At 35.5% G+C, this 144,179-nt stretch overlaps 1 protein-coding gene and 1 non-coding gene across 2 annotated transcripts; both read right to left on the reverse strand.

The window, feature by feature from the left end:
- Positions 1-20,442: 20,442 nt before the first annotated feature.
- On the reverse strand, positions 20,443-69,165 carry LOC123547876 (prominin-1-like). The gene is made up of 26 exons (XM_053551182.1): positions 68,579-69,165; positions 53,614-53,663; positions 52,947-53,152; positions 51,427-51,547; positions 50,842-50,914; positions 50,398-50,469; positions 49,758-49,912; positions 46,296-46,355; positions 45,691-45,742; positions 45,362-45,450; positions 43,919-44,001; positions 43,218-43,370; positions 41,924-42,053; positions 41,001-41,062; positions 39,751-39,850; positions 38,639-38,785; positions 32,231-32,260; positions 31,785-31,817; positions 31,605-31,658; positions 30,810-30,878; positions 29,695-29,763; positions 29,453-29,545; positions 27,809-27,924; positions 25,031-25,087; positions 24,199-24,410; positions 20,443-23,938 (listed from the first exon to the last, which is right to left on the reverse strand). Exons 1-25 carry the CDS (start codon positions 68,805-68,807, stop codon positions 24,368-24,370), a joined length of 2,346 nt encoding a protein of 781 aa, XP_053407157.1. The 5' UTR covers positions 68,808-69,165; the 3' UTR covers positions 20,443-23,938; positions 24,199-24,367.
- Positions 69,166-70,330: 1,165 nt separating this feature from the next.
- Trnay-gua (transfer RNA tyrosine (anticodon GUA)) lies at positions 70,331-70,419 on the reverse strand. Its single transcript is given in 2 exon segments — positions 70,331-70,366; positions 70,383-70,419. It is a non-coding gene; the product is annotated as a tRNA-Tyr (tRNA).
- Between the last annotated feature and the right edge of the window lie 73,760 nt (positions 70,420-144,179).

Consider the following 144,179-nt stretch of genomic DNA (forward strand, 5'->3'; position numbering starts at 1 on the left):
CCAAATTTTTACCGTCATCCTGTGCCAAACAATGAACCGAACCGGCAGTGTAATCCCTTAAACTGTAGATCACACCATTAATTTCAAAGATATATCTTCAACGATAGAGAGGGGCAACCATAGAAGTAACGGCAGTCCGGGATAAAAACAGGCTTGTAATGCGGTTTCTATAGTACATTTGTACCTGCGTTGAGCCGTGTACCATGTATACGGAAAGCTGACAAATAATGAAAAAGTGTAATATATCTTTCATATACAACCGATATTAACATTTGCTCTGTAAGTATTAATTTCTTACTCCAGATTCACACCCTCATCTGTGAAAGCTGAAAGAAACAAAACACGCAGTATCATATATCTTTTTCATATGCAACGTATGGTAACATTTGCTCTGTAAATCTTAAATTTTCCTCCGAATTGATACCGTCACCCTGCCCTGACCAACGAAACGAATTGGCAGTGTAACCCCTTAAATTGTAGATCGCACAGCCTGTTTTAAAGATATATCTTCACTGAAAGTAAGGGGCAACCATGAAATTCACAGCAGGCCGATATCAAAACAGACTTGTAATGCGATTTCTACAGTACCTGCGTTGAGTCGTATACGGACGCGTTTTGTGAAAAGCTGACAAAACATGAAAAAGTGTAATATACTTTTTATATGCAACCTGTAGTAACATTTGCTCTGTAAATATTAATTTCTAACTCCAGATTCACACCATCATCTGTGAAAGCTCAAAGGAATAAAATACGCAGTATCATATATCTTCTTCATATGCAACGTACGGCAGCATTTGCTCTGTTAATCTTAAATTTTACTCCAAATTGATGCAGTCACCATGCCCTAACCAATGAACCGAATCGGCAGTGTAACCTCTTAAATTGTAGATCACACCATTTACTTCAAAGATATATCTTCAATAATAGAGGGGCAACCATGACAGTCATAGGAGGCCGATATTAAAACAGGCTTGTAATGCGATTTCTATAGTACCTGCGTTGAGTCGTATACGGACGCGTATTGTGAAAAGCTGATAAATGATGAACATGTGTAATTATATATCTTTCATATGCAACCTATAGTAACATTTGCTCTGTAAATTTTAATTTCTTATTCCAGATTCAAACCCTGATCTGTGAAAGCTGAAAGAGATTCAACACGCAGTATCATATATCTTCTTCATATGCAATGTAAGGTAGAGAGGGCAACCAAGAAAGTCACAGTATCCCGGGATAAAAACAGGTCTGTAATGCCATTTCTATAGTACCAGCGTTGAGTCGTATACGGATGCGTTTTGTGAAAAGCTTATAAAAGATGAACAAGACATATCTTTCATATGCAACCTGTAGTTACATTTGCTCTGAAAATATTAATTTCTTACTCCAGATTCACACCCTTATCTGTGGAAGCTAAAAGAAATAAAATTCGCAGTATCACATATGTTCTTCATATGCAACGTAAAGTAACATTTGCTCTGTAAATCTTAAATTTTACTCCAAATTGATACCGTCACCCTGCCCTAACCAATGAACCGAATCGGCAGTGTAACCCCTTAAGTTGTAGATCACACCATTTACTTCAAAGATATATCTTCAATGATAGAGAGGGGCAACCACGAACGTCACAGCAGCCCGACATTAAAACAGCCTTGTAATGCGATTTCTATAGTACCTGCGTTGGGCCGTAGACGGAAAGCTGATAAATGATGAACAAGTGTAATTATACATCTTTCATATGCAACCTATAGTAACATTTGCTCTGTAAACATTGGTGATGGGCCGACAATCGGCGACAATCGATAATCGTCGGCGTTTGCATTCATGAGCGCGTTTGCCGACTTCATTTTCCCTGACGATTAATTACTTGTCACCCTAACGGATAATTTAGTTGTTTCTGACTTTTTTTCTTTCTGGTTTTTTCGGTTTTTTTTGGGAGCAATTACGCAAAGGGAAAAACTACTCTACGAAAAAAATGGTTCTCCAAGTGTCAAAAGAAATTTGATGTATCTGGATCACACAGACTTTAGAAGATATATGGCTTTTACAAAATTAAGCCGGGAAAACCATCAGCCTAAACACTTGTCATTAGTATGGCAGTATGCATAGGATAACGTAAGCATATTAGCAAAAGTATTTTCAGTTTTTGATTTTGTGGGATTGAAATCATTCCAGTCGTTAACTAAGAATTAATAAATCGTTAATACTATTCTTTTGCTCCAAATAATTTAAATTTAATAACATAATATAAATGAATAATCCCTGGTAGACAAAATTAACAGTACCTTGATTTGGCAAGGTTACTAATCTTCACAAATATTTTACTTTTATGCTGTTATCTTACTCATCTCTAGAAGGGATACTATAGAAATAGAATTTTGATGTCTGTGGGGGTTCATTCTTAAGTATGACAAAAAACATACATAGTGAGGTGAACTTATAGATATGCAACAAAAGTAGAACAGATTAGCCCGTTTATAACCGATTTGGAATCGGTTGGCTTGTCCGATTATGCCGATTAATCGGTTGGCAAATCTAACCGATTTGCCCATCACTACTAAATATTAATTTCTTACTCCAGACTCACACCCTCATCTGTGAAAGGCGGAAGAAATAGAACACGCAGTATCATATATCGTCTTCATATGCAACGTACGGTGTCATTTGCTATGTAAATCTTACATTTTACTCCAAATTGATACCGTCACCCTGCCCTAACCAATGAACCGAATCGGCAGTGTAACCCCTTAAATTGTAGATCACACCATTTACTTCAAAGATATATCTTCAATGATAGAGAGGGGCAACCATGAAAGCCACAGCACAGCCCGACATAAAACAGCCTTGTAATGCGATTTCTATAGTACCTCTGCGTGGGGGGCCGTAGACGAAAGCTATAAAATGAATGAACAAGTGTAATTATAACATCTTTTCATTATCAGCCTATAGTAACATTTGCTCTGTAAACATTAATTTCTTACTCCAGACTCACACCCTCATCTGTGAAAGGCGGAAGAAATAGAACTCGCAGTATCATATATCGTCTTCATATGCAACGTACGGTGTCATTTGCTATGTAAATCTTACATTTTACTCCAAATTGATACCGTCACACCCTGCCCTAACCAATGAACACGAATCGGCATGTATCCCTAAGAAATGTAGATTCACAACCATTGTACTTCAAGAATATCTTCATGATAGAGAGGGGCAACCATGGAAAGCCAACAGCAGCCCGACATTAAACAGCTTTGTAATGCGATATTCTTATAGTACCTGCGTTGGGCCGATAACGGAAAGCTGATAAATGATAACAAGTTGAAAAAATTATACAAATCCAATTTCATATATCGCAACTATAGTAACATATTGCTTCTAGTAAACACTGGAAAATTTCTACTCAAGATCTCACACCTCCTCAATCTGTGAAGGGCGGAAATGAAATAGAACACTCCAGCCCAGTATCATATATCGGCTTCCATTTGCAACAGGTGTCATCTTGCCAGGTAAAAAATCGCTACACATTTTACTCCAAGCTGGATACCGTCACCACTGCCCTAACCAATGACCGGAATCGGCAGTGTAACCCTTAAATTGTAGATCACACCATTTACTTCAAAGATATATCTTCAATGATAGAGAGGGGCAACCATGAAAGCCACAGCAGCCCGACATTAAAACAGCCTTGTAATGCGATTTCTATAGTACCTGCGTTGGGCCGTAGACGGAAAGCTGATAAATGATGAACAAGTGAAAATTATACATCTTTCATATGCAACCTATAGTAACATTTGCTCTGTAAACATTAATTTCTTACTCCAGACTCACACCCTCATCTGTGAAAGGCGGAAGAAATAGAACACGCAGTATCATATATCGTCTTCATATGCAACGTACGGTGTCATTTGCTATGTAAATCTTACATTTTACTCCAAATTGTTTTACCGTAAACCCTGCCCCCTAACCAATGAACCGAATCGGCATTTAAAAACCCCTTTAAAAAATTGAGATCAAAACCAATTTCCCTTCCCCAAGATAAAATTTTCAATGAAAAGAGAGGGGAAAACCAAGAAAGCCACGGGCACCCCAAACATTAAAACAGCCTTGAAGGGCGATTTCTATAGTCCCTTTGCTTTGGGGCCCGTAGAGGGAAACTGACAAATGAAACAAGTAAAAATTTATACATTTTTCATATGAAAACCTAAAGAACATTTGCTCTGTAAACTTTAATTCTACCCCAACTCACACCCCATCTGGAAAGGGGGGAAGAAATAGAACACGCGTATCCATATATCGTCTTATATGCAACGAACTTTTCCCTTTTTGTTTTTATGTAAATCTTAAAATTTTACTCCAAATTTAATCCGCCCCCAAACCCCCCCCCCCCCTCCCCAAACCCAAATGAACCGAATCGGCATGAAACCCCTTAAATTGAGATCAAAAACCATTTACTTCAAAGATATATCTTCAATGATGAGAGGGGCAAACCATAAAAGGGCCACAGCACCCAACTTTAAAACACCCTTTTGAAATGCTTTTTCTATATCCCCGCGTTGGGCCGTAGACGGAAAGCGAAAAATGATAAACCGTGTTTTTATACATTTTTCAAAAGCAGCCTATGTAACATTTGCTCTTAAACCTTTAAATTTTTTAACCCCCAACTCAAAACCCCAATCTGTGAAAGGGCGGAAGAAATAAAACTCCCCAGTATCATAAACGTCTTCTATGCAAGGGAAACGGGGGTCTTTTTTTCTATGTAAATCTTACTTTTTACCCCAAAATTTAAATCCCTTTCACCCTGCCCTAACCAATGAACCGAATGGGCAGTGAAAAACCCCTTAAATTGTAGATCACCCCATTTACTCAAAAAATATATCTTCAATGAAAGAAGGGGCAACCATAAAAAGCCACAGCAGGCCCGACTTTAAAAAAAACCCTTGTAATGCGTTTTCCTATAGTACCTGCTTTGGGGCCCGAAGACAAAAGGGCTGAAAAATAAAGAAAAATTAAAATTATAAAATTTTTCAAAATAAACCCTATAGTAACTTTTTGCTCTTAAACATTAATTTCTTACTCCAGAACTCACCCCCCTCATCTGTAAAAGGGCCCAAGAAAGAACTCCAGTATCAAAACGTCTTCATATGCAACGTACGGTGTCATTTGCTTTTAAAAATTTTAAAACATTTTACCCCAAAATTTGGGATACCGCCCACCCCCCCCAAAACCCAAATAAACCCGAATGGGCAGTGAAAAACCCCAAAAAATTTGTAAACACACCTTTTACTTCAAAAAATTTTATCTTAAATGATAGAAAGGGGCCAACCATGAAAGCCACAGAAAACCCGACTTTAAAAAACGCCTTGAAAAGCGATTTCTAAGAAACCTGCTTGGGGCCGTAGACGGAAAGCTGACAAATATAAAACAAGGAAAAATTTATACATTTTTTCCATATGAAACCCCAAAATTAACTTTTTGCTCGAAAACATTAATTTCTTACTCCAACTCACCCCCTAAACTGGAAAGGCGGAAGAAATAGAACACGCAGTATAAATATACGTTTTCATATGCAACAGGGGTGTCTTTGCAAATGTAAACCCAAACATTACCCCAAAATTGATACCGTCACCCCGCCCTAACCAATGAACCGAACCCGGCAGTGTAACCCCTTAAATTGTAGATCAAAACCATTTACTTCAAAGATATATTTTTAAATTTAATAGAGAGGGCAACCAAAAAACCCACGCACCCACATTAAAAAGCCTTGTAATGCGTTTTTCTATAGAAACCTTTGCTTTGGGGCCGTAAAAGGGAAACTGAAAAATTATGAACAATTTGAAATTTTAATTCTTTTTTTCCCATATGCAGCCAAATAAAACTTTGCCTGTAAACTTTAAATTTTCTTTCCCAACCACACCCCACACTGTAAAAAGGGGGGAAAAGAAATAAAAACTCGCAGTATCATAAAACTCTTAAAATTATGAAAACGTACGGGGGTCATTTGCTAGAAAAATTTTACTTTTTTAACTCCAAATTGATACCGCCCACCCTGCCCTAACCAATGAACCGAATCGGCAGGGGAAACCCCCTTAAATTGTAGACACACCTTTTTTACTTAAAAAGGGTTTATATCTTAAAAGATAGAGGGGGGGAAACCCAGAAACCCAAAAGAAACCCCGACATTAAAAAAACCCTTGAAATGCGTTTTCTATATACCGCTTTGGGGCCGTAGACGGAAACTACAAATGATAAACAATAAAATTTATACATCTTTCATATGAAAAACCTTAGTAACTTTTGCTCTGTAAACTTTAAAATTTCTTACCCAGACTAAACACCCCATCTGTGAAAGGCGGAAAAATAAACTCGCAGTACATAAATCGTTTTCAATCAACGTACGGTGTATTTGCAAAGTAAATCTTACATTTTAACACCAAATTGATACCGCCCACCCTGCCCAACCAATGAAACCAAAATCGCATTTGAAACCCCCTTAATTTAGATCCCCCCTTTTTAAACCTTCAAAATATCCCCCTTAAAATGATAAAAGGGGGGCCAACCATAAAAGCCACAGCAGCCCACTTAAAAAAAGCCTTGAAAACGATTTCTATAGTACCTCTTTTGGGGGCCGTAGAGGGAAAGCGACAAATGTGAACCAAGTGAAAATTAAACATCTTTCATATGAAAACCTAAAGTAACTTTTTGCTCTGTAAACATTTTTTTCTTACCCAACTCACACCCTCATCTGTAAAAGGGGCGGAAAAAAATAGAACACGCAGTACATATATCTTTTCCCCTATAAAACGACGGTGTTTTTTGCTATTTAAACCCTTACTTTTTACCCCAAAATTTTTGAAAACCGCCCAACCCTCCCCTAACCAAGGAACCGAATCGGCATGAAACCCCCTTTAAAATTTGAAAGATCCCCCCTTTTTTACTTAAAAGGGATATATTTTCAATGAAAAGAGGGGAAACCCAGAAAGCCCCAGCGGGCCCGGGCTTAAAAACACCCTTTGAAAAGCGATTTCTATAAAACCCCCGGGGGGCCGTAGAGGGAAAGCTAAATAAATAATGAAAAAGTTAATTATACTTTTTTTCAAAAGCACCCTAAAAACTTTTTGCCCTGTAAACATTAATTTCTTACTCCAGACCACACCCTCACTGGGAAAGGCGGAAGATAGAACTCGCAGTATCATATATCGTCTTCATATGCAACGAAAACGGTGCCCTTTTTCTATTAAATCTTACATTTTACCCCAAAATTTGATACCTTCACCCTGCCCAACCAATGAACCGAATCGGCATTTAAACCCCCTTAAAATTGTAAAATCACACCATTTACTTCAAAGATAAATCTTCAATGATAGAGAGGGGAAACCAAATGAAAGCCACGGGCACCCCGACTTTAAAAACACCCTTTTTTAATGCGTTTCTAAAGACCCGCTTTGGGGCCGAGAGGGGGGAAAGCTGAAAAAGATGAAAAAGTAAAAAATTTAAACCTTTTAAAAATCAACCTATAGTAACTTTTTGCTCTGTAAACTTTAAATTTTCTTATTTTCCAAAATTTTAAAAACCCTCATCTGTGAAAGGCGGAAAAATAGAACTCGCAGTATCATAAACGTCCCCCAAATGCAACGTAGGGGTGTCTTTTGCAAAGTAAATTTTACATTTACCCCAAAATTTGAAACCGTCACCCTGCCCAAACCCAAATAACCAAATGGGGGGCAGGGGAAACCCCCTTTAAATTGTAGATCACACCTTTTAAAATTTAAAAAGATATATCTTCAATGAAGAGGGGGAAACAACCAAAAAAACCACAAGCCCGACTTTAAAAACCCCTTGTAATGCTTTTTCTATAGTACCTGCGTTGGGCCGTAGACGGAAAGCTGACAAATGATGAACAAGTGAAAATTATACATCTTTCATATGCAACCTATAGTAACTTTGCTCTGTAAACTTTAAATTTTCTTACTCCAACTAAACCCCCCCTCATTTTGTGAAAGGGGGAAGAAAAAGAACACGCAGTATCATATATCGCCCTTCATAGCAACGAAACTTTTCATTTGCTATGTAAATCTTACTTTTTACTCCAAATTGATACCGTCACCCTCCCCAAACCCAATGAACCGAATGGGCATTTAAACCCCCTAAATTGAAAGATCAAAACCATTTACTTAAAAGATATTTTTTTTAAATTGATAGAGGGGGGAAAAACCAAAGAAAGCCACACACCCCCGACTTTAAAAACACCTGAATGCGATTTCTATAGTCCCTTTGCGGGGGGGGCCGTGGGAGGGAAAGCTGATAAAGATAAACAAGGAAATTTTAAACATCTTCATTTGCACCAAAATTAACTTTTTCCCCGTAAACTTTAAATTTTCTTACCCCCAGCCCAAAACACCCTCATCGGAAAAAGGCGGAAGAAAAGAACCCCGGGCAGTTCAAAAAACGTCTTCAAAAAGGGCAACTACGTGCCCTTTTTGCTATGTAAATCTTACTTTTTAAACTCCCGCCCCTATCGGGGGCTCGAGCCCAACCAGTTCCTGGGGGATTCTACAGACGTTAAAACAAAAAAACACCCCCTAAAATTCGCAGGGAATTTTTCATATTAATAATTATTAATAAAATTGTTTTACATATTTTTCACCGTTTTTTTTTAATCCCCCGGACAATTTTTACATGAAAAAACTTTTTTTTTAATCGATAATCAAACCCGAAATAAAAACCCAAAACGCATATATATGTTCCGTTTATTGAACATAAAATTGGTATAAAAAACAAACCCATAGACACAAATCTACTCCATAACAACCCCTTTTAATTTTTCTTTTCATGTTAAATTTTTTTTCCCCCTTTTTGTTGGGAAAAGGGGTTTGGCCCGGGGCCCCGGTGCCACCGGGGGCATGCTAATGAATTCTACATAAATAGGTAAATTTGTAAAAAATTTTTAAAAAATAACGTTTTCCCCTCTAAACCGAGCTTTAAAAAAAAGCCCCAGCAACATAATTTCTGATCATTTTCTTTTAAAAACACTTGATATTTTAAATTTCAGTTTTTTTTTTATTAACTTTTACCCGTAAAAAAAAATAAAACCCCCATTACTTTCAGTACCCCCCACGTGAGGCCACATTTCCGGGTACCCTTTATGTTTTACATAAAGCATTTTTTAAAGAAAAAGAAAGAAAAATTTTAAATACTCCCTTAAGAGTTAAAAGGTTATTTTTTTTAGTTTTTTCCCCATGTTTTTTCCCTTTCAGAAACTACCAAATCATTCAGATTGGCTCACCTTCACCCCATTTCGCAAGATTTCAATATTATCCTTTTTTCCCGTCTGAATTTCATGTTGAATGTTCAAGTAACCTCTATGAATGGAAAAGCTATGATTTAGTTAGATACCTCTTATTTCATTGCATTTTCGGTAATACATGTCGGGGAGTAGTTATAGTTTATTAAATAAATAGCGGTTACTAATATAATACCCCAGTTTCTTCTACTGTTACAGCCAGGCAATCTACTGCTGGAGGCGAAATAGCGTTTTCAAGCGTTCCTGACCAAACACACAAGTCAACCCTTGCTCGGAAACTAGAACCTCTCCAGGATGGCCACCACATGGGCGTCGTTGGCGTCCACCCTCTCTACAACGGCCATCCGTTGACACCCGATTTTCTTCTACTGTCGCAGGACTGGACTACGACACCAAAACTCGCTATTTAACGTTTAGGCCCCACTTTGACGCACGCCCACTCATTGCGTTCCTTGTTATACATTTTGTTTATTATTTTTACGTCTCCTTTGTTCTACTATTATGATAAATAACTGCTTGAATATTAATGCATGTAAAATGTATATACGCCTTATATGTAAATTTAGTGACCGGGACACAGCACGAAACTATTCGAATCTTTTCAATGTCAGTTCACTATGGGGGCAAGGGACAGCAAATTTGAAAACTCCACAACTCTGTGCTGATACCAGTGCGAAAAAATCATAAAAAATCCAATTTCGACAAATTCAAGGCAATTGTTGAGCGAATGTCTTGCATATACATAGCACTTCATTATGTGACATTTCCAGTCTGCCGATTCTTTTACTTCTGTGATAAAAACGAGTAAAACGTAGGTTTCAGGACACTAAATTTTTAGACGAAAATGGCCCAAAATGCACTCCTTGAGCGACCTGTACCGTATTATCTGCAAATGAGTGACCTAAAACACATGCATATTTTAAAGCATGTGGCCAGACGAAAATAATGGTGGAAAGAAAAGTGTCCCATAACCGTTTACTTTTTCCGCAAATTTGAGCTGAAGCTAGATAGATGGATGACCGTTTCCAATTCGTCTGACTCAGGTTAAGTTTTAGTCCCGGCCGTCTACATGGAGCTAGGATAATCGATACATGCACATATTTATTTTTCACAATAATCACTCGTACGCAGGAATCCTTAGTTCTATAAACATCATAAATAACCAGTTTAATATATATGCCTTTAAAGTTTATATGTCTATTTTATTTAAAAAACGTACCCGGGCCAAATGCGAAACTGGCCCCTGCCACTTTACTAAATGGAATTCCCTACTTTCGTTTTAGTGTAAAGATAATTATAAGGGGATGCAATTACAATGGATATTTTTTGTGTGATTAATCTCCCTTTCTTAGGCAGTTGTATTTTGTCAGGTGTAAATTCTGGCAGTTGTAACAATTAACTGCTGTAATTGCCAGCAGTTGTAGCAGTTAACTTCTGTAACTGCTGCAACTGCTAACTGCTCACTTCCCACCGTTCTTTTAAATAACTGTCCAAATTGAATGATGGACCATTCCATTTTAGAAATTTAGCAGGCTAAAGGTTAACTGATTGGCATGAAATATTGTAACAACCGGAGTAATGGGTGGGTGTGTGTGTTGGGTGGGGGTGGGTAGGGGGTGGGGAGGGCGTCCTTACCATATCTACCTGTTCTTCTAGTCAATGATTTTCTGTGTTTAAATCTGCATTTTTCTTTTATGTTGCAAGTATCGAAGCACAGAATTGTACACATATGTGTTGATCTAGATAATATGACCGACCAAACACATACGAGCCGCGCCATGATAAAACCAACATAGTGCCTTTGCGACCAGCATGGATCCAGATCAGCATGCGCATCCGCGCAGTCTGGTCAGGATCCATGCTGTTCGCTAACGGTTTCCTTAGTTATAAAAGGCTTTGAAAGCGAACAGCATGGATCCTGACCAGACTGCGTGGATGTGCAGGCTGGTCTGGACCCATGCTGGTCGCAAACGCACTATGTTGGTTTTTTCATGGCGCGGCTCATATTATATATACCTCCCCATGCTCGTTTAAATCTTATCTAAAAAATTGTTGACTTATCCACTGACATCTGTCGATGTTATTTTTGGACATTTCATCATTTTCTCAGCGTGTGAATCACTGCAGCTGCTTTTAATTTGTTACAAACATCTGTATTGTCTGTTTGAGATAAGTAGCATCGTTTTATTTAGTCTGTGATTTGCACATTTTAAGGTCTATGCTATTTTGACAATGCAAAATTCCGATGTAAAACTGAGATCATCGTAACAGCGTGAGAAATGCACGGGGATCAAAAAGAAACTAATAATAATAAGAAAATGTATCTCCGAGTAAATTGTAAAGTATCAATGACTCTTAAAAGAATATCCCAACAGTGCACTAGAAGAAAATGCATAAAATTTTTTGGTGACAGTATTTGGTACCGTATGTCTCTCATATCTATACAATATAATATTCATCAATCAAGGATAAATGAGCTGAGCGTTAGTTTTCTAAAAAAATGTCGTTAAACTGTGTTACACAAATCACACGTGCACCGCTTTTTTACAAAATATGTCCGCCAAGTTTCTTTCAGTGAACGAAATAAAAGGAGTATTTTACCTTAGATTTCCTTCTTGTAGAGTACGATTCACTTTCTAATCTAAATAAAGCATCGCTTTTTTATAACATCCCACTGTCCGATCTTTCTGATCACTTAACGATCACTCTCAATTACCAACGTGTCATCAAAAGTTTCACTTTACACGGCTTCATGGACACCACGGCCTACTTACATTAAATTTGTAATCATGCGCTAACCAAACAAATAATGAAAGATCGGGACTTTTTCAAAGATATTTTTTATTTCCAGTAATTTTTGATATTCTAACCTTTAAACAACCGAATTGTATGCACAGAAATAACGAAGAATTTTTGCAATATAGCTTTTAGTTCAAATTTTTGACCTATCTTTTTCCAACCCAACAACAGACATGTATATGTCACAAACCCGGCTTGTCCTCGAAATCAGTGTTAAAGGTTACTAGAAAATAAATACAATAGATAAACAATCGCTTACTATGTTCTTGTAAGTCCTGTATGATGAAATGGCTCGTGTTTATACATTCATATATATATATATATATTCCATATCGGGAACATTGACAATCACAAGTCGATCTTTACCATGAACATGACAACAGTTACTTATATTCCTTTGTTTACATTTCAAACATGACGATTCACATGTACGTCCAAGAACGTAAATTTCGTGCTTTCCGACCCACATGGTGTATAAACTTTTGTAATTAAAAGTGTGGTGTATTCGGCAAACCATTTGTAATTTCTGACGTAGTAAATATCATTGAGAGTATCATTTATGTTCACGAAATTTAATTAAATATCTAAGTTTTATACTTGCAAAAGAAAAAAACTTTATGGTCATGGTCGCTGGCTTCGAATTCCTCGCCCATCACCTTCGTTCGATCAAAACCTCACTTGAACTCGCCCGCTTAGCTCAGTAGGTAGAGCGTCGCTCGGTCTACTGATCGTGGGGTCGTGAGTTCGATCCTCGGGCTGGGCGTATGTTCTTCGTGACTATTTGATAAACGACATTGTGTCTGAAATCATTAGTCCTCCACCTCTGATTCATGTGGGGAAGTTGGCAGTTACTTGCGGAGAACAGGTTTGTACTGGTACAGAATCCAGGAACACTGGTTAGGTTACCTGCCCGCCGTTACATGACCGAAATATTGTTGAAAAACGGCGTTAACGCCACCCCCCACCCCCCCCCCCCCCCCCTTCCCGCCACCCCCAAAAAAATGAAACTCACTTTAGGTGTAAAACTTTTTACGTAAGGAAGGCTGAGATTATTGTCCCGATCTAAGTACTAGTCTGAACCCCCAAAAATGTCTGGAGGGACACCTGGAGTGTTTCCTCTACAACAAAACCTGGGAAAAATTCTTTTGTCGTTTCATTGTGACTCTCAATCAAACAAAATAAACATTGTTCCCGTTTTTGTTTGTTTGTTTGTTTGTTTGTTTAAATTTTTGTATAAAAGAATATGCAAAAAGGGTAATTTGTTTGTTTCAGTGTAAAGTCAAAATAAAATATTAAAATTATATATCAACAGTGAATGCCACATGCATTATATTTTCACGAGGGGTTAATGCTTTGATCTTACATGTAGAACAAAACATATTCCTAGTGTATAAAAAGTAAAGGTAAATATATATGAGCCGCACCATGAGAAAATTAACATGGTGGCTTTCCGACCAGCATGGATCCAGACCAGTCTGCGCATCTGGGCAGTCTGGTCAGAATCCATGCTGTTTGCTAATGGTTTCTCTAATTGCAATAGGCTTTAAAAGTGGACAGCAATGATCTTGACCAGACTGCGCGGATGCGTAGGCTGGTCTGGATCCATGCTAGGCGCAAAGCCACTATGTTGGTTTTCTCATGGCGTGGCTTATATGTATATATGTATGTACTCGTGGAATTAAATGTTAAGTGTAAAAAGTATGTATTCACAGTGCAAATCATCCAATGGCATGCTAAATAATACGTACGATGTGTTTTCTTTCTCAATGTCTAACATGTCCAAAATGAGCTATTCCATTTTTATCAAAGAGCTCTAGTTTATTTTTCACCTTAAATTAAAGCAAACATATTCAGTATAATTTCAAACTTAAACTTTGAAGTTTAGTAGATTGAAGCATTCTCTAGATCAAGGGTGTTTTTATTACCTTCTGTAGTCAGTCATTATCTATTGTAAAAATGCCTTTTTAAACAAAGTGGTACTTGAAAATGCAGCTTTCTAAAAGGTCAATTAGAACTCTAGATGTCATTTATCAGACTTACCTTGTTAATAAATAATATTCTTGCATAAAAACTACTTTTTTACTGGATCCGCCCATGTTTTAACGGGAGAAGAATCGTGTGCAAACAAGCCAATTCACGTGCTGTTATAATATCCGATTTTTATTTTTGAAATGCTTTCCCAGGGACGTACATGTATTTTTTGCGCAGACTGACATCTGGTATTTGCATCTTGTTTCTTTCATAAAAACAACCTCTTCTTGAAGCATTAAAGATGCAATCTAAACCATAGAATGTTTTTCTGTATCAGTAACTAATGCCAAATGCGCTGCCACCAACAATGTTCATACTTGTTTCTTACCTTGTTTATTCCCCTTTTAGAACTCGGCGTCAATTCAGATTTTGTAGACAACCATGAAATTCAATGTTAAAGAACCGCGTGTTTACCTGTGCGATTCTTTGTTTTAAGGAATCATATTTATGATTTTGGTAAGTATCTGTCGGTATTTTTTTATCTAATTTCTCGAAGAATTTATATAAAAAACTTGGAAGCTTGACACTACGTTCGTACTCATCCGTACTCCAACTGTGTCCATACTAAATATAACTCGAATGTAAAGTTATTAGTCCCCTACTGGTTGAAAACCAGTTTCGGGGACTATAGGAATGCGCTTTTCCGTCATTCCGTCCGTCCGTCTGTCCGTCTGTCCGTCCGTCCGTCCGTCCGCAATTTCGTGTCCGGTCCATAACTCTGTCATCCATGAAGGGATTTTAATATTACTTGGCGCAAATGTTCCCCATGATGAGACGACGTGTCATGCGCAAAACCCGGACCCCTAGCTCAAAGGTCAAGGTCACAATTTGAGGTCAAAGGTCAACAGGGCTTTTTTCCTGTCCGGTCCATAACTCTCCCATCCATGAAGGGATTTTAATATTACTTGGCATAAATGTTCCCCATGATGAGATGACGTGTCATGCGCAAAACCCGGACCCCTAGCTCAAAGGTCAAGGTAACAGTTGGAGGTCAAAGGTCAACAGGGCTTTTTTCCTGTCCGGTCCATAACTCTCCCATCCATGAAGAGATTTTAATATTACTTGGCACAAATGTTCCCCATGAGAAGACGACGTGGCATGCGCAAAACCTAGCCACCTAGCTTAAAGGTCAAGGTCACAATTTGAGGTCAAAGGTCAACAAGGCTTTTTTCCTGTCCGGTCCATAACTCTCCCATCTATGAAGGGATTTTAATATTACTTGGCACAAATGTACCTCATAATAAGACGATGTGTCATGCACAACTTTCAAACCCCTAGCTCAAAGGTCAAGGTCACACTTAGCAGTCAAATGTTAACGTAGCATGAACAGGGTCTGTTTCGTGTCCGGTCCATAACTCTGACATTCATTAAGGAATTTTAATATCACTTAGCACAAGTGTTCCCCATGATGAGATGACGTGTCGTGCGCAAATCCCAGACCCCTAGCTCAAAGGTCAAGGTCACAATTGGGGGTCAAAGGTCAATAAGGTTTTTTCCCTGTCCGATCCAGAACTCTGTCATCCATCAAGGGATTACAATATTACTTGGCATAAATGTTTCCCATGATGAGAGGACGTGTCATGCGCAACACCCAGTACCCTAGCTTAAAGGTCAAGGTCACACTTTGAGATCAAAGGTCAAGAGGATTTTTTTCCTGTCCGGTCTATAACTTTGTCATGCAAAGCAGGATTTAGATATCAGTTGGCACAAATATTCCCCTGGATGAGACAACATGTCATGTGCAAGAACCAGGTCCCTAGGTCTAAGGTCAAGGTCATATTTAGAGGTCAAAGGTCAAATTCAAGAATGACTTTGTACGGAACATTTCTTCTTCATGCATGGAGGGATTTTGATGTAACTTGGACCAAATGTTCACCACCATGAGGCACCCTTGTTTTTAGAATTACGTCCCTTTGTTGTTACTATAAATAGATTTTATTGTTACTTTTTTATTACTGGCGGTAGAGAAAAATCAAGACCACTTTTCTGTGGTACAGCATGCATGTTACATCCAATTTTTAGGTGTATTTTGACCTATCTCTACCTGGTAAAGAGTTTCTTGTGGACTTATATTATATAGATTTTTTTTCTTTTTTTTTTTTTTTTTTAAAGATTAATTTCCCTTTGTTGTTACTATAAATAACTTACATGATAACATTTTTATAATCAGCCAAAAAAATTCAATATGAAAACAACTATAGGTTTTTATATATATAAATTTTAATCCAAGTGTTTTGTTATAGCATATTGTATATATAGTACAATATTGTTTATACAACATTGACAGATATCAGTTCATTATGTTATACTGCAGTAGAGAAAATTAGGTGCCTTCCAGTAGGGGACTTTGTATTGCATGGCAATACTTCATTCACTTGTTATTCTTGAAATTGTGATCGAGTGCACCAAATTGTGACAGGATTGAAAGAATTATTGGAAATTTTATGTTTGTAATAACGAAAGATGAAAACAAATCGCTTAAAAACCTTCAGGATGTGCTTTTGATAGTGTTGTTTATTTCTGGGCCCTGGATACGGATATTTAAAACATGTTTACAGTTTCAAGAACAGCAGGGATGGTAAATAAAAAATGTACTGGAATCGTCAAGTCATCACATATGAAAACAATACATAAAGTCGTCGTGTAATGTTTCTATGCAAGAATAGCGACAATACACGTGTGTTTTGTGTATTAACGTCTGCAGACGTATTATCCCTACATTATTACAAAATTAATACTGCTGTTTCTTTTGTTGCATTTTGCGGACTTATGATAAAGTTATATATATAAATTCCTAAGAAATAATATGATGTACCACACCCACTTAATTCATAATTTCAACAAGGCAGTCTGAAAGACAGCTAAATCCCCCGCCACTGCTATGGATAGTGAAAGGATTTTAGCTGTGACTTTGACCTTGAACTGACATGGCTGACTCATGAATTCTGCACAACGTCTTGATGAGGTGATCATTTGACCAAAGTTTCATGAAAATCCTTCAAGGGGTTTAGGAGATACAGCGCTGAAACCTTTGACCTTCAGTTGTGATCTTGACCTTGAGTTGACATGGCTGACTCATGAGTTCTTGATGAGGTGATCATTTGACCCAAGTTTGATGAAAATCTTTCAAGGGGTTAAGGAGATACAGAGTGGACACCAAATGGAAGGCTCAAACCTTCGACCCTTAGTTGTGACCGTGACCTTGAGCCGGCATGGTTGACTCATAATTTCTGCAAATCGTTCTGATGAGGTTATCATTTGACCCAAGTTTTATAAAATTCCTTCAAGGGGTTTAGGAGATATAGAGCGGACACGAAATGGAAGGCTCAAACCTTTGACCTTCAGTTGTGACCTTGACCTTGAGCCGGCATGACTGACTCATGGTTCTGCACATTGTCTTGATGAGGTGATCATTTGACCCAAGTTTTATAAAATTCCTTCAAGGGGTTTAAGAGATATAGAGCTGACACAAAATGGAATGCTCAAACCTTTGACCTTGAGTTGTGACCTTGACCTTGAGCCGGCATGGCTGACTCATGGGTTCTGCACATCGTCTTGATGAGGTGATCATTTGACCCAAGTTTTAAAAAATTCCTTCAAGGGGTTTAGGAGATATAGAGCGGACACAAAATGGCAGGCTCAAACCGTTGACCTTGAGTTGTGACCTTGACCTTGAACCGACAAGGCTGACTCATGGGTTCTGCACATCGTCTTGATGAGGTGATCATTTGACCCAAGTTTCATGAAAATTCTTCAAGGGGTGTAGGAGATATGGACCGAACACGATTTTGTTACGGACGGAAGGACGGACGGACGGACGGACGGAAGGACGGACGCAGACCATTCCTATAATCCCTCCGCCACGGCGGGGGATTAAAAATGCTTAGTCCTTAACATTATTCTCTCGGGAGTTGTCATATTTTTCAAACAGGATATGCTTTTGTTTGCTGTGCATTCTGGGATTGTTTACTTCCGTTGCTAAGTAAAATTCATATCGTTGTAACTTTGGAGTTAACCCAATGGTGCAAATTTTGATGTTCTTTTCATCTTTACATTTCATAAAATCGCCACTTATATGATACGGCACTGTTCAGCACAGAGTTTAAGATTTTAGGTCACGTCGGTCACTAACCATTTAGTCAATTTACCCAAAATAACCCATTTTGACTGTTTTTGATGTTTTTTGTAACTTTTTTGGGGTCATTTTCTCCAAAAAACCATAAAAGGGCCCGATTTTGGCCATCAGCATGCTTTCATACCTGAAGCCACGTTTGGCTTGTTTTAATAAATTTTCACTAAAATGAACACTATGCTGTTCATAGATGTAAGAAAGTTACTCTGTAATCAGAATTTATAGTACTTAAAGCTATAGGTCTATAAAAGCCCTTTTGAAACATTATTTAGTAACATTTTCGCAAGCAATTTCTTCCTGCAGTCAGTGCTTTATCTGCGTCATTATTTACAAGGTATGGAACGCCGGATCAGTGATAAATAGATTAACCTATTTGATAAGTTTGTGCTTATACTGACAGATTTTAACCACCGATAGATGAATACAGAAAGAAATTTGTGATTACACTAAGTCTTGGTATCAGTGAGATGCATTTGTTTGATGTGTTGACTTTACCGGTATTTTCTGGAGTATGATTTATTAACATTACTAAACTTTTTAACTGTTATCCTGTGTCTTATATTTTCTCTGGTTTAGTTAGTTTTAAGGTACACTGAATTAAGGCTGTAAACTTATTAGCCTTTTCGACTACTTTGGTAAAGTTTACCCAGAGTTCTTCAGTACGCCTTGTATACCCTTTTCCACAACACCCCCGAGTCGTAACAATATTATAGGACAAACTGAATTGTCCCAATCAATCTAAAACTAATCCTTACACGCCCTGCGCATGTTATTATCCTGAAAAAATATTTATCTTGCGCCGGTAATTACCAAAGCAATATTTGAGTTTTAATCTTTCTTCTTATTCCTGCTTCTTTCAGCGACTGACTCTACTTGCCCCATTGTAAGAGGTCAAAGTTGTCTCACCACTACAGTTTGTTTCAATAGACTTCCCTAAAATCACTCTTTACAGTTTTCAAAACATTCCTTGTTGTTAAATTTCAATGTTGCATGACCAATATTTCGAAGTTGTCCGAGCAATATTTAACAATTGCCTTTTCAATATTTCAAAGTGTCCTGATCAGAATTTCAAACTGCTCGACCAATATTTCGAATTTGCCGGACCAATTTTTTTAATTTGCCCGGCGACTAATAATTCAAAACTGTCTTTATTAATATATAAATCCGCCCGACGGATATTTCTCGGTGACCTTACCAATATTTCAAATTTGCCCGGTCAATACTTCACAGTTGCTCAGCCAATATTTCGAATTTGGCCGGCCAGTATTTCGAATTTTGCCGGCAAATATTTCTCAGTGGCCCGACCAATATTTCAAAAGTGGCCTTTTTATTTTTTCAGCGTTTGAAAGGCTGCTAAGTTTCATTTTAATCTATATGGTAGGATGCAAACTTATGAATCTGAACGCAAACAATGGTGAGATCAGACTGCATCGTGGTTTTTGAATCGTTTTCAAAACAGAATAAACATACCCCACTTGTTACTAAAACTGAAAAAAGGACGAGAAACGAAGAATGGAATGAGTAAACAGGGTAAGCTTATAGGCATACAGTTGAACCTGTCTTAGTGGACACCTGTATTATGTAGACATTTGCCTAGAGCAGACAGACAGCTTTTTTGTTTTAATTTCAACTTGTCTTAAGCAGCTACTTGCTATAACCAGCTGAATTGTTTTGCTCCCTTGGCTGGCTGCTTCAAATTGTACGAATGGATGTCCCAATTTCACGAAAAAAACATAAGAAATGACTTAATTTAGTCTGTTATTTTTTTAAATCGTACTTTTGCTTAAGTTATTGTCATTTAGTGTTGACTTTTTTGTATAATATTGTTTTTAGCTGAATCATTCTATGGCTAAAAGTACTTGTCTACAGGATTTATATCAGTCACGCATATATGATATTTCTATTTAAGCACGATGTAACGTGCTTAAGTATATTTCTTATTTCTTTACTTCGTTTTCTGTAAAATTCAGAATTGTTGTGTTTTGATCTATGAAAGAGTCATGTGCGCTTCTGATATAGATGAAAAAAGTCAGCATTGAGGATGCATAAAGGGCAAAAACAAGATTTCGTGAAATTGGGGCCTGAACTGCTTAGCAGTTATTGCAATAACGTCAAGTTGTTTGACTGTCTATATTTAGTACACTTTTATCCTTCAAATTGTAAAAGAAAATACAAAGCAGACTGAATTGTTTCATATTTGTATTTAGTGCATCAAGTATTCTGTATAAAAAAAATAATACAAAATGGACGGACGTCTAAAATCTCAAAAATGTGCAAAGAGAAGTATATTTTGCCAACTACAGTACACAAAAAAGCAACATGTGTGATAGAACTGTCACGGTGATCAAAATGTGGCAGATGTGATAGAACTGTTTAAATAAAGCATTTAATATACAATCAAATATAACAATTTTCTAACTAGCCTCAAAACTATACTAAAAAACATAACAAACGCCTCGCTATTTTTCACACTGCTAAATATGGTGACAATGTTGTAACACTAATTACTATTTTATGCACATTTTCCATAACAGGGGTTTCCTTGATTGTCATGAATTATAAGACATGATTCTTAAGAACCACAATGGACAATGGTGGTACTTAGATCTTTCTTAAATTAAAAAAAAAATATTTTGATTACTTTTGAATTTATCTTAAAAAAAAAACAAAAAAACACGAGATTTTGCAGTTACACACTGTTTCAGAACTTGCCAGTTGGTCCATATTGTTGAAATATTCCATTATCTATCAAATGCAAATGTAAATTTAGAAATCAAAAGCAACAGTAAACATTTTGAATACTTTCATATTAAAGGGTTCATAGAGGGTCACCCAAAGAATATTTCTGTGAAATCATTTTCAAAAACCTGGTAGCTTTTAGGATGATAGAAATATTTCTGCCAAATTATTTTGAAAACTGGCAAGCAGATTCACTGGAGAAGATTTTCATAGTTTTTCATTCAACCATCACCCTGCAAAGTAAAGATGTATTTTAACAATTTAAGTATTCTCATACAAAGTTACTTAAAGAACATTTTAGTGAAATTATTTCAAAGTCAGACCAACAGTTCAGACGATGCTGTATGGGAAGTTTTAGAAGTAGCCAAGTTTTTTCTGACACATCAGAATATTAATTGGAACGACTTCGCCCCAAAAAAACTTTGTGTAAAATTATCGTCAAATTGCGAAAACAATTTTTAATATTTTTCACTACATAAATGTAGGGTAAAGTGATCAAGACCTCTGGCGGCAATACTTTATATATATATATATAAATGTATATGGGAAAACTGGCACTCAAAACGGATTAATGTAAATAATCTTCGAAGAAGATAACTAAAAGGAAAAAAACGCATTCATGTTAAATTGCATACAAATTAGGCGAGGAAATTATTTTTCATATGTCCACCATGTAGTGAGAAATGACAACTACTCCAGTGGCCAGGGTTTTAAATTGTTCTGTATTTGTAGAGGGACATTTGAGCCGTGCCGTGAGAAAACCAACATAGTGGGTTTGCGACCAGCATCGATCCATGCTGTTCGCTTTTAAAGCCTACTGGAATTGGAGAAACTGTTAGCGAACAGCATGGATCCTGACCAGACTGCGCGGATGCGCAGGCTGGTCTGGATCCATGCTGGTCGCAAACCCATTATGTTGGTTTTCTCATGGCGCGGCTCATTTAAAGAACATTTCTTCGAATTATTTCAATATCGAACCTGTGACAACCCAAAGAACATTTGTTTCAACGTTTTAAAATGGAAACCCAGTTTCTAATTAAAGATTCAACCACATACATACATAAGTGACAACTAATTTGCCAGATCATCAAAGGATCTTTTAGTGTGAAACAAGTTTTATCGGTCCAATGTTTCTGTTTTAACGTTTTAAACACATTCGGAAGAAGGTATAACCTAGTTAAAGGAGCACATAAAGACAACTAGAAATTGCTTTTGTAAAAAAGCGCATGTCTCCCCAAATGCAAAGTAGGAAGTCAATAGGGGTCAGGAGCGAAAGTCAAAGAGACACTGATGGTTGGCTGCAATAGGGATCATCTACTTGGCATGTCCAGTTATCCCGCTAAGTTTCAACACTCTTGGCCTAGTGGTTCTCAAGTCACTGTTCAGGCTCCTGTGACCTTGACCTTTGATCAAGTGACCCCCAAAAAATAGGGGTCATATACTCTGCATGTCCAATCATCCTATTAAGTTTCATTATTCTAGGTCAAGTGGTTCTCAAGTTATTTTCCGGAAATGATTTTCTATGACCAGGCCCCTGTGACCTTGACCTTTAATAGACTGACCCAAAAATCAATAGGGGCCATCTACTCTGCATGTGTAATCATCCTATGAAGTTTCAACATTCTGGGTCAAGTGGTTCTCAAGTTATTGATCGAAAATTGTTTTCCATGTTCTGGCTCCTGTGTCCTTGACCTTTAACAGAGTGACCCCAAAATCGATAGGGATCATCTACTCTGCATGTTCAATCATCCTATGAAGTTTCAACATTCTGGATCAAGAGGTTCTCAAGTTATTGATCGGAAATGGTTATCAATGTTCAGGCCCCTGTGACCTTGACCTTTAATGGAGTGATCCCAAAAACAATAGGGGTCATCTACTCTACATGACCAATCATCCTATGAAGTTTCAACATTCTAGGTCAAGTGGTTCTCTAGTTATTGATCGGAAATGGTTTTCAATGTTCAGGCCCCTGTGACCTTCTTGACCTTTAAAAGAGTGACCCCAAAGTCAATAGGGGTCATCTACTCTGCATGACCAATCATCCTATTAAGTTTTAACATTTTGGGTCGAGTGGTTCTCAAGTTACTGACCGGCAACGGTTTTCGATGTTCAGACCCCTGTGACCTTGACCTTTAACAGAGTGACCCCAAAATCAATAGGAGTAATCCACTCTGCATGATCAATCATCCTACGAAAGTTTAACATTCTGAGTCAAGTGGTACTCAAGTTATTGATCGGAAATTGTTTTCAATGTTCAGGCCCCTGTGACCTTGACCTTTGACGGAGTGACCCAAAAACAATAGGAGTCGTCTACTCCAGCAGCCCTACAACCCTATGAAGTTTGAAGGTTCTAGATCAAATGGTTCTCCAGTTATTGATCGGAAATGAAGTGTGACGTACGGACGGACAGGGCAAAAACAATATGTCTCCCCCAGAGGTGAGGGGGGGGGGAGACATAATTTCTATTAAATTAGTTAAAGTTGCACTAGCGGTTAAGGAATAGATTCTTACAAATTTGGTAGAGGATCATTCAATGAAAATCATGTAGGTTAAAAGGACGGATGGGCGATGGACTGTGTGTGGTCACAATAGTTCACATTTAGTATTTTGTGCTCTGGTTAGCAAAAAATGTACGCAAAACATATTATGTGTAAACAAACAAATTGTTACATAAACAGTAAAGACGCACGTGGTATGTGTATGACGGTGTAATAGTGATAGATCTGCAGGCAACTCTTCAATAAAAATAAAACCTCAAGCAATATATAAGAAACATGTACGTCAATGTAAACTTTGATAAAACGTGCTGTACATCAAATCTGCTGTGAGTACAAATCAAACTACGAAGAAAGCGTCTTTGGACTCTGTTATAACCTTCTTTCTGGACGCTAAATGTACGATAACACAGATATGAAAAAATAAACACGATTATTTTTTCGCTGTAACTCATTGCAGACTTGGCGGTTTCTGCGCATGCCGAAAGTGATTATCAATTGTAGGAGCAACTGCAAAAAATATGCATAATTTTTGCATGATCCGATGCATTAGTTACAATGCATAAAAACTGATAAAGGTTAGCGTTATATCACCTAGTTACAATATGCACATTTATGATTTTCGTTCAATTTAGTTAACCGGTCTGTCTGGAGTCTGTAAATTGTACGGTACAAGTCATGACATTATCACAGTTATTTTTTACCCTATAATAGTACTTCTTCGGTATTTCCTTTGAGCGAAACTTGCATTTCATCTTCCTATTGGGAGACATTGAAAAAAAAAAAAAAACTACGACAGATTGCAACAAACAGAGAAGAAAACCGTAGACATTAAAATCTTGTTAGAATGCACATTTATCCTTTTCATCGATTCTAGTACTGGCTGTCTGGTATGTCCTTGTGTCCAACTTTGTTACTGAAAAAGTCATAATATATAACATTAATTTTACATTATTTATTTATTACAGGAAATTACGGTTGAATAAAAGACATGAATTACATACTATTGTAGAACTTTAAATTATCAAATACTTCTGTGTTCGCATACTTGCATAAATTCCTGACATATACACTAACATCTCATCCTTTTCATTTTACTGTGTAACCTTTTCTGAGCCAGACTGGCAAAATCTAATTCCTGTATATTTTCACTCTGCTGAGGACCTAAAGTCCGCGATGTATCTGTATGTTAACTTCAGAAAATCACCAAAAAAAAATATTAGTGTTTTTTGTTGTTCTTAGGCAGTTAATTTCACACCACCTGCAGCTCATGACCAGCATAGAGTCACAGTTTGCTCTACCTGGTCCACCTGGTTTACAATAGATTCGATTTGTCATGAATATGTATACGTACTATTTTGATTCCGACTAAAAGATGTTAATAAAGTGTTTTATAAATTTGGTAGTATGTGACATGTAAAAATAATGACAGAAAATGCTCTGTGTGGCTACTTTTAAAATGTATGTAACCTATTTTACGAGGAAGAGAGATCTAATTTAGAACCTTTATGGCGGCTGTAGACTAAGAATACACACCTTCTAAAATGGTCATTAGAGCTCGAATCGTAGGCGTGGTTTGTCTCCCCTTTTGTTCTGTAAAAGAAGATTAAAAAAATATTCTTGCGGTTTGCCTAGAATAGTAAACAAAACGACAAAGCAACCATTAGCTTTGTTTATAAACATTTCACAAATTTAAACTCGAACTGAACCGATAAATAAAGGAATGCTCCACAATTCGTTTTTAGCTCACCTGAGCAATGCTCAGGTGTTTTTCTGATCGCTCGATGTCCGGCGTCCGTCGTCTGTCGTCTGTCAACATTTAGCTTGTGTATGCAATAGAGGCTGTATTTTTCAATTATTTATTTATTTATTTTGTTGGGTTTATTGTCGCACCGACACAATCTTAGGTCATATGGCGACTTTCCAGCTTTAATGGTGGAGGAAGACCCCAGGTGCCCCTCCGTGCATATTTCATCACGAGCGGGCACCCGGGTAGAACCACCGACCTTCCGTAATCCAGCTGGATGGCTTCCTCACGTGAAGAATTCTACGCCCCAAATGAGGTTTCGAACCCACATCGATGAGGGGTATTTTTCAATTAATCTTCATGAATATTGGTCAGAATGATAACCTTGATGAAATCTATGACGAGTTCGAAAATGGGTCATCTAGGGTCAAAAACTAGGTCACTAGGTCAAATCAAAGAAAAACCTTGTGTATGCGATAGAGGCTGTATTTTTCAATCGATCTTCATGAATATTGGTAAGAATGATTGCCTTGATAAAATTTAGGCCGAGTTCGAAAATGGGTCATCTCGGGTCAAAAACTAGGTCACTAGGTTAAATCAAAGAAAAACCTTGTGTATGCGATAGAGGCTGTATTTTTCAATTAATCTTCATGAATATTGGTCAGAATGATAACCTTTATGAAATCTAGGCCGAGTTCGAAAATGGGTCATCTCGGATCAAAAACTAGGTCACTAGGTCAAATCAAAGAAAAACCTTGTGTATGCGATAGAGGCTGTATTTTTCAATGATCTTCATGAATATTGGTCAGAATGATAATCTTGATAAAATCTAGGCCGAGTTCAAAAAATGGGTCATCTCGGGTCAAAAACTAGGTCACTAGGTCAAATCAAAGAAAAACCTTGTGTATGCGATAGAGGCTGTATTTTTCAATTTTTCTTCATGAATATTGGTCAGAATGATAATCTTGATAAAATCTAGGCCGAGTTCAAAAATGGGTCATTTCGGATTGAAAACTAGGTCACTAGGTCAAATCAAAGAAAAACATTGTGTATGCGATAGAGGCTGTATTTTTCAATTGATCTTCATGAATATTGGTCAGAATGATTGCCTTGATGAAATCTAAGCCGAGTTCGAAAATGGGTCATCTCGGATCAAAATCTAGGTCACTAGGTCAAATCAAAGAAAAACATTGTGTTTGCAATAGAGGCGGTATTTTTCAATTGATCTTCATGAATTTTGGTCAGAATGATAACCTTGATGAAATCTAGGCCGAGTTCGAAAGTGGGTCATCTGGGATCAAAAACTAGGTCACTAGGTCAAATCGAAGAAAAACATTGTGTATGCAATAGAGGATGTAGTTTTCAATTGATCTTCATGAAATTTGGCCAGAGTGATTGCTTTGATGAAATCTAGTTCGAGTTTGAATATGCGTTATCTGAGGTCAAAAACTAGGTCACTAGGTCAAATTAAAGAAAAATCTTGTGTATGCGATAGAGACTGTTTTTTTTTCAATTGATTTTTATGAAATTTGGTCAGGATGATTGCCTTAATGAAATATAGGTCGAATTTGAATATGGGTCATCTGAGGTCAAAAACTAGGTCACTTGGTCAAATCAAAGAAAAAACTTGTGTATGTGATAGAGGCTGTATTTTTCAATTGATCTTCATGAATTTTGGTCAGAATGATTGCCTTGATAAAATCTAGGTCGAGTTTGAACATGGGTCATCTAGGGTCAAAAACTAGGTCATATCTAAGAAAATGCTTGTTTTATCGCAAGAGACCAATTTTTTGGTCCAATCTTAATGAAAATTGGTCAGAATATTTGTTTCCATGAAATCACTAGGTCAAACATGTTTTACACTGTTATGGTGTGTTTCTTAGGTGAGCGACCTAGGGCCATCTTGGCCCTCTTGTTTTGTTTTTGTTTTTGGTTAAAGTCACGCCGGCACGATAATTGGTCATATGGAGAGTTCCAGCTTTAACGATAAAGGAAGACCCCAGGTGACCCTCTAGGCATTATTTTAGAAATGGTCGGGTACCTGGGTAGAACCAGCGAGTTTTCGTAAGCCAGTTGGATAGCTTTCACACTTGAGAAAATTCTACACCTCGAGCAAAGTTTCGAACCTATGGCGGTGTGCGGCAAGTGATTCGATGTACGCTAGTTTACCACCACTCGGCTACGAATGCCCATTTTTAAGCACACTTTTCTTATAACTACACCAGTAAGCATTAAATAGGAAAGGCATGCTATATATGAAATTAAGCAAAAATTGAGAGCAAAAAAAACAAGGATAAATATAAAACAGGGAATGCTACATTCCAAAAACGCAGCCCTCCCCAAAACGAAACTCACAGCACACAGATGTGCACACACACACATGCATACACACGCATACAAACACGTACACTCACACGCATACACACACACTCACACTCACACACAAAGCAAACGCACTAGGACAAAACGAACAAATAAAGAAGGCACACAGTGATGCACTGTGGAAAAGTTTAAATAAAGCTTACACCTTAGCAACAAATGTCTGGACATAATTCTTATATACTCACGCATTAGATTCTTCATCACTGTTCATTGTACGGTAGTGCTTGGCAAGTTTCACAGAAAATATTATGCTTGGAACGAAAAAGAATAGACACCATCCAATGGAAAACCAGAATCCATTCTGAAAAGTAGAGCGTGACATAAAAAAAGTTCTGCTGTTATCTCCGTATTGACCTACAGCATAACACTTAACCTTCACCCTGCTAAACTTCTAAAATGGACCTGTCCATCATTCAATTTGGGCAGCACCACTTATTATTCAAAGGGGTGTGTAGGCTGATCTTGGTCTGCACTGGTCGCAAAGGTATAAAATCACTTGCCGCCAACAGGCTAAAGTTAACTTTGGGTGGCATAAATTGATTTCTTTGCGCAGATTTGTTTGGGTTCAGCAAGTTGAAAAGCCGTGCTGTCCAGAAAAGGATGCAAAAATGAACTCTTTCTTTTAAAGGCATTCGTGTGTGTTTGATGGCAAGATATAACACGTTTCTTTAGATTGTTACCTATCAATGGGAATAACGCAGTGTTGTTTTGACGTAGTGCTTGACGCGTCAACTTGTTAGAAGTAAGAATATCAAATGAAGGTTAAAAAAGTCTTTCAAGAGCTGCATACGAAATCCGGTTTATAAGAATTCACAAATACCTTAAAGGTACTTTTAAAGGCATTATGATTAAGGATATATTTTTGGATCAATACAGGTTTATAAATATCTATAAAAAGTTCTTTTCGAAGCATGAAACGAAACCAAGCAAACTTATAGCAGACTGTTTGGTTGAGTCTGTCCATGAGAGGTTATGAAATATGCATCATCTCTAAAGTTCCCTAGCAATGGCTTAAGCGGTATGGAATTCTATCATACCGAGTGGAAACCACGGTCCCAAATGAGCAGAAAATATAATAACACTAAGATATAAATATATCTTTGTTGTTTTAAGTTTTAACAACCTTACAATATGAAATAATTTCAATTTGATACAGGAGGAGCAAATTTTGGACACTTTTTACCTTTTCTTTCAGTTTGAGCACTTCTTAGATTGTTCAAAATTCCAACAGGACATATCACATTGAATATAAATTGATAACACTTAACAATAATTCATGACGTATGATGTACTGTTCAGTGTCTTAAATTATTAAGCATATATTTCAGAAAGTGTTGGACAGTTCTCAAACGACATATTCTGCTACAGCAATTATTCTTCCGACATGCATAATTCAAGTAGTAATTGGATAACATATTTTACAAGATAATATTACAGGCTGACATTACAAATTGACATGATAAAATGACATCATTACAAGTTGACATTACAAGCTGACACTGCACGATGACATTTGAAGCTGATATAGCAAGTTGATATTACAAGTTGACATTACAAGCTGACACTGCAAGATGACATTTAAAACTGATACTGCAAGCTGACATTACAAGTTGACATTAAAACTTGATATTTAAGTTGATATAATTACAAAATGACACAAAAGCTGACATTACACGCTATCATTTATATTGACATTACAAGCTGTCATTACTAAAAATAATATCAAACGGCTTAAATGGCTACTATTTTACATGCGAATGTGAGATTATTTGATATTTTCAAAAAGCAAATAGCAAACCAGCCGTAAGTTTAATTATACGGGTACTTACGAATGCGTCAACAATATATTTACACACAGAAACGACTACAATTGAATCATACAGGTTCCATAGAGGTGTACACTTCCCAACTTTGTTTCGGATCTGTAAACAGAATATACATTGTATGTATTTAGTCCGTGCAGCACACATATAATCACTGAACATATTTAGCACGTAAAGTGTTATAACGATTCTATCACAATGCACAAAATGCAATCTTACAAAAAAAACCCAATAACATCCATTCTTACCGCGTCCTTTGTATTCTTGACGTAGTCATTAGCTATTTGTAAAATTTCCTTTTTGAATTCGTCAGTCACCTGAAATGCAGCAGAATATCATGGTACATCCTGTTGATCATTTATTAAACCCTTAAATATTATTATGTAATTAAGATATCAATTTAACATACATTTACATAACTTAGATAGTTGTTATGAAAAGAGAGAATTAAAACATGCCTTTACATTTTCATCAAACAGAGATTCGATATAAGGAAATGGTTGTTTCTTTTAAATAACTGCTAAAACAAAAAGGATGTGTGTATTCTAAAGAAGAAGATATAATATTGCCATTTTATATCATTTTTTACCAATATTGCTAGTATTATGCTATTCATTATTGTCTTGTAAAATAGTGCTTTAAAATTTGGAAGCTACCCATTTCATAAAAAGGTGTTGGACGAACCGGATTGGGTACAAGGTATAATATATTTTTCAATGAATAAGACAGTTAGAATCAGTCTATTTATTTAAAAGCAATACAGCCGGGTATGACTTCATTGATACAGAAACAGTTCGTCAAGCGTTTATGATGGGCGTCAAATTTCCTTCGGATAACACTTTTATCTGTTAATAGCTTCTAACATGGAACTATGTACCGAAGTTGCTACATCATCAGCAATGCAATTTATATGTATTACATTTTCTTCTTGCAAGCTGGACTGGACTTGCTCGTGTTTTGCCGTTGCTGGAAAAGTCATCTTACACCCTGGGGTGTAATATGTCTAACGTGCTAAAATTTATAATTGAATATGAACGCGTAAATTCATACCATACTATGATAAAATGGGGCTTATAAACAGCATTTGTTTTAATTTTATATTTTCTATTTATTGAAGAATACGGCATGCAAGAAAACGAACCTATCACTAGTTGAAGGTGCGGATGGGTATCTGACTCGGGCAACTGTTTTGCGGTAACTCGGTTACCCTCGAGCCAGATATATCAGTCCGCACCTTCAACCAGTGGAAGATTCTTATACGCTCACGCGGCGCAGATACAAGTCGCTGAATGGAAGATAAAAATGCAAATAGATATGTAGTTCTTTACTTTGCACAACAGTTGATAATTGAAATAAAAGCTACCTCCTTCGTCTTTGACCCAATGTTGTTACTAACTGTCGTCAGACTTAGTCTGAATTCGCTTTTCCATTGCTGAAGAGAAAAAAAGATTTATCAGTTTGCTCCACATTTGGAAGAAACAGTATTATTACCAATGCTATCATCGACTGGAAGACAAGCACGAGTCTAATTTCAGATTTTTCTCAAATATTTGATTTACCAAAACACCTTATGCAGGTGCATTATCATTGTTTAGTTATAATCAATAAGCTCTGTGTTCAGTCTAGGTATTTTAAAGGTTTATTCATTCATTTTAACATAATGATATGTTTACATCAAGCTTATTCCACAGATCTCTATTACCACATACAATATGACTTTATAGTTTTTCTCGAGGATGCGACACATGTGAACATAACTGAGATACATGTAAACGGGGCTGCTGTGACACACATAGACAGGCTACTGTGCCACATATAAACGGGTCTGTTGTGGCATATGTGAACGGGACTGCTGCGAAAAATGTTAAAGGAGCTGTTGTGTAACATGTAAATAGGGCTGTTATGTAACATGTGAACTTAGTTGCTGTGACACATGTGAACGGAGATGCTGTGACACATGTGAACGGGACTGCGGCAATATGAACGAAACTTTGACACAAGTAAGCGGGGAAGTTGTGATTTAATTAATAAATTCTGCCATTTCAACAATAGAAGCACATTTCCTTATATAACAGATAAAAGAACACGATGTTGATATTAATGGAAACTATTCACATACAAGTTTATCGACGGTAAAAAAAATATATTTTTTACTTACAAGCACTTCGTTTTTTACTTTCTCTAAATCCTTTAGTGCGCTTCCCAAATTATTCTGAAAATAAAATAAGACGGACCTTACCCTATTTTGATAGATAAATAATCTATATTTAGGCTTTTACAAGAAACAACAGTTACTTTACAAACTCATGCATAGAAGCTATAAATTGTACTTTCTTACCATTGACTCTTTGTACTTTGCAACGGATGGACTCTGCAATAAATGAAAAAATACAAATCGATAAGATGCAAAGCTGCAACTTAATCTAAGCAATGTCAGGTTATTTTTCGGGTTTCGTACCTTTCTTTCCCCCGAACATGGTTTTTACAGTTCGGCCAAACGTTCAATAAGCGATTTATAATCTGGTATCAGAAATAAATCTAAATAATTTTTCTTTAAATTTTGACTTTAGCCAAGGAACATATTGTGTTGAACTTGATCTGGGTAGTATACACTGTTAACTGGAATTTTATATAACGTCATATAAATATAATTAATATTTCTGTGACACATATATTTAACACTGTAAGAATTGTTGCGACATGAGGAATATCAAATCTATATCTGTTATTACAACTTTTCATCTGATTAATTAAATGGTTAGGACATAATCTTAATATTCTCACCACATTAGGTAAACTTGCCAGCCTTCCTGTCTGAAATACAGAGACACATGGGTATAAGCTACAAAGTACAAAAAAAAACACCTATCGATTTTCCTTGATTTTCTATATTAAGATAACAATACATTATTACATTCAAATATGACGTGATGAATGTTAAATTCTAACACGATCCGATTCATTTTCCTATTAAACAAAGAATGCTGGAAACAGTGAATTATTAAACAACAATTCACTGTTCTGACGTCACAATTATTACGTCATAGCGTCGAGCGGCGTAGCGGCGCGCTGGAAACGAACCCGATTGATAACGGACAAATATTTAATGCATGCCGACAAGGATGTACTTTAAAGTACTTGATAACGTGTTAGAATCGAAATTATCGCATAGTGCGGCAATTTTCCTTTGATCTTTGCAGCATGTTATACATAGTAACACACATTATTACTACAAAACTGTGCTGATATCTTACAAAACTGTTCCGATATAGATCTATATCGGAACACTTTTTCTCTATGAGTTTCATAAGAAAAAAAGTGTTCCGATATATATCAGCACAGTAAAACTGTTCTGATATATATCAGAACACTTTTTCTCTATTGAGGTCCTATCAAGGGAGTATAATTTTTTCCTTTCAAAGAAAAGATGATTTTAGCTCCAATTTACAGTTCACAGTGAAAGAATATATTTATCGCAACACTTTTTTTCTTACAATGGCAAGGTCCTATGGAGGGAGTATTACTTTTTCCTGCCAATGAAAACATGATTTTATTTCAAATTTATTGTTCACGGAGATAGAGTGATCACAAATACCTGCATCTATAAAGTAAAAGAATAAATAAACTAGAATATTTCGAAGATTCGATATTTATCATTATCTCTAAATGAACATCAGAAATACATGATTGTCATGAAATATGAAATTCAAAGTTTTCTTAAATGTTTCTTAAAACTGAAAAGCGCTAAAAAAGTATCCGTTATGTGCTATTTTGCTAAAATGTATCTGCTATGGCACTATAATGTATGTGCTACGGGTAGGTCAATTATATAATCATTATGAACAACAATTCCAACACACTGTTACAACAGTTCTCGTACGATATTAAAACTGAAAAGTGCATCCAGAGAATGAGTGATTTCCAGAAAATAAACCCTTAAAACTTGGATCACTGCGTTTATTATCCACTGACTCGTCGTTATCCTTTAGAACACTCTCAGCATTTTTCTCATTGACCGTTTCACACTGTGCCTTGATTGTCGTCTGCGGTGGATTTAGTGTGTTTGAAATTTCTTTCAACATTGCGGGAGACGGTTTTTGGTATTTCCTAACCCCGGTAGTGGATCTGTGGCCAGTTCGTTTCATAATCTCTTCCTCGGGAATTCCTCCTTGGTAGAGTGTTGTGGCACACGTTTTCTTACCACTATGGTTTGTGTATCTACCTTCTAAACCTGCAGACGAACAAATGTCTTTCATGAAAGTTTTTAACTTATTAATTCCAACAACTTGTTCCCCGTAACGCAAGTGTCCCTCGGATTTGTTTAAAGGCCGCCGATAAAATGGACCCGAAAGCCCCAATGCATTCAGATACTGCTCATAAAAGTCAACAATTCCACTATTTTCATCATAATGTCTTATAATTTTTCTTTCAATACGCCTGTGTTTTAATCCTCCATTGTACGTTTTACTGTTTGTACCTTTAAATTCTATGTAACGACCATTTTCGTCACTCCCGATTGCAAATTGGTTACAGTTTAATGTTCGGTGTTCGTCCAAAGCCCTTAATCCGAAACATTTACAGTTATAGAAATACATGGTATGCTGAAGAGCAACAGATGAACTGTTCCCAAATACACCTTTAGACCACAAAATCTTTTCATCTTGTTCATAAACTGGTTTTGCCTCCCTCTGACCAATACCTAACCCATCCTTTGTCAGCTTTTTCATCTGAGCATCTAGTACCTCGCGGAACCTCGCGTATCGTGCATTCGTCTCATCCAAGAAGTTTTTATCATAGATGCCAGAAGATCGGAGATTTCTCAAGAGTCCACAGGCAATATTATATAGCGATCCAGGTGGGTAGGGGGAACCATCCTGCTTTCTTGCTTCTACCACAAAACTGCAAGTATAAAAACATACTAGTTAATGTTGTACTCTCCATGAATTCAAAAATCTAAAAAGAATTGCACAATATATCAATGTGGCATTGTGCTCACTGCTACAAGTAGACACCATTGTTTATAAATTATATGACTGAAAACTTGTTGAAAAAGACGTTAAATCCGAACACACACACTAAGATTTTACCAGTTACAAATCTAAATCGACATTGCCGTCGATTTATTTTGACTAACAACGTACATTTCCATGCAAAAGTGTTGAAAACTTTCTGAAAAGTACCAGTTTTCGAAATCGTAATTTTGCCTATTTTCATAATTGGAAAGCTACATTTTTACGCCATTAAACATGAAAAGTGATTCTTAAAAGCTATTTTAATCACCATCGGATACCTTTATTCAGAATTGTCTAGTTTAAAACTATCTTGCCAAGCAAAGCTCTATTAAGGATGAGTTAGATAAAACTGTATTTAGAAATATATATCCTAAGAATGCCATTTTTAGTGACCATAAATATATTTTTCAACAACATTTGGAGTTCATTCAGCAAAAACTAGAAACTGTTGGGCTAGTTCGAAATATCCAGTCTACAGTGAATAGGCTCCAATTTATATAGAATGCAGTCGCAGCCAAATCTCAAAGCGTTTGCAACTGATCTCGTCACTTCAACAAACCTGTATAATTCACAATGCTACATCTTGATTGCATTATAATTGAAACAAAGGTACATGTGCTTTTTGACTTACCGTGAAAGGTGTGTGTTGATATCGCATTCCTCGAGTGGTGGAATTTCCTCTCCGTCCAGTTTCCGAACGGATCTCCAAGCCTCAAATACAGAGGTGGCCCACTTTGCACTCCTCTCGGTGTTACCCGATTTCTGGTCCTTGGTCAGTGCGTCAAAATCTTCAGTTTTGGTAGTTTTTCCAAAGCGATTTTCACAATGTGTATCCACACCTAACAGTTCACAATTTTCTCCAGTCGGTAGTTTCAACGTAAAACTACCGAAAAAGTCTGCACTGGTACAATCCTCTACAAGATTTTTAAACTGAGAATCTGACAAGTCAAACGATTCCTTGTTTTCAAATAAATCCAGAGCTTGCGACAACACTATATCGTCTTCTTGCATACTTTCAATCTCGTCAAGAACCTGAGATAAAAATATGTCCTGTCCATCATCTAATTTTAAATCGGAATCCGACATATTTTGATTTTTTATACTCCGTTTTTGTTGTTTTTTTACGTTGTTTTATTTCTGATAGCTTGTTCGCGTTTACGTAGCTATACAGCATGAGATAGCGCACTGAAATGAAAAATATTACTTGGGCGCTGAAGCAAATTAGACTCCGAGATAAGCGTTTGGCCAATGAAATGCAAAGAGTAAATACAAATGTAGAAATCTGTTGGATACTTTTACCTGGGGAACACATTTTCTAAAACAGAACGTTTCTGGGTTTCAGTCAGTGAGGTGCAGAAAGGGAATCATAAGTGTAAAAATAATTATAAAAATTAATTTAAATGATAGATCTATAAACGAAAAATAATAAATAAATTGAAATGATAGAACTATGCGATAAAACAGTTATAATATGTGATGCTCGTGTGTTACGAGGATATATCAGAGCTAGGGGTACATCTCGGTATATTTCTCTTCACATATCTGTCTCGGCCTAACGGCCTCGACGATATGTGCAGAGAAAAATACCCTCGATGTACCCCTAGCTCTAATATATCCTGGTAACACACTCTCACACATACTATAACTATTACTAATATATCTCATTTAGTGATTTGCTCTTGAATAAATCATTGTTTGTCGTTCAGATGCGTAGCATTATATCACTCGGGCTGCGCCCTCGTGATATAATTCCTTCGCATCTGAACTCCAAACAGTGATTTATTCAGCGACAAATCACCGATGAGATATATTATTTCTTAAGTAGATTTAATTTGAAAATAGTAAAGTTACCACAAATAAACCTTTATTTCCTAACATAAACATTGGAGCTTCATATGTCGTAGGCTAGTTCGAAACATAACATGCTAGTAGTTTAACTAGATCTAGTAGTAGGCTAACTGCTTAACCTTTACCCTGCTAAATTTCTAAAATGGACTGGTCCATTATTCAGTTTGGGCAATACCACTTATTATTTAAAGGGTTCACTGAAAATTTACTAACTGAATAGCAAACAGTGCAGACCATGATCAGACTGCACAGATTGCAGGCTGATCTTGGTCTGCACTGGTTGCAAAGGTAAAATCATTTGCCACCAGCAGGCAAAAGTGCCCTGTGTGCTATAGACCATGTTCAAAGGCATTAAATATCATCATTTAAAAATGATCGCTTGTACAGTGAGATCGTGATCTTAAACTCATGAATCTTTTTCTTAGTCTCAACATGTCATGATGTTATATTTTAACTTGTAAAAAAGGCACTTCGAAATACCATTGTTTACACAAAAAAGACAAACATGTCAGACAGAAAGACGGCCGTGCTAAGCATGACTTGCGTGTATCAGTGCTATACACTGGGCACGTTAAAGAACCAGGCTGTCTATTCGCAACGAGCTAGGCTAAGTTAGCCGGACAAGCCTGTATCTGATTTCTGATCTCTCTGTCGTGGGGGCTTTGTCTCACTCTGTACCTCTGGTCAGATCGCTCTGTGTCTGTACTAGTAGAGGATGAATTATGCGCCCTGTGTGGCTGCATTTGAACTATGTAAAGCGCCTTTGAACGTGAAATTGATCATGAAAAGGGCGCTACATAAATCTGGTATAATAATAATAATAATGACCTTTGCTCAGCCTCTTGAGCTACGGACCATAGGGAAAGCGATATATTGTACGTTAACAAAGCGAAATACTATTTCAAATTCCGTGTCACAAGTCGGTGACAAAAATTTACCTTTGATGGCTTTCACGAGAAGTGTAACCGAGACATCATACACTGAAATTTCATCATGTTATTCTAAAATCCCTTAACGTATGCAAATTGTATATAGGAAATTTGTCCTGCCAAATGAATTTAAACCATATTTGGTAAGACAAGCATACTTCTTATTGATTTTAGGCTGTAAATTATCATTTCTTATTTTGTAGCAACATTACATTTTGTTTACATACACTTGTAATATAGTCGGTTGAAAAAGCTCCGCAGAGCTTATGTTATTTGTATGTCTTGCCGACTAAAAATAAATCTTATCTTGTCATGTCTTGTACTGAACAAGACATTTACGCTATATTTCTTGGCACAAAATAATTCTAATGATCAGCCTAATGCCTCGGTCACAAAACCGTACGATGTTCGTACAGTTCTAAAAAATCGTACGAGTCCACCGATTTTAGAATCCTTACGGTCTCTGTACAACCGTAGCATCTGGCCACAGTACCTAAGGGCCCCGTACGATCTTCAGAGGATGAAAATCGTAGGATATTCGTACGAACATCGCAGACAAGTCGTGCGGAGCTCACGAGGAGACCGGCCGTACCTTGTATGGTGCTCATGGGTTCGTACGGCGCTCGCATGGCACTCGTGCCGTGTCCGCAGGTACTGTGCTTTTATACCACCTTGATTCACCAAGGAATTCGTACGGAGCCCTTACGGCGATCGTAATGCCCTGCGAGCATCATGCGAACATCAGACGTTCTCTGCACGGTGTCCTTCATATCGTACGGACATCGTACGTTGACCGTGCAGTCGTTAGAGCATCGTCAAGCCTCGCTGTTTATCCACATCCGCACGGACATCGTGCGATGTCCGTACGAGCTCTTCTGGGACCAGTGCGGTTCCCGTACGGGGCTCTTGAGAGGTGCTCCCGACTTCGAAAATCTCTGCGAGCTCATTGGAATTCGGGAGCTCGATGAAACATTTTCACTGAGTTTCCGAGTCCTCTACGAGTTCGAAAAATCCCTAAGACTCTCATACGAGTCATCGATGTCCGTGTGGACGCCGTACGAGTTTCCAAAATTCGACTGAAAATCTACTTATACGGAGCTCGGAGCCTTCTTGTGACCGGGGTATTAGTCGCATCACTTTAGGTTGTTGTAGAGGATAGTTATTGTGAATAACTTAAAAGACGCTGGATGCATGACTGGGATTTTGTCATGCCATATATGCCATGGAGAGGGATGGGCATTGCGCAATCTCACAGTCCCAACCGTTCATAACCGATAAAGGACTAAATGAAATAAACACTTTGTAAAGAATCTAAGAAGCTAGTCAACTTTGAATGTCTATTTTTTAAAAATCCTTTTTTTTGCAAAATGGTCTTGACATATTGTACATAAAGATAAGCGTACCAGTGTGTCCACGACACCATAGTTTATTGTGCTGAGTACATCATGAAGATTTTGCAGACTTTTGCTTGCATCAGTCACGGCTGACCCCGTGCTAATGCTACTGGTGCTTAATGAACCTAAGGCATTGTCCATCTCTCCTTCGATATTCTAGAAAATGAAACAACAATTTATATAATATATACATGTAGTACACTTTCTAAAAGATGCTTGAGCAACGATTGCAAACAGGTTCTTAACGTAGTGGGTTCCTAATGACAATCTGCAATTTTCGTGCGATATTCTCGTAATGATATTTCAGCATCCTTCGGCCGTAACATCCCGTCACAGGAACTTATGCCTACCTACCTTTTTGGTAGACTAGTGCTACAGCGCCCGCTTCGAGAGCATGAGGTCGTGGGTTCGCTTCCTGGCCGCGTCGTACCAAAAACGTGGCTTTTTACATGGCGCTCAGCGTAAAGAGATAGTTCTAGGAAGGGTATGCAATGTGTCTGTATAATACAACTTAGTGATGTATCAGGTCACGTGTGTAAGGCGTGATATTTCAGTGACGCAGCATTATAAAACCCATTTGTTTTGCAAACACTAGAGTCGCGTCAGGTTAGCTAATATAATACTGAGAACGTAACACGAGTACAATTAGGCCTTTACCTTCTTTTCTTTTCGGGAAGTGAACAAGAACATGACGTCACAAATACAAAAGTAATCTGTTTAACTTTGATTCATTTTTTTAAATAATGAAAATTATCAGAAAGACTAGAAATTTACCTTACCCAATTTTGACAAAATTTTGGGTATACATTGTAATGCAAAAATTATGACCGTTGTTCTAAGCGTTAGTTTTTTTAAACTCAACACGAGTGCAAGCGAAACAAATACAGCAATAGAGTTGGGCCGATTGTGCTCACTGCTAAAAGCAGGCACCATTGGTTAATGAATAAATAATCTGAAACCCACATGCACACCCTGTCCACACACACTTTCCTACGTTAATGAATGTACTTTCATGTTTTACACATGTTTTCGGGATTTCATTTCATACAAAGTCGTACTGTATGGCAACTTCAGTATTGCGTAATTTGCGTTATGATTACGGTTAGGATCTTAATACAAACCGTCAGTTCGCCTGCTAATCTGTTATCTAGGTCCTGTAAGTCGAATCCTTTATTCTTTAAATGGAAAGCTTCATACGCTGCCTTTCCGTCCCGACAGTCTCTGAAAATATATAACAAAGTACCAGCACGTATTCACGTCCTTTTTCGTATCGTATCATATCGTATTATTATATGTAAAGCGTCTTTGAACGTGTTTATCATGAAAAGGGCGCTATATAAATCTGGTATAATATAATAATAAGAACAATAATAATAATAATAATAATAATTACAACAAAGTATCTAATACGCTTTAACCTCAAAGAAAATGTAAATAGACAGTTTGGTATTAAAGACGTTTTCAATTATAATTATCATTCGATATGATATAGGATCTTATTTTAATCCTGATACTTAAGGATCACGTTCGTGTTGTTTTCTTAATCAGGTTACAGTAATGAGGGTGTACGTTTAATCGCCTAGATGTTAATTTTAGACTCAGAGTGCCCTTTTGCTTTTTATTTTAGAACACGAGCAGGCAACCTGTTGATCTTTCTTAAGCTAGTTGTTTTTTTTCTAGGTTTAGTGCAATTTGTCCATATCATTTTTGATATGTTATCCTGGATTCTGTACCAGTACTAATCTGTTCTTTCGAAGTAGCTATCAACTTTTCCATATGAACTGGTAAGACGATTTTTTTTTTTCAGACGGTCTTTTTTGAAATCGTCGCCTCGCCCGGAGATCAAACTCTTTTCATCTCAATGAACTAAGCGAGCAGGCTTTAGGCAGTTGGATGGCTCTTTCAAATAAAAGAATTTTATATCCCTGGCAGACTTTCAAAAAAAACCCATATTGAGTTGCCATCCTAAGCACTAGGCAACGAGCCCTAAGCCCCAAACACACCACAGAACAAGACGGATTCTCCAAATTTGTTGGTCCTATTGATAATGAGACCTATTTGTAAGTAAAACCACTTTTCACAAACCATTTGTGGTCTCATAATCGCAAATCTACACTAAATAGCTTGAAGTTTCTAAGATGGCTGATATTAAATAAATTAAAGAATAAACCGATATTAAACCAACATATGTAAGAACATATAAATGAATTAAAATGTTTAAGAATTATCAATGGAAGTGTATCGGATATCAAAGAATTTCAAAACAAAAAGATAAATTATGTAAAATTGGCCGCAGCATTCTAGGTGTGGTCAGGGGAAATTCAAATTTTTAATTCAAAACATGTTAGAAATGGAAAGGAAATATCCTTACTTAAGAACAGTTGATAGTGATGCACCAAAAACTTCAGTGGTGTCAAATTTTTTGTCGGCGACCTGGAAAAAATATATTTGATTTTATTAAGGCCTTGAACATTTAATATACATTTATTTCTTCGATTTTCAAAGTGGCCATTTTCCGTTTGGTTCCTGAATGCAATTCAGTTCAGCTTTATGTGGCTGCTTATACTTAATTTAAAGGTAGTTATAACTCAGAAACAAACTGTAAGCGATTTAATTCCTTAAACAACCGTAGTATTTAAATAAATGCCACACACGTGTAAGAAAGGTTTCCTTAAAATATTCAGGAAATTTAAAAACAACTACAACATGTGCAAGGAAAGTGTTTTGATAGACAAAAGTAACACTAATGTGTGACAGTCATATTTGGTCAGAAACTCGACTAGAATACTCCATGTCCGAGTGGTACAGGAATGATTTATTTGTGATGCAAAAGGTGATGTTTCTATTGAACTGCTGTTTGTCTATGCTTAAAATCAAGAAAGTTATATTTTCAACTGTCGCTATTTGATCTGAGCTGCCGGTGTCCAAAAATCTGACATATCAAAAGCAAGTTTCTTTATAATAATTTTGATTATGATTTTATGCAAAAATATGACCACAACACTATAAACAAAACAAATATTTAAAAAAAGATTCGTAATAGTTTAGTAGCTACAAAAGAGATAAAACTTAGTCTGTTATCAAGTGGGAATGCATAATCATTGAAATTAAAAGTTGTTTTTAATACTTCAGTTATCGCAAACGTGTATACATATACCTTCTATGTGCATATTGAATGAAAGAGAAATACAATTAAATGTAACAGTATTAACACACACACAACAACAACAACAACAACAACAAACAAACAAACAAAAGCAGACACAAGTTAAAACTGACAGAACAAAAACTTACTTGAAGAAGTTGAAAATCCGGAGGAGATAGTGGCTGACAAACAAATCTTTCCAGAATAGAGCCAACAGCAAAGGTAATAGTAGTTAACAACATCAGTAACCACGAAAATAGAAATATAAGTGCGACAGACCTGCAAAAAGGAAGATGAACTCGTTAAAATAATATTTCAAACTTAAACCATGTCTGAAAGCTCAGTTGATATTAAGTATAATACAAAAACCTGTAAAACGATCCTTTGGAAGCATAGAATGCAACCAAGCTGCATAATAACAGACTCGGTTCATTAGAGGTTATGAAATATGTGGTTCCTTTAGCATCGTCTTAATTAAGCGGAATTCTATAAATCTTCTGTATTTAGTAAGTCTACACAAGTCGGTGAAGTAAAATTGCTATTTTTCTGTTGCTGTTTTTATCAGAGAATTCTTACAACTTGAAACGTTTTTGCCATTGCCAAGATGACTGGATGAATTACAGTAACAGGTCTGAGATTTGTTTTAGTCTGAGGGCTGATCCTGATTTCAGGCTTTTTGCTACCAGAATTTCCATATATAACTCTATGGAAAAAAAAAACACATTACAGGCTTTTGGTTTTGGACTGAATCCCAGGCCTGTAGTTTAAATTAATGCTCTCCATGACTACAATTGATCGGAAAATATAACAACACAAAGTCCAAGTACAGGAAGACTTTTTACATCCGCCACACGCGGCACTATTAAAAGACCGCTGTTAAAATCTGTGAAAAGATCCTTTGGATAGAACCTGAACGCAAGCAAGCAACACAACAGCAGTCTCGGTTTGATTGTGTCTGTTCGTATAAAGTCGATTATAGCCTTAACCGTGTTTCTTTGGTCATAAAACCAAATATCATAGGTAAACAGGTTGAATAGAATTATTCATAGTTGGCGACTTTGTTTTTAGTATCAAATATTCAAACCTTACCTCTATATTATCTGTGGGACTTTTGTTTGGCAATTACACTTCTTAAAAATGCATACATTTCTACGACGAATTAGGTAAATGATTTAAAAAGTCATACAACTTGAATGGACACTCAGGTATAATTTCATTAAGTTTTAAATTGGTGTTAAATCAATGCTTAGATAGAAAACCACAATTTATAGAACAAAATCTTACTATTTATGAAAATAATGTGAAATCACGAAAATATATGACAGATAATAAATTTGAAAAAAAAAACTTATTACAAAACCTAACTGTGTAAGTCAGTGTTAAAAAATATTGAAATTCAGAAAAGAATATATTTGTAGTGATACCACTTGGGCGATGACTTACGCAATTAGTAAGTTTCCACCAGAATTCGAAACACAACCTCTCTCTGTCGGTAATGTGCGCAAGCTCTGACCAACTGAGCCAAATACCATACCAAAAAACTGCAGGCTTACTATTAGTGTAATGATTGCTCCTAGGACTGTTCCACCGATATTTCTGTAACAATAACTATTTTGTCATTTGTCTGTTCTAATCAATCTTCACTTATGGCTTTACTGCTTTTAAAAGTGATCATATGCTCGTAAATGAGCCATATTACACAATTAATATACTGCCAGTTATAGACTACACTTACCACACTTACAATATAGAACAAATGTTCAAAGCATATTTTTAAACCAAATAAACAAAGATATAAAGTCATTTTATTTTTACTATTTAGCCTTATATTTTATACTTTGAAATTCACCACACATATTTGAGCCGCACCATGAGAAAACCAACATAGTGCATTTTTGACCAGCATGGATCCAGACCAGCCTGCGCATCCGCGCAGTCTGGTCAGGATCCATACTGTTCGCTTTCAAAGCCGATTGCAATTAGAGAAACCGTTAGCGAACAGCATGGATCCTGACCAGACTGCGCGGATGCGCAGGCTGGTTTGGATCCGTGCTGGTCGCAAATGCACTATGTTAATTTTCTCATGGTGTTGCTCAGTTTTCACTATTTCAATATAATCATGCGCTGAAAAAAGTTAAACTTGCCTGTATTTGTCGTATGTCTGGGCGGTCTCGGTGTAGTCTCGTGCCTGGTCTTTATAAGATTGTATATCAATACCATCATTTGCCTGAAATTTACTTACTACGTTACACGTCATATTTTTTTTATTATGACCCTAGTACGAACTGAATGGCATCCCGGGGACATTAGCAGTGCTTACCAACAGTACCATCAAAAGATGTAGAGTATTTGTGTTAAATATAAACGTTATAGTTAATTAATGATTTAGTCCATCACTGTGCTAAAATAATGACCAGATTACATTCAAAAGAATAAAGCTAGAAAGACTCGGAGCGGTTAGACCTTAAGGAGCGCAATTCAATTTTACAAAATGAAAAGTTTTTTAACGCAAAACGAAACAAAACACCACCACCACCAACAACAAACATATGCTATGTTTGAGTTTTGTCGTCAAGACATACATATTTGTTTTTCTAAGTTTATCTAAGGCCGATTGGGAAACATGTTCTACATGTGATATAAAAATCTCAAAGCGGCATCATTTGACGATACTAGAAAAGACTTTTAGTTCTGAGCGCAAAGCAGGGCAGCTGCTTTTCTTGGATGACAGACATGATTTTCCTGTGTTTTTGCCGGTGCTGGAAAAACTCATCTTACATACCGGGGTGTAAGGTGACTCACGTGGTGAAATTTACGAATGACAGCGTAAATTCATAAGCTGCTATGATAAAAAAGTGCTTAGAAAAAAAGCGTTTGCTTTATTTTCTTTCTTCTGTGAATTGATGAATACGGTATGCCAGAAAAAGAATCTGTCTTTAGATGAAGGTTCGGATGGAATTATCTCCTGTAACTGTTTCACGGCAACGAGGCTCTGTTGAGGTTTTGTGGCATACACTCGTACGTTTTTCACGCAACATAATATGACATTCTTTCAGGAAGTTATAAATACGTTTGTTTACAATATTTATCTAGTTATTGCATCATCTGTTGCTATTCTTGCATGCCGGACAGGATTTTCCCGTGCTTTTCCGGTGCTAGAAAAACTCATCTTACACCCAGGGGTGTAAAATGACTCACGTGCTTTAATTTAGTTTTTCTTTATATCTTCTACAAATTGAAGAATAAGGCATGCGAAAAAAAGAACCAATCATTGGCAGCGGGTAAAGATGGGAATATTCGGCACAAGGGTAACTGTTTAGGTGGCAACTCCGCAGGAGCCTCGTTACCGCCTAAACAGTTACCCTCGTGCCGGATATTCTAATCTTTACCCACAACCAGTGAAAGATTCTTATAATGAAACACATTAAAAAGATCTAATTTTAATTTTAGGGATATTAAAATGAAACTACATGAATACATAATTTCTCTTTATAGTTGCAGCTCTAATACATTTGAAAGACGGGGTCGAATATGAAGTTCTTGTAGAGCAAATGTCACATTTACTTGACTGTGATGTGTAGACTTACTTGTGTTTTAAAACTTTCTATTTCCTGCACGTATTTTTTGACCTTCGCTTCCATAGTATTAAACGAATTTGCCACATTTGTTTTCATGCCTGCAAATACAGAGGAAGCCTTCCAGAGTTTTGAACTAACTTTTTTTAAAGAACCTTGGCCATACTATGTATGAATTGAAAACAGTTTACCATCTCTAAAGTTCGGAAGTTTATAGAGGGAACATAGAATAAAATTGTATGAACCCTTAAATTTTTTATACTTTAATTACTCGCTTGCAAAAATTCTATGTTATTCCTTTCTTCAATGCTGAAATGTTTGGCGCAGGAAGGAAGAAATACCTGTTAAAGGTGGAATGCTGCTAGCAATGTTAGATCCAATTTGGTCCTTCACCTGTGTAATACATAGACACGAAAGTTCATAATTAGTTTTGCAAAATCCACATTCTTAAATTCATTATGTATTTCAACATAATTCATTTATTTCAAGTCAGTCTTTTAATTACATACAACTTATTAAATTTTGGGCTGACCAGAGATCGAACTTGCACTTTCACGAGCATTTTGCACGACCTAATGAGTTCATAAGAAGAGGATGGCAGTATACCGACGTGACTAACAATTCATCTCAGTTTAAATTTGAACAGTGTGGAAGTCCGCCAGGTTAGTTAGTACGGAAAGCTCAGATTACATATCGCGAGATAGTGAGCTCAATCCCCGGTTGAGGCGTATGTTCTCTATCGCTTATTCATGTAAAGAAGTCAGCAGTTACTTGCAGAGAACAGGTTAGTACTGGTACACGATGTAGGAACACATATTAGGTTAACTGCCCGCCGGTTACATCACTGAAATACTGATGAAAACACAAATTAAAAAAAAAAGTGTGTGAAACCCCATACATGGGTAGTATATGTATGTCAAATAATAGAGACGTTTCAATACATTACCTGTTTAACTGCGTCGTTGTTCCGGAATGTATTGAAAGCGTTCTTTTGAGTTAGCGATAACTAAAATGGTAAATAAAAAAGTATTAACATTAAATCTTATGAACGAAAAAGTAAATCATAAAAAGAACTTTATTCGTACGTCAAACCCGATTCATAAGTAAATTTATGATAAGGGTCGCTTTCTCATTTCTCAAAGAATTTTATGTAACAAAGTTAAGTTGTGTCAAAATAAAACACCTGACGGTTATTTATGAGTATCAGTCGCAGTTAATACCTATACACTGTCTGAATGGCTTGCCGGTCAATAGTAATAACTATTGTCCCAGGTCCTAAGGACCTTATGAATAACCGAATATCAAAAATAGTGTCACCATTTTCAAATAAAATACAAAATGTACGCAACTGGACATTTATCCACATATGCAATTTTCATAAAAATAAACACAAATTTAAGTACCAGCTAAGGAAAGCAAGCAAATCACTGCACAACTGCCAAATATAACATACCGTATTTAGAGCGTCGATCATCTTGAATATCCGCCATTTTGGAGTTTAATTTACAATAATAAGTAATTGCACGGAAAGTGCCGACTGTCATTTTGGAGTTAAGTTTACAGTAATAAATATTTCGCTGAAGGTGCCGACTGTCATTTTGGAGTTAAGTTTACAGTAATAAGTAATTTCACGGAAAGTGCCGACTGTCATTTTGGAGTTAGGTTTACAGTAATAAGTAATTTCACGGAAGGTGGCGACTGTCAGGTTTACAGTAATAAGTAATTTCACGGAAGGTGGCGACTGTCATTTTGGAGTTAAGTTTACAGTAATAAGTAATTTCACGGTAAGTGCCGACTGCCATTTTGGAGTTAAGTTTACAGTAATAAGTAATTTCACGGAAAGTGCCGACTGTCATTTTGGAGTTAGGTTTACAGTAATAAGTATTTCGCTGACGACTGTCATTTTGGAGTTAAGTTTACAGTAATAAGTAATTTCACGGAAAGTGCCGACTGTCATTTTGGAGTTAGGTTTACAGTAATAAGTAATTTCACGGAAAGTGCCGACTGTCATTTTGGAGTTAAGTTTACAATAATAAGTATTTCGCTGAAGGTGCCGACTGTCATTTTGGAGTTAAGTTTACAGTAATAAGTAATTTCACGGAAAGTGCCGACTGTCATTTTGGAGTTAAGTTTACAGTAATAAGTAATTTCGCGGAAAGTGCCGACTGTCATTTTGGAGTTAGGCTTACAGTAATAAATATTTCGCTGAAGGTGCCGACTGTCATTTTGGAGTTAAGTTTACAGTAATAAGTAATTTCACGGAAAGTGCCAACTGTCATTTTGGAGTTAGATTTACAGTAATAAGTAATTTCACGGAAAGTGCTGACTGTCATTTTGGAGTTGAGTTTACAGTAATAAGTAATTTCACGGAAAGTACTTACTGTCATTTTGGAGTTAGGTTTACAGTAATAAGTATTTCGCTGAAGGTGCCGACTGTCATTTTGGAGTTAAGTTTACAGAAATAAGTAATTTCACGGAAAGTGCCGTCTGTCATTTTGGAGTTAAGTTTACAGTAATAAGTAATTTCACGGGAAGTGCCGACTGTCATTTTGGAGTTAGGTTTACAGTAACTAGAACTGTCACAGAAGTGACTCATACCCCCACCATACGGTCTTGTCACAGAAGAATGGCAACCATAAGGAATCTTAAAAATACTTTGGAGTACTTCATCCTGGGCTTCCACATATAAGTAATACTAGTATAATACTAGTATAGTAATACTAGTAAATATATTAAATCTCTAATATTAGAGATACACTAAAAGTGAATACAAAAAAGTGTCTTACCGACGACCCATGTTACCACAGAAAAATGTTTTTACTTTTTACATAGGACTTATAATAAAAAAGTTAGAAAAATACCTAAAACATTGAAAATCTAAAAATAGGATTTCTAAAAATAGACTAATTCCTGGAATTTAAGGGGGAGAAACTCAGTACAAAGGTTAAAAAAAGGTTACTTCCCTTTGGCTCTAAGCCAATCAGAATGAGATATAGTGAAAATACATCAAAATTAACCTTAAATTCTAGGTAAAAGGGGACACAATTCAAGAAAAATAGTGTCAGAGTTATGCACCTTGTGTCACATGATGTGGGTGATGAGGTGGAACATCTATTTTAAGTCTGAATCAAATCCATTCAGTAGTAATTGAGATATAGTGAAAATACATCAAAATTAACCTTAAATTCTAAGTAAAAAGGGGCATAATTCATGAAAAATTGGTGTCAGAGTTATGCACCTTGTGTCACATGATGTGGGTGATGAGGTGGAACATCTATTTTAAGTTTGAATCAAATCCATTTTGTAATAATTGAGATATAGTGAAAATACATCAAAATCAACCTTAAATTTAAAGTAAAAGGGGACATAATTCATAAAAAATTTATGTCAGAGTTAAGCACCTTATGTCACATCATCTGGGTGATGAGGTGGAACAACTATTTTAAGTTTGAATCAAATCCATTTAGTAATAACTGAGATATAGTGAAAATACAACAAAATTAACCTTAAATTCTAAGTAAAAGGGGACATAATTCATGAAAACTTGGTGTCAGAGTTATGCACCTTGTGTCACATGATATGGGCACATGATGTGGGTGATGAGGTGGAACATCTATTTTAAGTTTGAATCAAATCCATTCAGTAGTAACTGAGATAAAGTGAAAATACATCAAAATCAACCTTAAATTCTAAGTAAAAAGGGGCATAATTCATAAAAAAATGGTGTCAGAGTTATGCACCTTATGTCACATGATGTGGGTGATGAGGTGGAACATCTATTTTAAGTTTGAATCAAATCCATTTAGTAATAACTGAGATATAGTGAAAATACAACAAAATTAACCTTAAATTCTAAGTAAAAGGGGACATAATTCATGAAAACTTGGTGTCAAGAGTTATGCACCTTGTGTCACATGATGTGGGTGATAAGGTGGAACATGTATTTTAAGTTCAAATCAAATCCATTTGGTAATAACTGAGATAATAGATTTCGGGACGCGACGGGACGGGACGGGACGCGACGGGACGCGACAAAACTGACTCCTATATACCCCCCTCAAACATGTTTGGTGGGGGTATAATAAGTAATTTCACGGAAGGTGGCGACTGTCAGGTTTACAGTAATAAGTAATTTCACGGAAGGTGGCGACTGTCATTTTGGAGTTAAGTTTACAGTAATAAGTAATTTCACGGAAGGTGCCGACTGACATTTTGGAGTTAAGTTTACAGTAATAAGTAATTTCACGAAAGTGACGACTATCAGTTTGGAGTTTAGTTTATAATAATAAGTAACTTTACGGAAAGTGCCGACTGTCATTTTGGAGTTTAATTTACAATAATAAATAATTTCGCGGAAAGTGCCGACAGACATTTTGGGTTCACTACCTTATAATTATAACTTACTTACACCACCACTGCTTAACGGATTGTTTGGAAGAGCAGCAATAAGTACTGTACAAGTTCCCGTTGTGGCGCAGTTAGACATCATGGCAATATATGCTGCACTTGCCTCGTCTGTTCCTTTTGATACAGCATCAAAAGCTTTCACGGCTGATTGTATACCTGAATAGACAAGAGACAAGCAATTTTCAGAAAGATGCAACGTCAAGTAAATCTAAATTCATTTCCTGGTAAAGTCATTCAACGTGTCATAAATAATCATAAAAGTGTTTCAAATATGCAAAGTTTCATAAAATGTTGTCAGCTGTATGGTAAAATTAAAAGATCAATTCTCTGTCTATCATAACAAACTAAAGATCATAAAAAAACTGCATTCTTAAAAGAAGCCTAATAAACTGCTTTGATATAAGAACATAACAGAATAGAATATAAGCACTATGACTGAATCACAATGTGTAGACATGTTAAATACTATTAACTACACATGTGTAGTTGTATTACAATTTGTACACGTCTTATACTTTAGATTAAACATGAACTGTTTACATAAAATGATGTAAGGTATTACAGGACATCATATCTGTTTGCGGATGACAATGATACTGTAAATTTTATATAATGAAAAAATCAAATCCATGTATACGTACGATTGTCCATTTTGTCTAATGCGCCATTTGACAAATAGTTAACAGCAAACTCACTGATTTCTTCTTTGAGAACTACAGTTCAAGCAAAATTATTTAATTTTATTTTATATAATAATAATGGATGAAAATGCTTCTTACAAAGTTACATATTGGAGCGCGCGCGAAAAACCGTTGTTTATCGCAGAATAAAGAATGTTTAGTTCCAATTTTTGTTTTACCGACAAACAAAGCTGACATCATTAATTATTGAATGGTAGAATGTAGATTAATGTACGCAAAAAACTACAGTTCCCTCCGAACACACGTTATATAAATGGAAAGTAAACAGAAATTTTATAATTATACTCAATAGATACAAGTTTCTCTTCGTACAATTTTTTTTTTTTGTATAAAATAAACAGAAAATAAAGACTATTAAATATAGAGACAAAAAACAAATCTTACTGTTTTTATCCAGTTTACTTTCAATGGCTGTTCTTGTGGTGCCTAGGTTTTTGACCCCTACAACCTTTGCTTGCTGAAGTATGGAAATAAAACCCGGATCATATATTACCCAAATCGATGCAAACCATTGATTAAATAGACTAACCGACAACATAATCTCAAAAGTCAATAAAAAGTGAGTATCCTGAAAGTGATTAGTGATACAAACTTACTGACATAAGATTTTTGTAAGATATTCTTACAAATAACCAAAGCGCAGAAGGTAGAACACCGTTCCAACGCTTTTGAAATAATTCAGAACATTTACATTCTTCTTGCATTTTTACCAATATCTAACTTTCATTTTTACCCATTTTCTCATTTTTCAGTGTCATCTAGTATACATTCTATGCCAAGCTTGATGGAAGTTTTCAGACAAACAGTGGGTGTGTAGCTTTAATGAGCTATTGTAAAAGCGGGATGGGATATCTTAAGGTAATGTAAGCAAGGAATACAATCTTTTACTGTGCACAGTGATATTTGGTCCTTCAATGAATAGTCGTACATACGCTGGACTTGACAAATGTATTGAGAAGTGTGACATACTTCCACAGTTAGATCCAGGAAAGTATCTATATCGTTGAGATTATTGTCCACAATATCTGCGACTTTTTCAAGTGCCGTTGACATCCTCTCATTGTTCACGTATGTACAAATATTGCCCACTCTGAAAATATATAAATGAGGTCATAGGACAAAATTCATTATATATGTTGTTTGCCTTATTTTTATAAAGGAGCAGCATCAGACGGATGATTTTTTTTTGTTGAAAAATAAAAACAACAACTACAATTATAACAACAACAAAAAAGAAAAAAAACCTATCATCTAGTACTTAAATATGCCAGAAGGTAATACCTATATTTATTCGTGAAATGAGTATTATCACGCAGTCACGTTTCACGTTCATAGCGTTGCTATGACGTCAACGCTAATTATTTGATACGGTGGTTTCCTGCCCAGGTCAAACGTGTTATTGCGAGACTATAACTTCACTTGTTTGTGTTTAGACAAAAGAAAACGACTATAAATGTAGAGATATATAAATATACAGGAAAGTACAACAATAAAATGTCATTTTTGTACATTTGTAAATAGCAAATACATGTATTTTTAAAAAAATGGTTCGGTGTTTTGGGCAGAATTACTTTGCTGGTAAAATATGTCTATGCTCTGTGCAAAGTGAAATGTGATGTAAGTAGGGGGACCATAAACCTTGCTAATACTGTACTGATTGAAACACAACTAAACAGCATATAACAAATTTGCCTGTCTGAAAATATCAAAATGAGGGCACTGAACATATGTGTTCACAAACAGCTTATGCAAATATGCATTGTTTAATGTTCACAGTCATACGACTAAAAAGGGTTTATAGATTATATATTTGTATTCACAGTTTTGAACTGTATGAGTGTTACAATGAAAGACTACAGCTGTTTACACAAAAATACATTGGCCTAAAATGAAAAATAAAACAAACATCTGCAACAGTCAATACGCTCCCGTGTACTTAACAACCTATATTGTTTTTAGTGTTTACTATGAGGATATGATACTGGGGTATTGGAAATATATGTACCTATATTGTTCATCTTTATTTAATATCAATTTAATTTAATTTAATTTAATTAAGGATTTAATATTATACCATCGGACATTTATGTACATATATATATTGCCCATCCCGAGGTTACTGAATTGGGCCATTGGAGATATATATACTCATATATACTCTGTCTGGGGATATGAAATTTTGCCATTGGATATACAGGTACATACATTGCCCACCACTTTGATATGAAATCGGACCATTTAACTTCTATGAGCTTATACTCTGTCCATCTTCAAGATTAATTTCTATAATCAGAACTGACGTACCAACGTTGTAAAGGCGAGTAACAATTCATAAATCAGCTTTGAATTTATTATCTGTGTCGTAACTTACTGTTTTTTATTTTCTTTAAGAATATTGAAACGGAACATATTTTGTAAGAAACAGAGCGCAGCTAATTTTCATTTCGTTTTACGTGAAAAAAAGAAAGAAATAAGTAGTAACTACTTACAGTGTAAATACAGTAGTGACAAAGAGGATGCATGCAAACACGCGACGTTTGCAATGTATTCCGTCTGTAGGTTCTTGGAACCTTTTCCCGCCACAATTACCACAAAGTCGACAGCAACAAAAACATGCACCGACAATAGGCACCGTTACTATAAATAGCACACCAACAGCAATTGCTGCCACGTAACCTTTGAACTGGTTTAACAGCTGAAAATGTAGACAAATGGTTTATGATAATAAGGCACAAAGGCGAAAGAAAACCAGTCATAGAATAAAATGTAACAGATGTGATTTGTCGTTGAATAAAATCATTGCCTAGGGTTCAGATGCGAACGAATTATACCTCGACTAAAACACTGTGACTATTGAAATTTCAAATGGTAATCTCTTTGTAAACGAAAAATCGAGAATTGCATTTTAAATAGGCTAAATTCGTCTCTCAAGTTTAAGTGATATGGTTTTAAAACAAATGCAGTAATATCCTTTTGAGTATCAAATTTTGTAAAACAAAAATTAAAAAAGAGAAAATGTCCTAAATTGGCAAGACACTTGAAACCTGCTAAACTGCTTCTTATCTAAATGTATTTTTTAAAGGTTTGCACCTGAAACTTTACAGTGAAAACATTGTAATGAAATATAAGAAAAAAAGATTAAAAATACTGCTTTACCTTTTGAGCTAGCTGTAGAATATCTTGAGATGCCGAGTTAGAAATAGTCTCTGAAAATATAATTAAAAAGTTTAAAAAAACGGTTTGTAAGAGTGATTTTAGGTTGTTTGTTTGTTTGTTTTGGGTTTAACGCTGTTTTTCAACAGTATTTCAGTCATGTAACGGCGGGCAGTTAACATAACCAGTGTTCCTGGATTCTGTACCAGTACAAACCTGTTCTCCGCACGTAACTGCCAACTTTCCCACATGCATCAGAGGTGGAGGACTAATGATTTCAGACACAATGTCGTTTATCAAATAGTCACGGAGAACACACGCCCCGCCCGAGGATCGAACTCACGACCCTGCGATCCGTACACCGAGGCTCTACCTGCTGAGCTAAGCGGGCGGGCTCTGATTTTAGGCAGTAAAATCTGTAAGAAGACCCTTTGGAAGCACAGACCGCAGCTTAGAAAAATAATATTAGACTCGTTTTGACTGATTCTGTTCATGAGAAGTAATGAGTTATGTAACACCCCTCAGAAGCGGCTTAAGAGAAATTTTGCTAACCTTTAACCTGCTGGCGGCAAGTGATTCTGCCTTTGCGACCAGTGCAGACCAAGATCAGCCTGCACATCCCGTGGTCTGCACTGTTCGCTATTCAGACAGTAAATTTTCAGTGAGCACACCTTTGAATAATAGTATTGCGCAAATTGAATGATGGACCAGTCCATTTTAGAAATTTAGCAGGTTAAGTGTTGAAGTAAACTGAATGTACTCCATGATCCCAAAGGACCAGAAAATATATCAATACTGAGTCCAAGGGCGGGGGAATTTCATAAAATTAAGACGGCATAGTTTAACAGAGTCTGAATACACTTTTATTTAGTTGTTTGAACTGTATTTCCTTAATTCTGTAAAATAGTGTCATTTTCTTTTTCCAGCTATAACGAAAACAAAATTAGACGCTTTAATTATTAAATTCAAGACACGTTAAGATCTATCTGTTTAAAAGAGAATTAGCTTAATATATATCTAGCATTGTGTAAATGACAACTTAGCAAATTAATGATAGTCAAATCCTCAAAATTTGAACTGCCATATCTTTTCCTACAGTGGTCCACCTTTAAAGGCTCATTATGCCTTTGTTGAAAATGCGACGGCCACATTTTCCGTTATGAACATAAAATAGACTTCTTATTAAATCCTATTTCTTATAATTACTTTCTTTAATATTTGTCAAAGATTGCAATATTGCTAAATATACTAGAATGTTTTATATAATCTATTGTTTTTATTACCTCCCTTTATGGCTCTGACTATAAATGTTCATGTGCAATACTAAAAGTAGTGCTTTTCTACCCATGTAAGTACGCGTAACATCTATTCGGAAGGCTGTTTCATCTGTTTTTAAGATGAATATTGCATTATAGACCTTTAAGGTTTCACGATGACTTTCAGGTTAAATCATCTAATGTTAGGCATTACTTCCACTTTCAAGCAAAACCATTTTGCTAACCAACTGAACTCGAAAATAGAAATAGTTTATATCTATAGTTTGACATAAATACGATGTCTGGACAAGTATACTATAAAATCACCTTAAACTACTAAAAAAGCATAATTTGATTAAGCCTTCCGGTACCTGGTTTCCCGTGCTTTGTGAAAAGTCAAGATTCTGTTAAACATTATTTATGGAAAACTCGACGTTCAAATCAAGTTATATTTCCTTAATATTATCGTAGACCCGGTTTGGACCAGGACTGCTTCAGACAGAGCCGCAACGGGTTACATTATACCGTAGTTCCTTCTATTAAAATCTCCACGTTTAAGACTCGATAAATTATGTCAAATATTGGACAATTTAAAATGATTGATAGCTATAACTTATCCAAAGGAATCCCTAGAGCTGAAGCATGTTTCCTTTGCAAAGATAATGTATGCCCTTCAATGTTATTTTAATTTAAAGGATATGAGAAATATTATGAGAACTTTACCCATTTAGGACAATTTTGAAACCAAGTCTTGACATGCATTAGGTTGAAGGTTTAAAATATTAATGGTTGACAATCAAAAGTTGATCAACATTTATTTTTTTAAAGTAATAAAAACTGAATTTTAAATTTGTGGTAAAACAGTTTCCGCACATTCCTTGAAAACAAAAATCTTCACAACTGTCTGTTATTGATTTAATATATAATTATTTGATCATGTTGATTGTATCATAATATCAATCTTTGCTTTTTTCTGACTATGTAAGACTTAGGAATTACACACCGGTGTATCATTGAAGGTTCCATGTGTACCGCCGTATTAACACATATCTGTGGATGTCTCTAAACTATTTTTGGTACTTGTAACATGTGTAAATGTTGGTTCTGCTCAACCTGGAGCTAGAGGACATGGGCGGTAGCATGTATTTCCACTACCGTCAATGAACAGGCTCAATCAAGCCGAGCCGGCAACATTTTCATTTTTGGCGTGTTGGGCGAGCTGATGAGTTTCCACTTTTACTATCTTAGTAGTCGTCTAGTGTTTGGGGATTCACTTGACTACTTACACATGAATTAGATACAGTCTGGATATTTCAGAAATGAAAACAGACGTCTATAAAATTCTAGAGCGCCATGCTTCGTAAATTGAACCCAATAAATTCGTAATGACAGCCGGCAAATCATGTATCCTGCGTATGTAATTTCCGTATTTTTCAGAGTTTACTGAAAGTTATTTGGGCTTTGAGCTACGTTACACCCGAAGATTGCCGAGCTGCGTAAATAGAATAAGAATCACGCTGTTATTACTGGTCCATAACCTTACATAATGTTTTACAACAAACTTACCATGATATTAGAATATAACCTTTCCCATCGCGGAAAAGTGTGGAATTGTGTGGAATTAATATTGTAAATACCCTTTTGCCATACGCTTAACGCAATCTTGCAAATAGACGCAATTACAAGAAAGTTTTCGTTTAAGTTATCATAATCATACTAAATAAATATTTTTCGGGAAAAAATGCATTTTTTCAAAATTATACGCATTTAATACTTCGATGTTAAAAATGAATTATCACATACTATTTACAATGCAGTCAAAATTATTATTACAGAACCAGAGTCAAATCTATGTACATGTGAGTTTTTTTTAAGTCACAGGTAATATTAGTATAAGTGTAATTATTTTGGTTTTAGTACTATGCCTGAATATAATTTATATTGTTCCGCTGCTCTTTCTGCAGCTAAACAAAACCATGCTACTTTTATCTCGTCCGACAATAAATTTAAAACGCACTGATATTACAATTTAGATCAATTTGTTTGCTTTTCTTCTCCTGCTGGGTAGCAGTTTAATATCGATAGGTAAGAGGTCTCACATGCCTATATCTATATCAATATCCCGGAAGATTTATAACGAAACTAAATGACTAAACTATTTAGATTGGACTTCAGTTTAATCCTTACCTGTTTAAAGTTGCTAAGCTTACTGTTCGAAATATACCTCGTTATCTTTCTAAATAGATAAAATTCTTTGTATCTTCTAACATAAGTGTACTTGAAACAAGTGTACTCAGTTCGTTACTGCTGTTTTAGGAGCAACAGGAGGAATGGTTTTATTTGTTACTAAAGTAGTCCCTATCAGACCTGAAGTATGTTCAAGAAAGGGTAGCACAATATTACAGACTATCCTGAAAACATTTTTGATAAATACATTTTAGTATGGCCAATCAGAAATAAGCAGTACATTCCCTTACAGATAAATTACGGGAAAACGTGCGATAGTGTAGATACTATTGTATTTTTTTTCAAAGAGCATGTTTTTCAGCCCAGATTACATTAATTTTGTGAATGGCTATTTTTTTTTTTTTGGTTGCAAATTGTTGTAAACAGTTTTTTTAGTTGTTAGTTTAGGTTGAATTGTTTGCTCAGAGATGGTAAATAAAATCAGGATTGAATACTATCAAATATAGCTGATGACGTCAATGGACTTCTTGCGAGATTGGACAGATCAAAACAACTTCTACGAGAGGTGTTCAACACTATTTTTATTTTGATATTTTATAAATATATATTCGGTATATGTTCAATGGCTTGTAATTTCTTGTAACATATAACCCACTAGTGATCTGTTGCAGGACTACATTTTACCCTTTAGCCTGCTGGCGGCGAGTTATTCTGCCTTTGCGACCAGTGCAGACCAAGATCAGCCTGCACATCCGTGCAGGCTGATCATGGTCTGTACTGTTCGCTATTCAGTCAATACATTTTCAATGAACACCCCTTCAAATAATAAATGGTACTGCCCAAATTGAATGATGGACCAGTCCATTTTAGAAATTTAGCAGGCTAAGGGTTAAGGTTGTGCTGTCGTCTTTTCAGGGTTCCCCATATACTGTTGGTTATTTGGGTTGTGTACACAAACAAAAGGCCAAATCTTCTGAAAACAGATTATGCACATTTGTGTCGACATTTTGTCAAGAAAAGGGTTTTAAACATTTCTACACGAAACGCGAACTTTTTAGTGTCTAGTGTTTATTTTAGTTCATTGCACTGAAACAAGTTTCCAGTACTAGCAAGTAATCCTGCAGCAAAAGTTCAACTTTACGGTTGAACGGCTACTTCATATAAAATTCACTTATTTACTAACGTTATTTCAACATTTCTTAGACTTTTACATTTTCAAAGAGCTAAATCATTACTATAGAAAAAGAAAACGAGAAAAAATAAAGGGGGTGTTAACTAAAATAAAACCCTCTGAATTACTCATTTTTGCTTCTTTCAATGTCTCTTTTTGAGACATAAATTTCTTACGCATGCGAAAGAAACATATGATTTTAAATTTCGATTGAATGCTTCATATCACACTGTAATGCAGTAGAATAGAAGAACACGCGGTGCTATTGAAAAAGCGTACGAGGAAAGGTCACTGAGAAAGTTCGGGACTACTTATATTTGGACTACTTGACCAGACCTGCGTAGACTTACATTTGATATGATCAGTCTAGAACGATCTTCAGTTCCTCGCGACCATTAAATATCACATATAGCACCATAGGTTACAATTTAGTAGAACATTAGTAATTATGTATTATTAGCGACAATCACCTTCGTTTTTCTGTAACGAGTTTGAATTCATATGGTATGTATTGTCACACCTATTTGTCTCTATTTACTGCGTTAAAGATTTTGTATTTGATACAAAAAAGATTACATTGTTTGCATATTGGAGGATTCTAAACTACGAATGAGCATCGAAGGACAAAATTAGTTTCCGTACGTCAGGGATGTCAATGGTGAAAGAACATCTTACTCAAGCGAGCCAAAATATAGACTATTGCTTCCTGATTCAAATGTTGCTGGGCCACTCTCAAACTTAGTAAGGGCATTAACAATTTGTTAAAGCATTACAGTGTTCAAAATAGTTTCATTTTTTTTTGTTCAGACCCACACATGGCACTACATTGACATGACACACGATTTAAAAAAACATGTGACATTGGAATGGTCACCTCAGTTCTTATAGCTTCTGGAGTTTCTGTTAACTTCCTACGGTTCACGTTGAAATGTTTATAGACTATACGTTATATCAACACAGAAGAGAGAGTTTCAAATAAGCTTAGAACCTTTCATGCCTTAATAATGTAGCGTTCCATGTTGTAAATGTATATAATTATATAAATAAAATATCTGTGTTGGTTTAAACAATATCTTCAATGTGAGATAAACTGCTATCAAGTTGAGAAAACACGCAGCAACCAGTACGGAGACCAAAAGAATAACGTTAAATTAATAATATTAGGTTATCTTTTAGGTGACATGCGATGATTTGCTTTTTCCTGATACCATGCTGGTCTCACATATTGCATGCATAACTTCGGATCAGACACATTGCTGTCAAGTTGAGCAAGCACAGGATTATTCACGTTGTCTCGAACAGCAGCCTTGATGGGTAAATGGCAGATGCATACAAACATATTAAAAACATATACATGTATCCCCCTAAATGACCTATTTTGCGAGACTGTCACGGAGTTTTCTTTTGTTGACCTTTTGCTTCGGTGGTAATATCTTTTTTTTTTGCCTAAAACGATCCGTTGAATCCTAATAAGGAGATAAATTGAAAAGCACTCAGTTTCCATTGTGCTTTTGCAAACAAATACTTGTAATCAGTAAGCACGTACTAAATATAGGTAGATGTTAAACAAAACCGCTTGATTAAAGTAACGTCTTATCTTTCAAAAAGGTTTAAGCGCAATTTACTCATTTTACCCACGTAAAATCCATGCTAGTTTTGATCATGTTTGGTTACGTATTGAAAAAAATAGACTCTAGTACTGCAGATCGAGTACCCTTCTTTTGATAAAACTTGTCACTCTTTTATCGCTGCAAGACCAGGAAGACACTTTGTGACTTGTATTGTCATGTCAATAATAAAAAATTGCAAGATCAGCAATGTTTATAAAGTTGCAAAGAAAAAAAATGTAATGGTTTACGCAGTATTATCTAAACTTCATTAACACACCCTATAACGTGATAGCGCGACACCACCAGATAACATGACACCAGATCGGATAACGCGACACTCTGCGGAGTTTGTTGTCGATTAGAAGTAAGTATTTTCAATTTTTTCTTAACACAGTGTGAATCAGTGAAATGCAGACTCTTACCAGGTTTCGAGGATAGAAAGAGGCATCTAAAGGAATGTTTTCTGAATTAAAAAGACCACCAAATAATCATACAGATGGCTAATCCACGGCCAGATTTTCATTGTTTTGGATATTGAACCGAGGATTTTTTCTCATTTCTGAAGCAACAAGCTTGGCATTACCCTCAATAGAAAGCCAAACATTCTCTCTCTTTGTCTGCCAAATATCCCGGCGAAATCTCCATTACTTTCGAAAATACGAGGTGTTAAAGTCGGATGGGTAGACCAAAAATGTTCTGTCTGACACCACATCATTCCCTGGGAAGGTTCTTACTGACACCAACTTTTGAAGATTAGATGTTCTGTCTGACACCAGCATTTGATCATACTTTTTTTTGCCTTTATTTCGCTCGATTTGCAATATTTTATCTAATTTACGCATGTTTTCGGGTATAACGGGTCGTTAAATTCATTTTTCTAATAAGGGCTTAGGTTATAGTGTAGAAATTCACCGTAATTCGGTCGAAAATGTGCCTTCGTGGTGTTGTTGAAAGTAGTATACATAAAAAAAACTTACTTTTTTATTTTTGGCACTTTTGCGTGTAAAATGGGGGCTTATTTCATTCGCAGAATGTATTTTCAGTAAAATAAGACGCGTTTCAGGTTAAATATCGCGTGTATATGGCAAATGATAAGAGAAAACGAAAGTAGGGTCGTTTACTGCGCGATGCCGTCAACAACGCGATTCGAGAAAGGGTCAGTGGCTTCAATCTGGCGGCGTTCCACCACAAATCTGTCTACACCACCTTTTCTTTTCATAGTTTGAACGGCTGATTATTTGTAGTTTACTATATATATATAGGTTTCTATGGTTTGAAGTTCTAAAAGTATAGTACATGGATCTAAACTATGGCGAATTTACACAAGAACCCTGGTATAAAACCTTTACAGTTCAAGACGACATTCAGCACGATTTTAGGTGTCATGACAATAAAAGTGTAGAGAAAGTAAAATCCCGAATGATTTAACGGTTGTGCACCTCTGAGTGGGGTAGGAGGAGTCATATTTTGATAGGATTGTCAGAGTCAATATTCAACAAGCTCTGAAAGACCTATTCATATATTGTTGACCTATTCATATTCTGTCAATGTTTTAGTATCTAGATATATATGATATATGAGCAACATGAGAAAACCAACATAGTGGCTTTGCGACCAGCATGGATCCAGACCAGCCTGCGCATCCGCGCAGTCTTGTCAGGATCCATGCTGTTCGCTAACAGTTTCTCTAATTGCAATAGGCTTTGAAAGCGAACAACATGGGCCCTGACAAGACTGCGCGGATGCGTATGCTGGTCTGGATTCATGCTGGTCGCAAAGCCGCTTATAATGTTTTTCTCATGGCGCGGCTCATATAGAAGTAGAACATATTTTGAAGGGGTCTCAGGCGTCATTTTGATTCATTGTGCTGTTGGTGGAATCCAGACATTTGAATTGAAAAGACTGGCTGGTAGATAGGTTGCTATTTACAGTAATGGAGACCCATTATTAAAAAAATCTTATAGTCCAAAGGTCGTGTACAGAAAATTTAAAGACATTCTCTCCTCCAGAACTTACTCTTTGGTACGCTTTCAAAAAATCGAAATGAATGTATTATCGTTTTGCATACATGCCCTTGATACATTAAAACAACTTGCTTGAATTGAAGCTGGCAATATTCATATAGACACCTTAGTTAAAATGTTAAGTTATTGCCAATTTTCAATATTACAAATCATCTGCAGGCCCGTCCGAAGTCTTGTAAAGTTGCGGGTGCTAATTATATAGCGGTCGATAGTTATAGCGGCTAATTCAACCGTTTTCGTATAATTTCTGTATATATCTATATATTCCACACATTAATAGCAATTAATATTTTAGGTTAATGGAAGAATAATGGACAACAGACGGAAGTACAGGTGTTATTACTGTGATGAAAGCTTTGCTGTATTTAAAGTTACAATAGATCATTTAGTGCAAAATCACCCATCATACTGTATCAGATATCAAGAAATTGAACTGAATCCTGAAAAATAGTTGAAATTAAAAGGTTTTATACCAGTATAAACTGAAACCACTGACCCTTTCTCGAATCGCGTTGTTGACGGCGTCGCGCAGTAAACGACCCTACTTTCGTTTTCTCTTATCATTTGCCATATACACGCGATATTTAACCTGAAACGCGTCTTATTTTACTGAAAATACATTCTGCGAATGAAATAAGCCAATATTTTACACGCAAGAGTGCCAAAAATAAAAAAAGTAAGTATTTTTTTTATGTATACTACTTTCAACAACACCACGAAGGCACATTTTCGACCGAATTACGGTGAATTTCTACACTATAACCTAAACCCTTATCAGAAACATGAATTTAACGACCCGTTATACCCGAAAACATGCGTAAATTCGATAAAATATTGCAAACCGAGCGAAATAAAGGCAAAAAAAGTATGATCAAATGCTGGTGTCAGACAGAACATCTAATCTTCAAAAGTTGGTGTCAGTAAGAACCTTCCCTGGGAATTATGTGGTGTCAGACAGAACATTTTTGGTCTACCCATCCGACTTTAACACCTCGTATTTTCGGAAGTAATGGAGATTTCGCCGGGATATTTGGCAGACAAAGAGAGAGAATGTTTGGCTTTCTATTGAGGGTAATGCCAAGCTTGTTGCTTCAGAAATGAGAAAAAATCCTCGGTTCAATATCCAAAACAATGAAAATCTGGCCGTGGATTAGCCATCTGTATGATTATTTGGTGGTCTTTTTAATTCAGAAAACATTCCTTTAGTTGCCTCTTTCTATCCTCGAAACCTGGTAAGAGTCTGCTTTTCACTGATTCACATTGTGTAAAGAAAAAAATGAAAATACTAACTTCTAATCGACAACAAACTCCGCAGAGTGTCGCGTTATCCGATCTGGTGTCATGTTATCTGGTGGTGTCGCGCTATCACGTTATAGGGTGTGATTAAGACATGCTGTATTTGCGAGTGATCGATACGGTATTATTAGGCCGGCTTGGTTTTGTAACCCGATTATGCCTAAGGCACAGGCCTCGCCCGATTTGTACTCGTTTTAGTCGGGCTATATTTCTGCGCGCCTCAATTCGATAAACCTGCGAGACATGCCGAATAGTCCGATCGAAACATCAAGGCGCATTTCGGTGTATCGGTCACGTGACCTGGATAGTCCGGAGTTATATCAATCGAGCCCAAACAAACATCTTTAGCTGGGAGGAAAGTGATAACGTATCTTTGGTTGTGTTTTTGTGACGTTAAACAATCTAGCAACAGTTCTGTAAACAGTTTCACAGACGAAAATGTCACAAAGCTTGAATTCTATTTTATGACCAATGTCGTCTGGCAAATTGATTGAATAATATTAAGTTCGTTGAATACTTAAATCTACATGTATATCAGTATCCCGGAAGACTCATGGTTCGAGTATTTAAACAGGAATTCAGTTTAATCTGCTAACATGTTTCGTACAGGTATCGTTATCTTCCACAATGTCACTTCTTTATTTTAACATACGTACGCAAACACTGGAGTGTTCAAGTATACCGAACTGTTAAAACTACACAGAATACCGCCAGTTTGGCGCAAAGGTTTCTATCAAATTTTACTTATAAACCTGTTACCATAAGTCTTGTTTACTTGCATAAAATTTCGAGAAATGAAGAAAATGAATGCGGCAAGTCATGTGTCATTATTCGACAGGAGACCCGCTGCGAAAAATGAAAGTCGAAAATAACAAAATATTGTTAAAATGATGGATTTCACCTCATACACCAAGTTGATCAGAAAACGTCAGTGACACGTATTCAAAAGATGCCACCTATATTCATGCTAATTATCTATTTGATTGATGTTAACCCAAAAAACGTGTTTGTTACTCGCTTTAAGGCTTATGTTCAGGAATTACAACAGCCCCCCACCCCCAACCCGCCGCCCCCACAAAAATACATATGTATCGTTTTAAACAAACTAAACGAAAGCAAGTCAGCCCTTTTGACTGAAGTACTTCAAATTTCAATGTTGTGGTAGAAATAATTGACAAGTGCATTATTTTGAGAAAGTGGTCTACTGTACATTTGTATATTTATTACGACGAAATGCGTTTTTTCATGGGAAGTCTGGTCAGGATCCATGCTGTTCGCTAACGGTTTCTCTAATTGCAATGCATGCAATTCAACGTCAAGATGTTCGCATGAATAAAGATTACAGTAATTAATGAATAAAAGATACTCCAGAAATGTAAATGAAAGAGTTTACAAATCTCACTCCAGCGAGTCTGTAACGTAATTGGCTATATATCTCTTCTGATTGCTCTCTGATTTTTTTTTTTCTCGAAAACTAATTTCTATATGCAAAGAGACATTGCTAAGTTCTGAATCTTAAGTTGGGCATGGATATTTTTTTTTTTGGTTTTATTCAAATCGTATGCATGAAACGCAACTAAATATGGCATACGTCTGGAGGTTAATAACATGCTTTGATACATCCCAACAATTAAATCTTCTGTTGGACATGCGATAAAAGGTTGCAGATTAGCTCTGCTACAAAGAACGTTTTTTACTTTAACACAGACTAGACCAATGTGTAAGCTTTGGAATGTCACTGGCATTGTTTGTCATCGGTTGTCTTGTTGTTGAAGAACAAACACTAGAAATATCTTGAAAAGATTGTTGGCGCAATTTGAAGCATAGAAAGATGTTGCAATCTGAAGATTTTTGTCATGCATATGTTTAAGCACACATTTTAATAAGAGTAAACAATGTTAAATAATGAAAATGCATACATCTGTATTGCGTAGAACGATAGTTCGCTATATGTTCAATACTAGTATATAAACAGTGAGAACTGACGTATTTTGCCATTTAAGAACAAAAAGCTCCATACTAACAAATTCTCTATCAATCATGCATCCGTCACTTATTCATTCATACTATAATTAAAAAACTTAATATACACAAGTATATTGTAAATATGGTCTGTTTCAATGTATGATCTATACAGATATATGTTGTAGACTCATTGGGGTTAACCGTTAAAACATATGCCACATCTACTTACAAGAAAAACGTTGTAGTTAAACAATGACTAATTAAAATATCTTAAAAATATTTTTGTAATATTGAAATGTATATACAACTGGTTCACACACCAGCAACAACCTAATGTGTTCCGTTAGGGACAGCGCTTGCTCCCTGTGAACGCTTCGAATTCGCCATCGTACTGTCGTACCTTCGCGCTTCGCATTCACAGAGAGCAGGCGCTGGCCCTAACGGAACACCGTAACAACCATCTTAATAAGACTGCACCGAAAGATATAGGCCATGATACGCTGTTACCATACACACAACCTTACCAGAGATCATGTTAAATTACATGCATGTATGACCTTAAGAGACCTTAAACGCGAGACTGTCACAGGGTTATCTATAATTGTTGTCTTGTTGCTTAGGAAGTTTAAACCTTTGTTTAACAAATTAAGCCTTGCAAACATTTTATTGTCATTTATCATACAGTGATTCAGTAAATTTGAAAAAAGGAGACAAATTAGCAAGTTTTTTTTCCAGACAAAGATTATCAGTTATCAGCTTTGATAGCAAATAAAAAAGTATCAGAAAATATCAGCTTATTAAATCCCTTTTCAAATACCAGGTAAATACAGATAAAAATCTTCAAATTGTCCAAACATTTTAAGTTATTTTTTCTATGAATTGCAAAAGCAAAAAGAATGATGTTTCTTTGTTTTGGTAAAGGACCGAAATCTTTAAACTAATGAACATCACATGTAATATGACGGATTAAAAGATAAATTGATCTTATTGTAAAACAAACGCGTTTTCTGTTTGCAATTGGTAGGCCTATTACTAAAATACAAAAATGTATACCCATTTCATCCGCGAAAAATCATACTAGCGTATGGGAATATTTCCATATTTTAGAAACTGGGTTGAATTTAATAACAATGTACAATATCAGCAATAATTTCAAATTTCCTACGGTCATTTTCGAAAGATAGAAGTAAAGAGTTCATTCAGTAAAGATCAAAATAGGAAAACTATACAAAGGTCTACATTATTCTACTCTTGTGTGTAACTGATATAATCCAACGTTGTTGTTTTTTAATATAATATATTGTTTTGAACTTGAGAGGCAGAGCCGCTTACCCAGCCATTCATATTTGTAACGTAACAACAGTTCGCAGTATCGTTACAATCGGTAGAATATGACCATGTTGGAGTGTTTGTCAGCAATATGATTGAAACAGTAACAAAACAATTAAATACTTACCTTAAAATCATTTAATGTACTATATAATAACACTTATTAATAGAGAGAAGACTTAACTAGTCAGTTACTTTGTAAACACGTACACTGTCCTAGAGCTCCAGTTAAACAGATTTTATTATAATTATGCTCTTCAGTGAAATACTGAATTCTATCAGTGAAATAAAATTTATATTTTCCCTGTTTCAAACAGTGAAAATATCATTTTCATTTTTCACTGGTACGGAACTAGGCCTATACTTGAATGCGAAATAATATGAATTATAAATGATAGAACATTATTTGCAAAATATTCTTCGGTAAAGGTATAAATGTATAAAAATAATAATAGGATAATAAATATTTACATTCTGTTATAAATAAATGTAAAAGAAATCCGGAAACATAATAGAACTATTTACATTTTTTCTACTAAGATATTCTGACGTCATGATGCGATTTACGTGACGTTGCGCGGACAAACTTAAAACCTTAAAATACACAAAATTAACAGAAAATTTGTTTGTCGAAATATATTTCGCTCGTGAACACCATAATTTGCATTTTCACTCGTGGCTGCGCCGCTCGTGAAAATATTGAATTATAGTGTTCACTCGATGAAAAAAGTTAATATTTCAATCTTACACTCAAACAAATCCACTGTCTAGTTCTATGTCCGCTACGCTTTCGTCCAAATGTTAATTTGAAATGTTTTTGAAGACAAAGCTGTTTTTTAACACAGGAGAAAAATGCTACTAGATTCACGGTCCAAAAAAGTGGTTGCGTCTGTATTTCATACTGTCATAAAATCGGAAAAAGCACGGATTGTTTAGTAATTTTCCCTTTATATTTCTGTTATAATAAATAAAGCATCATAATGTACTGAAATTTAAGGTAGAAGACAGAAAAGGCGTCTACATGTGTATGTTTTATTAATTCAAAACAAAAAATAAAGTTAGACATGGTTCACTTTCTTCCCCTCGAATATTAAAAGACGGCATCTTTGAATTGTTATTGTAGGCTGTTTCTGAATTAAGAAGATGTACTTGTTTTAAAGAAATAAAAAGAAAAAATCACACATTTTTTTTTCATATAAATTAATCTAATTGCGTATAAATAACGAGCTCATGATAAGAAGTACGGTATGCAAATCGCTTCCGGGTATTTGTTGATATCACACGTCAATTCTGAGTGGTGTTGCAATGTGACCAATTAATTTCCGTATATTAGTAATTATCTAAATCAAAATGTTGATATAATATATGTCGATGTATTTATTTATTATTATATTGATGTTATATTTATTTATTAATTATTGTCTTATCAATGTATATATTCAGCAAAATATATAATATGGATAAATAAACATAAAATACAGTACAATGCCATTCAGTAATTGAATTACAAGATACATTTCACACGTGTAAATCATGTTAAATGAACCAATATCACACAAATCGTGTCAATTACAGTAAAACATACTAAAATGTCATTTGATGACAGTAATAAACTTTAAGACTTTTATAATCTTAAGAAATATTTGATCATAATTTAAAAAGTCATATATATCTATTAACAGTGTTAATCATGTCACTGGTACACGATTCCTACCAGGAGGAGGTCAATAACTCCTGTCTGAAATTATCTAAAAAAATGAATTTTAAAATATTTAAAGCCGCAAGAACTAAAACAGACCATATAAATTAAGACTCATATCCTTCGCATCAGGTACAAAAAGAACTGATTAACACTGTTTTTTTATGTTATACACTCTTTTTAAAACAAAAGCTTTATGCAAGTCTTTATACTTAAAGACTGCCCCAGTGATGCTTAAATTATGTGCGATAACACTTTCTTATTTTGTCTTAAAATATAGACCATTCAGAGTTTTTATAAATATTGCAACCAAGTTTTTGTTATTAATGTTTAAAACAATTCAGCAAAAATAGCTCCTTAAAAACGTTTCAATGTTCACGGGTAATTAACTTCTGTATACAGGAATTTTTGCTTACTTTAATGAATCTTACCATTTATAAAATCAGCTGGAAAGCCTCCGGGAAGCGCTGTATTTATGAAGCTGCGGGCAAAGTCGAACATAGGTCCCATTCCACCATCGTCGTAATCAATACCGGAAGCTTTATACTCTGGCTCGTCTGGCAAGGAATCGAGTTGAACCTTCCCGGTCGCGCAGTCCGATCTTTGTGCGTGTAAACACAGGGTAATTAGAAATACTGCCGAACAATGAAATATCCACATCTTTGAAAAAAAATAGCTTGCGATAAACGTTCGAACGTGATGTTAACTATTTTAAATCTGTCTTAAATATTTTTGTAACATATCAGTACACTTCGCAACAAAAGCATGTCTCACATCCTATGTTCTTAAAATAAAAATACCCCCAAAAAATTTACAAATAACTGCAATGTTTACACACTTGAAAGCTATCGGGCATGATAGTGCGGCAGAGGTAAAAGAGTAACGTTTAAACCCTCCCTTCCTGCAGCCTTATCAGGACGATTTCAACGAATTTGGGTAAATTCAGTGAATTTGGATTAATAATGCCGATATGGTATCAAAGCTGTTTCACTATAAATCACAAAAGTACACTTAATCCTTGTCGATTTTAAAATCTGTTCAACGTCACAATGCTCGCATCAAAGATATATTAGACACATGATAAATTCCACAAATGAAACGAAATTCAAAATTAACAATTGCCTCCTACAGTTTAAGAAGTTCAATAATAATTCAGTAACATACATTATACGCAGATTTTGTTCAAATGTTTCGATACATTTTTGACATGATTACTAATTAACAGGTAAATAATTGACTAATGAAATTAAAAATAATTGAGTGATTACCAATGACATGTACACAGTAGCAATCGTTCCCTAAGGGATGGGGGTGACAGTTTTTTCCGCTTACACATGCACCTAATTCAAATACAAGTATATTATGATGATTTGACAAACAGTTGGGCATGGAAATGTCTAACCCTTGTACAAATTAAATATCGTCTTTTAATTTATGAACTGTTTTTTATTATGTCATGCGTGTCTTACTTTATAACGATTATGAGGGTTGAACCTGTTCTTGTTGGAATTATCTTTAGTCACGAAGTTAAATTATCATCCTAAATTTATACTAAAATACTTAAATGTTGAAAACAACATTGCACATGAGAAATCAGACATTACTTCATCGAAAGATGTGCCATTTTTGTTGTTGTTGCTTAGATGAGATAGGGAATAAATGTTCAAAAACAGTCCGTTCGGTTCGCTCAATAGGTAACACACATGTGTAAGCTTCAAATCTCGGACGAAACGTATGAGCCGTGCCATGAGAAAACCAACATAATGGTTTTGCGACCAGCATGGATCCAGACCAGCCTGCGCATCCGCGCAGTCTGGTCAGGATCCATGCTGTTCGCTAACGGTTTCTCTAATTACTATAGTCTTTGAAAGCGAACAGCATGGATCCTGACCAGACTGTGCGGATCCATGCTGGTCACAAAACCATTATGTTGGTTTTCTCATGCCGTGGCTCAATTATACTCTCTTTTATAGCTGACTTATCATCATCCACCGAAGATTCGTGTGGGGAAGTTGTCATAACAAAATAATACTTGTACGAAATCCAAGTGGTTTCGTTAAATGACCATTTATATATTCAACTCTTTACCTTATTAACAGAACATAAATAACACAAATCTTCATATAACAAACAGTACACATGTATACTTTTTTTTTTTGCCCAGTGAAAAAAAAAAGATATCGTCACGCGAACCGGATTCGAACCAGTGACCTAAGGATGACAGTTTAATATCCACTACAGTCCTCCGCTCTACCAACTGAGCTATCACGGGATCACACTTATCAATGTACTTATCTTACCATAAATACTTTTTCAGAAGACGAGCAACATTAATGATCAATCAAACTGACAGCGACAATGTCAGTTATTTATGTACTAATGTAATTTACATGTATTAACAAATGTTTATATAGAATAACGCTTTAGGAATGTTGTGTGTAATATTTTTTATTCTGAAATAGAAGTTTTTAAACAATTGAAAAATGACATTATTTCAGTCATTTTCAGAAATGATAATATGAAATAAGGCACCGTCTCAATCGGAGATCATTTGAAAAGAATTTTTCTAATGACAAGCACGGAAGGACACATTTATAACTCGACAGTAAATATCGCATGTTTTTTTTTACCGTAGGTGGATCGATCCCGATTTTCGTCACTTCGAGTAGGATCGATTCCCCATCAATCTAAAGGTAGATTTTGGAATAAAAACAACACTGCCTATATTTGTTATGTGGGCGCTAATCAGACACAAGGAAAAAGCGTATTCTTAAAAAAAAAATCCGAAATCAGACGTTCCGTGCACGTGCTGGAAGGACACATTTTTTAATTCGATAGTATATATATCTCTTCGTGAGGAAAATCGGTAAATCGATTCCCTATTAAATAGACACATTGCAACTAAAGGAATATCTTTATACTTTTGTTGGTGCATCACTTTTATATTATATAATTTATTTTTATGTTCTGTAGCGTCTCTTAATCTGCGCGAGCTGTGAAAGTGACGTGATAGGGATACGAGTGACGTCACAGGTACAGGGTGGCGGATAAGTTGTAGCCCCAAATAACAAAGACTATTCTACAGAGATAGTCGTCATAAGCGACTTGCTAGACTGGCATCAGTCGTTAGAGTCCTTCAAAACAATTTCTCTACCATAAAATCCTCTTTAATTAAGGATATAGAAACGATTTTTTTCTAATGTTAAGAATTTTTTCATACTCTGTGAGCTTGAAGAAGTTTTCAAGTCAAACAAGAGAAGAAAAAACACAAGTCACCGAACTCGTTTTAATTTTTCATAGGGCATTTTCTTCACCCGCTTTTTAAGCATTTCTGAAATTTTGTAAAATTGAAAAAAAAAATGGTTGTACTTTATAAATCACATAATATCCCACCTAATGTTATAGGGATTTCAGGTCTTACATGTTAATATAGATACAAGGCGATGTCAGTATTATATTAGCATAATTGTCACTAACAAATCTCTTTCGTCATGTTGAAGATTTTCAAAATATTGTGCAGCTTTAATGACACACCAAAATGCTTCAAAATGGAAAGAAAAAAGTTGGGGTCATCGTGCATCTAAAAGATTTATTAAGAAAAAAAATTGTTAAAAACTGGTGACTTTTTATATTTTTTTTTGTTCTTTTTGTTTATGATTTACATTTTTTTTTTTAGATAATATAAAAACATTTATTTCAGTTATACCCTATCATTATTATAAAACGTATCAGTCAGGAAAATATCAAGACCAAACCTGATCTACTTTAATAGATATTTGAAATAACCTACCCCTACTCCAATGTAAAATAGAAAAAGTGGAAACTCCACAGGTCGCTCAACACAACAAAAACGAAAATGTTGCAGGCTCGGTTTGATTAATCTTACGTCAATTTTTGACAAACGTCAGCCTAAAATAGAGTGAAAATTTTTCTTTCGCAAAAAGTAGACTTTATTTGCTTAAATGGTACATTATATTATTATTATTATTATTAACGATTATTATTTTTTGGCAAAAATTTTGTAAGAAAGCAATATTCGAATAAACGCTTTTTTTCAAAATGGCGGATATCCTAAAAAACACGCTCGTACATCCTAAATACATTATACAATGTATAATAATTACAGATTATTTCATCTCAACAGACTTGTAAGTCCTAGACGTCCAATGTTTTTTTGTTTTTTTTTAAACAGAATTAATTCATTGAATCTATTTTATACTTTATCATGATAAAGTCAGGTCAACATTTTATACAAATACTGAAAAATTAAATTACAGAGTATTATAAATGGAGTCCAAACTTAATCATTTTATACTTAGTGTTGAAAACTGAACGTCTATATATATACATCGTATATTAGAATTGGTGTTGTAACTCATCCAGCGCTATGACATCAGTTTCGAAACAAATGCCTCGCAAATGAATCGAACCAGAGGCCTAAGGATAACAGCTGATGAACGCTACAGTCCTGGGCTATCAATGGAACACACTTTTAATATTGTTTATATTACTAATATACAAATTAATAAAATATATTATAATCTATTTTTAATGTATTAAATGAAAGTGGTTGCATCATTCATCAAATATTTTAACTTAAATTTAAGTCTAACCAGCCTGCAAACTATGAGAACGGGAACATTAACACTATTTTTGCAGGATGGGCGGTTATACGTCGGGCGTGAATTATTTTGTACGACGTACAACCGTCCGAGTGTAAAAATAGTGTTAAAACACGGTTTTGCTATAATTTTGCAGTACATGATATGTTTTCATTTTCTTCGCATGCACCTATACATATCGATTTGTACTGTCATCGCAAGAAGCATGAAAACAGTACTGAACCTGTTACTTATTTATTTATTTATTTGGGTTTAACGGCGCACCAACACAGTATAGGTTATATGGCGCCAAACAGGACTACAAATTTTGGTTCCACATCTCATTTACATCGAAATAAAAACATGAGGTATGGAATCAAAATTTGTATACCTGCTGGAATCACAGAGTTACTGCAAAACCAAGTGTTAAGACCCTATTAGTCGCCTCTTACGATCATGCAAGGGTAAGGCAGTGGTAGCATTTTCATAATGAAATAACAACATGACAAAATTTTTCATGGAAACTGAGATCATACACCACCAGTATAATTTGGGGTCTCATTTTTTAGATGATTTTGCAGTTTGTGTGTTTGACTGATATTATTTTTTCTTGCATCAAACGTGACCCCCACTTTTCTTTTGATTTTTAATTAGCACTGACAATATTCTTCAAGAAAATGTAAGTTACAGACATTTAAAATGGGTCCTGATGTGTGCTGCGGTCATTGGAAATAGATAATAAGGTGATGTTAATATTGATGCACTTAGTATAAATGAAATACAAATGTATGTGTTATTTACTTTATTTTCGTATTCTGAGCAAAGGTTACAAATAGTGTTAGATAAATTATATAATTACTGCAGTAAATGGGATATAGAAGTAAATGCAGACAAAACAGTTGTTATGTATTTTAGACAGGGTAGTAGGTCAACTAAAGTATCGTTAAAATATAATAATAAATACATGTATTTGAAACAAGTTAAAACTTTTACATATCTTGGTGTTACTTCGTCGTCTAATGGTAGTTTCTACCAGGCCCAAATGGCGTTATCTACGCAAGCATTAAAACCCCTATTTTCTGTAAACTCACTTTTTGATAATGTTAGTTAGTTGTTACTGACAACTGAAGATAAAACTTTTCAATTATTTATATTTATGATGCACTTTGTGCAATAAATGGCTTTATTTTTCAAGGAAACTACACTGGAGCCTGACATTGGGTACATGAGGTGCAACGACAACTATAATAGCAAGTTACTTAATTAGCATGACCACTCTTAGTTATTTCCCTTGGAAATTTTTTCCTGATAAATCATGAATTTCGTTTTTTTGCAATTTTGAGCTATTATTCTGCCATTTCATTCTAGGACACAAAGCGAACAACATCAACTATTGTCAAATTTATCCAGAATTCAGCGGCGTGACACGTGGTACACTGTATTGTGTTGTAATTGTTCATTACAATCCGCGTATTTTAATTTGCCATTTAAATACCGTCATTGTTTCCAGGTGTATTCACTGGGAATGCCTAGGGAAAGAGCCAGAAGACGGAATCGTGAAGACGGAGCTGCTGTTCGAAGACGTGTTGAGCACGCCCCAGACAGGAGAGCCATCAGGGCAGGGGCTAGAGCTGCAGCCAGGGATGCAAGACGGAGGGAAGTGCAGAAAGCCTTGCGTGGTGTTAACGGCCAGGAATATATTCCTCTGCCTCCACCCCGGTTTGTTACAGCTGAGGTACAAACAGACGATTGCTGCTTTGAACAACCACACGGTGTGTTGCACTTTTGCGTTGAATTCTTATGATTGCGCTCAAGAAACTGTTGATAATCAGGATAGTACTGTACCACTGAATTTTTCTCATGGTTCTATGCTTAACAATCCTGTTGTACCGTGTTCTATGCAAAACAATCCTACTTTACCTGGTATAGGTTCTTTCGATATTTCTCAGTTACAACCAAATTCTGAATTGTCAATTATGAATACAATCAATGACCGTGTCAGTGCCCACATCCCTATACAAATGAAAGAAAAAATTTGGGCAGGAAAATATATAAACTTTGCTTTACTAACTAAGTCGACATCTGATCTGAACAATATTTGTCATGGACATGGTTCGCAAGTAATGGTTTCTTCCACTGGTAACCTAGAAATAAGACAGAACCATGACTCATCTGAAAAGGTTCGAACAATTGAGCAGTGGTCAGATGCTTTTCTGATTTTTATGGATATATATTTACTCCGTAATCCACAATCAGCATCGGAATTACTATCATACATGGCAACTATACGCCAGGCAGCTTCAAGAAGACAAGATTTTGCCTGGCGTACTTACGATAAACAATTTCGTATGCGACAGGAAACAATTTTGCAACCCTGGTCAAAGCTAAATCCTGATCTATGGTTAAAAATAATGACGACACCAATGTCCAGTGTCTATACACAGGTAAAAAAACCCACTGTACACACCCAGCAGTATGCCGCTATGCCTTCACTTTAACAAAGGCCTATGCACAAGGTTCCAATGTAGATATAGGCATGTCTGTCTTGAATGTGGCAAACCGCACCCGAAAACAAATTGCTATTCCTTTCGGAATTCAAAAATTCCCAGCACTGGTGTTAGACCCAGATGGCCAAAATCAAAATAAGTTACTTAGTCATTCTCCCATCAAAATAGATGCATTAAAATTTTACTTGGTAGGATACCCAGACCGAGCTGAAGCAGAACAATTGTTGGATGGGTTTATTTATGGTTTCCCTCTTCATTTCAAAGGTCCCCGGATTACAGTGCATGCTAGAAATCTTAATTCCGCATGTGAAAAACCAGATGTAATAACAGAAAAGTTACAAAAAGAGATTTCTTTGGGTAGAGTGGCCGGCCCTTTTGATACGCCGCCATTACCAAATTTTCGCGTTTCCCCAGTAGGTTTAGTGGAAAAAAAAGACAAAAATGATTTTCGTTTAATTCATCGTTTGAGTTATCCGAAAGGCGGATCAGTCAATGATTTTATTCCATCTGAATTATGCTCTGTTCAGTATACATCTTTTGATGAAGCTGTGGACATGGTTCGTACGCTGGGAAAAAATGCCTTGCTAGCAAAAGTTGATATTCAATCAGCCTTTAGACTATTGCCGGTTTCACCAAGTGATTTTTCACTCCTTGGAATCGGGCACAAAGGCCAATATTTTTATGATAAATGCCTACCTTTAGGAGCATCTATTTCTTGTGCTACTTTTGAAACATTTTCAAGCTTCTTAGAATGGTGCTTAAAAAAGAAAACAAAATCAAGAAATGTTAAGCACTATTTAGATGATTTTTTGTTTGGAGGTAAAGCAAATTCTCGGGACTGCCATGTGATATTAGATAGCTTCTGTGTTATTTGTGATGACCTTGGGGTACCATTGGCAACTGAAAAAACTGTTCATCCGACGACTGTGCTAGTTTTTCTTGGTCTGGAGTTAGATTCCAGTGATATGGTTATTCGTATTCCTTTACAAAAATTAGAAGAAATCAGAGCTAAAGTCCAAAATATGCTTTCGAAGACAAAAACAACCTTAAGGGAAATACAGTCGTTGATTGGAAGCCTTTCATTTGCGTGTAAAGCTATACCATTTGGTCGTCCTTTTATTCGTAGGCTGATTGATTTGATAGTAGGCTGTGAGCAACAAAAGCATTATCATTTGAGGGTAAACTTGGAAATCAAGGAGGATTTAAAAGTTTGGCTCACATTTCTGTCAGACCATAATGGTGTTTCTGTTATACATAAGAGTGAGTGGCTTTCCAATCACGATTTGCAACTGTTCACAGACAGCTCTGGCAAGGGATTTGGTATCATATTGGATAAAAGTTGGTGCTATGGAATTTGGCCACATCATTTTACTCTGTATGATATCACGGTACTTGAAATGTTCCCCATTGTGGTTTCAGTTTTTTTTTGTGGCCAGAGCTGTTTCGTGATAAGAAAATTCTGTACAGGTGCGATAACTTGTCAGTATGTCAGATTGTCAATTCATTATCAAGTAAATCTAAAAATGTAATGGTTCTGGTTAGGCCATTTGTTCTTCAGTGCTTGAAATACAACATAAATTTTAAATATGTTCACATTTCAGGCATGCATAATGCAATCGCAGATTCTTTATCTAGACTTGATTTTCAGCGTTTCAGAAAGTTGGCACCACAGGCAGATACGTTACCGCTGCAAGTGCCATCTCTTCTCTGGAAGGCCTTGGAATAATATCCAATCAGCTTGCTTCAAATAGCCTATCTTTTAATACAAAACTGACGTATCATACAGCTCTTCAATCATTCACAGAGTTTTGTGCAACAGTTGGTATATCACAGACATTGCCAATACCTACTTGGCTGCTGTCATTGTATGTCGCATGGTTATACCAAAAGGGTCTCTCAGCCAACACTGTTAGTACTTACTTATCTGGTATAAGTTTTATACATAAGTTTAAGGGTGTCATTGATCCATCAGAATCATTCTATTTCAAGAGAATAATGTTAGGTTTTAAACGGAGCAAAAAGTTTGCTGACACCCGTATACCAATATCAATCGATACACTCAAAAGTTTGATATTTGCTTTTATTTATTCAGGATAAGTGAATTAGTTTACACTTCTGCTGCTTTGTGTGATTATCCTTTAAAAAAGATGATGTGTCTATTTTGGTTAAGAATGGCAGAAGGTTTTTGAATATAAAATTGCGTCATTCAAAAATAACCACAGTGGCCATAGCCAAGTTGTTACATTAGGTGACATAAAAAAATTCAACACTTTGTCCTGTTTCAGCTGCAAAAACATTGATGGCAGTACAACCGCGGGCTATTTATTTTCTGTGTCATTCCAACGGCAAACCAGTCACTCGTTACCAGTTTAGTACAATATTGAAACGCTGCTTGCTTCACGTAGGTTTACATACATCTAGAATATTAACACACAGCTTTAGAATAGGTGCTGCAACCTACCTAGAATCGCAAGGTGTTCCGCATCATATCATTATGAAGAAGGGTAGATGGTCTTCTAATGCATATCTTAACTATATCCGTTGTTAATGTTATATCAGGTATCTTGCCGTTTCAATTTATGTACTTTCAGTGGCGTGGACTGTGGGGCCCTCGATCCCCTACTGGGCAGAACAGAGGGCCAGGTATCGTTCCCCCAGTTCTTCCTCTAACTTGGGGTTTGATGAAAGAAAGATAACTGTACAGTGGATGACAAAACGGGGCATGGTGTGGGACGAGGTCAGGCCAATGCTCGCACGGGCATTTAAAGAAGCGTCTTATCTTCCAGATGCAATTATCATCAATTGTGGTGGTAATTCTCAGCTTCAACAAAACAAAGGCAAGACTTGTTTCCAAAATTTGTTATGATTTAAAAAAGATTAGAAAAATCTATTTTTTGGCAAGTACTATTGTCTGGTCTAATATTTTGCCTCGTCTAGATTGGAGAACTTCAAGGTCAGTCCAAAAAATTGAGAAATTACGTAAAGACGTTAACAGGTCAGCTGCACGTACATCTTTACAGCACGGTTGTGCTTGGATAAGAAATACAGAAATAACAATGGTCTGTCCTGGTCTTTTCCGTTCGGACGGGGTTCATCTTTCAGACATAGGGCTTGACATCTTGTTGTCTTCATTTAAAGAAGCGATAGAAACTTTTGTCAAAAATGAACCAGTGAAATATATTTTTGATTAAGTTCTATGGGGCATTATTATTTTACAAATCTAAATTGAACTATACCAGTTTCATGGTAGAAGTTAAAATAATAATTTAGTGGCCCTTCAACACACCAAAGTGTATCTCAGGTTTGGAGCATGGCAAGGTGTTTGTAGATTTGATAGGAACATGATCTTAAAACATATATTATTTTAAGTATTAAAACTGAAGAATTTGCGTCCTTGGCAAGTCCCTTGGCAGTCTTCGTTGGGGATAGTTCTATGTTCGCTGGGATGCAAATTGATTTGGTTTATTTTCATTTCATCTGTATATTTGATATTTCATAATAGGTATATGTTTTTTTCATATGCATTTCTTAATTTTCCACCTTGCCATTTGTTCATGAAGTAATTTTCTCTTAGAATAAAGTCGCGGCCTTTTCTTCCACTCAACAGTGTTTTGTTTTAATTTCTTAAAGGTGAAGGTATCATAGGGAGGTATGGTGTATGCAGTCAAAGATTAATTCATGGGCTTATACAAATTGTAGAATATTAATTCTAGATATGTGAAATCAATTTCATTAAAGTAACAAAATATTTAGTATTGTCCCATGAGTTTGTGTTTGGCTGGATACTCCTGTTTATGCTCAATATCAATAGTCCATTGATAAAATAATTATATTTATGATGCACTTTGTGCAATAAATGGCTTTATTTTTCAAGGACACTACACTGGAGCCTGACATTGGGTACATGAGGTGCGACGACAACGATAATAGCAAGTTACTTAATTAGCCTGACCACTCTTAGTTATTTCCCTTGGTAATTTTTTCCTGATAAATCGTGAATTTCGTTTTTTGCAATTTTGAGCTATTATTCTGCCATTTCATTCTAGGACACCAAGCGAATAACATCAACTATTGTCAAATTTATCCCACCCACCCAAAACCCCAATTTTTATGTAAATTCATTGTTCATTTGATATTCATAGTTGTGGTACTCTTGCTGCTGCTGTATATGTCTTTTTCAGATCTGGTACATTAGTCTTGCCTCGCTCATCACCATGCCTCGCAAAGAAACAGGGCTTCATAATCATGGAGGACTTCTATCAGTAATATATGTGCTTTAAATATGTGTGATAGTAATTGACAGTTGTAAACTTCGTGTGTTTATTGTGAAGCTATGATAACAATAACATTGTGCGAAGTGGTCATGCGTAAAAACATTTAAAAGTTATCATTATCATATTACAAAAACAAACATTAGAACTGATTTTAATATGTCACTGCATTATGAAACATAGAACGGTTTAATGAATTGTGAGTGTTTCATTAAACAGTATATAATTTTCATTTATATCGCGGCTTTATACAGAGTTATAGAGTTATTCTTTGAAACGTGTCTCTCTTGCATTGTGGAAATTATTTTTCAGTGTATCAGAATATATGTATTATTCAATTCATTTTAATTTTAGTTATGATTGGGTACGTGTAGAATTATCTGGCTAACCAATAGGTACTTTATGTTGACTGGGCTTGAAATTGTTGTTTATAGTCAGTACGTCTAATAGTCATTTGTTTCTCCACCTCTGAGCCATAGGTGTAAGCTGTCAAATAAGCGTGAAGTGTTGTTAATTTTATCACATCTTTATTACACCTTAATCTTTAGTCAAGTTCAGCGACTAAGTAAACTGGTGCGGAACCCAGGAATACTGGTTGTCTCACTTAAAGGTCCATTGCTAAGGGAAAGTGAGTTGGCAATTTTTTTCATAGCCAGTGCATAGACTTCTGCAAAACACTAAATAATGAAGATTGTCAGGTCAAAATTTACAGAATGTCTTTGGAACTCAAAGAAATGTATGTGTATTATGTTGAAATTTCAATGAATCGACAGAATGACCCCCCAGGTCTTTTTAACTTTCTTCATACTTCATAGAAAAATAATTGTACATATTCTGCGATTTATTTCGAATTTCTACATACCAACTTTCATTTTCCAATAAAATGAAATAGTTTCTGCGCTTTTTAAAAGAAATTAAAATGTTCACTTTGCTTAGTATTGGACCTTTAAATAAAATAAGCAGCGAAAACAAGTCACATTCAGTCATGGGAGTGCTTGTGGTATAGCCATGGTTGATTGTTCGTCCTCGGTTTACTTTATCTGTTCCCATAACAGCGTTAGAGGTAGCCTTGACATAGTATGTCGGCGTTGTGTCCCATTTATAGATCTTCACTTATATGCTTCAAGGTTTTGTCCAAATTGGTAAAGCGTTTCACGCAGTGAGTCACTGCGTCAGTGAAGCGCACAAGTTAGTAACTGGTTTTCAACACAACTGTTAAGCTCAGTGATTTCTCACAAGTCAGCGATTTGTTTATAAAGTAACAGTAAAGCGCGCAAAGCAGTGAGTCACTGCATTATTAAAGCGCTCAAAGCAGTGAGTCACTGCATCAGTAAAGATCACAAGTCAGTACCTGGTTTCTAACATATCACTAAAGCTCACAAGTCAGCGACTTGTTTACAAAGTATCAGTAAAGAGCTCAAAGCAGTGAGTCACTGCATCATTAAACAGCCTAAAAGCAGTGAGTCACTGCATCAGTAAAATCACAAGTCAGTATCTTGTTTTCAACATTTCAGTTCACAAGTCTGTGACTTGTTTGCAATGTATCAGTAAAGAGCTCAAAGCAGTGAGTCACTGAATAATTAAAAATCACAAGTCAGTGAGTCACTGACTATCAGTAAAGCACATAAATCAGTGCGTCACTGTATCAGAAAAACCTGAGTTAGTAGTTAATCCTTTGCTAATCCTCTAACGCCTGGGTCGCAAAGTTTGCTTGAACCCCCTTGAAGTGCCCTTACAGTTCTATGCTTTGTGTTGATCTATTTTTGGAATTTAGTACTTGTATTAAGTGTTGCAAATGAATATTTGGTTGATATTCCAGCATATCACTACTTCTCCTGCCAATTATGTAATCTCGTTTAAAAATAAAAAAATAAAAAATAATAATATTAAAAAAAAAGTAAATATAAAGAAAATGTTTAAGTATATATTTTCTCAGATAAAGTACATATGTTTTGGTACTCCTGCATTCTTCAAGTATATATTTCAGTATATATTTTACATACATTATTTTAAGTATTAAAACTGAAGAATTTGCATCCTTGGCAAGTCCCTTGGCAGTCTTCGCTGGGGATAGTTCTATGTTCGCTGGGATGCAAATCGATTTGGTTTATTTTCATTTCATCTGTATATTTGATATTTCATAATAGGTATATGTTTTTTTCATATGCATTTCTTATTTTTCCACCTTGCCATTTGGTCATGAAGTAATTTTCTCTTAGAATAAAGTCGCGGCCTTTTCTTCCACTCAACAGTGTTTTGTTTTAATTTCTTAAAGGTGAAGGTATCATAGGGAGGTATGGTGTATGCAGTCAAAGATTAATTCATGGGCTTATACAAATTGTAGAATATTAATTCTAGATATGTGAAATCAATTTCATTAAAGTAACAAAATATTTAGTATTGTCCCATGAGTTTGTGTTTGGCTGGATACTCCTGTTTATGCCTAATATCAATAGTCCATTGATGAAATAAATGGTATTACCGGTATTGAGATATGGGGTTTCCGTAAGTCTCCAGACATAGAACGTATAAACCTAAAGTTTCTTAAACAAAATCTTGGTGTTAAGCAACAAACATGTAGCAGTATAGAATATGGAGAATTTGGTGCATTTCCAATCTATTTGATACGAAAAGTTAGAATTATTAAGTACTGGAGAAACTTATTACATGAACTTGGTTTTTCTTTTTTGTTGAATTGTATCTGAAACAAATGTTAATGCAGTAGTCCAGAGACTTTATGACCAGTATTTACAGCAATGGTTTGCTGAACTTGATCTACTAAACTGAATTATTACGAACAATTTAAGTTAATTTGCTCAAGAAAATTATTTAAGCATGATAAATAATGATGCTCATAGAAACGCTTTAGCAAGATTAAGATGTTCGGCTCATAATCTAGAGATAAACGGGATGTCACAGCAGGAATCTTTATAAATGTGAAAATAATATATATAGATTTCATTGTACAAGCTAGTGGAGGGGTGTGTGGGGGTGGGGGGCGGGGGGAGGGCTGTCCCCACTTCATGACCGCATTCAGAAACAAAACAGCTTTTCGCTCGTACTAGTAATTGTTTATACAAATAAGGAATTCTTATCAAACTAATCTTTTTTCAAAGAAAGAAAATTTTTCAAACAAAAAAAAAAAAGAAAAAAGAGAGAAAAAGATGGCAAACATCAAACAGTTTGGTAACACTTATTGCATTACAGAAAAAAAGTCCGAAACTCACAATTCATCATTTCTTGGTTTCCATTTCAGATACTCTAGAGGTCTTAATTATAGTTATAATACATTACATTTGTTCTGTAATTTTCCAGTTCATTCCTTCAGATAAGACAATAAAATCTAACAAAAAATGTCATTAATGTATTCTGCCGTAGAGGGTAATTTGCTGATTTAACTTGCAGAACAGATTAATGAAAAAATACTGTTAACTGACTGTCCGTAAAATTTCAAAGGTGACTGAAGTGGCGAATTCCGTTTTTTGTGGGACAAAAATATGGACTTTGCATCCAAATAGCACTCAAACAAGTGACTAAACACTTTTTTTCAATCTCTGCCCAAGAAATATTTTACGCTTATTATATATAAATCAATTTTGAGAAATAGAGATTTTTTTTACATAAATATTATGTCACTTTTAGGAATATATTTTTTTATCGCGTTAGTTATAAAAATGCCTTTTCAGTTTCCGAAAAAATAAATACGTCTGTATGAAAACTGTGTCTTTTGTAATTCTGAATTATTTCTAATTCTGATGAGAAATATGATTTATGACTCCAGTTCACTTTGCATATACAACAATGTAATGCATAACATCGAGTCTCAAAAGGAGAAATAGAAAGCGAGGGTTGAATTTCAATATATTCTCCGTTTGAGATTCCCAATCAGACTCTAGTGGACTGAGAGATTTTCTGTTACAGAGGTATATGTTTTCCAGGTTACGAAACTTAAAAGGAAAACATTTCACAACGTGTTGATTGCCGTAAATAATACGGACTAGCTGGTACAAAACGTTATAAGCATACTAAGCCTTAAGTTTGGGGATTTGTTGCAGACAGGTTCCAACTAAAAATACATATCTCTTAAACTTTCATCCTTTATTTTCGTGTCGTTTTTCTTAATAAGACATAGCGTATCTTTTATTGTTAATATAGATTTGAGAATACATTGGAATTGTTTCCTTGAACAATTCAATTAAACGAAAATAAAATTTTCAGCGTTTCAAACATTTCAGTTTAATTTTCCCAAACAGTTTCGTTTTTTTTTGCCTTTCTTACAGTTTCAATAACGTTTTTTAGAAAATGTGGTTTACACAACAATTTACTTGAACCTCTTAGTTTATATCATGACTTTAAAAGCTCTTAAGCTTACTCAGTCGCTCTCGAATTCACTTTTTGAAACTTAAGGTAATTCATGAAGTTTGTTTGTTTTGGGTTTTACGTCGTTTTTCAACTGTTACAGTATTTCAGTCATAAAATGCAACGGTGGGCAGTTAACCAAACCAGTGTTCCTTGATTTTGTACCAGTACAAACCTGTTCTCCGCCGAGTAACTGTCAACTTCCCCACACGAATCAGAGGTAGAGGACGAATGATTTTAGACACAATGTCTTTTATCAAATCGTCACGGAGAACTTACACCCCGTCCGGGGATCGAACTCACGACCCCGCGATCCGTAAATCTGCGGTCTCGCTATTGAGCTTAGCGGGCGGGCAAACTCATGAAGCGGTGCGGTAGATTTTCCAGAAGGACTCAAACTCTTGTCGTCCGTTTTACTCGGCAGCACATCATCCGACTTACCTACACTTTTATTTTGAGAAATAGAGAACAAGAAAATAAAACACTCAACATAAGAGATTAAAAAGGATTTACGTCTAAAACAAGATTTGTCCGTAATATAAGATTCTTCCACTTGTTAATGGGTGCAGATGAGAATATCAGACACGAGGGTAATTGTTTAAGGTGGAAAAGTGGCTCTGCTAAGTTACCGCGTAAACAGTTACCCGAGAGCCGGACGTTCCCATCCAAGCCTTCAAGCAGTGATTGAATCTTTTTCTTGTATATCATATTAAAAAAATGATAGTACAAAATAAAATGAAACAAATGACTTTATTTATGGCATTTTTCTCATACAGCAGCATCATTAAATACGGTAAATCAACGTCCGTAAATAGAAAAGACGTCATGACGTTTCAAAACTAATAATGTTTTGTTCCGGTTTTATTATATCACTTGCAGCGTAACGTTATGCATTTTTCATAAAATAACGTGTTTTTTTAATCGAGAAAAGGAATAATCAGAAACTTTCAAGGTATTTGATTTTGCAATAGACTATAAATTGCTACACAAATTTTCTTATAAATGTAGTTCGGTATACTTCATTTACAGCACAAGAATCATCTTACAGCCACGGTTCCAGCACCAGTTAAAACACCGGAACCCCCAGTCCGGTTTGCAAGAAAAAACATATGTCCCCATTGATCGCATGTCTAATTTTCAGTCCCAAGATCAGTATGGTCTTGCTGTTTGACCTACTGACTCCCAACAAAATAAGGGCCATACTGTATAATCTGGTAAATAAGCGCATATCAAAAGTAAGCGCATACGGCCTTACCGTTATTCCGTTTGGGATAATAAGCGCATGTCATGCCCTTACCATAATTTTGCCTCGAAAGTAGGCGCATATCCAATTACTGGTAAACAAACAACAGACGTTATTAACAGTATTATACCGTGATGATTGTTTATGATAAATACAGGTGACAAGTGTTCTTACCTGTTGAATAGCCGATGTGTGTCGTGTCCCTTTAATGGTGAGAGTCACATTTTTGTTGTGCAGGAAAAAATAAACTTTAAATATGTAAAAAGTGGACTAATTCAAACTGTTTTGGTGCTATTGGGTGTGCAGAAGGCTGTATGTGGACCCCGAAAAAGAAAAGTCCTAAGAACAAAGACGAAGGCATTCGTAAACGAAGGAAATTTGGTGTGAAACGACCGGCGAGTTCTCCACCATGTGACAATAGTGTACAAAATGGCGGACTAAAAATTTCTGAAAATTCTGAAAAGTTAAAAACGGATAAATTTGGAAGTGGGACTAGTAGTATTACGGATACAGACCAACTGGTAAACTATAATTTTGTATATGATTCAACATTTGGGATGGCTATGTCAACGTCGATGCCGAATCCTTTCATGTATCATCCTGGTCAATTTGTTTCAGCTTCCCCACCACCCCCGCCTCATATACCGGTACAAATGCAGTCTTCTGTAGCTCCTGGTGATAGCAGTGTAGTTCCTACATGGGCAAAAACATTGATAAATGATGTAAAATCAATCAAAGAGAAAGTCGGCAGAATTGATGCGGTAGAACAGACTGTTAAATTAATAAGTACCAAAATTTCTGACTTTGAGTCCAAATTCAGGTCTCTTGAAAAGAGAATAGTTGAAACAGAGAACTCTTGTAAATTTGTGTCAGAAATATACGAAACTCAAAAGCAGGAGATTAAATCAACCAGAGATGATTTAAAACAAATGAACGACAGATATAAAAAACTTGACAAGGAAACTTCTGATCTGAAAGAAAACAGTGGAAAAATGGATTCGGTGGTGGTGGATATGCAAATGCGTCAAATGCAAGAAAATTTGTTATTCTACGGTATGCCGGAAACGTTGAATGAGGACTGTGTGAAGATTGTAAAACAGGATTTCATTCAGGGGATTTTCAAGAAAACGGAAGAGGAGACAGCACAGATAAAACTCGATTATGCACGTCGCATTGGAAAAAAAGATAAAAAATCTGTGAAACCTCGCCCTATATGTGTGAAATTTCATGATTATAATGATAGGGAAATGATTAGAAAAATCTCGTATGACTTCACTGATGACTTAAAAAGTAAAAACATGGGAGTAGGTGTTCAATGGCCCAATTCAATCAGAGATAAACGTAAAAAACTAATACCTATTATGATTAATCTCCGGAAAAAGGGTGTTAAGAATGTGAAATTGGTCACAGATAAACTTTTGGTGAACGGAAAAGAGTATGTGGAGGGTAAGGATTACACTACAATCGGTCACAGTCCAGGTTCGAGCGGTTCCAGATCGAAAAGGATGGAGGAAGGCCACTAGGGGAGTGATCAGGGGTTGAAAATAGTTTCCTGGAATATCAACGGCTTGCGAAGAAAATTAGGAGACATTGACTTTTTAGAATATGTTAAAAGTTACGATATTGTGTTTTTAAATGAAACATGGATTTCTGATAAAGATACTTTTAACTTAGAAATTGATGGCTATATAAGTGAACATTTAACTGGTAATAAATCTAGAAATGTAACCAAAGGTAGATATAGTGGAGGACTGACAGTTTATTTTAAAAACAAGTATAAAAAATATGTTAACATTGTTGAAAAACAGCAATCTGGTATAATTTGGTTAAAAATCTCTGGTGAATTACTAAGTTCACATACTGATGCATATATTTGTCACACTTATGTACCACCATGTATGTCCAATGTTTTGAATTTGCAGGATGTTGATATTTTTGAACACTGGAATTGGGTTGTATAAAGTATAATGATCTAGGGGATATTTTTCTCACTGGAGACCTGAATGGTAGGACTTCAAATGCATTTGATTACTTTCTGTTTGATAAATATATTTGTAAAGATCTTTTTTCTATAAATGATATAGAAATTCCAACACGAGTAAACTCAGATAAAATACTGGATACACAGGGTAGTAAAGTGCTTGATTTGTGTTGTACTTTAGGAATGTTATTGGTTAATGGCAGATTACATTCTGATAAAGGGGGCGCGTTTACATTCCATTGCAATCGAGGTGCTAGTACAGTAGATTACTTAATAACTCATTTAGAAAATTTTGAGTATATTTCAGACTTTATCATTCTAGAACCGACGGAATTTTCTGATCACTCGGCACTGCATTTCGTTTTAAAAATGTCGCGTAATCAGGCGGACGAAAACTCCACCCGCGAATCGGTACCCCCCATAAATAAAATCGTATGGTCTGATATTGATGCGCAGTATTTTTGCGCAAGTGTAAATGGCAGTCGTGACGTTTTAGATCAGTTGACCAATGAAATGTCAGAGAGTGATGTTTCCATTGACGACGTAGTCACGGGGTTTTCCAATTTTATGAATGGAAAAGCGCGCGACTCTTCCATAAAAGGAAATCATAGTAAAAGCAATCAATCAAAGCGCGTGAGTCAGAAATGGTTTGACAAACAGTGTTTCGAAGCAAGAATTGAGTTTAGACGTGTAAGAAACATATTTGTTCGTAATAAAACGGAGGTAAACCGCATTAATTTTGTTGATGCCAGAACAAGATATAATAAAATTAAAGAAAAGTCAAAGAAGGCTTATAAAAAAAGTGAGGGACAAAGAATTAATAATTTGGCTAAGTCTGAGCCCCGGAAGTTTTGGAAAAATGTGAAAAGGACTATTAATAAAAAAATAAATAAACCTGATACATTGACATTGGAAGATTTACAGGCACATTTTAGTCATTTATTTGGAGAAAATGCTAATCAAAATGATTTTGATCCCCTGGAAAATCCCATAAATAATGACTTATTTGATGAAGAGTTTAATATTGATATTACATATGATGAGTTACACAGTGCAGTATTTACTCAGAATAATAACAAATCGCCAGGAATTGATGGTTTACCTGCTGAATTGTTTAAGTCATCATTTGATTATATATCGCCCTTTCTGTTGAAATTATACAACAGAATGTATAATAATTGCGAGTACCCAGTTTCATGGGGAAAAAGTATTATAACTCCTATTTTTAAAAAGGGTGACCCAAATTTAGCGGGTAATTACCGCGGTATATCTTTAATACCTATTCTGGGGAAAATTTACTCACAAATACTTCTAAACAGACTCACCAAATGGTCAATTAAGTATGACAAGTTATGTAAAAACCAGTTTGGATTCCAAAAGGGGAAATCAATTATGGATTGTATTTTTATTTTGCATTCTGTTATAAACAAGGTGTTGGATTCAGGTGGCAAGTTATATTGCTGTTTCATTGATTATGAACGTTGTTTCGATAAAGTGGACAGAAGTCTGCTGATGTATAAATTGCTTGCAGAAAATGTTCACTGCAAAATGGTTAAAGCCTTAAAGGCAATGTATTCAACTGTAAAATCATGTGTGCGATATAATCATTCGCAGTCAGATTTCTTTGAGTTACATGTCGGTTTGAAACAAGGCGACCCGTCATCTCCGTTACTTTTTATGTTTTTTGTGAATGATCTAATGAATAATATAAACTCGGATTTAAATGATATATTTACTATAGAGGAAATGAAGTTATTCCTTCTACTCTATGCTGACGATCAGGCAGTATTTGCTAGGTCTCCAGACAGTCTGCAAAAGTTGTTGAATGATATTGAAAATTATTGCAATGCCTGGGGCCTTAGAATTAATACAGCAAAAACTAAAATCATGATATTTGAGAAGGGGAGATTAACACATCATGACTTTTATTTATATGGTTCTAGCTTGGAGGTAGTAAACAGTTTCAAGTATCTGGGTGTTAGCCTGTATAGAAATGGTAACTGGTATAGGAGTCAGAAAGACATAGCTAAACATGCATCATATGCATTAAATGGTTTATACCAAATATTCAAATCAATTGAATTACCAAATTCACAAAAATGTAAGCTTTTTGATGCATTAGTGTCTTCTATTCTACATTTTGGAGGTGAACTGATTGGTTCATACCCATGCACAGACTTGGAACTTGTTCACACTAAATTTCTAAGAAGAATCTTATTAGTGAAGCGTTCAACAAATACCGCGGCTTTGTATGGTGAATTAGGTAGGGTACCGCTTGTTATTATCCGTAAGGTTAGAATGATCAAGTACTGACTCAAAATTCTAAAGTCACCACATGATAGTTTAATATATAAAACCTATGAAATGTTAAGGTTAGATGCAAATGCGTCAAGATCTTATAATGGTAGAAACTGGGCCTTTCAGATAAAACAACTATTGCAGGAACATGGGTTCAGCAATGTTTGGGACAGCAATGTACATGAGGGTATAAATTTTCTCATGATAAGACAGAGAATATTTGATATGTATCATCAACAATGGTATGCTAGTATAAATAACTCCAGTAAACTGAAAACATACAGTGTATTTAAACATGACTTTAATTTTGAAAGTTACTTGGATAATATAGCTATACCTAAATTTAGAATAGCACTTTCAAAGTTTAGAGTTTCTTAACATGAATTATCAATAGAAACTGGAAGATATTATAATATACCACAGTCTGAGCGCAAATGCCGTTGTTGCTCGATGAATGTAGTTGAAACAGAGTATCATTTTTTGCTGGTGTGTCCTTTTTATAGAGACCTTAGGAGAAAGTTTCTTCGGCCATATTTTTGTCACTGGCCAACTATGAATAAATTTGATATTTTGATGTCTTCAGAACAAAAGTTGGTTCAGTTACATTTAGCAAAATACATATATTTTGCTGGAGAAAAAAGAAAAACACTCTAACTTGAATGTTAGTGAAAATACAATTCATACATGTTTAGGGATGTGCATCACTGTGAATGTTAAAATGATCTATCAATGCCTCTGTATTAACTCTCACCAACATATGTGGCTATATATATATATAACATATTGTGGCTATAAACACTATAACATGTTTAATGCTAATAAAATCTTTGTATTGTATTGTATTATTGTATTGATAAAAGATTTTAACGTCTATTGTTTGATAAACGATAATTGTTTACGATAATCATGCTTTTTGAATAGAAAATGTTTTCAGTAAATGAAAGTAAAAGTTTGAATACCAGAAAAGTTGTTTGCGTTGTCATAACAGTTTGTCATTCTTTTGTAAATCTGTGAAATGAATATGGATAAGATGCTAAAATCTTAGTGTTGAACAATTACTGAAATGGTCCGAGAGATTGAACATTATTTGCAAATTATGTAATTCATTATGAATAAATACTGTAGGCCTATGCAATAAATGGAAGTAGTTCACTGCGCACGTCCATGACCATGTTTTACTTTAGTTTTCTCAACCAAGGTAAGCACTGTTAATATTCCTAATATATTAAAAATAGGCGCACACGGCGTGTCTATAAGCGCATATCAAAAATAAGTGCATAGTTTTGGCTTAAGTATAAGCGCATATCAAAAATAGGCGCACAAAAGTGTCACTAAAATTATTATAAGCGTATACGCTTATTTACCAGATTTTACAGTATTTTAACAATAGGAAATTGTTGACTGTTAAGCATCTTCAGTCTCGAGATCACTGTGACCTTGATCTTTGACATACTGACCCCAAAACCAGAAGTCTCTGGTGACTGTTGGCCAAAGTGTGCTTCAGTGAATAATTGAGCAGAAACCATTTTAGTATTGATATATGGTGACCTTGACCTTTGACCTACTGACCCCCAAAACAAAAAGGTCAATGTACAGACCACAGACATGTGCAGTTTCACAAATGTAGACCAAGGCGTTTCATTGTTTTTGAGCCCTTGGCCTTTGATCTACTGACCCCATAAAAACAAAACTCACTTACTGTCCATAGGTAATCATTATATGGAATTTGACGGCTAAAGACAAAAGCGATCGGAAACCGATTTTCAGCTCATTGTAACCATGCCGTTGAACTTTGTCTTCCTGACCATCAAAACGATAGCAATCATCTACTGGCCACTTATAATCTTCCTATGAAGTAGGCGAAATTGATTGGAAACCAATTTTCAGCTCAAGGTCATCGCGAACTTGAACATTGATCTAATCAAAAAAGTATAAAATTCACAGAATGGCAACAGGAGCTAATATCGCGTAAACTCATGTCAGCAACACTTTTCCATTGCAGGGTCTCATTTTTCAGCAGGCCAAAAATAGTCTCTACTGTAATGTACCAATGTCTACAATTTTTGGATATCAACGCCGACCTTTGTGTCTGCCATGCCACGCCACGCAGACGGAATAATAGTACGGTAAATGTCTAATTACACAAACATTTAGAAAATCTCATTTTTCAAGGCATGTAATTTGTATGTCAGTTCTGCCATTTTGCAAACCGACTATGCTAAATTTGTAAACGAGATAATTGCTGTTCGGACTGGGTGATAACAACACGCAACATTGGCCTGATATCAATTCTATCTGTCATATGCAATGTTTCAATGGCTATTTCTGACCCTAATTTATTAACTTTTTACAAGCAAAAACCGGACACAAACTTAAGGAGTGATGAAAGTTAAAGCAACATTTTTATTAGAAAACAAATATCTAAGAGGCATCATTGGTCTAGTGATTAATTCCGCTGACATCACCACTCCTACCTCTACTGTTGTGTTCAAGTCTCGCTTGTAACGTCATGTGAGGTATAATAATTTATATTTCCTTTTTCTGCATATCTATACACGGTATTCCAGTCCCACGTTTTCCGAGCAGTGGCATTAGAAGTCTATACCAAATCAAGTTAAGTCAAGGTTACGTATAGATAGGGTATAAGACTACATTTATGATAACTTTTATTAATGTTCTTCTCTTACAGTTTAGTCTATGGTTGGCCTACTCTGCCATATTTGGCTCTGGCTGTGCTTACTGTATCCGACGTTTTCAAAGAGTCTACACTTACCTTTTGATTTGTGATACGTAATATACAAGTTTTTTGCTTGTATGCATTTTATGTGTCAGCTTGATCATACTGAAGACCACCGCTACTTTTAGTTTATGTTCTATACATGTACTGTACAATATTACAATCTAGTCTGCATTCTAAACCAACACAATACCTGCACTAAACAGTACTATTCAAGAGAAGAAAAAAACAGCCATTTGAATAATTAATACGTTTTTTCCCCAACATTTTGAACTAAATAATATATTTATGAAGAACAGTCTCTGAAAGCCGGCAACAGGCTAAAGCGGCCCTGTGTGCATATTCTGACATAAGTTGAACCGCATCTCTTAAATGAAAATAAAAACAACAAAACAACAACAACGAACAAAGTTTACCTCCAAAGGGGGTTCTATATGATTTCTGATACTTAATATACAAGTTTTTTGCTTGTATACATTTTATGTGTCAGCTTGATCATACTGAAGACCACCGCTACTTTTAGTTTATGTTCTATACATGTACTGTACAATATTACAATCTAGTCTGCATTCTAAACCAACACAATACCTGCACTAAACAGTACAATTCAAGAGAAAAAAACCCAGCCATTTGAATGATTAATACGTTTTGAACTAAATAATATATTTATGAAGAACAGTCTCTGAAAGCCAGCAACAGGCTAAAGCGGTCCTGTGTGCATAGTCTGACATAAGTTGAACCGCATCTCTTAAATGAAAATAAAAACAACAAAACAACAACAACGTACAAAGTTTACCTCCAAAGGGGGTCCTATACATAGCAAACATATGCTATCTAGCGGCCATGAACAGGTACCTTTACTGTATACAGACATATGCTGGGTGCAACATCTGTGCACGTGGGTAAGATAGAATGTTGTAAAGATGTACATTTCAAAGTTAAATAAACGTGGTTTACCTACCCAGCGTTTGATGTAAACATTTCTTTTGGTTTTCTACAGTATGTCAGAAAACCAGAATTTCAAGTACTTAGTGTTTATTTTTAGTTCTAGAGGTATAATGCCAGTGCCCACCTGAAGAAAAAAATCAAGCCATAACGACTACAATAGGGGAAATACAAATAGATAAAAATATAAATATCATAAATATGTTACACGCTTTCTTGAAGAAGATGATCTAAAAGCACATTGATCCTTAAGATTCATTTTAATTCGGAGAAGTTGAAATCAGATCGATTCCCGATTAAGTTAGTATTTTTTCATATTAGACTATTTATATTAAAGCTATGTCCGTTTTGCTGTATTGTCTTGTGAAAATGGCATTTCTATCCACTCTTGATGTCACATATATATGCCATTGCTAGTCACTCAGGTGAAAAGTGCAACAGTGCCTTGATTTACAATGTTGTATTCGAATAAAGAAGCTTTTCAAGAAAACCGCCACTTGTAACCTAACCGGACAAAATCATCCAGAGCCGAATGCGTCAATGTAAAATGCATTGTAATTGTTTCATGGCCGTTTCATTATATGATTCTTCACATCCTGGTTTTATCCTAGCAACAACTGTCTACATTTTTAAAAGACGAAACACTCGTTTACAAAGTGAACGTTTTGACGTTTGACGCACGAGACGACGACATGCCATCAATAAATAATTTTTCTAACCGCATTTTTAACATCATGACTAAGCTATTGTCGCAATTGTTGTCCCATATCCATTGAGAGTTGAATACAGGAGTATCATTTCGTTTATAAATCATAGGCAGCAGTTCTGGAAGAAAATTTTAAGGTGTACAATAAAGCTTGCAACAGCAATATTTAACTTCCCAATTTAACATTTGCAGGCTCGAACATTAGTTTTTTATAATTGAGGTTTATCTCCAACCGGAGAACATGTGTGGCAACGTTAAATGTCGCAACGCCGCTAAATGTCGCAACCACCGTTATATGTCGCAATGTTGACGTTAAATGTCGCAACCACCGCTAAATGTCGCAAAATCGTCTGCCGCTAAATGTCGCACCTTTAACGTTAAATGTCGCAAAAATTTGCCCGCCGTTATATGTCGCAACTCCAACGCTAAATGTCGCACAGCAAAATAAGAGTTAAACAGTCTTTACAACTATGAGATAAGATTGGGTAATGCATGCTTGCATGCATCAGTATGCCATGTGTTGATTTGGGAAGGGCTGAAATGACCTTTCACTCTAATCTGCACGTTTGCTTTTCAGTGGTCCCGCACCATACATACGTTATATATTCTAAATCTAAAGGTTTGAGCACTAACGCGCCACAGTACTAAATTTATTTCAGGTCTGAACTATGTAATTCTATGGAGTCCTGTTTAGCTCATGAGATATTAAGCTCGTGCTCCGTATTGTCGCGCGTTGTATCGCATGTCTTGAGTCGACCTGAATTTCGTTACACAACAGCCCGGGGGCCAGAAATTGTTGATGGATGGGAGGGAGGGGGGGGGGGGGGGGGAGGGGGACAGCAGTTTAAAACAAAAGCGTCACCGGCGACGTGCGGTAGGTACGGGGTTCCTCTATCCGTATTTGTGGGAAAGTTTTTTATGTACAGGTATAATGCTGGTCTGTGGTGCATTTTTGTCTATTTTTTGAGGTACGTACTAGAGGGGCATTCCCCTTATTTTAGATGGTTAGGGTTTTTCCCCTTGACAATTTTGAACTACAGGTATGGAATGCTGGACTTTTAATGCATTTTTTGTTCAAGATTTCGGTGTATGGGAGGGGTTATCCCTGCCATTTTCGAGGGCTCAGGGGCTCTCCCCGGGAAAGTTTGAAAAATAGGTATAAAATGGTTGCCTCCGGTGCATTTTTTGTCTTAATTTTAAGGTACTGGGGGAGTACTCCCCTAATTTTAAAGGGGTCAATGGTTCTGCCCCACTGGGAATTTTTGAAATATAATTATAAAATGTTCGCCTCTGGGTCGGTTTGGGTCTACATTTTGAGAAAATATTATTTCCAAAATAGTCGGGTGCAATTTAGATGAGTATAAGTCACTACTAAGCCAGCAAGGGTGGGGTTGGGGGTGGGGGATCGGCTCGGGCCGCGATCCGGGCATGTTACACAACAGGATGTTTGACTACGCGACACGAAGACTGTAACTGTATTGTATCAGCTGTAGAAAACGAAGATTTTCTATTAATCAGCCACGGATTCTATTTCTTTGTTTAGAGGTTTACATTTAAAATCATAAGGTGACTATCAAGCTTCAATGGCGGGAAAAGATCCTATGTGGCCCTCTGTACATTCTTTCAGGTAAAACGGGAATTTTGATATTATTTTACTTTTAGTCTCTTAAAATTGTTTGATTTAGTGTCATTCCCCTAATTATCCTACTTTTCCGCCTACCCACACATAACCCCCCTCTCTCCCCACCCCCTTCAGAAATGTAAATATTTATATTTTCTATTAATTGTCTTGGTGCTGTGTGTTTGTGTCTTAGATTTCCGTGTCGTTATTCACCCCGTTCCCCACCCATACCCAACCCCCACAAACATACAACATCATTACCAAATCGTATTTACTTTAAGAAACCTCAGAATATTTCTGTCCTAAAACACTGGCCCTATTACAAAATAATAAATATTTTTCTTGCGTGACTGTTCAAGAAAGGTGTGGAACTTAGGTGAGCGATCTAAGGCCAACAAGGCCCGCTTGTTGCTATACGTAACAACACTTATCATTAAGATAATAATTTGTATTACATAAACCTGTTAATTTTTCTTCCCTCAAAAAAGTAAATATACACAAGGAATTGATAGTCACAGTGTCAAATAGGAAGTGCGACATTTAGCGTTGGTGTTGCGACATATAACGGTAGGCAAATTTTTGCGACATTTAACGTTAAAGGTGCGACATTTAGCGGCAGACGATTTTGCGACATTTAGCGGTGGTTGCGACATTTAACGTCAACCTTGCGACATTTAACGGTGGTGGCGACATTTAGCGGCGTTGCGACATTTAACGTTGCCACAACGTGTCCTTTTTTCCCTTCTGGGTTTCTCAATATTCTAGCGTGCTATATTTCATGCTTCGTGGAGTTCTATATAGGCGGTTGAGTTATTTGAAGGCGAGCAGCTGCCCTTGTTTAAATTTGGTAGAATTTAGATAAAACCGTTGTACATGCATGCATGTAAAATCATTTTATACTTTTTTTATTCTGGTCGTGAATGACAAAGTTTTACTAGTATACGCATTGCATCACCCATGGTTACATCTAATGTTTACTCTTCGAAAAGTATCTCGTTTCATTATTAGCAGCATTATTACAGTATGTACTTATTAGTAAAACACTTTTATGATTATTTCGACATTTACTCTATGACATTTAGATTTGCCATTTTATGACATTCATCAGTGGCAGAAACTATTTTTTTTTTAATTTCATAACGACAGATACATTTCTAAAAACTTATTTCCACTTACAGAAATTAGCAAGCATATAGTTGTCAAGAATCGGTATGATGGTGATATATTTGTAAATGTCATTAATACATTATTATATAATATTTATATATTTGAGCCGTGCCATGGGAAAACCAACATAGTGGGTATGCGACCAGCATGGATCCAGACCAGCCTGCGCATCCGCGCAGTCTGGTCAGGATCCATGCTTTTCGCTAACGGTTTCTCTAATTGCAGTAGGCTTTAAAAGCGAACAGCATGGATCCTGACCAGACTGCGCGGATGCGCAGGCTGGTCTGGATCCATGCTGGTCGCAAACCCACTATGTTGGTTTTCCCATGGCACGGCTCATTTATGATTCAATCTGCTGCATGTCGTACATTTATAACAAACTTGAACTGCGCAACATTTCCCGATCAGTTTAATTTTAGATTCGGAAGAGTTAAGATATTTCGTATACTTTGGGATAGGATAATTTAACACAAAACATATCGCATAATATGAAGCGCAATTCCTTTGAAAATAGGAACAAACATCGTGAAAAATAGAAGAATTCTTTACAATAATTGGTGATGGACTATTGTGTAGTCTCTTTATCAACGTAAACTAAAACAAAGCTTCTTGTAACTGACACTATCTCGAATATTGTGTCGTTTATACAGGAAATAATGTTTGATCTGGTGAGTGTCGTACTCACAAGTTCCAGAAAATTGTGAAGTGTTTTGGCAATTTGAACGTCTAAACTGTCATTATAACATTAAGACTTAATACACTACACTAGATTCGAATTAAACCTTGTTTTCCTGGAAAAGTGCGTGTTTCTTTGAGAAATGAGAAGTGGAATCAACGAAGATGAACCAAAGAAAGTTTCAAGTCATTTTTTGAAACTGAACAATTTCTTTCCAAATACACTAGCAGGGAAACTATGCAGCTCAATGTATATTAACAAAGTAAGCATACATAACAATAGCTCATAATAGCCAGTTAGAAAACTTGTTAACTTCAATGGTTCAAGATATATTTTCTAATGTGATCATGTTTGCTTTCCTTTCCTGCAAATCTATCATCTGGAGATGTATATAACACGGTTTCTCTGTTGAGTCAAAAAAATTTGAAAAAAAAAAACCTCTTATGACTGACTATCACAATGGATCGCGAACTATGATAAAAGTTCTTTTGATCGCAAATCAAAAAAGTTCATAGGATCGCAAAATATAATAAACTTATATGAGTAAGGATGCGTTTTGCTCAACAAGATGAACAGTCCATGACATTCATCACTGACAGAACAGTTAACAGTTAAAACAGCGTTACATTGCAGGAAAATCGCATCAGTTGACATAGAAATTGTGTTGAATAAATTGCATCAAAAATTGTGTTGCAGCAAATATTTGAAAAATTTACGTAGGAGTTAAAATTGTGATCATTGATTTTGAATCATTCGTTAATTAGTGGTTCGTCAAAATCATGAGACGAACCAAGGAACCATGGTATGCGAGAATGCTTTTAATTTGAGATACAGACAAAAAACTTAAAAACTACGTCGAGAAAAATATATTTCAAATTTTACAGATGTTTACAGAAAAAGTATACTGCAAAGTAATGCTATCTGCTAAATCTTGAATTGTGTCAAACAAAAAGAATTCATTGAAAGAGAAATATTATTTGTTGACTGCAAAGTGGTGATGTTATATACATGTAATCAAGTTCTTTTTAAAGAAGTTGTGCTACTGGTCCATAACCCTTTGCTATGCTACAAAGATATAACATGAACTAGTAAGTAATTGTGTCACATTTCACAGAGACAGTGTGTGGCAACAAGTAGAATTCAATTCTGCTTGGATTTGATTGCGGACAAATAACATTTTCAAAGGATTAAATAGTTACGAAAAACTTTCAACGTGGATCAACTGAAATTTTGTCTGTAAAAAACCAACAGCAGTGATTTAGTGAAATCTGTACAAAACTTACGTACCACAATACCCAATGATCTGTCAATATATATAAAATGTTTTTCATTTTGGACTTTTTTCAGTCGTTTATCTTCATTTTTTACACAATACTAGTAAGTTATATCGTGAACTTCTGATGTTAAATTAATTGAATGTAGTTGAAAGGTGTAGTATCATACTAACACATTTTCAATTTATATACAACTGTCATGATAAATATTGCTGCATGATACCATCCACAGACGGGGTTTTGACTATCCGCATCCTTGTACATTGTCCACACGAAATATGTAAGTTTCTGCAGGACGAAGATTCCTTGGAAGCATAGAGCGCAACCAAGTAAAAAAGTAACCGACTCAGTTTGACGAAGTCTATTTACGAAAAATTGAAAACCATGAGGTTTTCTCAAACAAATACAAGCAAACCGTTCAGAGAAGATATCGCTTACGAAGTTGGCAATTATCAGATTATTCTTTTATTGGTTGAGTGCAGTATCGGACTTATAGGAAATATTGCATCACTTTTAGTGTGGATTAAAGGCAAAAACAGTAGTAAACTAGCTTGTTCTACGTACTTCAAATTTCTAGTGGCAAGTGATATTTTCTCTTTGTCAACAACCATATTTGTTGCTGTTACTACCCAAATTCACAGAGTCTTTAGTTTTGATGTATTTTGCGTAATGTCAACACTGCAAATATTTCCAATAGAGCTATCAGCTTGGATAATAGTATGTATTTGCGGTGAGAGAATGCTGAGTTTATGTTTTCCTCTGAAATTTCCTACACAATCTTCCAGCAGGAGAGCAAAAATAGCATTTCTATCCATTTTACTTATACTTTTAGGGATTAATCTGCTAAAAACAGTGCCATGTTTCAAAGATGCAGAACTTATAACTGAAATAGGAATCTTGTGTGATTTATATGTACTTTGTGTATTACCATTTGTTATTGTAGCAACCTTCAACACCATATCTGTAGTTAAATTATGTACAAGGAGATCACTTGGTGCAAACAGAGGCAGAATACGAAACATAACTTCAAAGTTCACACTCCTTAGCTTTAGTTCTGGAATCCTTCAATGTATCTCTGTATTTCCATTACTTTTATTACGTTCAGGTTTCTTTGACAGTTTGGCTTTTTCAGATTATTATATTGTAATCTATATAGCATATTTTACTGTTTACTTAAACAACAGTTTTAATTTTCTTTTGTTTTCATTTGCATCGAGCGATTTTAGGAAAGACATTAGAGACCTTCTGTGTTACAGGCGATAAATCTCATTTGCATTTCGCAATTTTGACACATTACAGTATCTGGAGGCTGCCTCTTAAGTCTCATTTGATTTGTCTGCACACCATAGAAGGGCTTCCTTCACCTAATGGTCAGTCACTGCTAAGTTATGTTCACAAGGTCAAAGCATGTGGGATAGACAGCTTGCAAGTTGATGTTTTGAATATCGATATGCTTTCTGTTGTGCATTCCTTGTTTACTTGATGTGACAACAATATTATGCCGCTGTCATGGAGTAAATGTATAATTAATCTATACCAAATTCGTCTGTTTTAGATGAGAGGGATCATACGTCCTATAGAGATATTTCACTAATGCCAGAAGTGAATTGTTAAAGTATATTGTTCTAATCTAAATTTTTAATGAGTGTTCTGAAAGATACAACACTGTAAATGGTGAATAGAATATAATTAGAAAACGTAGGAACACAGCTGACCACATATTATCGTTAAAACGCTTAACAGGTGCTAGAAAAAAAGGTTAAGAAATTAACTTTGCAATGTGCTTTCTTTGATTGTAAGAAGCTTATGATACCAATACTAGAAATATATTGTGGAAGCTCCTAACAGATATAGATATCACTGGTGAAATGAACACTTTATATGCCTCGATAATGTCAAGTCAGTAAGGATGTAGATATGGTTTTGTGCTCAATGTTTGGACAACAACTTATGACAAGATATCATGTTGATATGCTTTTAAAGATATATCATTCTGTTTTCGTACTTTTAGATGTTTGTAAATCTATTTATTATAAAATAACCATTTCAGTTATGTTCATGTTTGTCATTCAAAATTAAATTACCATTGTGATTGCAGTTATATGTGTTGTTGTTGTTATTCAATTAATCAAACATAGAAAATAATTATTCTACGAAATTTCTAAAATGATCGAAATTGGACGAAAGAAGCAAGGTTTATCATGCAGTGATAACATGACAATATTTTAGATAACAGCATTTATGTTATTGATCATTTTGGTATACACCTTGGGCATTACATTTTACCTCTAAAATATATGATAACATTAGGGCTTGAACTTTCTGCATGTACGTTTCCACATATTTACATTTATGTTTACACAAATTACAACAGAACTGACATGTTTAAGAAGTAGTAATTTGTATATTTTAGCAGGTATTGAAGGTTAAGAGAGTGTGATTGCTTTTCTGTGTGGCATCTGTTTCGATAAAAAAATAATTGTTGTGAATATTTGTTCATGAATAAGTATATAAAAAGAATGACGACAGTACAACGGAAAAAGCCAAACTCAAAGGACCCAATCGCCTACCCAGCACTCCACATACATGCGTATTTTTGTTGGGTTTAACGTCGCACCGACACAAGTATAGGTCATATGGCGACTTTCCAGCTTCGATGGTGGAGAAGACCCCAGGTGCCCCTTCGTGCATTATTTCATCACAAGCGGGCACCTGGGTAGAACCACCGACATTCCGTAAGCCAGCTGGATGGCTTCCTCACATGAAGAATTCAAAGCCCCGAGTGAGGCTCGAACCCACATCGGTGAGGGGCAAGTGATTTGAAGTCAGCGACCTTAACCACTCGGCTACGGAGGCCCCATATACACCCGTTAAACTGACAAATGCCCCCTGAATATATCAAGACACGGTAATATACCATGTATATTCGCTAAAATAAAGTCATATGTAGGGGTCGGGCGTAAAGTTGCACGTGCTGAGGTGTAACTTAGGAAAATGCTCCTTTTTTGTAATTTCTCGAACATGTCAACTTTTTTTATTTTACTTTCAAAAACTGGTAATAAAAAGACTTAATTAAATCTGTAACAATATGTCTTACTTACAGTCGGTGTTTTCTTTCATCCTTCTAGCTGCTATGGTTAAAAAAAGATGTGATCAGCTACAAAACTCTTTGTTGACAAATTGTTAAGACGGTTATTTTCCGTTCTTAAACGGGTTTTCAGGGAAAATACAAATGTAGATGTTAAATTTAGGAATTCCAAAGAATAAAATGAGTTACGCTGAATGTTAATTTTTAAGGCATCCGCTACTTAAAGGGGGACACTATGGACAAACTAAACATGTTCAAATGCGCCAGATATAGTATCAAACCCATACAAATATTCATTCGTTTGAATGACAATAATGTCGTAGAAAATGTCCGTTAGGGATATATTTGTTTGAGCATAATCGTTTAGATACTTTTTCAAAAGAAAATATCAATAGTAGATAAATATCCCGAACTTTAAAAGCAGTCTTTATTTGCGACAGTATATCTTTGGATGCTGAAAACTGTATACTTTAATTTTAAAATCAGAAACAGTATATAACATGTGAAGTTGTGAACCTTTTGTTCTGTTTGGGAATTCACACCACCAGACTGGTGTAACAGTTATGGTTCTTGACTTAGTGAAATATACACACAAAGTGTTTAAAAGCTTGTGTTGCATATGTTTCATGAAACCAAAATGAAGGAGTATTATCAAGCATATGAATTTGTGCACCTGAAGTATTTTTTTTTCTTTGCAAGACCAGAATTATGGTCCCCTTGACTTAGTAATAAAAAAGTTTGTGCCCCATTTTTCTCAAAACGTAATTGATCTAGAGAAACAGAACATTAGAGGACTGTTTTATAGCATGCGAAATTGAGCATCTGGTATTTTCTTTGGGATTTCAATCAGCTAGGCCAGAGTTACGGCGTTTCACTAAAAGAAAGATACACATAAAGTTTAGCAAACATCATAAAAATTATTTCACCTAGAATAATGAAACCATGTGCAGTGACATGAGTGGTGGTGGGGTTGGGGGAAGGAGGGGGGTTCATCTGTGTCCTATGGACTAGCAAATGAAGCCTCCACCAGCTGTGAGTTATCTTTGGCTGATTTGTTGTAAGGAGATGTGCCTGTCACAGTGAATGCATCATGAATGATGTTGGTGACGTGTTGTCAATAATGTGCTTCAGAACAACTTGAAATTTTGCTTTGCCAATAGTTATCCCAACACCGCCAAATCCCAGTTTTATCGTCGACTCTTGAGAGGACCTTATCAAGAGTTCAGTTCAATGTTGTAACAGTAACGAATGGACACCAATTTGTATGTAAAATTTGAAGAAAGTCACAACAAAATTTTATTAGATCCAAACTTCATATTTAGAAGCATGAACAATTACTTCATACAGTCTATGTAAACATAAACATGATAAAGTTAACAAGCTTAAGCGTATTGACAGTACAGTAAACCTCGCTTATAAGGAACAGCTGGGACCTCTAAAAATTGTTCCTTATAACCGAGGTTCCCTATATCCGTATAGCGAGCTAATTCTGTAACGATGTTTGTATAACGAACAATTTTGTACAGGAACATATTGACTGACGTTTGAAAGGGCTCCAGGTCGACATGACTCTTAATGTGAGAAAGTTGTGAGTCTAGTACCGGTCCTATCCTACAGAGATTGAATGTGTTGAAACACGGCGTTTAAACCTTAACTAGCCAATATCGGTAAGAATGACGTGATTGTGTTTATTTTTGCGGCTATTTCTATACTTCTTTTTTTGAGAGATACATATGATTATAAGATATGTTGCAGCCCTTACCTTGCTCGACATTTTATGTGAATAGGCATTTAATACTATATAAAATAAATTTTCAAATAATAATACAAATGTAAATTTGCCATACCATTCAATCAGTGGGTTCGTTTATGACATACAATTCAATTCATATATTTATTGCATTAAACATGTTACAATATTTATAGAAACAAATACATTAAATACAATAGAAGACATGGATTTTTAAACAATATACATTTTTTTGCAAAAGGCATGATGTTTGTGGATATTAGAAAAAGGTTCTTAGTTTCGTGTCGATTTTGGGATAATATATATAAATTACTCAAGTTCGTATAATTTTCTGATTAGTCACTGTTTAGAGGTTTGATAAACTTTGTTTGTGGGCAAGTATAAAAAACGTTTTTAAATATTAATCTAAGATCTCTAAATCAAGAATTAAAGAAAATGATATTCATTTTCGATTTTCCCTTGTTACAATATGTCAATTTCTTTCTTTCTTGGTACATTTTGTAACGCCCGCGTTCTACTGCTAATCATGGGATAATGTTTCGGATTTCGTAAATGAAATTGAATTAGGCTCTGTATAAATGTCCAAGATATTTTCTACTTAAATTCATGCTTAAAAAAAAATACATTTCAAGACAAGGAGAGTATATTAATTGAGGAAGTACCATTGTTGGTTATAACATATCAATTAATTCTTTGTTTTTGTATTGAAAAAATATGCATATTAAATGGTTTAACATACAGTGCATTACGAGTAGACAACGGCGCCATAAACGGACTAAAATTAAATTATTCTATAGTTTTTATTGTCATTTTAGCACCTGCTATAATTTTTCAATTGAAAATGGTAAACTGACTGTTTTCAATTATTAATCAGCGTAATTACACATTTTTTAGGATTAATATGACATACCGTTTCCACGACTGATTTTCGTTCCTATTGTAAACATGAAATACATAATACTGTAGCTCCAAAATAATCTGAGTAAATATAAGTTAATTAAAATTATATTATTTTCTTTATCAATCGTGAATTAACAACTAAAGACCATAGAATGAATAATTGTGTTTATTCATGTGCATAAAGCGAGTGAAAGGTGTCGACGTTTATGAAAGTCATCAGCGATTCTCTGTTTATTTCATTTTCAATAATTTTATAATTTTTTATGTTGTTCGTATAACCGAGTGTGTTTTCTATGGAATTCCAACTTCGGGACTAAAAGTTTCTTATTAACGGTGTTCTTTTATAAGAGTTTCCCATATAACCGAGGATTTTACATTGAATAAAGAGATATTAGATGGAATTGAAACTGTTCCTTATTATACGAGTGTTCCTTATTGTCCGAGTTCCTTTATAAGTGAGGTTTACTGTACTATGCAATAGGTTTAGAATAGTACACACTGTATACATGTTTAAAAAACAGTGGAAATGTGTACTACCACTAATAAACTTGTTGTTTTTAACAATCAACTGTTACTGATTGACATTTAATTATACTATAGTTCTGTATCAGTGTGGAGGAACACGTGACCTAAATTGATGCTCAACACAGACAAAATAGCGGCCACAGAGCAAATTTCAAAATGCGAGGTTAGTGACATTTATCCTTATCCAATTTTTATCAGACATAGCGCAGGCTAAGCAGCACAAAAATCTCTTTCCGACGGTATATCTCCCAACTTCATAGCTTTGCTAGTTTCTTAGATTACCCCGAGGTTTTGAACGAGTCGAGAACTTTTCTGAAGTAAAATGTTACGTTGCTTTACACGTACAGTTAATAATTTATCAAAAATAAAGATTTAAAGAAGGAATTGTTCAAACCTTAGCCGATGTGTGTTTACTTTATACCAAAACACATATCGTTTATCAATATTTTGACGTTATGTCTTCAAATATGAAAGATATTCATGAAAATAATAAAAACGGTGCCTCACACGTAAATATATTCTGATTAAAGAAGATGATGCTCAACACGACTGCTTTTTCAAAAATTCTCTTTATATGAATTTATATTCATTTGCCACGTGCCATTTGTGAAGGAATAGTTCTAGTTCAAAATCAAGCAGTACACGTCGAAACGAAGTAAGCTGAAAGTTATACCTGTTTAAATGGATGTTCATATTGAGTCATGTCAAGTGTATGCAGTATACACCGACAAATCTGTTCTTTTACATAATCATCATAATAATAAAGATAATAATATAAATACTTGAAAAACCAGTAAAAAGGATGTTTTTTTTTCTGATTTACATTTCTATAACTCTTTTATTTTCATTTAGGACACACACGTTTAATCATGAAGGATGTTAGATACTACACAGCCAAAAGAAGTAAACAAGATCCAAGCTTCAACTAGAAATATGTCCAAAAAAAAAAGACTTTAGGTGTAAGGTTGAAAAGGGCATGGAAAATGAAAACAAAATGTTACTAACATGAAGCAAGGAACTGTTATAATTTGTAGTCTTGTGTTTTGGAAACAATAATTGGATTCATTACTAACTTGCAATTTCCTACTTTTAGTGTGTATCGGTGTCACTTTACCTAACAGTAAAGACATCATTTATCTCCTTCTCAACCGAATTAGACTTATGTTTATATTATATTATATTATTATTATTATATGACGAAATAGAACATAAGACATGTCACTTTCAACACTTAATTAAATACGTGAGGATGTGACTTTTTTTTGTTGTTAAAACTATGGATAACAATAAAATCGAAGGTAAATTGTTGTGTAAGTTTTATTTCAAAAGAACATTATCTGTATGAAAATTAATAACTTGAATAAAACATGATATCATAAATCCCAAAATGTGAAATTAAACTGTACTGTCGCAGACAGTTTTATTTGCAGACAACAAATATTTACGACACAAAAATAATGGTAACAGGCAAATAAACATGAGAAAAGGAGGAACAGATATCTGAATGAATGTGATACTGATGTTCTCTTGTATTTCATTATTAATATCGTATTTTCTATGTTATTATACCAATCACATCTTGTCTGAATTTGTTACTAATAACAGCTTGATTGATTATTTTGCTTTGTGTGGCATCCTATGCTTCCAAGGGAGATCTTCATACAGATTTTATTTTTATTATTTCTTTTTATTTGGCTGGACATATGATATGGTTTTCAAGTCTGAAAAGGGGCCCGGGGATTATGATCCAGAAGTATGGATTTTTTTTACTGTTTTACTCGGTTAATTGACATCATGTACTAAAGTTTATATGTTTTTCTCTGTATTGTCCCAAGTCCTTAATAGTACCTTTAGACACCCACATTTATAGTTAAATGTGTTTGTTATTGTGCTCTAAATGATCAATAATCACAACTATGCCGAAGTTCACGTCAGCGTAAATCCGCATGCAGTGTAAAGTTCATTTGGTATTTGCCGTCTTAATTCTTTCTTTCGTCGTCATTGGCACTGTACCTAAAATATTCGAACAATTTGTTTGCATCATAATTTTTCAAAAAAAAAAAAAAAAAAAAAAAAAAACACTTGCCGATATGCTAAAAATACTACAAAATCATTTAATAAATAAATTAACACAATGTTATCATTTATGCTTTATCATATAGATCTCTACAATGTGACCTACTTGTTCTGTTATATCAAATTTCATATGTGCTTTTTTTTCTTTTACCTCTAAAAGACAACAATGGGACTCTTTTACAAGTCTTTGCAAGATGCAAGAAAACTTACCTATGTCGTGTTGTGATAGCCTTACTGCAAAAGGTATATCCACCTCTTTTGTATGGTGCATTTCTACTGTGTCTTCTTTCCTGACTTGCTGTACATTTAGTTTCCCACATTCCAGTCAAAGGTCGTCTAGGCTAAAATGTAAATTGAAAAACAACAATCGTTCTGATGAGGCATCTCATACAAACATTTATATAACAGAAATTTTAGTGAATGTCGTACAATGCCACCGCTGAATAGCTTATGCATATATTATTTGCACGTTAAATTCTTTTTAAGTCGTAGCGCATTGAAAAGTATGTGTTCGATACTTAAATTTATAAAATGAATGCAATTATGGCTTAAACACATTCAATACTTCATAACAAAGGAATACAATTTATAGACACTGATCAGTCTTGAGAACTGTTTCATTCAAATGTCACCAAACTCTCCTGTTACTTTTTAAGGATCAAATTGTCACTTCTAACAAAGAAATGATGTTCCCAAATACTGCATACTAGTTTTGCGTTTGTGTAGACAATTCAGTGAAGACTTGGAATTTCCTATCAAACTTTTTCGAAATAATATTTGTACTTAAAAAAATGTCCTATAAGATTAATAGAAAAATACGTTCGTGTTCAGCATCACCAACTTTCATCAGAAAATATTTACATGCAACGCATCATTTTCTCATTTTCATTAATATTTCTCTTATTTTGTGACGTAGTATCAAAATTTTGACAATGAGCATTTTTGCATAAAATAAACATTAGCAACAACTTGGTCAATATCACCTAGAAATCTTTCTTTTTGATAAAATTTAACTATACGTGTAAGGCATCGTACGATTTTATTTGGAAAAAGTTCTCGACTAGCTCAAAACCTCGAGGTAATCTAAGAAACTAGCAAAGCTACAATTTAGGGTGACATACCGTTGGAAAGAGATTTTTGTGCTGTTTAGCCTGCGCTATATCTTATAAAAAATGATTGCGTATAAATGCCACTTACTTCGCATTTTCCATCAAATTCGGCTCCGTGGCGACCATTTTATCAGTGTTCCGCATCATTTTAGGTCACGTGTTTCCCGACACTGTATATGCAAACCTAATTTATATATTTATTAAAGTTAAATGCATTTAATGAGGATTTAATACATTTGAAGTAAAGTTCTAGAGATAAGATATTTTAAGAATCTTTCATCCGCACTGACACATAGATGTGCTGTGATGTGGTCTCTAGTGGGGACACACCTGCGAAATAGTCTTTTTCTCGGTCCAATTACCTTTGATCTTCATGTCTCCCTTGAGAGAACCCCGTCATACTGAAGAACTGGATAAAAATCGACACTATTATCTTCCCTTGTTTATCAAGATCAACGCTATACACAGTTGTCTTTCTTTCACCGTCTAAGCTCAATAAACAGATCAACATTGGATAATTTAGCAAGGAGCGCAGACGACATGCTTCGGCTATTTTCGCTTAAAACCTACGGGAGGTGCCGAACACAAAGACCTGTCAAAACCTGAGAATTGTGAATTCATTTTATACCAATATTTAGAACCACTACAAAAACAACAAATACAGTCTTCTTTAAAATGATTTCTACTAGATATCATACAGTGTAACAAGTTTATGGAACCTTGTATTCCGGAGCAGCCTTTCGTATGTCCAGTCTGTTTTGGCGAGCAGCGGAAACGGGACTTCTCATATCTTCCTCTTTGTATTTCGTAGTTGACATTCTTTGAAAACTTAACAGTAAGACAATAATATAGTTAATGAGATCAGCACCAAAACCGCCTTTAAAATTCAATCAAATCGATAAAGTACATTTCAGCAATACAAAGGGAATCTACCGTGAACTGTAATTAATATTCTAATTTTACTCGTTGTCTCCACTAGATAAATTGGCTCTTCTTGTCATCTTATCGTTATTAGTAGTGGAGGACTTGACTCTAGACCACTTTTTTCCTTCTTTGTCTGTATAAAGCCGCCATCTTGGATGGGGGAAATTGGGTGCAGTCAATTTTCGGGATGGGACTCAATGACGTGGATTGGGTGCAGTCAATTTTCGGGGTGGGACTCACATTAATACGTTTGTCCGCCATTTTAGATTTATGTAGACAAAATCCTTGAGAAGAAACTCGAGTAAGGAGCTATATAAAGTACTTTTTATAAAATAGTTATATTAAGCAGAGATCCTTATTTCACTAAGATGACTCCCATATGAAAGGTCAGATATCTTTTATATTCAGCTTGATACTTTGATATTTGAAGTGAGATAGTGTACTAAAGGAGGAGTATACAAGTCGTCGACTTAAGAAGGCTCAGAAGAATCAAGGTACTAATCTGATCAGCGTAATAACTAAAAAAATGTACAGAATTGAAACAACGCAATAAACTAGAACTTCACATGTTAGATATTGAGCCGACATCTAACCTCTCTCTCACTTAAAACGCGCACATCAATGACACAGTACTACGTATCGAGAGGTGGCATGGTCCCTAGTTAGCGTTGCTTCTATTCATTATCGTCACGGAAGAGCCGACTTTCCTAGTACAATCAAGCCGTGACATTCAAATTTTTGTACTAAGCTGGTGTTACGACATCCAAGATCCAACTCCAGCCATTTTTATACAATATGATTTATTAGTTAAATATAGTATCAATAAGAAATGTTAACTTGTTCAATCAGTTAAAAGCAACGTGTTCTCTTCTGCATCTTACAGTCAAGTGACATCCGTTATCATAGTCTGAATACTTGTCAGAGCATAAAATGTTTTGACAGGCTTAAACCTGTACACCATGCTATAACGTACAAATATGATGATTTTACATAGCGCGATTTATGAGCGCATTAATATAATTATAGAAATGATTATAATGTCTTTAATAAACCTGAATACGAAAATGAAACAGAAATACCTAATTTAATCGTTCATACAGCATAAACGGTGATGTGCACTCTACCAGATCCTTTAACCGAATGATATTTACCTGTAGAACTCTAGTATATAACACTTCACTACCAACAGCCAATCAGAATGCAGTATTTTGACAAGCGGTAACACTTTTCCAATATACCTGGTTAAGACCCGTATCGCTTTACTCCACGCTATAGTGTACATATATATTGATTTTAAACAGCGCGTTATCGCTTTATGCATAATTATAGAAATGATAATAGCAAAAAGTCATTAATTTCTTTAATTTACCTGATCCGAAAATGAAACAGAAATACCTAATTTAATCGTTCATACAGCATAAACCGTTATGTGCACTCTACCAGATCCTTTAACCGAATGATATTTACCTGCAGAACTCGAGTATAGTATATAACACTTTACTACCTGCAGCCAATCAGGAAGCAGAATTTTGACAAGCGATAGCACGGATCGATTTTGTTTTCCAAGTTAACCCATTTAAAGTCGCCACAATGGCTTGCATGTATATATTTAAGAGCGGATACGTGAACAATAGCCTATTCAACTATCAAAGTTAATCCCTTTAAAGACTGATGGCAAACAGGACACTGATGCATTTGTGAAACTGATGTAAGTTATATATCTTTTATCAAAAAGACACTGCTTTATTCTGTTCTGTTAGCCATTCTTACGCTTTCTTGGGGCAGAGGAGAAAGAGAAGGAGGAGGAGGAGGAGTGGAGGAGGAGGGGACGGAAGGTGGAGGATGAAGAGGAGGAGTGGAGGAGGAGGAGTGGAGAGGAGGAGGTGGAGGAGGAGGAGAGGAGGAGGAGGAGGTGGAGAAGGAATAGGAGGAGGAGGAGTGGAGGAGGAGGAGGAGAAGTCGAGGAGGAGGAGGTGGAGGAGGAGGAGTGGAGCAGGAGGGGAGGGGAGGAGTGGAGGAGCATGAGGAGGGAAGGAGGAGGGAAGGAGGAGGAGGAGGCGGAGTGGAAGAGTAGAAGGTGGAGAAGGAGGAGGAGGAGTGGGGGAGGTGGAGGAGGAGGGAAGGGGAGGAGGATGAGGAGGAGTGGAGGAGGAGGTGTGGAGGAGAAGTTGTTGGTATATACAGTAACTCGTAACACCTTCAGTCATGGTTAAATTTACTTTTGACTTATATGACTTATATATGATTTGTGTTATCAGAACGTTGCTTCGGCTCTTTTTATTATAGTTCTCCCTGTAAATTCATTCACTGCCATTTTGGATATCAAAGTGTATGGATCAGGTAAGCTAACTTTGGCATATTTCTCGCATGATTTGACTTTCGGTTTAAGTTTATAACCTTATAGTACTTATCGAGACCTTCGGTTAGATACCCTACACGCTTAACTGCGCGTTCCCAGACTCGAACTTGGTGAAGTGAGGTATCGTTGGAAAGGTCTCTTCAAGAAGATTTGGAAAATGTATACTTTGATCATCGTATTTCCAAAAGGAACCGAATAATGAGCCAAAATCACTCAAGCGTTAAAACCCGGCTAACTCCTTCATAATCGTGTTATCTCCCCGTGTAGGGCTGACCCTCAATGAGCTCGAACACGCCTTCGATAGGTATATAAGTCGGCTCTATATACTTCAGGGAGATATAGATAGCAGAGTGAGGTCATTCTTAACATAGAAAGGTGGTGTTATTCTAAAACTAGACTTCAAAATGTCCGCCGCACGGGCATTCTTGAGCATGCGCATTCCTGACGTTAAAGAGACCCCAATACTACTGTTATTTTTTTAAAAAAAAAAGATTAATGTAAAGTCGACCTGTATCTATCAAATTACTAGTATAGAATTTCTGTATCTGCATAATTAACGTATGTGCGAAGTAATTCTAAAAAAGACATAAATTCTTGTCGTCTGCATTCGATAGAATTTAGAGCGTTGTTGTTTTACCCCACTTTACACATGTACCTCAAAAGTAAACATAGTATTCCGCATATATACTGCTATTTGCAAGCCCTGGAACGTAAGGCTGTTTTTTCTAAACAGGTAAGGTATCTCTACGAGATTTTATATTTTTACTAACTTGTGAACAAGTGTGCTTTCCAACCAAGTAAAAAAAAACACGTCTGGATGATATGAATGAAACAATAGCTCGGATAACGCCGAAATAAGCCGTCATTTAAGTTATCCGGAAACTGTTCCTGTCCGGATAGTGGTTCCCACTTAGTAGCGACATATTTTAAAAAGTACAAATCACATGTTTATGCACACACACGTACATAGAGAAGTTCTCGACAGTATTGGGATTGTTGATGAGAAGCACATATATCCTTAAAGTATGTTAGCGCGGGTCTGCCAAGGGAAGCCGTCCGAGCTACATGTAGCTACGCCAGTTCCGTTTTTGTCTATAATATCACCTTAGTTTTAAATCATTCAAACTATAGTATCAACTTTTTAATGACCACTAGGATAATTATTTAGTTGTTTCTTGAGAGAATCACCTTAGCCTTTATCAATTCGAGGGTCACAATAGCTGCCGGATTTTTCCCCCTTATTCTGAAGAGGCTTTACGGTCCAAATGTTTCTTCCGACTATATTTCTTTTGGTTGTGAATAACTTTTCACGACGGAAATAAGTTGCATTTTAGTTTTACTTGCAGTCAAATAATTCCAGTATGGCAAACTTCAACATTGACTGATCATGAAGTAACACGTGGTCAGCACTTATGAGTGTGATAAATTCGGTGAAAGTCTATGTTGTTCTATTGCTGACCAAGGCTGAAACGGTAAAACAAATTCGTCAGAAAGAAAGAAAAAAGCACGCCAAATGCAGAGGGAAAAATCTAGTGCGCGAATAAATACAAAAATGTTGTTTTCGTCACGACCTCCTAACTTTAAAAGGGTAAGCAGGTACATTATGCACAGATGCAATATAAAATCCAATACAAAAGATCATTTTAAAGCATTGAACGTAACCAAAGAAAATATTTTCACATTAAAGATAACTTAGGACATTATGTCTTAGTTATTTCGAATATACTTTTGTGTCAGTACAATAAAGGACTTAGAACAACGTTTTTTTCTTGCAAAGCATTTTCAAGGAAATGGTTTTTGACTTTAACCTACATACTATTCAGACAAAAAAAAGCAGTAGAGTTTTAAATGTCCCATCCCTGTAACTGTATTGCATTTATGAATGCATTGTTCTTCAATCTGTAGTTACTTTTGATTTGTTGATTAATCCCGCTTAACGGAAATATATACGTTAATATAGACAACATGTAAATGTATGCTGAAAAAATGTATTTTTTAGATCGTTACTGTCATAGAACAATTTCGAATTGTAAAGTAATTACTCTCACTTATCATGTCATTTGATATATTACTTCATTCAAAACATCAAAGAAATTTCCATATCTCGTAACTTTTCTAATTTGTCTGGTTTTAGAAAAATTCCCTGTGGTTTCAGAGAATGGTCTTGATGTTTGTGTCAGTCGATAAGAAATTGTTGATTCAATCTGCATTTAAAAAGTGAATGAAGAAATATTTAATAACACTAACAGCAATTTTTAATGTTGTAAAACTTAAAAGAACTTTTATCAAAATAACGTTTTTCAGTTGGAAACGACATTATCTAATCATCCAAAAATGAATAAGTGTTTTTGATGTACAAAAATAAATCAAAATTATGAAACAACTCGTTGACTCTACGTACGCAGATTGTTCTGCCCTTAACTAAATTACAAATCAATGCTCGCGACTGACTGGCATCGAGTCCGGTAATCCAGGATCAAGTAACACGAGAAAAACAAGTTGTCATATTTCCATTTATATTATTTTCTTTATCAGTAATTGTGGCATATATTTTCAAATAATAGATGTAGCAGTTGAAATTTTTACAGAACTTTCTTTTCTGTGGACCTTCCCGACTGGCCTGTATTACAAAAGGTATTTTGTTTTAAAAAACGAAAAAGACGAAACTTTCGAGAAGAATAGAAGTTTGTTTACCTTGTTTCATGGTCAAAAAAGCAACTGCAACAGGTTTAATTTCAGTCCGGTAGCTTGGTCTCAGCTACCTGAATACAATTAACCTTACGCCAGTGTTGATTGACAGGTTCCAACTGACCAATCAGATAACAGAACTGATAAGCCTTGTTGTTAGCCGCCATTTTGTCCGTCAAACTTAGTGCCGGACTCGCCAGTCAAAGAATATAAATACCACCGAAAAATCGTCCAAAATGGTAAAAAGGTGACGTTACGACACCTTTACATCAGACACAGGGAAGAGAATGTAATACTAGAGCGCTTCCCTTTTCCAAATCCACTCTCAGACCTCGAATATTGTCAACGATGTATCAGGCTCTGTGGACGTCCCCAAGAATAGTTGATCTTAAAAATCTTATAAGAATGTTAAAAAGCAAAGCAATTCGACTTAGCACTCATTGTGTTATAACGTTTTAATTATTTCATTTAAATCAGTGTAAAATTCTATGAAAATTAACTTTCTTATTTAACAAAAGTGCCTAGTATTCTTTATTCAATAGTAAAAATATTCCATCAGTTACCAGAGTAACTGGTATGAACTGATAAAACACAAGTATTTGATGTTCTATATTATTTGAATGGTAACGTGTAAATATTATGCCTTAATGTACCGGAAACATGATTTATGCATTTTTTAAGGTTTACATCGATCTCCCACTGGTGTATGTTAAGTCATACCTGGGTGATAATACAACAAATAATACACATGATAAAAAACTATGATTAATATAAGATTATTTTTAATGAGTCTAATCAACAATTTTCCAGGCGCTCAAAGTTTTGACTTAGCACTTGGTGTGTGCTTTCGTTCTAAATTTCATTTTAATAGACAGCGTAAACTTCGTCTAAAATTCCAGAAAAAATAGCATATTTCGTATAAAGAAGATATGTTGTTAAACAAAAAATTATACATTCATTCTGTATACTTTATAAAGAAATTTGGTAGGCTCAAACATTGTTTTAAGCTGCGATGCGCCGGTATATGTCTTGAAATATGAGTATGGACTATATCATCGCCTTGGACTATATCTTATTTATTTATCATTTACACGTTTTAATTCTAATAAGAGAACTTTCTTTACTTATACTTAAAACACATCATGTCTAAGTATTAGACATTAAATGCTATGTATCTGAATAATCACGTTGAACAATGATATGAGCATCTTAAATGAGTTCCGGTATTTCGAAATCCGACGTTTCTTAAATGACACAAGTGACAATTTTTACATGTAAATTACCTTATTCAATTTATCTAATTATTTTCAAATAGGATTCAGAATCCACAGTCTGATTTCAACCTTAATTAATAAAAATCAATGTTCTAGTCTGCTTAATATAGTCATACCCTACATGAATTTCGGGAGATCGAAATTTGACGTTTCTATAATGAAAAAGAAACGGACAATTAAAAAAACCCCACAAAATCAGCTATAATGGTTTCAGAGATTTCCGTCTTTTTTACGTGCTTTCCGCTCGGCCCCCTGCCTTGTTTAGTTTCCTCATACTCGGGTGCAGTTCCTGGCTTTTAACAACAACGTATCGTTGTTTTTTGTAAAATTTATGTTTCGCTACAGAACATCCACTTATTAACGATTGTGTTTTGTCTTTTCACTTTAGAAATACGTGTGAATTGAGGTAGCGTATGCCGAAATCAACTAGAATGTTCGGCAAAATATTTCTGCCGTCGCCATTTGATTCCTTTGTTTGTCGGGCCTAGCATGAATTGTTCCCCCTGAAAACTGGTAGGCGTGGCTACAGGCTATCTGGCGTAAGGTCAATTAACCCAAAGAGACTTTCTAAATGAAATTTGTTTGCTGTCGATGGTCTGCCTTGGTATAATGAACTATTCGGAAATCATTTTTACTGTTACCTTTCAAGCGTAAATCATGTTTTCTTTGAGATAGAGCCATTAAGCCCGCATTAGACAGAGGTGCATTTGTTTTTAAGTAATGGTAGACCCTTTTCTCTAAAAAGGATGTCTTGGTCAAATGTGTGGATGTTTCTTTGTATTCTAGTGGCAATGATAACACGTAAGCATACACATGATGTAAATAATGCATTTTGATTCACAATTTTGAAAAATCTTCAATCGGGAAATTTTTTTATCAGATTGCCATTTACTGTCCAGACATCTCGACGATAATGTAACAGCGTTGTGTTTCTTGTCATTTCAATGGCTACAACGTGTTATAACTCATTAGATACCGATGAAATATTAAGGGGAAAACTTTCTATTATTATCATTATGGATTATTCGAAATACGTGCTGATCTTCCTCTCTAAAGTTAACCCTCATCATGCTGGACACGGTTGATTCTGCCTTTGCAACCAGTGCAGATCATGATCAGACTGCACATCCATTCAGTCAGCATCTTTTTTGTAAAAACCTCTTTTAACAGTTAATGGTACTGTCCAAAATTGAAAAATGGAGAAGTTCACTATAGAATTTTAGCATGGTAATGGTTAATAATATGAAATAAGGCACTGCCTCAATCGGGAATCGATCCGGCTTCAACTCATCCCATAACATTTGAAAAGGACTGTCTAATGACGGAGCGGAAAGACACATGTTTTCATTCGATAGAAAATATCTCCTTCGGTATATCACATGTTTCCATAGAGGGATCGATCCCGATTATCGTCACTACGCGTAGGGTCGATTCTCTATCAATTTATAGGTAGATTTTGGAATTAATACAACACTGCCCATATTGTATTGTATTACAGGTATTTCCGCCTCTTGGATAGGCGCACCCTCCGGAGAGGTTTATTTATTTATATGAACTGTGCTTCTAAGTGCACACTGCGTGTATATAATTATTATACCATATATGCATATCTGTACTAATGTGTAAGACGTTGCGGTTCGGACAAGTTATGTGGACGCTTATTAGGCACAAGGAAAAAGAGTATTCTTCCAAAAATTTTGAACTCAGGGGCTCTGTGCACGTACCGGAAATACACATTTTTTTTAATTCGATAGTATAGATCTCATTCGGTATATCGCGTGTTACCGTAGAGGGATCGCGACGGAAATCAGTAGGATCGGTTCCCTATTAAAATCAAAAAGAAATGTCATTTCCTTTTCGTAACAATTTTGTCATTACAATATTTGGTAAATAAACACCTTGTTTCCGCCAATGACGCATCATACTAGAAACAAGAAAACAAGAAAAACAAAAGACCCCCTGTAAGAACATCCGTTTCCTTTTCACAAAAAGCTTTATGAGATGATTACTGTGACATTTTCATCTTCTTTACGCTTTGTTCCTATTGTGCAATGTGCAGCAGACACTATTCTGCTAAAAGCTATTCTTCCTTAATAGGGTTAATGAAAAATTACTTCCGTCTCGATAGCATCTGTCAAAAGCTTTTAACGAGAAAAGTCTTGGCACGAGATGGTTTTTATAATTTGCTTTTTGCGATTATGTCAATGTCTTTAATCTTTATTATCTTAATTGAATGATCCATGAGTTGAAACATTTTGACTTTGGCACTTAAGGATACACTAAGCAGTGAGGGGGTACCTTGCTTTTCCATATTTCCAAAGAAATACCATGCTATGTAGCATACCAAAATGAAGGGAAAAGATTACGCTTTATCATGGTACTATTTTAATAAGATTTTATGCATCACGAGTCTGATACGATAACAATATATGTTAAACTATAATAACCTTAATACAGATTCAACTCTCTCATCAGTACTTTATATGACCTGAAATGTTGTGTACAGTGTGGGAGACCAATAAACTACCAAAAAGGGTCATACATTTTGTCTAAATTGTCAGAAAAAAGAGTTACACAGAAGTCAATTATTTTTGGGTCTGCAGTCCTTCCTCAATGAATTAAAAATGATATAATTCAAGAATAGGTCGATTTATTACAAAACTGTAATACGGGTTAATTCATTACAAAACTGTGGTACACATTTATAGACCGCCCTTCAAAGAAATAGTCTGTCAATTCTATTCAATTTCCTACGTAAATATTGGACTTGGATCACTTCACAAGTTGTGAATTTCTGTTCTGAGAAAAAGAAGAAAATGTATTATATTATCCTTAGACTCCTCCATCATCAAACACTTCATTTTTACTGCCAACAAATCAGACAACTTCATTCTTCAATTGTATGTAATAATAAGGACGGCAGTTTTGGCATGATTAACACTTATTTACAAATAATCTGGCCTCTCCACCAAGACAACCAGTCAAAATCTGTTCTATTTACCTGGAAAAAATCACCCATGTAATTTCGGGTACACGAAAGCAACACTCAGTATTACCCCATTTACGCTCCCTTTAGAGCCTTTGATGATCTTATAATAATTATCCAGTTTGGGAAAACAAACGCTATCAAATACCGTGACTAAATCTATAACCTGGCTGTTTTCTTCAGAAAGGTGTTAATATAAACAGAGGCCAAATGTGTACTGTTTAGTCGGCACAGTCACCAAATAAAGATGAACTCTTGAATATATTTTTAGCATATGATAGAAAAAAGTATGATGAATTTATAAAAATAAAAACAAAAAATGTTCAAAGTATGCCAATTTACTCTTTATTGTATCCTTAATAGAACTGAATTGGATGCAATCAAAGTTTGTAAAATACAAAGCATTATCTGGAACCAATAAGACAGTCAATTAACAAAAATATTGACCAGCACATCTGTTAGTGTGTTGTGCATTGTTCAACTACATATTGCAAAAAAAGAGTCAGAGTTGCAATCCATCGAACGTCATATTCAATCGTAATTAATATACCGGTAATAAATTAAGGAAAACAACCTTTTTCAACATGACATTGTTGGGAAAAATCAATAAGTAAACTTTGTCTTAAATAGTAAACACAATCTAAATGCTTGTTTAATGAATATGATGGCCAGGATTACAAAATAAACATAACTAACATTTTGGGAACATACACTGGTACATAATAATAAGCACTGCATACCTCCTTATGAAATATCTATTATAATGCTTCAGACTTTAAAAGATCTCTTCTTTTCTTGTTATGTTGGTAAAAATAATTTGTAAGTTTAATAAGGTATACTGGTCGGGGGCCACCAACCGGACACTTTTAGAGGTTTTTCGCCATTTTCTCTTTCATTTCCTTCTTTACAACTGTGAAATTTCACATGAACATAGTTAGGTGCACCCTCAAGAAGAAGACTTAACTTGTTTACCCCTAACGAATGATTAATGCCCTTTCAAGGGCCGAATGTAGGGTCAACTAAACTACTTACTTTCACTGCTTGGCAGTACCATATATCTGGACAGTTTTTTTACAACTTATGGAAACCTCTGTACTGAGGACATTTTGCTATGCGATGTGAAAACGAGTCAAAGTGTTCATTATTGGTCTGAATTATATAAATTATATTCAGATTTTTTTGTGTGGAAAACTGCTATATGATAGTAAGAAATGCAGTGCGGATTTCTAAATCCACCCATGATGTTTCATGCTTCAGTATAGATGACGAAATCAAAAAATGAAATTTCCTCCTCAATAAGCTATTTTTGTCAGATATAATTCCACATCATTGTTAAAAAATCAAATGTGCGTTTGACTTATAAAAGATTGCTAAAAATACAGCAAAATTTAGCAGCTACGAAACTGTCCGGTTTGGTGGTCGTCCGGATTTGGTGGTCCTCAACCAGTAATAACAAATACTTCTCTTGTTAAATTTAATATTAATTTTCAAATAGCAGTTGGCCTCTTGTAAATCTTACATAAGATACTTTGTTATGTGTGTACATTGTATATTCATAGATAGTTACACGTTTTGATACGGGAGGACAGGAAATTTAATGAGCCTCTGTGGTTTCCATTGGTCACCAAACAGATGGAAACAACTAGAAAGCTGGTTTATATATAAATCTGTCGAATACAAACGACGTCTTGTGAGTGCAGCTATAATTATAAATAAAACATAGTTTTTTAGTAATGTGTAAAAACAAATTTTCAAAATGTTGTAAAGTTTTTTCTCTGCTGGAGACAAAGACGGCTTCAGTGATTGTCACCATTCTATAAATTACAGAAATGGTCTTTGTACGATATTAATGGCAGACATCTGCAGCCGCGGTGGTTCTTGTTCAAAATAAATATTTGTGGTCATGTTGCGGCTTTTCAGCTTTTGATAGTAGAGGAAGACCCCAGATGACCCTACATGCATTATTAGTCCCCTACTGGTGGAACACGGGAGGGTACTAAAGGAATGCCCTCCGTCCGTCTGACTGTCCGTTCGCAAATCTGGATCCTAAAAGTATTTAAGCTAGATTCATACAACTTAATATTATGTGAATAGAGAGCAATATGTTGACCATGCACATGTATACCTTATACGTGTGGGTCAAAGGTCAAAGTTACTATTGAAGGTCAAGTGAAAATTGTTTCCGATCCATGAGCTTTTATTATATGCATTGATGGATTTTGATAGTGCTTTACACAAATGTTCCTCAATGTTAGAAATGTGTCAACACATTATTTATGCTTGTCGCTTAAAGGTCAAGATCACTGTTTAAGGTAAGTAAAAACTTTTAATTGCATTGAAGGATTTTTTATTACTACACAGAAATGTTCGCCATTATTTAGACTATGTCCGTCCGCATGACCCATTTTGGACATTTTCTGTTTTTATTTTATATAAATTCATGATACGTTCCTTTATAAGATTCCAAACAATTAATTTAAATTAATTAACAATTAATTAGGTTCAAATTTGTTGAGATACCAGGATAAACACTAAGTATTTGACCTGTTTACAATAACGTCTTTCAGAAACGAACAGCTAAGCAATAGATTTAGTCGGGTGTTTCTTGACCATCAGCACACAATTTGATTTTATGAATCTCAATAATTATAATGTGGGCATCCAAGGCTCTAGAGGGAGCGTTAATGGGAGTATTATAGTGCTTTGATGTACCCGAAATTATATGGACGATTTGCACGATTTTGACTTGTTGTCTGGTGGAGAGGCCTAATTATTTGTTAAAAAAAGTATTAGTACTGTTCCAACTGTCGACCTATTAATACATGGAAAGGGAGAATGAAGTAGTCTGATTCGTTGGCAGAAAAAGTCTTTCATGGAAGATGCGCCTAAGTAGAAAGTTCATATAACACATTTTCGACTTTTTTCAGAACAGATATTCACATCTTTGTAAAGTGTTGGAAGTGATTCAGTTCCTCCATTAATAAAGGAAATCGAATAAAAATTGGCTCGCTGTTTCTTTGAAGAGTGATCTTTGAATTTCAGATAAATTAACCCGTTCTAGTATTATATCACTTTTAATTCAGTGAGGAAGGAATTGGCGTCCAAAACATTATTGATTTCTGTGGAACTCTTTTCTGAAAATTTAGAGAAAATTTGTGATACTTTTTGGTAGTTTGTTTGACTCCCACACAGCATAGAAACATTTGGCTCATTTGAAGTACTGATGAGAGAGTTGAATCTGTCTGAAGATAACAATAAAGTTTTACATATATTAATTTATTATCTTAACAGAATTCTGCTGTATGAAATATTCTAAGAATATCAGCCTGGCTCATTTTGGTATGCTACAAATCATGTTTTTTTCTTTGGAAATGTGGAAGAAAACCATGTTAGAGCAGAGCACCAACTCGTTGCTTAGTGTATCCTTAAAAACGGACATTTAGTATGTATGACCAATTCTGAAATAATCTTTGATCACGGTTTCTGACACTATTCTAATGAAACCCGTGTGAGTACCATAGCTATAGTTAAACAATCGGGAGGATGTTTGCTTCACAAATATAGTTTAGTCGGTATATAAGGTTGCGTTGAGACATAACGTGTATATTGAAAGCAAGCGAAATATCCAATTAAGTTCAATGACTGTCGATTTCTCCGCTCCACTGACGTTAAGGATAAGTACATTTAGTTTGAACGTTTGAGTTTGAGTTCAGCTCATGGACTATAGAGTAACTTTAGTAGTGTGAGTTTAGCTCATGGATTATAGAATAACTATAGTAGTGTGAGTTCAGCTCATTGACTATATATTAAATCTAGTATAATTATGTAAACGTTTATCATGACATATATAGAAAATTATATATACCTGGTTGACAGTTTCAGTCGATTTCACCGACCTTCCAAGGAACTGTAACGACTTCCGGTTACGGACTGGTTCACTGCTCGACAGGTCAGAGTGAACTTATTGTCAGTAAATGGTGCTGAGAGAGTAGGTCCCCTGGTCCCTGTTCATTACTGATTTGCTGCTCGCGATCCAGATGGCTTCCTTCACTTGCCTAACTCTCTGGTTGTCCTCCATATCGATTACTTTCGCCTCTCCCAGTTAATAACATGGTTGTTCTTGATGTGTGATCAGTTATTGCACTATTGTTAAAAGTGTTCTCTGAGTTCTTTCTGATCTAGTGTAAATAGCTGGTACGTTTAAAGAGCCTTTCTTGTGCTCTGATAATCTCGTTCCAAACTTTCTACCAGTCTCTCCAACATATACACTTTCACAATTCTTGCAGCTGATGCTTTATACACACCCACAGATGATTTCTGGACTAACTTTGTCCTTTGGATGCACTGATAAATTTCTAAGAGTTTCGAGGGGGCGCATGGCTGTTTTTATGCCATATTTCCTATATATTCTACTCACTGTCTCTGACACTGTTTGTACATAGGGCAGAACTGTTTTTTTCCCTCCGAGTCCTTTTTACCCTTTCCCTTCTTCTTTTCCGGTTTATTTTTAATATCTTCCTCAACCTTTTCTATGGCCCATTTCGGGTACCCACTTTTCACTAAAGCTGATGTTATATGTTTCTTTTCTCTGATTTTGTCCTCCTCTCGAGTGACCAAACTGTTACATCTGTCCAGCAGAGTTTTTATCACACTATATTTGTGTTGTAAAGGATGGTAAAAAGGGTTGTAAAGCAGCAACCAGTGATGAACAGGGACCAGGGGGCCTACTCCCTCAGCACCATTTACGGACAATTAGTTCACTCTGACCTGTCCAGCAGTGAACCAGTCCGTAACCAGAAGTCGTCACAGTTCTAAGGAAGATCTGTGAAATCGACCTAAACTGTCAACCAGGTATATATAATTTTCTGGATATGTCATGAAAAACGTTTACATAAAATACATCTGCTATCCTGATGAACCTCATTAACGATTAAATCTAGTAGTATGAGTTTAGCTCATTGACTATACAGTAACTTAAGTAGTGTTAGTTCAGCTCAAGGACTATAGAGTTCCTCTACTTGTGTAAATTCAGCTAATGGACTCCTGTGTAGTCCAATGGTAGAGCGTCCGCTTCGAGTGCGGGCGGTAGTGGGTTTGATCCCTGGCCGCGTCATACCAAAGACGTAAAAATGGTACTAGTAGCTTCCTCGCTTGGCGCTCAGCATAAAGAGGATAGTGCTAGGACTGGTCAGGCCGGTGTCAGTATATTGTGACTAGGTGGGATATCATGTCACGTGTTTACAGCGTTATATTCCAGTGAGGCAGCATTATAAAGTTGGGTATCGTGCTCACTGCTACAAGTGGACACAGTCGTTTATACGACTGAAAAATTGTTATGAAAGACGTTAAACACGCATGCACACGCACGCACACACACACGCACACACAACTCTTAGGCTAGTAGTGTGAGTTCAGCTCATGGACTAATAGAGTAACTTTAGTAGTGTGAGTTCAGCTCATGGACTATAGAGTAACTTTAGTAGTGTGAGTTCATCTCAAGGACTATAGAGTTCCTCTAGTTGTGTGAATTCAGCTCATGGACTATAGAGTAATTCAAGTGGTGTGAGTTCAGCTGATTGACTAAAGAGTAACACTTGTAACTACTAATCATAACCTTCCCTGTAGAAGAGCTGCACCCTGCTAATTGCTATGAGGTATCTACAGGTAATGTTCGTACAAAATAAACTGGGGTAAAGCAGTTTTACTTATTGTCAGGGCCTTGCCTGTGATTTGTCAGTTACTGTCTAGGCGGTAGTAATTATATAATATTGAAAACCTACCGTACCATACGGTTTATTTAGCGGTATTCAATAAATGAATTATGATTGTAATTTTAGTAATATAAATTTCCTCCATTTGGATGGGAATGTACCTCAGGCTTCATCATAATGGGGTATATCTTAAATTCGCCAGTGCGTGTAGTCATGTTGAGGATTTCAATGAACGTAATCAATATATTACAAATGAACTTCTTCAGCAAGGTCCCCTCATCGATGTTGATTCGAGGCTCACTCGGGGCGTTCAATTCTTCTTGTGAGGAAGCCATCCAGCTGGCTGGTGGAAGGTCGGTGGTTTTACCCAGGTGCCCGCTTGTGATGAAACGATGCACGAAGGGGAACCACCATCAAAGCTGGAAAGTCGACATATGATTATGTCACCCAACAAAAATAAATAAATCTTCAGCAAGGATATCGCTTTTACAAATTGCGTAAATATATTGCTAAATTTTACAATCGTTTGAAAATTTATTAGTAATTTAAAGACACTTCTGAAAGAAGGTATTTCAAACCCCGATTTTTATGGGGATGTGGTTTACAAACTTCATAAGATTTTGGGTCATGGTAATTCACCAATTGTATTTGGTAAAATTTATTAAAAGTGGCTACGACCCAACTGTTTTAAGACACACCGCATGTTTAGTGTTCAACCCGTTTACAGTTGAACACTACTTTGATTGTGTCTGACAGAAGAGGGGGGGACTATGTAATAAGCAGTCTTTTTTTAAAATCCCACCAGGACTGAAATAGGTGTTTCTCTTGATGCTCTGTGTGTTAGAGATTCGCCTTGCAGGGATTACTTTATATACACTGTCCCGAGGCTTTGGAACGTGGTGATGGTAAAGGTTAGGTTGGGTGCGCACCATAAACCATTTTTAAAAGAACCCCAGTGGTGTTTATGCCACTGACCTTTCCAAGGCGGTGACCCCACTGACTGTTCCTTTATTTGTTCGTTTTGTCATTGTGTGTTTGCTTTGTATCAGAGTGTGTGTGTTTTGGCAGTGTGCACATCTGCGTGCTGTGAGTTTCGTTTTGGGGAGGCTGCGTTTTTTGAACGTGACATTCCCTATTTGATATATATCCTTGTTATTTTTTTATCTCACTTTTGTTCGAACTATTAGTGTTCAATTGAAACAATGTCCTATAGTCCATACTATTACTTTCAAGTGGAAACCTCTAGGACCGATAATCCAACAACCAGATAAGCCATGATTTAAGAGGGGATAAGAGGGGAAGCATTTTTGCTATCGTCGGGCAATTACTAAACAGAAAATTGATAGATTATTTAGCACAAGTGACTATCTAAATTTCAACGGAAATATAAGGCCAATGGAAACGTGGACATTAAGTATAAAACGATACAACGATTGTCATTTTATAAAGCTCTGGTTAGTTTGTTTGTTTGTATATTTCGGTTCACAAATATAGATTTTCACGCTTTGATGGTGGAAGAAGACACCAGACGCCCCTCTGTGCATTATTTCATCACAGGCAGGCACCTTGGTAGAATCATCGACCTTCCGTAATCCAGCTGAATGGCTTCCTCATGCACATGCCTTGAAGAATTCAACGCCCCGAGTGAGGCTCGTACCTACATCAGTGAGGGGCAAGTGATTTGAAGTAGGCGAACTTAACCACTCGGCCACGAAGGCCCCCTAAATCACTGGCTAGTGTTTTATATCAATTTGACCAAACACGTTTTTGTAAAGTTTATCTGACTTTTTCGTACTATAAAAATTTTCGGCATTTCGTAGGATTTCCCTTCCGTCATGCTGAATTTTGCTTCAAACATGTTTTCAAATATATTTTCCTCACTTCGTCTTATTTAAAATTAACCTGCTTTGAACGAAAAACCCTTGAATATGTTCTACAAAATAGCACGATGTTTTCGTGTATAAAATGTCAACTTTTCGATTAATTTGTTAATCAATGATATCCAAAATGCTTCGATCCCCACCTAAAATGAACTTTTATGATCTTTGAATCCATCAGACCTAGTTATGTTACTGTAATAACGTTATACTATCTGATATGAATTTACTATTAATTTACTATCAATTTCAACCATTGTGCTATGGCCTCATAAAATGAATCGAAATTGTCTGGCTTTTTATGTCATTTTTCTAATTTGTTCGACAGGTAAATATTTAAATTCCAGACACTCTCTGATGGCTTACATATTTATAGACAATAAGAAATCTTTTGTTTCATATATTTTTCTTATCTGTAAATGATTATCTCTCAATAGACATTGGACTTAATCTCATTTGTCTATATTTCCATTAGTGGTCTTCCAACACTTATATTATGCAATTTACAATTGTAGACATAAAACTGTTTATGATATACCTGGTCTCAGTAATGTCAAACGAGTTGTCACTTTGTTAGTTTACATCCAGAAACGATTTTATTACACCATGAAACAAACTAAACCATTACAATATGGCTGTTTCCTAGATACGTTAAACTGATGTGACGAGTTAGATCAGTTGAGCCGCACCATGAGAAAACCAACATAATGCATTTGCGACCATCATGCTGTTCGCTAACGGTTTTTCTAATTGCAATAGGCTTTGAAAGCGAACAGTATGGATCCTGACCAGACTGCGGATGCGCAGGCTGGTCTGGATCCATGCTGGTTGCAAATGCAATATTTTGATTTTCTCATGGTGCGGCTCATTTGTTTAATATATCTTATGAACAACTTCTGCAATAAAATGAAAAGAAGTAATTCCTGTTGATGAATATTCTAATTAAATTACAAATTTAAATGCAGTATCATTTTTTCTGTTGCAAGCCTGCAGCGGTAATTTACACAGTTCTGTTACAAAATCACACACGCACACACAAATTCCTGTTTATAGACAAACAGACAAAAAGACTGTACAAGTTCAATCAGTTTTCTATTGGACTCTTCTGGCTATTCACGCTTTAGTTTTGCAACTTCAATCCACGGAAGACACACTTGTGCTCAAAGCTTATTTCTGTCTAGCTCGATTAATCAAACAGTTTTGTCCATTCCAGTTGAGTAATCAGACAAAAGTGGCTGCCTACCATCCGGAAATTACTAAAAAAAAGCAGGAGTTTACTATTTGTCATTCATGTTTTTGTGTACGTTAATGTATTCAGAAAATAATAATATTCTTGCACTTCCGCTTGATAAAACTGGTAACAGCAAACAGTTAAAGGTATTATAATAAATCAATCAAAAATGAATACAATGTCTTAAATTAAGCCTATTTTTCCTCTGCAGGATAAAACCATTTTTGGCAAACGCTACACTGGTTGAGAAAATTTGGATCTGGGTTTCTATTACGCACGTGTCTATTAGTTGTTTATAATGCACGAGGTTTGAATGGTATTAAAGCTTATAATAGGGATTGCTAATGCGGTCACAGGGGATTTACGGATTATGTGACTTTTGATTTAAGTGTGACCTTATTGCGAGTGTCATCTAATTGTTTTTATTCTTTATATATGAATCAAATGTTCATTAATGTCGGTCAATATTTTCAGGAGCAAACCCAATAAAACACACACACAAAAGAAAAACAACTTAGGAGTTGGAAAGATTGTTCGGTTTGATAAGTTTTGATTTAAACTCTCTGCAGTTGAACTTAATTCGTTATTTCCAGTCAGTGGATGATTTTGAAAACAAAAACATTGATGTCTTTATATTTCTTGTGTTCAATATGCAGGATGTGTAATCCCGTCATCCCCATTTTTTAATCCCCCGCCACAAGTGGTGGGGGTTATAGGAATGGTCTCCGTCCGTCCGTCCGTCCTTCCGTCCGTCCTTCTGTCATTCCGTCCTTCCATCCGTCTGTCCGTAACACTTTCGTGTCCGCTCCATATCTCCTAAACTCCTTGAAGGAATTTTATGAAACTTGGGTCAAATGATCATCTCATCAAGACGATGTGCAGAACCCATGAGTCAGCCTTGTAAGCTCAAGGTCAAGGTCACAACTCAAGGTCAAAAGTTTGAGCCTTCCATTTTGTGTCCGCTCTATATCTCCTAAAAACCTTGAAGGAATTTTATAAAACTTGGGTCAAATGATCACCTCATCAAGACAATATGCAGAACCCATGAGTCAGCCATGTCAGCTCAAGGTCAAGGTCACAACTTAGGGTGAAAGGTTTCAGCCTTCCATTTTGTGTCCGCTCTATATCTCCTAAACCCCTTGAAGGAATTTTATAAAAGTTGGGTCAAATGATCACCTCATCAAGACAATTTGCAGAATCCATGAGTCAGCCATGCTGGCTCAAGGTCAAGGTCACACCTGAAGGTCAAAGGTTTGAGCCTTCCATTTTGTGTCTGCTCTGTATCTCCTAATTCCCTTGAAGGATTCATATGAAACTTGGGTCAAATGATCACCTCATCAAGGCGATGTGCAGAACTTATGAATCAGTCATGCCGGCTCGAGGTCAAGGTCAAAACTCAAGGTCAAAGGTTTTAGCCTTTCATTTCATGTCCGCTCTATATCTCCTAAACCCCTTGGAGGAATTTTATAAAACTTTGGTCAAATGATCACCTCATCAAAACAATGTGCAGAACCCATGAGTCAGCCATGCCAGCTCAAGGTCAAGGTCACAACTTAAGGTGAAAGGTTTGAGCCTTCCATTTTGTGTCCACTCAGTATCTCCTAAACCCCTTGAAGGATTTTCATCAAACTTGGGTCAAATGATCACCGCATCAAGAACTCATGAGTCAGCCATGTCAACTCAAGGTCAAGGTCACAACTCAAGGTCAAAGGTTTGAGCTCTGTATCTCCTAAATCCCTTGAAGGATTTTCATGAATTTTGGGTCAAATGATCACCTCATCAAGACGTTGTGCAAAATTTATGAGTCAGCCATGTCAGTTCAAGGTCAAAGGTTTACCCTTTAACTGTCCATAGCATTGGCGGGGGATTTAGCTGTCTTTCAGACTGCCTTGTTCATTTTATGTTGATTATCCCATCTATTCAAAACTGTTACCAATTATGATAGATGAGTCCAAAGAAATACCGTCAATAGACGTTTTATTGATCGGTGGTTCTACCGGTATGTTGTACGTTATTTCTTTCATATATATTTACTTGTATATTGCATTTGTACGAGTTTAAAACTCACTCAAATTTGAGTCTATTTTTTTTTAAACTTGTCTTTATCTTATTAATCAAGGTAAAACTCGCTGTCTTGATTTATATTCACAGTAAATGTTGTCATATTTTTGTTATATCTATAAGTTTTATTAACTCCCTTTAAGTCCGGGAGGTTTAAATGGATTTTTACAAATAAATTGTCCATCAACGCTGTTGTATCGTATCGAAGCCCCATTTTGTTGGAAGAATTACTTACAAGGGTATAAGGAACAAGTCATACATCCGGTAAACCTGAGGTAAAATTTCTCCATTTTGGTTTCGTCCGTGCTTGTATTTATACCCTGAGAGACACTTAATGCCTTTGCTTGAATAATCACCACGGGGCTTGGATTGTGCCGCTGTGACTAAGCAAATAAACAAATAAGACGGTTTTTAACATTTCGATGGAAACGAAAAGCAAAGAAAATACATCATTATCATCATGAGCATCATCAGCAGCAGCAGCTGCCGCAGCAGAAACAACGGAAAATCCTAAACAGTGATTTGTCGCTGAACAAAATCATTGTTTGGAGTCCAGATACGAAATAATTATAGGCTGTTGGTTTGAGGTACAACTGGCGGCACTTTCTTGCAAGTTCTCCCTGTTTTTTATGAAAGATATATAAAATTCTATGTGTACCTCTAAACATCGACGGGGGTGGTGCTGGAGGGCGGGGGGAGAGGGGTGGGGTTGGGGTGCTGGAGCTATTCCAGGCTCAGTTTAAGTTCTGAAAACTAGTGGTAGGCCTATCCATTTTTTTCAAACTAAATTAAAAAACGATATAATAATACGCATCTAAAAGGCAATGATTTTGTTCAAGAGTAAATCTTTGTTTGGGATACATTATTTCAATTTTAACACGATATCAAGGATTTTATCTATAAACAAATGTACTTGATGATATACACCAATTATCATGTATATCTTATCAGGTTTTCCGGCGTCCTGCTCTGACCGTTGACACTATGACGTAATAACTGTGACGTACAAGCTGTGATTTTGTTGCATAATGACACGCAGTCTCATTTGTTGAATAAGAAAATAACCGGATCATGTTAGAATAGAGATAGAAATATTTTAAAGGAATACTAGTAAATATTTTTCCTCCCGTCAGTGTAATGTTTTGAAACAGATGAGTTTCTTTTCGTATCGCGGTTAAAGTTTACTTAGAATGTTGATATGATGAGCTACACAACATTTCAGAAGCATAAAGACAATACATTTTTATTTACAAACGAATCTTCGATGCTGTCACAGGTGCCCGTCCAGTCTTGGTGCCCATATGGGTGCCGCCCCCTCCAAAAAAAAAAAAAAAAAAAAAAAAAAAAAAAAATTAAAAACACTGTTTTAAGTCTAAAACGAAAAAAAAAATTTTTTTTTTAAATTTTTTTTTCCCTATATATACTCTATATGGAAAAGGTGCATGTGTTGCCGTAACGCTATGGAGGTTTACTAGGACACGCTGTGGAACAACCAAAATGTCCAGTTCAGTACCAATGCAAGCTACCCTGCTGCAATTTACACACCATGCATTTATAAAATAGTAAACAATCCTATTCTACCTAGTAAACAGCCTTAAATAACTTACATTTAAATTCTAAGACGCAAACAACGGAATAGGTTTTCTACTTTCGTTTTGAAACAAAATGGCCGATCGTCACTGTTATTTTGCAAGTGTCTAGACAATTTGGCTTGTTTGAATTTAAATGTAAGTTATTTAAGGCTGTTTACTAGGTAGAATAGGATTGTTTACTATTTTATAAATGCATGATGTGTAAATTGCAGCAGGGTATCTTGCATTGGTACTGAACTGGACATTTTGGTTGTTCCACAGCGTGTCCTAGTAAACCTCCATAGCGTTACGGCAACACATGCACCTTTTCCATATGAGTATATATAGGGAAAAAAAATTAGAAAAAATTTTTTTTTTTTTTTTCGTTTTAGGCTTAAAACAGTGTTTTTAATTTTTTTTTTTTTTTTTTTTTTGAGGGGGCGGCACCCATATGGGCACCAAGACTGGACGGGCACCTGTGGATGCTGTTAGGATCTACTACAAGAATGGCCAAGTTGCCGAAATGTGCTATGCTGGTTTTTTAGAAGTGCATAGTTTCTATATGCGTACCAAAATGAAACCATACGAAGCAGCTAACATTTAATAGTTTTGTTCGGCCATTGGAAAATTTTGTACACTTGTCCCTGCTTGGAACTGACGTCGGGACATTAGATTACATGGTGCCATTCGAGTTTTGATTATACAGATCTACCAAACTATAATAATTTTAAGGCATAGTTTGGCATTTTGTTTAGAATTCATATACTTCGTAAGCCATCTGTTGCATTGAGCTTCTAATCAGCATTGATAATTCAAAATTAGCGAAATGCAGTACTCGGCTAGATTCAATTTGTTCATAAGTATATGTTGTCACCAATTAACAATTAATATTGTTACGCTCAGAGTAATGTTTCTTTTAACAGTCTGTCTTTCAGGAAGCAGGGCAATAGATCTGACTGATAACACGTTTCAAATTCTTCGTACAATTACTTTCCATCATGCTACGGTGCGAGTGAACGTATTTTTTGTTGTTGACGTGGATTTCGTCTATCCAAAAGACAATTTTGAATAGAAGAAAAGGCTGAAAATACATCTGTGAGTTATGCAGCATATCTGTCAATACACGGAAGATATATAAACTATTGTTACGCGCTAGTGGGGCAGGGTGGGGGCTGTCGTTGCCACGCTGTGTGGGGAATAGGTGGAGCGGTATTAATTAGGGGACGGCACTGGTTGCCTCAATAATGCTCGAGTTCTGTCTCCTGTATCCTATTGAAGGGATCCGTTATGCTCTAAGGGTCCTCCTTTTACATATAAAATATTTACTAAATGTCCGGGGCTAGGCTGGTACGGTCCACCACGGTGAGATTCCAGGCTCAAGGCTGCAATCGGTATCCGCTGTAATCAACCCTTGGCTCCTATGCCATAGCCCAGGTGTTCCTGCTTATCAGCCGTTTGGGTGAGGTGTTTTGAAATGGACTTCAGTTATATACCCAGGCCAAATATTTTACTTTGTGGGTACAGGGGAGTTAACCTATAACTAACTACTACTAAAGATGAGACAACACATTTCCACTCATAACAATTTTAATTATTTTATTAACAATTTTAACAAGAGCATATATCTGTATCAGTGGCACATACACTACCTTAAATCTATATCAATAACACATACACTACCTTAAATTTATTTAAATACCCCTGAGGTTCTTGAAAGCCTATACCCAATAAAGTTTACCTTATAAAATACCCGACATTATGCAAACCTTTGACTTGTACACATATAGAATTCTGGTATTAAATTAAAGCATTACTTTGCAAAAGTTTAAAACACTTGAAATATGGTGATAATTTACTTGTAACCTGTCTTTAAAAATCGTTATAAAGAATTATGCAAATAAAACAGAATTTACTTAATAGCCTCGGATATAAATGTAAACCTTGTGTCGAAACATCACAGAGTTCAAGATTGACCTATTTATAAACCTAGAGGCAAAAGAACATACCTAAATCAAAATTTCCGTGACCCAACCCAAACAATTTTTCAACTGAAGTCCCTGAGCACAGCGACGACCGAGCATTTATACCCAAGACCTGTGCAACAGACGCCGTGTGCAGCAAACGATGCACTAGTACAGCATCGCAGCGGCATTTGCACCAAAAGGCTTGCAAATGCACGCAAAGTGCAACACCAGCGCAGCGCTGCTGCACTGCAACAAAACAACGCAGCAAAAGTGCAGCCCGACTGCACCGCACACAAAAACTCATAAAAATACAGGCACTGTGACGATTATACACAGGAATTGATATTGCAAAACATTAATATAGAATAAACAGCTTATGATTACGCTTTCTGTAGTTCAGTAGGTGAGCCATTACACGTAAAACACAACTTTCTTGGAGATTCTTGCACAACGCACATAGAATTCAAACAGTGTTACCGGTAGCAACGAACCGGAAGTAGTTAATCCAAAATGGCCGCTACCAGCAAAACAATAACTGTTGACTACATATAATCGGAAAAATTTGAGTATTGCACAAGGAATAACTTGAAATTACCTGGCAGGAATACAAACAATGATTAACATAATCGACTCTGACGGGATTCAGCATAAATAGTTACACAAGTACATATAGAGCGGATATGCAAGAAATCATAACAACATGTACATTGTTTACATCTGAAGTCGAGTGATCGTGTGATACCGGGAAATGCTAAAGATTCCTGGCGTAACGCATGAATTAGGCAGGTTGAACTGAATTTTAAAACAGTACAACTGTCAAAATTTGTGTGGTTTGTCAGTGATAGCTGCAAAAAATACAACAACAATAATAATATAGAAGAATCAAGACTGGAATGGAAACCGAAAGTGAAAGTAGAACAGGTAAACATTACCATAATGCCAGGGCATTACACTATTTTGGTAACAAGTGTTGTCAAAATAATACGTGTGGTAATGAATGCTAGCAGTGTGATGCTTGTTACGTACAAAAAAGAGGTCTGTGAGGAATTCATTCTCAACGGTGAGGTGTTACTTTAAGAGAAGATTAGCATTTAGTACACAAGTCTATGAATTCACTAAGTAAACACATATGTGTATAAAAAGTATTGCTCGTTAGAATTAAATAACATACATATAATAAATGTATTGTATAGATTTGTGCATAATAGATTTTTACATAAAACACATTAGGTAAGATGTACATATAGGTAACGAGGACGTAACTACTAAATAATGGAGCACTGTGGAAAAGCGCCATAGAACGGTCAGTAGCAATACATCACTGGGGAGTTAAATGTGCACAAACCTTCTGCCATGTTCCAATGGTACTGGACAGTGCAAGTAAAAGTGATCCCCGCCAGATGAAAGTTTACATACGAAATGGTTATAAAAGACAATAAGTGCTCGGGTAGATTATCATCTCGTACAAATAGAAGGATAATGTTACGAGCCACCAATGCATTTGTTGATTTGTTTTTAGTGCACCAAAACAGTATAATTGTTATGTGGCACCAAAAAGCCAAACAGGACTGAAAATTTAGTTTTACCTATCACTAACATCAAAATAGAAGATGAGGTAAGGAACTCTCTGAGTCGCACCCGACGATCATGTAAGTGTAAAACTGTCGCTCCAGTTCTTTTCGTACACATATTGTCCTAGAACCACACGGGCTACTCAAAGCCTTTGAAAAAGGCAGCGCAATAAGGGAAAACAAAACATTTAACGTCCATTGAAGTAGATATAAAGAAGATAAAATTAATATTGAAGCTTTAATACCTAATTAAATCATAGATTTTAGTTACAACCGTCGTTTTGTCAGGAATTAAAAATTACATGTACAATTCTATTTTCACATTACATGTACTTTAGGGGCAATTTACAACTGTACCTTCTAGCGGGTTATGTATTCCCGTATAAAAAAGGAAAAATTGCATATAAATGTTTTTAATTACCCTGTTTCCAAAACGCCTTTCGGTTTCCATATTGATTAGAAATGCTACTTCCCACATTGCATTTGGAAAATATTTCTGGACAACCTGTATCGATAAGGAAAAAATAATGTAGAGAACCTGCCATTGATTTATGCATGTAATTATGGTATAAATAAGGAAACTGTTCTCAGTATCTTCATCTTTCGGGGGAAATAATTACACAAGACTGGTTCCTTATCTATCACTGTTTATATGAAAAATGCCGTTATGTGTTGTTTTGGGCAGATACAGAAATAATTTGTGACCCTAATATAAGCGGTTTCTCCGAATACGTATACATCATTTATAATGTTTTGTTCATGCAAAAACATGTAGATAAGATATCAGAAGAATAACAGAACAAAACAGAAATATGGGATAATAATTCGGACTCCGCAATACCAGGACTGGTAGAAAACGTCATTAGAATCAATGGAAATGGTTTTGATACATTTCAGACGAAACAAAGGACATGGAGTCGAATTTCATTAAAAATAATTTTAAATGTATCCTAGGGACCATTTTTACAGATTTTATTACATTCAAATAACCATACTGGGCATAACATTTAAATTTTTCATAGATAAGCAAGTTAAACCATTGGTATTTAAACCGATCTAATTTAACGCAATGGATTTCGCTATTGCTGTATATCAGTCGTTATTTTGGAAAATATGCTCAGTCACTCCAAACGAGTGACGTTGTTTAAGCAACAAAAGACGAAGAATAACTGTCTTCTTTTCACTCATCGTTTGAGAGAATTTTTTTTTTGCTGTTGTGAACATTTTTTAAATCGTTACACACATCACTGTTGATTATCGGCATCAATGTCGATCTGATTTCAATATTCGTATTGCTACTCAATGATTTAATACTTAAGTCTACTGTATTTAAGAATAGACAAACTATTTCCTAACGGCTCCAGATTGCATTGCTTTGTGATAATTTATTGTTAAAATTAATCCCATACCAGATAAATATTGCTTTTCTATTTTTTATCATAATATTCGCGGTATATGCCGTATGTTAAAACATATTTCCAACAAGTTCTTCCAGTTTGACTCACCATGCCTTGAGAGATCTGATGATAGTTTGCAATTGGATGGCTTTGACACAATGCTTCGAAAAGACAACATTTCTCACTCTCTCTGATAGATGTTTAGTTTAGCTTACCCTCAAGACACTTTGAGCTAGAGTATCTACTTCCAGATTCAGTTTGCATTAAAGATGAAGAGAGTAATAAAAGTGTTATGACGTCTACCATTTACAAACCTCCACACTGTACCGATGAATTCTGGGATAGACTATCTCTACACCCTTCCAATAAGCAAATTTTGTTAATAGCAGTAATTCGGTCAAAAATATGCTTTCGTGGTGTAGTGGAAAAAATGTTCGTAATGAATAGCTCCAATTTTCCATTTTAGCGCATTTGCGCGTAAAACGGAGGCCAAGTGGGCATTATGTCACTCGTGGAATGTATATTACATAAAAAGACAGTTTTTCATGCTTATATTAGCAAGTTTTCGAGTTTTGACCTAGAAAATGAAAGTAGGGTGTTTTTATGCAGACCGCTTTCTAATAAGGGGGTACCTGACACCAGTTGACATGCATTTCACATTTCACTGCATACGATTCAACACCCTAACTAGGCTGTAGATGATTTTACCATTCTATCAATATTGTTTAAAGACAAATTACTGTTTAGAAAATATTCTGTTTCCGCAATAAAATACAATTTCTAAAACAAAAACAAAATGACCACCCCACAAAAACAACAACAACAAAAAAAAAAAAAAATAAAGAAACAAACAAAGAAGAAAACAAAAAATTCCTGTAAAGTAGAAACTTTTTGTGCCCAATTCAATTATTTCGTACTTACAGGCCGATAGATTACACTTAACAAGTCTCTTTTTTTTCGTGTGAAGACGACAAAAAAAAAAGCATAGCTAGAAAGTATGTAACAACTATTTTCAGTAGAGTTAACGGCAGACGTCATATTTACCTCTCCACCGACCAGACTAGGCCGATATTGCTGGAAACAATACCAGTTTAAGTAAATCAACCAGTAGTAGGGATATCTGTTGTAAAAAATGCTGTTCGGCACAAAAAAACTGCATAATGTGAGCGAAAGAATTAAATAAATGGATTTTATTTATCGACTTTTCGAAGATGGGTTGAGGTATTAAAATAAATCGAACTATTTGAATGCAAAAATTGTTTTTGCTATAATTATGGCATGCTATCAAAAATATGTTTCCGAATGCGTGTAAAATTTCAAATTAAAAGGATATTTGCAAAACAGCTTGCGCTAGAATATTTGTTTAGTGTATAGTTATAGGTTGAACACTTTACAGGCCAGGTCAATATTGTTATATATGAAATTCTCGATTATTGATGTCCACTTTTCTAGCCCTTGCAGTTGTCTCCAACATCCATAAATTTAGAGAGAGTAGGGTACATATTACAACTTTCAAATAGACCAATGTACGGTCTTTGCATAAAATGCATGATCTTAAAGGCCCAGATCCACTACAGTACTATATGAGTGTCACCAAAAAAAAAAAAAAAAATATATATATATATAAACAACTCCCGTCTTATCTGTTGCTTATCAGCAATTATGTGACAGTAGCTAAATAGAAAGCAATTAACACAGCAGGGGTCCTCTTTAAAATGTGCACAGTGAAGTCGAAAGAAAATTTTCCGTCTGTGAATGTAGAGCAATAATAATAATAACAATGGTAATGATGATAGAAAATAATAATAATAATAGTGATATAATAAAAATTATAATCATATTATTATTAATGTTAGTAGTAGTAGTACTGCTACTATTATTAGACTAAGTAATAAAAATATAGTAATGATGATGATGATAGTAATAATAAAACATAGGTATAATGAAAACTTAATGATTTCTTTGTATTGACGAACAATATCTTCCAATATCATAATAATGAAAAAGGTCATATCTGCGAAGTGATCTTATCAATATATATTTATACAATATTTACAAAAAGAATGGGAAAATATTTTCTCTTATACGTGCAATCATCATTATTAATATATATGATGACAGGATAAAATCAAATTATTGTGTTTCATCTATACTGAAATTTCAATTTCAATAATAAATTGAATGAAGTGTATCTTTTTCATGCGTTACATTATAGTACTGAAATGCTAGTTCGGTTTTCATTTTAAGACAAATTTCAGAAAGCAGTAATATAAAACTTCAGATGAGTGAATATTCAAATTTGAATTTGTGCACCTCTCAAGACAGAACTTGAAAAAAACACAAAGAACTTCCTTTTCTCTCTAAAAACATTGTGAAATGTGTCATTATATTCTTAAAATGATTTAAAACAAGGAACTTTTTTCTTTTGATAAAGGAATGCCAAAAATAGATAATCTTTAAAGCTAGCATAAAATACACTGTTTCCTCTTCCCACTTATTGATACAGTTATAAGGTAAGGTACCCTGTTTATAGGGACCGTACTGTGAAACTAATGAAGATAGAAATCCCCTGGACCACTGCCAAGATCTAGGCTTTTAAAAAGATCTATATGTGTTATATGCCTTACTTAAAGTAAAGTATATTTACTAGATCACCGGTGGCATCAAAAAGTTTTTCATCAATTATTTGCCGGTCTTCACAAAAGATAATAGGTAAGGGTAGATTTATCGGAAGCATACAGCACCAAAAACACAGCCCTAGAGCCACGCATTTGCATAGTAGGCCGTCAGCAAAAAGAAGCTGTAATGGAAAAATATTTCAGACGTGTTGCTTCAAACATCCAACAAGCACACATTAATTCATGCCAAACACCAACGGAGGGGAAGGAAACGGTAAAGGGCGAAATGGGGTTGAGTGGGGGGGGGGGGGGGGGGGGGGGGGGGGGAGTGGTGAGAGAGAAGCAGAAGGGGAAAGCCGAACAAGGACGAACACACAAGGGAATGCCTTGTTCTTTAAAAACAGTCGCACTACAATGTTAACCACAACAGCACAGACACTCATGTACCAAAAATAACCATACAAATACGATCAACTGAATAACATAGAAGAATGAACAAGCAACACATAAGAAAATAGCAGGGCACCGCCACAGACCCACAAGCACACAAACGCACCCACACAAGTAAGAAAAAACAATCAAGTACCGTCTTAGGAATCGGCTGCCAAAACAAAGGGGAGCCACGAAAACTTACTAAAAGCAAAGGGGGAGGGAACGCAAAAAGCAGCGGAAAGAAGCGGGCAACAAGGGGAGTGAGGCGGAGGAAAGACGCTTACAACAAACAAGAAAACATCCGCAACAGACAATACAAGACAGACAAAACAACCAGTTGAAAATAGGGGCTCCGCTTTGGAACGGTCATTAACCTATATAATATAAAGGAAACTGATGTATATAATACACGGTTAGAATATTTATAGGCATAATATTTCGGCAACTTTTGATAACAAGCCAGATTCGACGAAAAATTCATTTTATTATTTAAGTGTCAGGTAATTTAAATGGTAGGTGTGGTACCAGAGGATGAAAGACGGCCCATTTAAAAAAGGGGAAAATATAGCAAAACAATACAATAAATACAGTAAGAGTCTGAGTTTATTTTGTTGTGTTGATTAATTTTGACACAGAAATACATCATCATATAATCTTTTATAAATGAATTAAACACTTATAAACAGACAGGCTTGCTTTTTATGCGGTGCCATTTTGTATTACATATGGAAACCTGGACCATTTTTTAAAAACTATTTTGTTGGTAGTTTTACCTGTTATATATCCCGCGACTCTTTAACTGAAGAAATAAAAACCTTACGTGGAATTAGGCATACTTTATGACTTGGATAAGAAATTAATTTTGGTGCCCTTGGTTGTCCATATTGCATAGTCAGTCCTCAATAGACGCCGGTATGCAACAGTCTCAGCGGAAATACTTGCTCAATTCAATATTCACGAACATAAGCTTTGCTTAATGGGCTTGAAACAAGTGTAAAAGCATTTTGAAATGTCTTATATATATGACTGTTCCAATCTGTTATAAACGACTGGATTGTTTCGTCATTACATATGGCGGTAATACGCTATATATTTAATTCACTCATCTGTTCGAGGCAAGGTGCTACATACGGAAATTCCTATACAAAGCCATGTTTTCAGCTTGGAACATCTGAACATTTCATGATGCTTAAACGACAAATTCTATGTACACAGCAGACACAATATTCAAACTTACACATGGTACTAATGCAAAACTTATTATATATAAATTGCGAAACAAGCAACAACACTCCACTTTGCATTAAAAACAAAAACATACTGTATCATGAAAAGGGTATCTTTTTGTTATACAAAGTCTTAAAAGATATTGCATCCCCACTTGGCTCACTTTTTTCAGGTTGAACAAAGAAGGACGTCAAGCGTTGCATATTCTGCGATAATCAACGGTGGGCGCGTCGACCGGTGAAAGAACATTGTGACGTCATACAACCGTAAGACGCCCGATTCATTATTACTAGGATAAATGACGTTCTAATCAATCTAATCAATCTAACCAAACAAATATGGTTTTCGTTTGATTAACCACTACTCATCCTTCAGATGCTTTGTTCCAATTCTGCTCATCGGAAATCCGAATCACTGGTAAATCAGAGGATATTCAACCAAAGGGTATAGAATATTTGATAAATTTACGTAATAAGAAGTTAATTAAATGCACGTTTTTACATAATTAAATGCATTTTTACATAATTAAATGCACGTTTTTACGTTTTTACATAAATAAATGCACGTTTTTACATAAATAAATGCACGTTTTTACATACTGTCATAATAAATTTAATGAAGTTTAGCCAAAAACCCCAATAATCAAATCTGTTTTACTCATACTACAGACAAAACAATGTGTCCTTAATGGTCTTTGATGAAGCCACCTAGTACATACAAAATGTCATATTAACAAATAAGCCTGTAATGCGAATATGTAAAGTTGCTCCGAAATCAAAGAAAAAATTGTCACGTTAGATGTCGCGGGAGTGAAATAAAGCCATTACATAAAAATGATAATACACTAATGTAATAAAGCTTTGACGTTGACGTCGTTTATAGTGTAGGAGACGTCGGTCAAATTGATTTGTTCATAATAGTAAAGAAAGTAGAATCTTGAAAAGCTTACATGTGATAAAAAGAATATTACATTTGTGACTTTCCACGTTGAATTTATTCAACTCGTTTAATAAATTCAATAAGAAAAGGCACTCATGTAATATCCTATAGTAATAATGCGTGGAAAGTATGTTTCAAGTCATTACAATTTTTAAAAATGACTCGTTGTTTCTAAATTTGAATGATAAGTCACAGACCCATTTGATAAACATTTTGCGAAAACACGAAAAAAAAAAATCAGAACTGTTTCCCGCTGAGCATGCTCTTGGGACAGACCTTCGTTACCAGACATAGACCGACTGCAGTCAAATAGCAATTTTTGAAATAATCAGTTTTGTCCATTGTATAATTTAATCAAAGTACTGAAAGTACAAAAAGGCTGGCTACCACAAAACACTGAATGAAAACTGTGCGGGAAAGATGTTTGCAAAATCTTAGATATTATGGGTTTTCCATATTAAACTAAGGCGAGCCTAGGGTATTGTTGTGATCTTGATTACTTTGTGCAAGTTAAAGTTCAATCGAGAAACCTAGTTTATCGGACGTAAACATGGGTCCAAGAGAGCAAACTATAGTTTAAGCCCGTTATACTGTGTGTTCGCTCGAAAATTTATGTAAGTATTCGATAATCATAGTTTTTCGGCGAAGAATGTAACTGTTGGATAATATGATTGCCGAGAATCATTGTATACGGGCGTGAACCTATGTTTACGACCATGAACTCGGGTTTACGAGCGTGAACCATAGTTTATGAACGTGAACGTAGGTTTAAGTTCGAAAAACTTGGTTTATCGAACAAAACTATGATTTTCGGTCATTATCCTATGTTCACCAGTGTGAACCTATGTTTACGGGTGTAAACCCATGTTCACGGTCGTAAACCTAAGTTCTCGATCGCTAACATATGTTGACGTTCGTAAGCTATGGTTTACACCCGAGAACCCTGGTTTACTCCCGTAAACATAGGTTCACGCTCGTTAATTTAAAATAACGGCCGAAATTCAAAGTTCAATTGAAAAACCTAGTTGAAACCTGGGTTCACGGGCGTGTTTTCGCCCGAAAATATGGGCAAGTATTAGAAAAACCTGGTTTTACGTTCGAAAACCCTTGTTTATCTGTAATTGTTAATTCTACTTTTTTTACAGTAAACCTGTGTTAACGTTATTATTGGACAATTGGCGTGCCATAACCATTTATATATGTTTCTTACGAAGCGATAATAAACATTGAGGGACATAATATCAGATAAAATATAAAGGTAACAAACACAACATCTATATTTCGATATGCAATCCCCCACCCAACACACACATTATGTGTGAATGTATGAACATTGATCAAATGGGGCGATTTTCTTGTCGGTATGAGGGAAATTTTGGGCTCGAACCCCGCTATAAACCGGACTGTGAAATGATTATTGTCTAGTCATGTTGCTTCCTTACGATAGTTAGGAAAATTGACGTACCCGTAATAATGTATTTTTTGAAGAGTATTCAATTCCTACCATGAGATTACTTTAATTTTTCAGGAGGGCGTAGGTTCAAACCCTACTAGAACCAAACTTTGTTCAGTATTTTTCTTTTTTCGAGTAAGATAAACTGTTGTTTTTTTAAGACATATTATCATTGATCTGTCGTTCAAAAGCGGAAATGTTTTATTTGATTAGCCATTTCTTAGTCATTTCTTGCTGTTTCAAATGAATTTGACCTGAAGGGTGAATGTTTAGACATCTTTGAAAAATACTTAATTACATTTGTAAAAGTTCTTGATTTTGCATTTATTTTTACAAAGTTTTGAATAAATGTATATAGGCAGGTTTTACTTCTGCCCTATAGTTCTTTATGAATGCATAGAGCAAGGTCATAATTTTCAAAAGTTGGAGCTTAATTTCTTTCCAATTAAATCCTTTTACTCGAGGCTCCCCAGAAAAATTGTTATCGCCAATTTTATTTTGTGTTTTACAATTGTTACGCAATATTTTGAGGTTTCATTTAGAAAAATATTTGGTAAAACGAATTCTCTGTGATCGTTTTGCACAATGGCTATCACTTTGAAATTTGTCTCTGTTTCAGCTGGAGGAAAAACAGACATAACTTAAACAAAATTAACAAATAAAAAAACAAACAAACAAACAACAACGACACGGTAAAAGTCATTTAAAGATGAATCACAGTGCGAAATATGTTAACTTCAGAACTGTATCAAGTTAGTGCAATTGTTAAACATTACCAGTACGGGTCCACTATCTTAATATAACCTGACAAAAGTTGAAAACGTGTGTTAAAACAAAACTCGCTACATCTACACCCCCACCCTTAAAGCAAATTGGTGACAAAGCGCTTTTTACATTATATCTTTCAGTATTCGTCAGAATGTTTAGAACGAATTTAGTATAAAGATAGCCTAAAAACAGGTATAATGTGGTCATTTGTTTCTTATCACGTTACTGTGGCAATCACGCAGCGATTACGTCCCTTAGTACCTATAGCAAATGATCTGAAAGAATAGTTTCTTAAAACTTAAGCCCTAAATATAAGACCTGACATAACTCATATCACTATAATTTCATTTTAATTGATATTTCATATTTCTTATTTTCCACGTTATGTCAGGTCGTCGAATAATGCGCAGTATTGTTTCTCGGAACCAGCGTTTGTTTACTTAGCTCCTTATAGACCGAGGTCATAATCTATAACGAAGCGGTCAACGTTGAGTTAGTTCCATTCATACGGACATTTCATTCATGGAGGCGAATTAATTTACCATCATTATGAAATATTTTCTAATGTTATCTTTCAAGTATTTACCGTTAGAAAAATAAAACATTATTAGAATCTATAACATGTTTGCGCAAGTAGATCTATTGAAACAGGTAAGTTTAACAATCTTTATACAATTCTATGGCAAAACTGATTAACGTGGAGGACTATTTGAATTGTGCATGAAATTATATTTTGTGTTGTCAGTCTCAGCACCTGTTGAACTTTACAGAAACTCGATGTATGGTTATAATAGTCTGGCGAATATCGCCAGCCTAAAAACGAGACGGACTTTGATAAAGGAAACACGTAGATGATCAAATCAGAAATATCTTTAGTAAATTAAAACAATCAAGGCATTTTATGATCACGTACATCGTTACTAAAATGTCAACAGTTTCATGAGATAAAACTACTGAAGAATATTTTCCGAGGCTGAATTATGGTTGTTCGCGGATTTCCTACGAAATTTTGTAAGTATGAGATATAAGATTGATATCAGGTCTGTATGAACTGAGTTAAACATTTCTTGTCTTTTATTCGGCAGAAAAAAATAAATAAAATCGTTCCGAGTCCACATTTTCTTTCAGGAGCTCCTCCTTGCGCAGT

The sequence above is a fragment of the Mercenaria mercenaria genome, chromosome 9 (assembly GCF_021730395.1).
Source record: "Mercenaria mercenaria strain notata chromosome 9, MADL_Memer_1, whole genome shotgun sequence".
Lineage (NCBI taxonomy): Eukaryota > Metazoa > Mollusca > Bivalvia > Venerida > Veneridae > Mercenaria > Mercenaria mercenaria.

What these genes read in the sequence shown, in the direction of transcription:
- LOC123547876 (XM_053551182.1), bottom strand. Translation starts at nt 68,807, where the DNA reads ATGTGGATATTTCATTGTTCGGCAGTATTTCTAATTACCCTGTGTTTA. An exon ending in GTCACTACTGTATTTACACT is followed by an intron (nt 51,548 to 52,946) that starts GTAAGTAGTTAC and finishes ATATATTTTCAG; the next exon opens with AGTGGGCAATATTTGTACAT. An exon ending in AGTGATGAAGAATCTAATGC is followed by an intron (nt 25,088 to 27,808) that starts GTGAGTATATAA and finishes CTTCTTTTACAG; the next exon opens with AACAAAAGGGGAGACAAACC.